This window comes from Puma concolor, chromosome A3 (assembly GCF_028749965.1).
Source record: "Puma concolor isolate L17-30 chromosome A3, mPumCon1.1.hap2, whole genome shotgun sequence".
Classification (NCBI taxonomy): domain Eukaryota; kingdom Metazoa; phylum Chordata; class Mammalia; order Carnivora; family Felidae; genus Puma; species Puma concolor.
In genome coordinates this window covers 64,931,600-65,075,778 of record NC_141669.1, presented here as the reverse complement: position 1 = coordinate 65,075,778, position 144,179 = coordinate 64,931,600, and the positions used below count along the sequence as shown (strand labels likewise).

At 36.5% G+C, this 144,179-nt stretch overlaps 1 long non-coding RNA gene and 1 pseudogene across 2 annotated transcripts; one reads left to right on the top strand and one right to left on the bottom strand.

Moving 5' to 3' along the window:
• Positions 1–62,037: 62,037 nt before the first annotated feature.
• On the top strand, positions 62,038–122,091 carry LOC147582513 (uncharacterized). 2 transcript variants are annotated; one of them, XR_015248739.1, is made up of 4 exons: positions 62,038–62,148; positions 70,299–70,428; positions 77,524–77,639; positions 121,690–122,091. It is a non-coding gene; the product is annotated as an uncharacterized LOC147582513 (long non-coding RNA). The 2 variants fall into 2 exon arrangements; XR_015248738.1 differs by lacking the exon at positions 121,690–122,091 and adding an exon at positions 79,306–79,504.
• Positions 112,768–114,453, bottom strand: LOC112869649 (Y-box-binding protein 1 pseudogene; annotated as a pseudogene).
• Positions 122,092–144,179: the final 22,088 nt, after the last annotated feature.

The window sequence follows — 144,179 nt, the reverse complement described above, 5'->3', positions numbered from 1 at the left end:
GAGGTCTAAATGGTTACAAAATTTACCATCCTAATTTTTAAAAATTTTTAATGTTTATTTTTTTATTTATTATTTTTGAGAGAGAGAGAAAGACAAAAAGAGAGAGAGCACAAGCAGGGGGTGGGGATAATAGATAGAAAGGGAGACACAGAATCCCAAGCAGGCTGCAGGCTCTGAGCTGTCAGCACAGAGCCTGACACAGGGCTCAAAATCACAAACCATGAGATCATGACCTGAGCCAAAGTGGAACACTTAGCCGACTGAGCCACCCAGGCACCCCCCTTGCTAATTTGTAAGATTATGTATTTATCTGCCGTATCTTTATTTATCAATTGTGTGGAGATCTATGCAACAATTTAAAAATGTTTAATACCACACCCAATGAATTATATAATTTATCTTTCAAATAAAAAATAGTTTTGTTATCTTTAGAATTCTTCTAGTTGAAATCAGAATATAAATAATAAAAATCTTCATTGTAGAGTAATACATTTAAAAAAACCTTTTAAAATGCATATATGTTGGTATTTATTTCTAGGCCTGAAAAGGGTATGAAAAACGTGCTTAATAACATACTTTAAAAATTTTACCCCTTTATATTGATTTGGAAGAATGACCGTCAGTTATGTGAGAGATTATCAGACGGGCAAAAACCAAAGTTGTAGATGATAACAAATAGTCTCACTGAATTTTAGGCTGAAACACATACAATAAGAAGCTTGATGTAAAGGGGTATTCTGCCTCAAAATACTTCTCAATCCTTTAATGAGCCTTTATGTCTGAGGTTCATTTAATAATATACTTATTTTTAGGTAAAACCATTATTACCTTATTAAGATGAGAAGCTAAGTAGGAAGAATAATGCTTTAAGCCATAACATTTATAAAGTATCACCATAAAATCAGCAAGTCTATCAAGTATTTATTAAATGTTTTCTATGTGCCAAGAATGAATATACAAATTAATTTATTTGCTTTTCACCACAGTCCTACGAAGCAGGTATAATTATTATCCCCATTTTATAGATGAAGAAAATAATACCCAAAACATTTTAGTAAACTGTCCAAAAGCCACATAGTTAATATATGAGAGAATTGAAATTTGAACTCAAGATATGCGACTTATGCTAAAAACTAGTAAGATTTAAAAAATACTGAATTGCTGAGTGTGTTCTTTCCTTCCCGGTAGCAGCAACTGTGACATGCTTCAGCAGTTTCCTCAAACGCTAGGGATATCATCTGGTGTATGTAAATGACAGTTTAACAAGTAGAGAATCTGCATATCTTCCAGGAGATAAACTCAATGCCTCAGTAATGGAAATTTTCTATTAGAGAGCTTTGAAAGCACCCGGAGGTTCTATAGACAAACACACCATCTTGCTTTTCAAAGTAGTCACACTAGATGGCCATAGATTAGTTCCAAATACTGTTATTCAACATGTTTTGGAAACCTCTTTAGTAACTGCCTTTAGGACTAGTTTCTAAGTTGCAAAATAAAATCACTATCCTTTTTTTTTGTCCTCTTAAGCCAAAAGAATGCCAAAAAGATTCAGCATCCATCTTATCTGTATGACTTCACCCCAAATCAAATTCTGCTCTGGAGAACAAAATTTTATCATCACTACAGATAATCAAAAGAATGCATGCCACGTCCTGGGTAGGATTCCCAGAATATTTAAAGGAAAATCAGTGCCTACTGAAGTGAAAGAAAAACTACTATTAGGGATGCATAGGACACCTGATGATATTTTAAGTACATATACATTTTTTTGCAGTCAAGTCTTGACTGCCTTAGTGTGAGGCAATTTTGAGATCTATTTAGTGTAGAGCTGAGGGAAAAAATGAGGGCATGAGGGAAGGAGCACAGGACAGGTGTTGAGGGAAGTATATTTAGCCTACCGTACAGGGAATATAACAAGTGGGGTCTGTGATAATTTTCTCTCCTTGCTTGTTTCAAAAGGTGATGCTCGGGCTGATATCTGCCGCACAGTGTGATTTATGCCACAAAAATATTTTCAGTCAACTGAGATATCTCATCTGGATGCAGTGTCCATTTAGTAGTCTTTTCGGTCAAGGTAAAGACAGTAGGTCTAAGTACATTTAGCAGCTCGCTAAAAAGGACTGCTTTCTTTACAGGTTTTGATTCCTATATGTATTGGCCCCTTGCCTATTTTTTGTAAGTCGTGGACTAGCTGCAATGCATCATCCCAGGGTAAAGCAGGGCTGGGAAATAAGAGTAGAGATGCCAAGGCAAAATAGTTAAATTGTGTGATTGCTTCTCCATTCTTAACATAATAACTGTTTACTTGGGGAGATTATACTTCATCACAATGTCTACTTTAGTCAAAGCAGTTTATGCAACAATTTCCTACATTCCCCCATATTTCTTGGGATATATCATTCCATATTACTGAAATTGCATTCAGAAAAGCACAGTTTTGTGCAAACCATTTCACTAGTCAATTGCTATTACCAACCATTGAGGTAACAATAATGTTTATCTTTTCCCTATCTTGTACAATATTTTCTAGCATTCTGTTTATATTTTAACATTTTCGAATATTTGAGCATCACTCTGTATTGTGGGTTTTTGTCATTGTCGCTGGGTTATTAGCGATAAACATTATCTCCTACCTACCCACCTTAAAGTCTGAAATGTAAAACTAACTCAGTCGTTTGACATTATTAAGTAGAAGATACCTCAATAGATTTGACACAGTTTAAAGTTTTTCTTTAAAAAATGCCTGCGGGTCCTGCATGAGTAACAAATGTATTTTTCTTTGTTCTGTATAATAGAGCTAACATGTGAAATTAAAATGAGCACCTTCTCAAAACAAAAACTGAACACATATAAATCTGCTGTATACATTTCACTGTAGCTTTAGCCTTTGAGCTCTTAACATTTTCCTTTCCTATTTGACTGTACACAATAAACAGTGAGAAAAGTACAAGGCCATTAATTATCCCTAAACAAGGACATTCCCTAATGTTGTTATTTAAGTTGGTTCACCATTTCAAGAGAAAAGTTTGAACTTTGCTATAGAAATGGGCAATTATTTACATTTTTTTTACTCCTGCTGGTTTTTTTCCTTCTTGAAGTCTGTTAACAGGGTTTTAAGGCATCCTCATATGCAGATCTGAGGTACTTGACAAGAAACAGAGACATGCACTGTCTATTTTGTTGACTACAGAGAATTTTCTCTTCCTTGATTTGATTGATCTCAAAGGAAGACCTCTCTGTGAAATGAATGCATCAGCATGAATAGGCTACAGTTTTATTCCACATTTTTTGTTCTATATTCAAAACACCAGGCTTAAAGGGGGAAAAAGTGGCCCTTGAAAGTTACTATGTCAGACAAACAGCTACAAAGTAAAATGTACGTGTCCACAAAAAGAGTTTAATGTAAATATGAACACTCTATGATTTAGAATGTAGTATGGACAAAGATTGGCAATCAAGTTGCACTGTTGAGATCTACTAACTTTGCAACAAATCAGGACACAAACAATCTTAAACCGGTTTGCATTCATCTTTGGAACCTCTAAGAAGAGTAACTCTCTACAGCCTATCACACTGAAAGTGCTCTCTGTGTCGAAATATTAGGGCGTCATGTTCTCTATGGTATTTTGTATTTGTAAGGCAAAATGTGTTCCACTAACTATTCTTTTAACAATGAAGCTAAATTGATGATGTCCTGACTGTGGAATTTTACATGAAATCTATTAGTGGTGGAAAGTATTGATAACACAAATTTTAGTGAAGTAAGAAAACATTCCTCACCAGCACAAACAGCCAGATCAGCCGAGGTGTGTAGTGGAGTTTGGAATTAGCAGCCAGTTCATATCAAAAGGATTTTTGAGGTCCAGCTGGAACTGGGATGCTTACTTCAGTGACGCCTATCATTTCCACACTGAACTTGGCACAGGGGAAATGGAACGACACCATTGTGTCATTTCAAATGCTAAATAGGTTTAAGTCAGCTTGAAAAATGCCCATATTCTAAAACAAAGATTCTAGCTTTTGCATTCTACTGTAGGATTACTATGATCAATCACGCTATTGTGACCAATCATTTTTGGTCATAACATGGCCCCTTGTTTTCTGCCATTTTGTTGCCCCTGCCCCAATCTTCCAACCATTTCTTATGCACAAGTCTTGCACACTTAATGCATATCCATTCTATTGATGTTCTGTGCTTTTATTGACATAAATTTGCATCCATGAACAACATACAGTATAGTTTTGATAAATGGACAGTAAAATGATATTTTACTCTACATATCCTTATGCACCTTACCTTCATTGCTTATTCTATGTTTGTGAGATGTATCTATATTGGCATACATCAGACTACCTGGGAATGAACTGACATGAATTATTGGCTCGCACAAATAATTGTGTAGGCTTAGGCGCGTGTTTGTGTGTGTGTGTGTGTGTGTGTGTGTGTGTGTGTGTGTGTGTGTGTTTGTGTGTGTGTCTGCATGCCCCAACTGGAAAGACAACCAATTAGAGTCAAAAACTCAACCAGACCAGTTTTTGGTAATGAGAGATGATAAGCAAAGGCTGATTAATTCACCCAGAAACAATCAGTCTATTTAGGTCAAACAGCTAGTTGATGGAATTTTGTCTCAATTGAATAGTTGTTAAGACCTTTATGAAGGGCTCATAGTGCTGTTCCATCTTTGTTGCCTAGTAAAAGGTCCGTTAGAATAATGACTTGATATTTAACTGGAAGTCATTAGTCTTCCTGGAATCCACTTGCCAAGCTCTTAGTATTTTTATTAATATTTATAACATTGATATTTCAAGGATAACATTTTAAATCAACAAAAGGACAGAGACCTTGACGCTGCATTGTGTCCTACTAAGCAACGCAGGTGTCAGTGATTCAAGTCTCAAATTAGCATAATGTCAATGTGTTGCCTGTCCTATCCAGTGCTCCTTTGCTTCTAGAAATCCCACTTTCTGTAAGTTTACATTTTCCGATGCTAAGGGTTTCCTTAAAGTGAAAACAACAAATCAGTTCTTTACATAAGAAGTAAGTACTTTACTTTTAAATATTAGCCTGAGAAAAAGATTCACACAGCTTTCTTTTTATAAGCATGGGTGGCATTTAAATGAATCATAATCAGATCTTTTACAAATGTAATGGATATAAGTAGTAAATAACTTTTAATTTAAACAAATAAAGTATCAACGAACAATTACAGTTAATTTCAAATTAATTATTTGGTGACTAATATCTAAGAGATTGATGTGTTTAGTTGCTTGGTCATAAGTGCCAGGAAGCCTTGCTTTCTCTGATGAAAAAGCTAAAAACTTTAAGGTATTGAGCCTTCAGGAGTAGTGGGAGCATAGAAAGTCATCTAGGGAGATTTTCAAGTCACACATATTTCCTTCAATTACTTTGGAAGATATATTCCCTTCATTTACTTTGGAAGATATATTCTTTCGCATATGACAAGAGAATGAATTTTTTAATGTCTTCAATATATAATACACCAAACTCTAAATCTAGACACCACATTCTAAATAAGAAATTCTTATAATTATTTTATACATGAAGAAATAGAACTGGGAAGCAAGATAACTTGTCCCAGGTCACACAAGGAGGCTTTGAGCCAGGAACGAACTAAGGGCTTTATGATTCCGAAGCACATTGGTTTTCTTTTGTTAAGACTCGGCTCCCACATTTGAAGACATGGTTCTGTCTACAGTAAGCTAAACCTTAAAACACATTTGGACCTCAGAAATCAGCACTTGAGAGAAGGGAAAAAGTCAACCTTCAAATTGTCCTCTGAAGTTGACCAGGTGTCAAAATTACCTTGTTAAGGGTCACCTGGGTGACTCAGTCGGTTACATATCTGACTTCGGCTCAGGTCATGACTTTGTGGTCCATGAGTTCGAATCCCCTGTTGGGCTCTGTGCTGACAGTTCAGAGCCTGGAGACTTCTTCGGATTCTGTGTCTCCCTCTCTCTCTCTCTCTCTCTCTGCCCCTCCCCCACTCACGTTCTCTCTCTCTCTCTCTCTCTCTCTGCCCCTCCCCCACTCACGTTTTCTCTCTCTCTCTCTCTCTCTCTCTCTCTCTCTCTCACTCTCTCAAAAATAGATAAACATAAAAACAAAATTTCAAAATTACCTTATTGAAAAAGGATGTAGGAAAATATTTTAATCTCATTGATGAGACTATGGAACTCTTCAGGCAGTAGCAACACACATAAATAGGTAGTTTTAATGTTTTGGTACCTCCCTTTTTGCTCGTTTCAACTTAAATAAAATAGTATTGAGTAAAAACTTAGTTATTCTTTTCTTACTAGTGACTCAACCTTCTCCAAGTAACGATCTCACTTTGCCTTTAGATGTGGCAGAGACTATTTTAATTATCAAATGTTGTTATCAAGGAGGAAAGATTGAGCATAAGCGTGTTACTATGAGTCTGTGTTAGCTGCAATTTGGAAACATGACAACACATTATAGGCAACATAGCAGTAAGTAGAACATTTCTTTAAAAAAAGAGTCTCTAACATAGACTGGGAAAAATCACATAAAACTAGCTAACACTATGTGAGCATTGCAAAGGAAACTTTTTGATTTATGATATTATGTCACACACTTGGGGATACATTAGGATAAAAGGGGATATCAAAAATCTAATTTCTTTTTCTTTATTACAGGTACAACTACAAGACAATATCACCAGATGGGATCATCAGAACCCATTTACAACTGCTCTACTTTTTTGAAAATAAGGCAATTGTCTCAGGTATGAATTCATTACAGGCCTACTGTAACTAATAGAAGCTGATGATGGCTTTTCTGAAAACCTATAGAATGTCAAATGGGAGTTGTTTCTACTTTACAAATGTGCTAGGCTCAAAATGCAAAGGAAAAGATGCACAAAGCAATGCTTATTATCTATTCACTCAGTTACGACTGTTTAAGGTACTCATGAAACCCACTGTTTGTCTATTTCTATACATATATGGTGTTATTCCATAAGTGACACCAAAGACACACTCTCTGTATTTATTGAACATCAAAGTGGAAAAGTCAATTAAATGGCCATATGGTACTCTTTTGTTTAGGTTTTCAACATGAACGAAAACATTTCTCCAACTTTGAATTTATTGTGAGAGCTTTAGAGAAAGAATAATACCTGTTTGAATTTTGAGATTTCATTGAGGTAAGTAAAAATAAACTCTGTGCTGTAAATTTTGTATTACATTTTATTATTTTAAAAATAACAACTGGAATGTAGATACTATGGTACACTCTGTGTGTGTGTGTATGTGTGTGTGTGTGTGTGTGTATGTTATCTGTATATTAGAAAACGATTCTAATAATTTTTTTTTGTTTAAAAAGAAAATACTAAAGGTAGTAGTAGTATCATGGCTTTTGAATTTCTTCAGATCCCCATACCAAAATGACTAGAGGAACTAGATGGTGAAACTGAAACCCCCTTGATAATACATATAACAAAACTAGATGGAAAGCTGCCCACAAAAACAAGCAGGTAGGGACAAACTACCACAGCACAAGGTGTTCCTGGGGTCATTGCCAGCAAAGAAGAAAGCAGAGAGAAGCAACAGATATTTAGTGGACCATAATACAAGAGAATCCCCAAATAGCCCCCAGGAATCCCCTGGATGTTTGGTGTTTGAACTTGAGAGCAGCAGCTGAACAGGGAGGCGTTTACCTGACCCAACAGGTGAGTTCAAGGGCCTGACGTTAAGGTAAGAAGGGGACAGAGCAGACGAATTCCTATGATCTGGGACCCACTGTGAGGAGAAACTGCTGAGCAATATGTAGACAATATAAACAAACAAAAGAGAAATTTCAGATGCACATGTGGGGGTTGGAGAAAAAACAGAGCCAGGAAATCTCTGTGACTGAGCAGACATGTTGGTGACTATGAAACAAAATGACAAAAGAGGAAAGGTGTATTTACAAGCTATCTTGAACCACACCTCCTTCTAAAAGTCCAGTAAAGTTAATTTCACCAAAAACATGAACAACACAAAAAGAAAAATGTCAAATTCTATTCAAAGTTATTATAAGATGAAAGAAAACAAAGACCAAAATAACATTCCTACAAAAATTGCAAGCATTCCAGAAAGACATGCCCACAAAACAGATCCAACTGCGTCCTACTATTTCAAAACAAGCTAAAAGGCTTTTTTAAATGATCAAAGATATGAAAGAATAGCATGAATCATAACTAGAAAGACTCAGGAATTAGGAGACAGAACTCAGGAAACAATTAGAAATAAAAGAAAAAAAATAAGAAACAAAGGATAAATGAGAAATAATAAATGAATAAACAAGAGGTTAATGCTTTAAGAGAAATGGAAGATAAAAGGAAGAACTTTTTTAAACTAAAAAAAAAGGAAAAAAAGGGGAAAAACTTAAGACAGGCAACGAAGATAGAGCATATAGTAAAATGATTCCTGATGGAAAAAGCCATAACCGTATTTCCAGAAAACATGCTTAAAATCTATAGTTTTAAACCCCACTCAAAACTAGATATTGAGGGGTGCCTGGGTGGCTTAGTCAGTTAAGCGTCCAACTTTGGCTCAGGTCATGATCACAGGTCTGTGAGTTCGAGCCCTGCCTCGGGCTCTGTGCTGACAGCTCAGAGCCTGGAGCCTGCTTCAGATTCTGTGTCTCCCTCTTTATCTCTAGCCCTCCCCTGCTCATGCTCTGTCTCTCCCAAAAATAAATAAACATTGGGGTGCTTGAGTGGCTCAGTTGGTTAAGCGTCTGACTTCGGCTCAGGTCATGATCTCACAGCTGGTGGGTTCGAGCCCCGCATAGGGCTCTCTGCTGACAGCTCAGAGCCTGGAGCCTGCTTCGGATTCTGTATCTCTCTCTCTCTCTCTCCCTCTCTCTGCCCCTTCCCCACTCACACTCTGTCTCTCCATCTCTTAAAAATAAATAAACATTAAAAATTTTTAAATAAATAAATAAACATTTAAAAATTTTAAAAAAACCTTAGATATTGAAAGAGCTTACATCTGAGATTATAAACTCAGAATGAACAATATTAGTAGAGATTTTAGCAAAATTACTGGACTAAAATAAAAAGGAAAAAATCTTAGTTTACACATATAGGCAAAAAGGAAGTGTCTTATAAAAGATGTAAAATTAAATTATTAGATTTATTGACTGTAACACAATACTCACGAGGAAAAAAAAAAAGAACAAAAGCCAAAGATTTTTTACCCAGCAAAACTGACTTTCAAACACAAAGAACAAAGACAAACTGTTATCACATGCAGAAAGACAGGCAATATTGTTTCCATGAGTTCCTTCTGAAAAATAAAGAACAATCACCAGACATTAAAATAACCAGAGAAATTCTGACATAAGCACTGGTAGTAAGCAGTAAATATGGAAATATAAATGAAGGTTAAAAGGAGATGATCTGTAATAACTGTATGCTCTGAAATTTTACAAATAATATAACTGTATAAGATGGCATGTGGCAGGAGAATATGCAAGGGATTTTTAAAAATAATTTCCATTACATATTAGTATCATTAGTACATGGTACTAATATCATGTATATATTAGTACATGGTAGTATTATTACTGTTATTTTGATGCTGTTGTGTATATAGTATGGGATATAGTAATTCTTTCATCCCTTATATACTACATTTTTTTAAATATTTTTTTAATGTTTATTTATTTTTGAGAGTGAGAGAGAGAGAAGGGGAGAGGGGCAGAAAGAAAGAGGGAGACACAGAATCTGAAGCAGGTTCCAGGCTCTGAGCTGTCAGCATAGAGCTTGACACGGGGCTTGAACTCATGAACTGCTAGATCATGACTTGAGCTGAAGTCAGATGCTTAACCAACTGAGCCACCTGCGAGTCCCAATCCCTTATTATCCTTGAGAATCAGGCTTTTGGGTGCCACAGAAAGGGAATAGGTATGTATTATAGAAGAGGTTAAATAAAAAATCTATAGTGCTATATTTGAATTAGAAGTATCTGTATGAACCATGAGTCACTGACACACACACACATGCACGCACATGTGCACACATATCCTAACTCTTCCCATTCAAAAGGCCTAGAAACACTAACCAAATAACTGAGACCAATAATACTCTCTAGTGGATACATATGGTTGTCTTGAAATACTATTTCCCACTAAATGAACCTAAAGCTTCTCGAAAGAATGGCAATTCCAAGTCTACAGCAGAACATAAATAATATAAAACTGGAGCATGTGCCATTTCAGTCAGCAAGGGGGCTAGCAAAATCTACTGGAGTTGCGTCAAAAGAACTCCGTAGTTGACTTGAAAAGGCTCCCACAGGCCAAAGCTGGGACAATTTGAGCTCCAGTCATGTCAATAACAACCACTGGGTGAAATCCACACAAATATGTTAAACCACAAGTTACTAAAGAATAAATGTTTTAGGGGCAACTGGATGGCTCAGTCAGTTAAGCGTCCAACTTCAGCTCAGGTCATGATTTTATGGTTTGTGAGTTCAAGCCCCACGTCAGGCTCTATGCTGACAGCTTGGAGCCTGAAACCTGCTTTGGACTATGTGTCCCCCTCTCTCTCTGCCCCTCCCCTGCTCATGCTCTGTCTCTGTCTCTCAAAATAAATAAATGTTTAAAAAAAGAATAAGTATTTTAAAAAAGAAAAAATATGGTTATATGTTACATTTGGAGATTAAGAATCTAATCACTTTTCTTAAAAATGGATTTTAAAAATCAAGCAATGATCCTACTTTTCGTATGGAAATGGAAGCACTGGGTAGCCAAATAGTATCTGAGAGAAAGTATCCCTTTTTAAAAGTATTCTGTCTGGCTGGGGCACCTGGGTGGCTCAGTCAGCTGAGCATCTGACTTCGGCTCAGGTCATGATCTCATGGTTCATGGCTTTGAGCCCTCCATCGGGCTCTGTCCTGACAGCTTAGAGCCTGGAGCCTGCTTTGGATTCTGTGTCTCCCTCTCTCTTTCTCTGCCCCTACCCCATTAGCACTCTATTTTTCTCTCTCTCTCTCTCTCTCTCTCTCTCTCTCTCTCTCTCTCTCTTTCTCTCTCTCTCTTAAAATAACTAAACATTAATTTTTTTAAGTTTTCTATCTAATAATGAAAAAGCAATTATGAGATTAGACTATCACCATATTTTGCAACTGCCTAAATTAATAAAACTAGGTGTTGAACATCAACAGCTATTCAAATCACAGGAGAAACATGTGGACATTTTGCCCTCTTAATGAAGACACCTAAAATCTTGCCAAAGGGATTGCATCTTATTCTGATAAATCCTCTGCATCCAACTACCCGCCCAATTTTAGGAAATACAGAAAATATAGGAACATGTAGAACTGCACCTATAATATTCAATAAGTAATATCCAGTCTTTTAAACTGTGCAGGGCAAAGGTTTATGTTCCTCAGAAAATACATGATGAAGAAAAGAATTGGGGCACTTGTGTGGCTCAGTCAGTTAAGCATTCAATTCCTGATTTTGACTCTGGTCAAAATCTCATGGTTCATGAGTTTGATCCCTGCGTCAGGCTCTGCACTGACAGCAAGGAGACTTCTTGGAATTCTCTCTCCCTCTCTCTCCTCCCCTCCCACTTGCATGCATGCTCTCTCTCACTCTCTCTCTCAGAATAAACAAACAAACTTAAAAAAAAGACAATTACAGACAGGGAAATTTTAGATTAACAGAAAATTTTAAAATCATCAAATAAAAAACTGAATAAGATTATAGCTTTTAGGGACACGCATTGGGTTATAAAACTATAAATAAATTCAAAGAAGTGATTGCTAGAAGAGTCAGTAGAGTTATTACTTATGGGGGAAGAAGAAAGTAAAGATTAAAATAAGGCACATATAGAGACAGTGGCCAAAGCATAAGAGACTTAAAAAATGAGAACGGGGCGCCTGGGTGGTGCAGTCGGTTAAGCGTCCGACTTCGGCCAGGTCACGATCTCGCGGTCCGTGAGTTCGAGCCCCGCGTCGGGCTCTGGGCTGATGGCTCAGAGCCTGGAGCCTGTTTCCGATTCTGTGTCTCCCTCTCTCTCTGCCCCTCCCCCGTTCATGCTCTGTCTCTCTCTGTCCCAAAAATAAATAAACGTTGAAAAAAAAAATTAAAAAAAAAAATGAGAACAAACTGAGGGCTGATCAGGGGTGGGAGGGAGGGGAGGGTGGGTGATGGGTATTGAAGAGGGCATCTTTTGGGATGAGTACTGGGTGTTGTATGGAAACCAATTTGACAATAAATTTCATATATTAAAAAAAAAAATAATAAAGACCATGGCCAAAAAAATTTTAGTTCTTGACCTGGGTGGTGGTTACAAGACTTTTACTTGAAATAAGTCATTAAGCTACACATTTGTTTGGTATAGTTCTCTGGATCTTTTACTATACAATAAAACTTTAAATTAAAAGAAAAATATATTTATATCCAATCAATATTTTACACCAACTTTAAAATAATTTGTCTCACTATAAAAATAACATACTTGTACAAAGTGTATAATTACTTAAGATATCTTTGTGAATTCTTAGTAATTTAAATAATTAGCCTATTATTTTATTATTTTATGACTATCATACCTACAAGCTAGACACAGATGCAACTTTGAGCAGTATTGACAAAACTACATAACTGCCTCAAGAAATCTTTATCTACTGGAAGCCGATACCATGGGAGCTACAGTAATGTCTGAAGATTTCATTGTGATGGGCCTGCCATATTTTGATCCTCTGTACCAGAAACTAAGCTTCTACTTGCTCAGGCAGAGAGGAGGGCAGAAATGAATCATGCCAAAGAGGCCGATACTGTAGAAATCACTTCCAATCCTTCCGGTCACTTCACTGGGTAAAGTGTCACCATGAGCAGAAAGCCAATCCTCCATAATGATGATTTACAGTTGGAAAGTGGCTTTAGGACAGATTTACTATTGCCCTACTCACACCACTCTGTTTCTATCACCAAAAGACATTTTTCCTGTAAAAAGCAATGTTAGGAAAGGACATACACATCAGAGCATGTTAATAACCCCCCTTCCTTTTCCCCTTCAAGTAAAGTGAGCAGTTTAGAAAGGGGAAAAATGCATAACCATGAGAGTAAATAAAATGTTGAAGACATCCAAACCGTGTACAGGGGGAATAATCATTTCAGCAAATACTCAAGTCACTGGACATATTTATTATTTTGAAATCTCAAAGTATAACAATAATTACAAGATTGACACTTCTTTAGAGAGTATATATGAAAATGAATTTTTTTTTCTTGTTCTCAAGTACAAATATTCTACAAATAAATACTGGTCACTTACTATGTGACAGGCCATGTGTTAAGTGCTACGCATAAATATTATCATTTAATCATAAAAAATTAAAAGACTAGAACACTAGAGCTTAGAAGAGTTGACTAAATTCAAGTTATATAGCTTATTTTCCTTAGCCATATACTATACTCATACAAAGAGATGTTAACAAGTTACATTTCAGCTGTGGCTCAAAGACAAAAAGTATTAGATCAAGGGAAAATTTTTCACAGGAGGTGTTCAACGTCTAGTTCATATGTAGGTGTAGGAGTGATTCTCTCGGACCATGTAATGCCTATGGGGGAGGACCCACATGGTTCTTCTTAGGGCTATGCAAGAAGACTGCCTGGAGAGAGAGACTAGTGAAGCTAGAGGTATGACTGGGTTCCTCAGAGAAGTGGGAGGAATCAGCCATCAAGGCAGAATAGAGATGTATTTGACCTTTCCGGAGGAACCCAGGGAGAAATCCTCAGAAATAGGGGAATTTTGCAAAGAAGCCATGAAATGCTCAGAAGAGAGACAGAGAGATAGCAATAGACTGCTAGCCTCAGACACCTACAAGATCCAGAAATCAACAACATCAATTCACAACTACACCAGTATATTAGGATATTTCCTGACACCTTCCATCTCCTCCTTTCCCAGTCACCAATCCCCAGTGGTCAGGAAGTACTGCTTTGTGCAGGCTAGGGGAAGGAGCATAAAATCCTCAGATGGTGGAAAAGAGAAAACACCAACTCTCTTGCCCTGGCAGTAGACTTCCCACCTGCCACAGGGGGAGGAAAGGAGTCTAGAATTTAAATAAATTTGGGGTTCTGAATCTTACCTGCTTCTGATGGTATTGATCATGCTTATTACCGAACTGAGCCTACGTTTTGTGATTTCACTTGACTATAAGATGTTTATTATTTAAGAGTAAGGAGAAATGTTATGAGGTCTGCCAGGAACAGAGAAAGAAGTAGCCCCTGAGATGAATTTAAATGGAGAGAGGAAATTAATATAAAGTTGTTTTATGATTACATCCCCTGAGTTTTGCTTGTTCAACACAGAAGTTACTTTGACATGTGTGCTTCTGGCCGGTTATGAACTCCATGACTTGCCAGTGGAATGATTATTTTTGCCATCATATTATTGCCCCTATATGCCTCATATATAACCTCTCTTCTTATTCAGAGAAATTGCAGCTGACACTGATATCACCCACACACCAAAATGGGGTTTAAAGGAGGCTGACTTACAGTTCCTGTTTTCAGGGAGCTATTTTTACTATCAAAGGCATAAGCCTTCTCTGAGTTACCTACAAAATGTCATTCTTTTTCAAAACTCAGCTGCAATTCTGCTTTTCTATTATTTGCATCACTTATGTGGAACTTACTGGATTTTATTATAATTTTGATCACATGTATGTGTTCTGTCTTTATCATATATAAGTGGGTCTTTCCCACTTTAGATTGCATTCTCTTTGAGGACACGTGCTTAAACATATTCTTTTACAAATTAATCCATAGCAGTTGACAGAACTTTACAACTAAGTGTTCAAGAAATATGTAATGTCTGGAAACATTACTTATACGTTGGCAAACCATGTTTCATTTTGTGACCTCAAACACTTGTTTCCACTTCTGTATCAGCTTGATGCAGAACAAATCATTGTTTAGCTTTATGCTAAAGAAAGCTTTCAAATAAAGACCCACTTAGCTGTGTGCTTTGATTTAAAGCCTGTCATCAGTATATCAATAATCTTTCATATGAAACTTCGGGAACGTGAAAGAGAAGATGGCATAAAAGGGCAGGAGAACAAAACTGATTGCCACACGAGGAAATTACTGGTAATTTTTGTATACTGATCCTATTTGTATAATGCACATAGATTTACAATGAGATTTAAAAAATCTTATTTGCACATTGATTTTAAATTTTGTTCAGTGTGCTTTGAGCTCCCTAGGTCAATTTCTAACAGTTGTACCCTTGCTAACGTTATTAGTGGTGGCTGTCAACATGAAGCTTGCCTCTGTTATCTCTGACATGGCTGACTGTCTGAGAAACAAAAAACTAGAAAATGGCATTTATTCATTCCTTTTAATTCAATTATTTACTCCACAAATGAATTGAGCATACCCTAGGTTCCATGAAATGTGCCTTTAAAGTTCCAGAACTGCCTTCTCCACAGGACTGTAGCCACTATGAATACAACACTCACCAGATCATCGCCTTCACCCTCCTGAGAGACTAAGCAGCAGTTGATCTGATTTGAATGAGCCAGAGTGGACACCTCCACCTCCCCACACAACTCCTGCTAACGTGTGGTTTTCATTTCATATTTGGCTCATCTTCTGCCCTAAATTCAACAACTACTTCAATTGAAAGAAACAGGGTAGCAAAACTATCTGCAAATCCAACTGTACTCCTTGGTGACTTGTTTTTTGTTGTTGTTGTTGTTGTTATTGTTGTTGTTGTTTTGTTTTGTTTTTAATAAACATCTGAATCTTACGCAGTGACACAAGTCTGACATTGATGTTGAGAATGGAAGAGTTTGGGGAAACATAATTGTAGATGAGAAGGTAGAGCCAGAGTACTGGGAATAATCATGTTCCGTTTATGACCACATTAGGTGATGACTATCCAAGAAGTCGAAATTTGCAATTATTTTATTTTGCCTTCACTTCATCACAGCTCACAGCAAAAAAAAAAAAAAAAAAAAATACAAGAGACAAAAATTATCTCTCTAAACTTATGTACAGTAAACAGTATGTATCAGCCTCCATGTAAACAAATCAGTTCTTTAGGTGGATATGAGGAAACAATTACAGTGCTCCTTGAGTTTAATTGGGGTAGATAAAGTGTGAAGATTTAAATTCTGTCGAGTAAATATGAGCAAGAAGAAAAGAAAAACTTGAATGTCTGGGAGCTCAAAAAGGTAATGTAAAAGCAAGCCTTGTTCTAGGAAGGAGAGAATTTGGGAGCTGGTTCTTGAAGGGAGCACTGAATGTGGATAAAAGAAGGAATGGTCGAGATGCCACTGAGGCAGGATAACACAAATTGTGGGCAACAGCAACAACCTATTGATCAGCTTGGTTGTAGCAGAGTCAGGGTTAAGAAATGAGGATGACAAACAGAATCAAATAGTTACATGGAACTAGCAAAGTCCTGGATTGATGCAAAACATAACAGCTCCTTGAGTAGGAAATACAGGATACAGGTGGTAGGGTACGCATCCCAGAAAAAAAAATGTTTATTCTTACCTTTTGTAGTTTTTATTTAAATTCTAGCTAGTTAAATACAGTGTAATATTGGTTTCAGGAGTAGAAATTAGTGATTCTTCTCTTACATATAACACCCAGTGCTCATCACAAGTGCCCTCCTTAATGCCTATCACCCATTTAGCCCATCCTCTGCCTACCTCCTCTCCAGCAACCCTCAGTTTGTTCTCTATAGTTATGGTTTGCCTCTCTCTCTTTTTTCTCCCTTCCTCATGTTCATCTGTTTTCTTTCTTGAATTCTGCATATGAGTGAAATCATATGGTATTTTTCCTTCTCTGACTTGTTTTGCTTAGCATAATACACTCTAGCTCCATCCACATTGTTGCAAGTGGCAGGATTTCATTCTTTTTGATGGCTGAGTAATATTCCATTATATATGTATACACACATATATATACATATACATATATATACATAGACCACCTCTTGTTTATCCATCCATCAGTCGATGGATGTTTGGGCTCTTTCCACAATTTGGCTATTGTTGCTACTGCTGCTCTAAATACTGGGGTGCATGTGCTCCTTCAAATCAGTATCCTTATGTCCTTTGGGTAAATACCTATTAGTACAATTGCTGGGTCATAGTATAGTTCTATTTTCAACTTTCTGAGGAACCTCCACACTGTTTTCCAGAGTAGCTACACCAGTTTGCATTCCCACCAACAGTATAAGAGGATTCCCCTTTCTCTGCATCCTTGCCAACATTTGTTGTTTCCTGTGTTGTTAATTTTAGCCATTCTGACAGGTGTGAGACAATATCTCAGTGTGGTTTTGATTTGTATTTCCCTGACGATGAGTGATGTTGAGCATTTTTTCAAGTGTCTGTAGGCCATCTGTATGTATTCTTTTGAAAAATGCCTATTCATGTTTTCTGCCCATTTTTAATTGGATTATGTGTGTGTGTGTGTGTGTGTGTGTGTGTGTGTGTGTGTATTTGTGTGGGGTGTGGTGGGTATTAGTTTCTTTGGGTTTTTTGTTTGGTGTTAATTAGTGTAAGTTCTTTATAGATTTTGGATATTAGCCCTTTATCAGATATATCATGTGCAAATATCTTCTCTCAATCTGTTGGTTGCCTTACAATTTTGTTGATTGTTTCCTTCACTGTGTAGAAGAATTTATCTTCATGAAGTCCCAATAGTTCATTTTTGTTTTTGTTTCCCTTGCCTCTGGAGACGAGTCTAATAAGAAGTTGTCAAGGACGATGTCGAAGAGGTTGCTGCCTGTGTTCTCTAGGATTTTGATGGTTTCCTGTCTCATATTTAGGTCTTTCATCTGTATTGAATTTATTTCTGTGTATGGTGTAAGACAGTAATCCAGTTTCATTCTTCTGCATGTTGCTGTAGAGTCTTCCCAACACCATTTGTTGAAAAGACTGCTTTTTTTTTCCATTGGATATTCTTTCTTGCTTTGTTGAAAAAAAATAGTTTATTCTTGAATAAAGCTTCACCTACAAAAATAGCTATACAGTTGCCTATCTTCCAGGTGGGCTAGCTATTAATTTATAAGTACACTCCAATTTTTTTTTCAAAATTTCCCAATGGTGGATGTGAGGCAAGAGAGGTAAAGGTAAAGATACCATAAAATTTTAGAAGTAATCAGAGAGCTGGATTCCTTATAAAAGGAATTTTTATCTCACCCCATATTATCAACTCATTATTTTCTTGAAATAGCCACATTTTGCATAAAAGGGGAATGCAAGGAACTCATACAACAATTACAAACACAAGTTATTTTATCCCTAGTATCATTTTAGTAATGAACCTAGTTTCTCTTGCCCTTAAACCCACAATCTAAAATATCACACAGCTTGTGGGTATAGTTCCTCATGTGACAAGTATTTATTCTCACTGTGAAGAAAATCAGAAAATAACCATTGATTTAACTGAACAGTAAAATTATATTAGCATCTACACATTCTTAGCTGAGCTTACAGGTCAGATGTTTTCAGCCAGTTGCTGACTTCTTAGAGGTCAGTACTTATGACTTATTACTGCCATTATAAAACAGAAAAATGCAAACCACAGACAATTAATTTCTATGTACTTGAGCTACATAACACCTTTCCCCCGGTGATGTTTACCATCCTGATCTTTTCCTAAAAGTTAATGATGGATGTCCCATTAGGTTTATTTAATATAACTGCTTTAGCATTATAAAACATACTATTAAAAGAAAAAAATAGTACTAATAAAACAATGGTCAGTCATGAGTAAGCTTATGCTTATGCTATAAGAATATAAGATATAGGGGCACCTGGGTGGCTTAGTCAATTAAGCATCTGACTTCAGCTCAGGTCATGAACTCATGGTTCATGAGTTCGAGCCCCACATCAGGCTCTGCACTATAGGGAACCTGCTTGGGATTCTCTTTCCCTTTCTCTCTCTCTGCTGCTCCCCCACTCACGCTGTCTCTCAAAATAAATAAACTTAAAAAAAGAATATAAGATATAAATGAGACAAGATTGAACTCAGTGGTAAGAAGGGTCTAAGTCATATATAAAACACCTTGGTGATAGATGAATTCTTTCAGAATTTCAATATATTATTTAAAAACCCCACTCACTGAATACATATATTTGAATATATCTTGCTATTTTTGTCTCAATATGGAATAAACATGATTTCAAAATAAATTCTAAATAAAAAACTACTTTTCTACAAATGATTTTTTTTTTCAACAGTTGTAGTATTAAAGAAGTAGACATTCTGACATATAGAACGATCTGGACTAACTAACTTCTCTTTGCATTATGCTGGATATTCTTTAAAAGAAAATTTTTTTTAATGTTTATTCATTCTTGAGAGACAGAGCATGAGTGGGGGAGGGGCAGAGAGAGAGAGAGGGAGACACAGAATCTGAAGCAGGCTCCAGGCTCTGAGCTGTCAGCACAGAGTCCGATGCGGGGCTTGAACCCACAAACTGTGAGATCATGACCTGAGCCGAAGTCAGATACTTAACCGACTGAGCCACCCAGGCTCATCAGATATTCTTTATTGTTTCTTTTTTTATAAGAACTTTTGAATCACCTTGACAAATTTAAAAAATCTGTCCAAATTTTTATTGGGTCAGCAATAAGCTGAAAAATTAACTAAAGCTGACATATTAATGCTGTTGAATCTTATCATCCAAAATCATGCCTTTCCACTTGCTCCATCTTCCGTCTTAGGTTTTTGTTTGTTTTTATTTTCCCGGAAGAAGCAGCCCCTGAGATGGAAATAAGAGTATGGAAAGTTTATTATCTCCGGAACATCATCTGTGATGGAAAATGAAGGCAGGATTGTGCTGTCGGAGAAGCTGGACTGAGATGGTGTTGTAACAGATGCTTTAGCCAAACACTCAGGAAGCTTTGGAGTTGGGAAAGCTCTTAGAGCTCTCCCAAATTGAAACGAGGCCTCTGTAGGCCTCCGTGGACCAGTCAGGGCATACAAGCTTCCCCTAAAGAGGGCTATAAGTGGGTGGCTAAAGAAAATGCTAGGGGAGGGACTCAGCTGTGATTGGTCAGCATCCAGCACTCCTGGCAGCTGGAAGAATGAGTGCCTTATTCATGCCAGAGGCATCTTGTAGCTGCACCATATCATCCACTACTGATCATGCTCAGGCTACTAAGATCCACTTGCTTCATACAGTAAGCATACCATTGTAGGAGTGCTGACAACACTGACCCCATCTTTGGCCATCCATCTTGTGCCCCCCTCTGACACACAGGTGGCACCACTTTAGATAACTAGTAGCAATCCTCTGGCGCACATATGGTGCCACTTTAGATAACTAGCTTGTGAGCTCACCACCATGCCCCTTGATCCGTGAAAGCTGAGAATCAAGGTCCATATAGAGGCAGAGAGTCCAATCGGGGTGCAGGGCAGCAGTGAAACACCTGGAGCTGTCTATCCAATTCCTCCATCAGTAAGTTACCCTGAATAAACAGAGTCTCTAACACTGTTAACAGAATTGCTTTGTGTTAACAGAGTTTCTTTGTGTTTTGTTATTAAAGTGCCTTCTCAGCCCGGAGGATACATTACTAACCATCCTCCATCTTCTAACACCCATCTAGGGGCATCTCCTCCAGAATTCTGGCTGGGAAAACTTATAAGAGGAAGGTAAGTAGGACCAACTATAGTCCCTGCTGTTACAGTTACTCTTATGGCTACAACTGATACTCATTATCCCCCTCCTCTTCTAAGATTCTCCATTTCCCTCAACCTCAGCTAGCACCTCTCCTGGTCTAAGTGGTTTGTGATGGGATGATCCAGACCATATTGTTCTGAGCCCCTGGTCTTCATGATCTCTTCAGTCTATAGCTGCTTTTCTTTTCATTTAGACTAAATACTGAACAGAAAAATATCAAGAGACATCCAGTGATCACCTAAATGACAAGCATTCTTCCCTGCCCCCATTGTGTAGTAGAAGCCCTACCTCTTCCTAATGATCAGGATACTTATCTTGCCTGCTGGAAGGAAACATAAGGAATCCTGGCCATCCAAAATCAGAAGTGATCACAGGCAGTCAAAGACTTAGGTTTAAAAGGATTACTGCTATGTTCCCTGATAGAAACGTTTCCCCCTCTTAGAACTAAGACCTCAGACCTGCAAAGCTTAGAGCTGGGGGAACGGGAAGCACATATTCCTCAAGTAACTTCCCAGGAATAACAGAAATCAGATTCTGTCTCTGGCTCCATGTATCTCCTACCTGTTGGGGATACAGCACTACATAGAAGTTATTGATTTGTACACGCATCTTGGAGAATAGCTCTCTATTCTCATGGGGTATTATCTCCGAGCCGGCGACACAGCTGAGTCATTCCATAACTCATCCAGGCTGCTAACTCCTCGGTGGTGTTATTGTATAGCCAGCACCCATTCTTGAACCTCCTCTGCTATTAAGTGCCCCCTGGCCTAGCGATGTTGATCCTGGATGCAACATTTCCAATTTGCAATGGCTGGTGACTGAGACCATCTAGCCTTATGAGTTACTAGACCTGAGAGAACTAAGCTCGTGACGAGTAATTCTGGCTGCCTGGCTACCTAATCTCCCAGAAGCAGGCACTCCATCTCTATCAGGGACCAATGAACATGCCAGGAGCTATGAATGATACATAGGTATCTGTTACAGATGGTATGACTTTTCTCTGGAACCACACGTATCTATGTTGTGATCCTCCTCTTGAGGTTTTTCCAAAAACCCTACAGAACAGTTTTCACCACAGATACTTCTAACACCATAGAGTCTGCTGGGTCATATGGCCCATTAGAGTATGGACATTTTAAAGTCCTTTCCTGCTGAGAGCCACACTCAAAGCTGGCAGTTTCCATGACATTTGGTAGATGGGTATTCTACCAAAGTGTGGCCTAAGCAGCTTCTGTCACCCAAAGAGGTTTACCAGGAGTCACTCCTTGTTCATGATGGGATCTGGAAAATGTAATAATTTGTATTTTACTTTGGAGAGTATGTCCTAGCATGCCTCAGATTGATCAACTGCTATAAACTTCACTAATGTGAGGGGTCCCTGAACCTTACTAGCTCATTTATAGTTAATTCAGCATAGACTACTGCTTTTTCCAAGTTCCCATCTAGTTGCCTGGAAGCACTATCTGACAGGATCTTTGCCAGGATATGAAATCCTTTACCACAGGAAAGAATTCCCAAGTCAATATACTCTCCCTTGTCCAACTTCTGATTCTAGCCTCCTTGATCCAGTGCTGTCAGGTTCCAGTCAAAACCCACTTTCCTGGTTCTTGCTAGAGTATCTTGGCTAGGGTTTTTTTGTTTTCTTTTTTTTTTTTTTTTTTTCTCTTTCAATGTACAATTGCCGTTATCCCTTGGAAAGCCCAAAATCTTCCCAAATTAGTGATGGGTTTTCACCCTAATTATGACCAGAGAGGCCATAAAGGTAAATGTGGAGAGAGAGAGAGAGAGAGAGAGAGAGAGAGAGAGAGAGAAAACACATTTTGCCTTGTAAAACAGAGTTCTCTGCATTTTATTTAAGTGTGAAGTTCTAACACTTAACAGTAAGGAGTGAAGCACTTCTATAGACCCAGAGGATTCAAGGAGATATGGGGTTTCAATACTGTTGAAGGCATTGACTCAGATATCCCATCCCAGGCTGAAAGTCCCTCTCTTTCCCAACCAGGTTCAGAGCACAGCAAACTTGCTAGACTAAGAACTCTGCCTATACTATCTTTTTAATTAAGTCCTAGGCATTATCTTTGGCTTTTTCTATTCTCTGGCTGTAAGAAATTGGCATCCCTTTGTATCCTATGGAGGATCCATTCTGATGTTTACACTTAACATCAAAGTGGTGACCAATCATTCTTCAAATTTCATTATCTTTCTTCAAAACATAGCTTGTACTCATCAAAAGCCACAGGATTCCATATTCCATTCAATTACTAATTCCCCTGAACCTCTCAAGCCCCTAAAATATTGCAGCTGTCAGTGAAGTCCTTTTCTGATTTCCTATGCCAGTTCACCATTGGTGAAACTTTTAACAACTGTATCACCAGGGTGTGCCAAAGCCTACCTGTACTCCACCAACCACCAATGATGTTACCCATTACCAACCATTCATCAATGATCCAGTTCCAACAACCCAATTTAAGGTCTGTTTTCTCAGTCCACTCTTTGGACCAACTATCTTAGAACAGGTGCCCTAAGAAACAGACTCACAGATGCAGATTTGCATGCAGGAAGTTTGCTAGGAGTATTCTCACAAAAACAAACAAACAAACAAACAAACAAACAAAAAAACACCCAAAAAAGAAAAACAAAAACAAACACCTGGGAGAGAAAGGTGAGCCACAGGACTAGGCAGGGAAAAAAAAAAAGCTGAACTGAGATGAACTTGCAACAGAGGCCTAAGCTGATTCTACCAGCTCAGGAGCTGAAAAGGCTCTTCAGAGCTATCCTAACTAAAGCAAGAGGATAAGTCAGTGTCCTGCCATACCAACCAGTCATTTCATGTAGTCTTCTTACAATGTAATTGACCTTTTGAAAAGCAATATTGAATGTTGGATGACAATGAAGTCATAGCTAAAAATTGTCAACTAACTTAAAAACAGAAAATAGGAAACTTTAGAGATATTCTAGGCTGAGAAAGTTAGTCCCATGTGCCCTTTAAAAAAAATTTTTGAGGAAGAGCTCTAATATAGACAGGAGAAGATATGAGATTCCAAACCTAGACAGCATCAAAGGAAATTCATAGAGGACAGTTGGGCCACAGTCAGTGGCAACCTGTAGTTCTTATCCATGGTTTCTCCAAGGCCCCAGGTAACAAAGTCCTCTTACTCTTGGCCATCTAAAGAACCAATGCAAAACTGTGATAAAGTATTTTCTACCTGTAAGTGTTTATTACTCTTAATAAACATTTCGTTTAGAGGCGCCTGGCTGACACAGTCAGCAGATCATGTGTCTCTTGATCTCAAGGTTATGAGTTTAAGCCCCAGGTTGGGTGTAGAGATTACTTAAAAGAAAAGAAGTAAAGAGACACCTAGATGGTTTAGTCAGTTAAACATGTGACTCTTGAATTCAGCTCAGGTCATGATCCCAGGGTCCTGGGATTGAGCCCCGCATAGGGCTCCACATGGACAATGAAACCTGCTTAAGAGTCTCTCTGTCTCTCTCTCTCTCTCTCTCTGTGCCCCTCTCCCCTGCTCATGCTTTCTCTCTCTCTCAATACATACATACAAACATACATACATACATACATACATACATACATACATACATACATAAGTAAATAAACTTAAAATACACTTTATTTAAATGTAAAATTTTAAGCAAATAATATAACAGAAAATGATTCAAAAACATAAATCAGGTACACAAATGATCATATCCAAATATTTACTAAATATAAAGTGTTAAAACTCAGCAATTATTATATAAATAAATTTAAAAATCAATGAGATGGGTGCCATTTGGTCCATCATTGTTTAAGATTAAAAGGACAGTGTTGTGCAGGTGATAAAATATGGGCCTTTTCAGGCATTGCTGCTAAGTGTGCAAATTGTTTTAATAATCCTAGAAGATGATTATTAATTTTAACAAGGTGCTAAGCCCTTGAGTCAGCAAGCAAGCCCAGGGATATTCATAGTAAGTCTGTTGGTAATAGTGAAAAATGAGAAATAGCCTAAAAAACAAAAAAGGGGTTGAATACATAAATTATTTTATGGAATTATAAAGTGAAACACTGTATTGCTGATAACAAAGGTGTTGTAGAAAAATAAGTAATGTCATGGCAATATTTTAGTAGTCTATTCTTGAGAGAGAAAAGAGATTATCAGGTAATAAGTAGTTTGTGGTTTGGCAATGTAAAATTGTATGTTTTATGATGATTCTATTCTAGATGTAAGACTGAGAGGTTTTGATATGCATGTGTGCGTGCAGGAAAAGATGACTGGCAAAAGAAGCTAGGAAGAATGAATGAGTGTATGGGGAAGAAAAGTTGAGGGCACAGGCAAAAACTGATTTAAGTTCTTTTAACAGGGAGTGTGCATACAAGAAAGAAGATGGAATTTTGCTTGTGAATGTTTGTTGTTTTGTTTGTGTGTGTGTGCGTGTGTATATACACACACACACACATATATATCCCATATTACATATGATATGTAACAATATTCTGTATTAGATTATAATACATTAAATAATTACAAACGTTATGAAGAAAAATAAATCAGAAGAAGTGTTATGGTAATTAAGGGACTGATTTCATTGGAGTAGTCTAACTAATACTGAGATATTTCAACCAAGATTTGAATGAAGAGACAGAGTGAGCCCTGCATATATCTGGAGAGCATGCCAGCTTGACAAGAGAATATATGTGAAGGCCATGTAGTTGTAGAAACCTTGACAGTTGGAGGAACTGCAAGGAGCCCCATAATAGGAGCACAAGGCACCAGAGGAAACAGATAAAGTCTGGGGCGGGGGGGGGGGGGGGGCAGGCAGGGTTATGGCTGAGAGACCATCCTATTCCTAGTGAAAACAAGTGATATGATCTTACTTAGGTTTTAAAAAAAATCATTCTTGCTGTTTTGTGGTGAACAGGAAGCAGGGAGATTGGCTACAGTCCAGAGGTGATGCTATATTACATTAAAGTGCTCAGGATTTACTTGCAGGTAGAATTTGTATTATGAAAGAAAGAAAAAAGTCAATTATGGCAACCCAGGATTTGGCCTGGACCACCTGAAGAAAATCCATGGCCTTGTAATAGACATTTTCACGTAGGGCACCACCAACAGTAGTGAATCCAAAATTCCCTAAAATGAACTTCTGAGGCCCAGATATCAAATCAGAACCTAAGTAAGAAGGAAAAATATGGTAGATGCATCATGGTGATATTTGCTGAAAGACTGGCTTATAAACAATTGCAAGAAACTTCCTTGAAGCTTTAAAAACTGGGTAGTTTTTGGAAGAGGGTGCTAAGTTCCTGTAGTTGGGTACATGGATGGATGGATGGATGGATGGATGGATGGATGGATGAAAGAAAGACTGCATAGACAGAAGCAGAGAGAAACCACACGTGTGTGTGTGTGTGTGTGTGTGTGTGTGTGTGTGTGTGTGTGTGTATAAAAAGCAAAAGAGAGAGAATGGATATGTCCAAAATGTTAATGGTAGATGATTTTTATTTACATTTTTCTCAATGCACTGGTATTAATATCATTAAGTAAGATAAAATGAAAGATTATTTTAAAAAACAGAGGTGGAGAAAAGAGTGGCCCTGCTACATCTCATGTTTCCTAAGAGACTTAAATCACTATTTTACATTGTAATTTGACGTAATAATCCCTTGATCATTTAAGTGGACACCAAGGACTAATAGCAAAATGAATGCAACCATCACTCAATGAAGCCATGATATTAGAAAAGCATCCCTGCATTATTTTATCTAGAACATAAAATCCTCTCTCAGTATTTTATCAGTTGTAAACATTGTGTCCATTGCTTCTTGGACCAACAGTTATCCTTCCCCAAGTGCATAGCTTCTCTGGCCTATATGGGAGAATAGCCAGCACCCCAAGGAAAGCAGGGCCAATACTCATATTCTTATGGCACCTGTGAGTGGGCATAAGAGGCTCTGGGTATGGAATGTCTTAGCAATCATCCAAAGTCTAGGTGAGCAAAAAAAAATAAAACCTAACCCAAGAAGATATTTCCTGCTGAGTCAAGTTCCTCCTACTATGTTATGGAATAGATGGGTAAGGTACTCTGAGAGTGAAGGAAGATAAACCTGCTTTTGATAAATCCAGCTCTCAAAAACAGAAATCCATGAGTGGAATCTGTGCTCCATGCCTCCTTTCTCCAACAGAATCATTAGGCTGCCTGTATGGGGCAATGTATGGGAGCCAAGGATCCTTGTGAGTTCTACAGCTGGAGTATGGAAGCATTGCTTCCTGTCTGCTGTAGAATATTACATCATGCCCAGAAGCATGAGGATGTCTTTGTTGCTGTCTTCCCTACAGTACTTCTTGATCCTACTAGAAGAGCTGGAAAATGTTATTCCTATTCATATAAATTTATACTTCTGAAGCCCTACAATGTTATTTGTTTCAGTGATTTTCTTTCACCAGCAATGAAATCCATGGGTTGATTATAGTCTATGTCTGTAAAAAATTGAGAGGATTTCTTTTTATCCATTTTGCATTTGTATGCCTTTTCAGTCCCATAGGGAGTCCCCCTGGGTTCTATTCTGGGAGCAGGGTGAGTATCAGTTTTAGCTTTTCATTTGTAAGAAGAAAATCTCCACAGGTTGGAGGGCTCATTGGATACTTAAATTGATATCCTCATCGTGGTTATATTAAGCTATGCAAATCTTTCCATAATGCAACATGAAATGCATTTTAAAAGCACATGCCAATACATGTAGAGTCTTAGACTTTACTCATCTTAAGAAGCACATAATATTCTTAACATTTAGTCACATTTAGATGAAATTTGAACATTTTTGCATTGAGTATATAGTTGATAATGTGTTATACTGTTACATGGTCTTTTTTTCGTTTACCTGCCTTATCTTTCTCTACCAACACAATGATCTGCAAAGCCAAAGATAATATAGATTTACTTAAATCACTATGGAAACTCAATAGTTGATGAGAAAGATAACCTTGCTAACAGGTTGGGTGTTTTATGAGTGAAATAAAGGTATTATACTTACAGAGAAAGTTGGTAAAATAATTAAAAGACTCAATATTTATTTCAAGCAAATGGAACGACTCCCATCTTTGCTCCCCAAGGGAGAAGACTATGTCTTAGTCTATTTTAGTGTCCTCAACACTTAGCATAATGTCTAGTTGCTTAAGAAACAATCATATAGATCGGCTGGCTGGATAGATAATGAAATAATGAGTCATTTAGGGATTGGCTGATGAATGAGTAATGACAAGCGCTTGTGAATCTAGCATAGAGTCATTTTCAGAGTAGCATATCAGTCTTGTCTTTCTTCTTTATCTAGGGAAGAGGGTAAAAAGCACATAAAAATATCTCAGTCCTGATTGGGAAACTCCTTCATCTTGTCAAGCCCCCAGGGATCGCAAGAGAATACTAAAATAAATATCTAATGTGAGTTCCAAATTAATAAATGGGACCTAGCCAGAAAAGTGATAGAGTCTGGCTTAAAAAAAAAAAAGATAATAATTAGCTGGAGAATCCAAATAAAAAGCAACTCTTAGCTATCAGTCAAAAGATGGGGAGGAAGAAAGGGATGTTCTCTGAAGAAACTTAAAAATAGGCCTACATATGAGTAAAAGCTTTATGGTTGTAAGAAACTATATTTCTTCACTACTTGTAAGTTAGGGTTTTAAATAGCTGAATGCTGTTTAAGACCATGTGTGTTTACTTTTCCTTTCCTTGTAGGCAAACACAATAAAACAAAATGTTCCTTCTTTGTAAAATAAATTCTAACCTTGAGATTTTGTGATGTTTTACAGACAGCAGAGAGAGCTGATGGAGTTAAAATATACTATTCAGAGATTTTAGAGTCTCAGAATGATTGTTCCTTTGGGAATGGTACCTCCTAAATGAACCAGAATTTAATTGGAAACAGAAAATGCCATTGTTAAAATTACAACAGACTCCCTCCTCCAGGCACGTGTGCTCAAGTGTTATTCGCACGTACTTAGCAGGCTCTCTGGTGAGCTATGTGTGGCCATGTACCTGCCTTCTTTCCTCCCTTGGCATGTACTTGAGCTATAAATTTGTCACTGAAAATTTAGAAACCTGGGTATGATGCTCATAATAATAGCTTCTTTGTTTCCAGGCTTATTGAGTGAGTGAAAGTAGGTCTTCCAATAGTGAAACTACAGCAATATTAATTACTTCATTTGCAAACTTTATTTTTTTTCATTTCAAGCAAAATCTACATGTATTGCAAGGGAAAATCCTGCAGACTTTGGTGATGAATGTGCAGATCAATCAGAGACAAGAATATTTAAATGGCAGCAAACCAATAGCCTTTGAGATTTTTTTCCATTGTTTCTTTTTTTTTTTTTTTTTTTTTTTTTAGGAAGCAGTTAATAGAGAAAGGAGCTGAGAAAATACGAAGTCTAAGTGTTAAACTTTGGGCTGAGACCATGAATCTTTGTGGGTTAGGAATTTGAGAAAGGCACAGTAGAATGGCTAATCTTTGCTGTACAATGTCTGGGACCTTAGCTAAAGTGATTTGAATGGGTGAAGATGACTGGAAAAGCTCAATAGGTCATATTTTTAGGGTCTTGGTTCCACCTGTTGGTTGGGTTCATTGATACTTTTTCACTTTGTGTCTATTGGCTTCTTTACTCACCTGTCTGACACCTAGGCTGGGCTACTGGAACAACTGGGATTACCCGTGTATCTTTCTGCATGTAGCCTGTCCATATGGCTAGCTTGATTTTCCCTACCATGTGGCAGTCTCAAGAAATGGGAGTTCTTACATAGAGTTTGGCCGCTCCAAGAACAAACATTTTACAAGTGGGTTGCCATAGCCTTAGAAATTCTAGAAAACCACTCCAACCAGAATACTGGTCAAACCAATTCATTAAGAAAAGGCCAGATTCAACAAGATCCACATCTCAAAAGAAAACTAAGATATGCACCCACATTTAATCTGCCATACCCCTTCTCATAGTATAATCCCATATATTTTTGAAAATTTTACAAAAAGAATTAAAGATAGGGAAAAAAGGGCATGGTATCAACAAGCCTAAAGATATATTAGCTTCCAGTTTAAGGATATTTTTTACCCTAGTGATCCCTATGTTTTTTTTAACATTTATTTATTTTTTGAGAGAGACAGACAGAGGGTGAGTGGGAGGGGAAGAGAGAGAGAGAGGGAGACACAGAATCTGCAGCAGGCTCCAGGCTCTGAGTCGTCACCACAGAGCCCAACATGGGGCTCAAACTCACAAACTGTGAGACCATGACCTGAGTCTAAGTCAGACGTTCAACGACTGAGCCACCCAGGCGCCCCTCTAGTGATCTCTATTAAAAGGAGAAAAAGATAATTACTGGTAAGTTTGGTTGTCGGTCAACATGTATACTTTATGTGACAGAAAAGTAAATACCATGAAATGCAAAACCAAAGTGTACAAATCTGGCATATTTAATCCACATTAAAATGTAAAGATTTTTCCTAAAGTAATTGTGACCTCCTAACTTTGTTTCCCTCATTCAAAACACTTTGGCTTATCTAGTAAAAGGGTCTGTAATTTCTTCTATTAGGATGTATCTAAATGTGCTGTGATTAAAGGGGTTGTATCTCAATGTGTCCTAATTCAACTGTATCTGTGAATTTTGCAATTTGGCTCTTATGAACTCTGACAATATGTAAAATTACATTTATGGAATTATACATGTTGCATGGAAATTACACTTATTGAGCTTTTAGTCTGTGCCAGGAAATATTTTAAGCACTTAATACCTATTAACTTATTTAAATTTCAAAATGGCCACAGGAAGCGAATAGTAGTATTATCTCCACTTAACAAATAAGATATTTAAAGCCCTGCAAAGACCTTGCCCAAGATCACAAGGCCAGTAAGAAGTAGGACTGGCATTCAAATTCAGATAGCTAGCTTTACCCAAAGTTCTAAGAACTATAGTATCCAGTACTATGTAAGCTGTTTGGGTATTTCCAAAAGTAACAGAGCCAAAATTACTTTATGTAATTTTTCTGTTTGTGATGTGTTCTTCTGTATTTAAAATCTTGTTTTTAAGGAACAAATCCTTTACATTGTCTCTGTAACCTAAAATCCTACCAATCACAGACAGAAAATATAAACTGGAAAAATAATATCATATAGGGTATATTTTGTACTGTTTTTAAGTAATGGAGTATTAAACATGTATTGGGAGATATTTTGGTCCTCTGTAACTGGAGCCAATTTACTTGGATCTCATATTAAACTCCTGTTGAGTGCCAGTGACCCACTAGGGCTCGATATAGTTAGTTAGACTCAATTTCTCCAAGATGTGAAGAATAATGCTCATAATCAAGTACAGGATATAAATAGGCCACACTTCCTGTTGACATATGCACACAACAGAATGTGTGGGTCACTGTACAGGGCTAAAAGTGAAAGTTGATTTTTATGATTTCCAGGACATCCCTGTACTCATACCAGTTACCATTAGTAGATCAAACATATAGAAGGGCAGCTATCAAATGGGTGATTTTTGTAGAAAATTAAATAAAATTCAATTAGATAACAGAGGATGGTCCAGACTGGACAACTGTCAGTATCGGCTTGGGCTGCTGAGTAGGTACTAAAGTATATGTTATTGCTCCTTCTGAGAAGATACGAGAAAAGTAACAACCAAGAGTGAAAATCAGGAAAACTGCATCAGGATAGACATCCTACCAAAGACTGAATGAGAAACTAGAGATGGATAAGCACAGAGCACAGAAAGCAGTGAAAGTTAACAAGTCATTCTCAACTTGGGAGTTTTGAGAACAGCAGGAAGGTTCTCTACCATCATATATTGCCTATTGTTATTTTCCATATTGTAAAGTGAGCACGAAGTTTTCCTGAAGTCCAAAGGCTCTTGTAACTGATTGTGTTAGAGCTCCATCCTACAGGGGGTCACACGGGGCAACTGAGGGATGCCAGCGGTGGTGACATCAAATTTCGGGAAACCTCAGATCAAGGTCATACTAATTTAGAAGAAACCTAATCTTAATTATCTTTAAATTAGAAATTTTGACTTCTGGGGAGTTATTTTGCTTGTACAGAAAACCAGATTCAAACCTCTATGACCTTTTCCTCCTGGGTCAAAGAACCTCCAGATGAAATAACATCCCTTTTTGAGGTGGGCTTCTGTTTTTCCTAATTGTTTCTTGGTGCTTGAGTCTTCTGACTGTATGCCTTTTCTGGGAGCTTCAGAACTCTCTCCCTCAAGTTTTATCCTACTCATAGTTGAAGAGTATACAGGGGCTTACACTTGCCTATTACAAATTCAGTCTATACTGGTATCTTAGAAGCTAGAGCCTCTTTGGGGAGCATAACTGGGTAGAATGCATATTTTATTTTCTGAGTTTAAAAAAAATCCCTTACTTTTAATACTGCCTCATATTAGCCTCTCTAAGATAACTTGAACCATTTTATTTGCCCTTTTATTGAAGCCAATGGGGCATTGCAAATTATCATTGTACTACTGAGTCAGTAATAGCCAGAGAGTTTTAAAAAGCATTATTAAAGGAACTAATCTGAATGCACATCAACTACTTTTCTCATTTGAATAATACAGCCATGTAATTTTTTAAACTGTATTAAAAATTCTCAGTTTAAATTACAGAATACAATTCCACTTGTGAGGCTCTAATGTGGGTTTTTGCAGCAAGGATTTGTTTTTTTGTTTATACAATACTTCCAAAATAAATTACAAAAGAAAACAATTAATAAACAAAGCCTGAACCAGACTTTAATTCTCTATGCCAATGGAATTGTCTTAAAAATTACTATATGTCAAAGACGATCATAATTTTCTATGTAGTCTAGCCAGAGAAGAGAAGGAAACCTACTCTTTCCTCCATTACTCCAACAATCCCCAAAGAGAGTAAGACAATAATAACTAACATTTATTTGCTCAATCTAGATGAGTGGCACTATGCCCTATGCTATAAATTATTTATTTAATCTTCCAAATAATCCTGCAATGAAGGTATTCCCATTTGCACTTTCCTCTGCTTTGTCTCACCAACTTGTCACCACTACATGTATCCCAGACTCTTGAGTACAACCTTATTGGCTAAGGTCAAGTTTGAACTCTACGGTGGTGACACCCGAGACTCAGGTTGACAATGAATGTTTTGGGGCTTTGTAGGGATCTGGCCAGAGCTGTGTTTCAAGAATATAAACCTGGAAGTCCATAGTCGGATGCAATTTAAAGAAGAACTTTTTGGATAGAAAACTCACTACAAGACAATTGGCAATAAATAGTTCAGTACTGACATAAAGAGGCTGCAGCTCTGAGAGAAAGAAGAAAGGAACAAGTACCAACAAATCGCTGTGCGTTGGCACCCAGAGGGGAACAGGTTTGAAAGGCAGGTTAGATGAACCGACCTGGTAATGGAAGGTGATGGTGCCACTGAAATAGTTTAAATGGACTACAGCAGAGATGATGGTGATGTTTCTTTTAGATATGTTGGCTCAAAGGGGCGCATGGGTGGCTCAGTCAGTTAAGCGTCTGACTTTGGCTCAGGTCATGATCTCCTGGTATGTGAGTTTGAGCTCCACACCAGGCTCCGTGCTAACACCTGGGATTCTCTCTTTCTCCCTCTCACTCTGTCTCTCCCCCACTCTCTTTCTCTCTCAAAATAAAAGTAAATAAATGAATAAACTTTAAAATGGATAAATGAATAGATAGCTTGATATATTGGCTCAACGTTCTGGTAAAACGTACAGGTGGAAATGCCTGATTCTCCTTTTTGACTAGAGGAGTTAAACAAAAGCACAGTATGACTCTAAAGGAAAATCAGGGAAGACAAAAAAGAAGAGCCAGGCGGGGAAGGGTCTCCTACTTTACTATGTACAAGGGAAGGTTCTCTACCTTTTCTGACCACCATAGAACCTGCTGTTCAAAAAGAAAAAAAAAAGTGATGTGACTTTACCAACTCACCAAACAGGATGGCCCTTTTAAGAAATCACACAAATAATTAAAACTCTCTGGCAACCACAAAGGGGCACCCATAAACCTACTTTATTACTTCCAAGACCCTCAAAAAAAGAAAGAAAAAATAAAGGGCAAGAGGATAGAGGGAAGGAAAGAAGAAAAGAAGAAAGTAAATAATAGGAAAAAAATACAGACCTGTTTTGCTTTGGCTTTGCTGCTAAATAGGTGGTAAGATAGATTTATTACCTCTTTTAGAGATGACAGGGCTGATAAGAAAGCACATAAATTGCATACATTTTTTTTCTGAAATATGTAGAACTCTAATTTTTCGATATGCTGAAACTCGTTTTTTTAATGTCTTCTACTAGTTGACATCGAGTACTATCTCGAAATGGGAAAGGCTCCTTGATGACAATTCAAAATCTATTTTTAACCCTTCACTTTATAAGACACCTGGAAGGTGAAGTTCCTTGATTGTGGCCTCTGTTTGTGAATCTCCCAAATAAAAGTGTAAACATGTACCTCTACTCAAAAGAGCACAGCTCCACCTCCAGCTTCCTTCCTCCCAGGATCCTCTTTTACTATTAGGAATGTTCTTGGTATCAGCTTTCTTAACACAGCAACACTGCTCTTTCCTATCTGAAATAACGATCTCCAATGCTTGTTTGCTTTGGTAGTACTTTTGTCTTAGAGTGAGATCATCAGCTTCTGGAACTGTTTTGAAACTGTCTCAAATATTACAAATTTGAGACTGGTGAACAGTCACAAATATTTACCAAGCATGTGTTGACCCCTTCACACACCCCTAAGCACAAGGTGATAAAGAAAGATCATTTAATCCAATTCCGCAATTCTTTGCTTGGTTTCCTAATGTAAATCAAAATGAATTATATGGCCACTGGAATGAGATCAAAGGAAGCAAAGGCCAGAGTAATTAGGCAGAAAACTTAGACCTCAAATGCAGGTGTTTCAGGCAAAACTGAGAGACATCTTTTATTCCAAGAAGGCTGGATATGTTTTTTGTTTTCTAGTTTTATGGAAGTAATTTAAGAATACTCTTGACTTTCCTGTAAACCACCTGAATGACTATCTCATTGGTGGGCTCATTCAGGTACCTAGTTGTTTTCTTAACCAATGAAAATACAAGGGAAATACAGACTGGCAGGATGGAATTCAATTCTTTGTTTCTTTCTTTGGGCAAGTTCTTTCCCTGCTAAGAAGCATGGAATGATTGAAGGAGCATGAGTATTGCAACTGAACAAACAAACAAGCTGAGTAACAATCCCAGCTCTGCCCCACCAGCAGTCTGTCACAATTCATTTGTTCAGCAAACGCGTTTAGTGCAAGTTACTTTGAAGGTATTGTGCTAAGTACTGGACGTGGGAAGATGGAAACGCATCGCCTACCTTTAGGAAAGGCAGACATGTGCTTGGGTGCCATTGACTGTGTGGAGTGCTGTGGTTAAAAACATAGGAATTCAATAAAGCCCCAAACGACACTCCCTGAACAGGAAACATTTGGGCTGAGATTTGAAAAGTGAGTAGAGACCTTAAAGTCTTCACTTGTATCATCTGTAAAATAATAGGCATGGGTTTCTCCCACAACTGCTTCACTGGTGTAACACACAAGTAAAGAGTCCTGGCCCAAGGTCTGGCATCAAGTTAGTTCTTCACTAACTCTCCTTTTTGCTAACCTGGCTGAGAAGTCTATGCTTATTTACTTGTTACTCATTTCCTTCAGCTTTGTTCCCATCTGAAATACACTTGAATAAATCCAACAGAAGAAACTAAGTTTCCCCAGGTTTTTGTTTTTTTGTTTTTTGGGTTTTTTTGCTTTGGGTTTTTCTAATTGATGTGTCTACCTCTTTTTTTTTTCCCAGTCAGGCTGTAAGTTGCTACAGGACGACCCCCATGCCATATGCTTCCTTTGCATCCCCCTTACTGCTTAGCAAAATGTCTGCACACTGTAGGAGCCTAATTAGTGCACGTGAAAGAAAGAGCAGGGGCAGGCATGTAGTTTGTTCTCAACAAATTATATTAAATTGGATCAACAAGTAGACTAGAAGTAAATACCAAACAGCCACAACACACATTTCAGAGCTAAAAACATTTCATGACTAGCAAATAGTAACAGTCAGCCTGAAAATTCTCTGTTTATTGCCATTTTTGCTATGATTGGTATCTTTAAAAGTCAGGCTTATTAGCATGCAGGTTTACAATTATGCTGTGAGCTCTGAGCCTTGTAACGTCCTGTCATTTTACCTCTAGGGATTTATGTCTGATTCCAGCTCTGTTTGTGAGTGCCCGTAGGAAAGAATGACAGAGCCATTCATGTTTCACCAGCAGATGATAGTGATGATATTATCATTCCCACAATCAGTTTGGTGATGATAGTTTGAGCCTCATCATGTCTAACAGAGACAAAAATAAAGAAATTAATATTTGAAAACTCAGTGTATTGTGTTTAGCATCATTATTGCCGCTTTTATGGCAAGTGCTTTGACATTTAAGTGAGTTCCCATTTACAATATTGCCACCATAATCTCCTCATTTTGTAATTGCCTTTGGATACTTATAAGGTTTAATTTCTGATATTACTTCTCAATAAAAAAGGAACTCATGTATTCGATTTATGGGAAATTATCCTAGGGATTTTAGATTGTTATTTTAATGTTGGAAGAACTCAGTGCAGCAATAGGTCCTATTGTCAGCAGCCGTAGCCTGCATGAGTTACATGAATTTCTTGGGCTATATGGCCATGGGGATAATTGCGTTCTGGGGGTAGCAACTCCTGTCTTCAGTTGTGGAATAGATGCATAATAAAGTATTCTGAAATGAGCAGTTTATCTGGCTATTCCTAAGAGACCCTTTGACTCTGGGATGGATACAGGACATCTGCCCCAGCACACTTTTCTCTTCCGAAGGCCTGACAGAGAATGCCACTGAAGTGTGGGATTTTCACTAGCCAGCGTGATGTCAGTCAACTAAGGGATACATTTGGGAGGGCAGCAAACCAAGGCACTGCCATCTGACGGCTTTGATTCCACGTGATTGATTGGCCAGAGGATCAACAAGGCAGATATCAGACATGGTCTAAGCATTGAGCTGTAGGACTTGGTGTTTAGGAGGGGAGAAAATTTCTTCGGTTTGGCCCATGGATTGGAACCCAGCACAGAGATAGGGGTCCACCCCCACCCCTCTTTGCAAGAACATTCTTAAATTAACTTTATAATTCACATTATAATGTTTCTGAGTAGCCTTGCCAAGCCTAGATCTTTCTTCCATCCAAAACCATTCTGCTTCTTCTATACCAAATGCAAAACAGTATTTCCAAAGCTCTGTAATTCTATAGGGTTATCCTGAGGATAGCTTATTCATCTTTTGGATGTAACAATCAACACTTAGCTATTTCCCAGGCCTAATAGGAGTATTACCTTAACTTCCAAAAAGCCGAGTTAGTGGGTACTTATTTTTTTAGACCACAAAATATGAAACTGAGGACACCAAAAGATAAGGGTTTGAAGGCAGAAATGGTTCTGCAGTAAGTCCTACAGAAATATTTTTTTTCCTTGTAGCCTGGCTTCTCTCTATACAATAATCTGTCTACTAAACCCTAGAAATAGGACTATTGTGGATCAAACAAGTTATGTAAATACATTTTTGCTCTAACTGTTGAGAAACTAAATTTAACAAACATTGGGAAGAGAAAGAGAGGAGGTGTGTGATATGATTAAGCAAAAGGATGTTCCTGAATAAATAAAAACCAGGCAATTATTTGCTTAAAACAGGATAATCGAAGCAGTTTGGGAGTCGGCACCATGATTTTCAATAAATCGAACTCCACATTTGTTTACATCACTTGAGCGTTTTATCCATGTTAGACACTAGAAGAAATCTAGCAAGACAATGGGAGAAGTAACCTAACGTTGCCAGTTAGCAGTTAGCTGACAACCTCGGGTTTTAAAAAATTCTTCCTGCTTCTCAGTTAATATTTAAGGATTATAACTATAATCTCTGGGTAATCTATTCAATAGTTTACATGTAGATAATAGTAATAATGTTCTGCAACTACCCATTGAGATAAGGAATCTTCACATTTCAGTGAATAACCAAGGAAAAACCCTGCAGCTTTTAGCTGGCAGTTCAGAGGAAGTTTCTGTTGAGTTTCTGAGGCTGTCAGACTACTATCTCCTCTGCCTGGCCATTTCTATAGCAGCTTTGTTGTGTTTTATGATGATAGTCTCACCCCCTTGAGATCAGCCATAGGAAAGGTACAATAGAAGCATTATTTGTATTGTTTGGTTTTGTATGAAACACACATTGGGAAGCCACTACTTCATGGAATAGCATTTGCAGGAGGTCTCCAGGGGGCACCTCTTACCAATCTTGCTGGCTCAACCCAAGGCTGAATGACAATAAAGAATGGGAAAAATTAAAAGGAAAGGTGCTTTAATTGAACCTGTATTTGTGGAAATGTGATCTAGACCTAGAAAACACCTTTTTTAGTTCCTGGAATGAGAAATAGGGCTTCTCCAGGGGCCCTCTGCAATGACAGCCAAATCATTACAAACTAAAACAAATGCCCCCCATTAGCTGGAGATGTACTTCAAAAATTCTTCTTTAAGAAAAATGATTATTCTTCCATTGACAAATAAAATAAGGTAATGGAAAATATAATAAAAAATAAAATAGGGAAGATCTAAAACAGGAGTCAACAAACTTTCTCAGTAAAAGGCTTTAACGTGGCCCATGGTCTCTGTTACAACTACAAACTACCATTATAGCATGAAAGGAGCCATAGAAAATATCATGAACAAATGGACACAGCTTTGTTCCAATAAAATTTTATTTATAAAAATAGGCTGGATTTGACCCAGAAAGCTATCATTTACTGGCCACTGATCTGAAATATTTTCCAATCTAGCTACTCTAAAGTTGAAGAAAGGTCTAAAGTAATGAAGTGAGCTAGCAAACAGGTCTAAAATCGGATATTTTGAGGTTGAGTCTCTTGCCCCACAGTAACATTGTTGCAATGCGCTCACGCCAGACGTTGCTTGCAGAACTTGGACGTTAACATGGGACACCTGAGAGGGCTGGCACCTCAGAGTCTTTATTCCTCCAGAACCACACAAGGCAAGTCATCTTCTCCCCAGCTTCTAACAAAACACCTTACAGCTGAGGTATGGTGGAAAAAATACTGGATTTGGAATGAAAACGTTTGAATCTGCACCATCATGGTCTCATTCACCAGGTATGTGTACTCAGGCAAGTCAGGATGTTCATGGTTTTCATTTTCCTTATCTCTAGGAGTCAATATTTAACTCAGTAGGAATCTTGTCAGGATCAAATGAGAAAATTTGCCTAAAAATCCATTATTAATTACAAGGGACTAAACAAATATGAGCTATGTCAATATATAAATAAAATATATAAACAAATGGCTGTCTTCAGGTAAGACAATAGATTATGTGATGGGTTGTGATAAAGAAGCATACAAGTCCTATGTGTGCATAGTCCAGCTGATTTTATGGTATTTCAGGGCCTCAGATTATATCCTACTCTTGACAAGCACATTTGTAAATATATTATTAAAAATGTAATAAATTTTGTATATATCCAATCATGGGAGTTTCAAGACAAAATCCTATTAAGAAAAATTTAATGATCTACTCTATAAGGTTAAAGAATAAACAGCCTTTTTTAAATTTGAAAGAATGCCTATCACTGTGCCTCTCAATTTGGAACACAATACAAACGAGTCCTGAATTCACAAATGACTCATTGAACCAGAGAATGTTGGAAATTTCCCAGGACTGGGTTGATAAAAATTCCCTCACGCTTCTGACCCCTCATAGGTTCACAACCATTTGCTTCTCTAAAGTCATGTTCAAACCAGTGCAAGGCTCTCTTCCTTGAGGGATTTCTAGGACATTTTGAAGTAATAAAAGAAAAAAACAGCATTGCTATATAATCTGGTTTGGGTGTCTATTTGTGCTGATCACAGTAACTTGCTTTAGGAAGCATTCTAGAGTCTATTGATTTGTTTGTTTGAATCCAACCATCTTTTTTAGAGTTACTCCACTTCTATCACTCATTTTAGTTCTATAACTCCAAAAAGGCATAGAATTAATTATAATTAAAAGGAAAAATTTATTTTTTTTATTTGAAGACATAGTTTTTGGTGCCCATGGCTTCCAATAGTGTCTGTGAGCTCCAAAGAAATCTTTTGGACTAAACCTTAGGGATCATTGTGATCCTGAAAGCCAGTCAACTACCAGTCTAACACAGTTGAGATCAGTCTAGAAGTACCCTCTACATATGAATGTCTGTTAGGAAAAGGAGAGTGCTGATAGGGAAAAAGGAAGACGTGGAAGATACAAGCAGACAACATTCTACACTCACTCAAGCACAGCACGTTTGGTAAGAACACAAATTCATGAAACACGTATAACAAACTGGGAGTCAAGAGCCCTGGTCTAAAGCCAAACATAGGGCTAATGTTCTAGGTACATTTGTGCAAGTCCCTTCACTCTCTGAAGCAACTTCCATTACCTAACCTTTTTGGAGGGTTTGGACTGCATACCCAATCTGCTATCTTTAGTGTTTCATGGATTCATGATTCCAGGGATTTTAATAGGAATTTAATAGAATGAATTACGGAAGATTAACTGGGGAGATTATCCTCTGCATATCATAGTGTGATAAAAACTAATGTGTAGACTTCCTGACCTAAGTTCTGCCTCATAATGTAGTTTCTTCTTAACATAGACCGTTGGCTATATAATGACTCTACAACAGACATGTGAATGCTCAGAATGGATTCAATGATAGTTGTCTTTCCTAGGGCCTCATTCATTCCAGAGAAGAAATGATCCCTTCTTGATTCCTAGAACTATGTCCCCACTTCTCCCATCTCTAATGGAATATTCTTGGTAGAAGGTTGGATGTGCTTTGATTGGCTGTGCAGTGGGAGTAGCACACACAAAAATATGAATAGTAGGATCTGAAAATCTCGGGCTTGAAAAAGTAGTCCATGAAAGATGTTATATTTTATATTTAGAAGCAGAATTTTATACCTTATGGATTACAGATTATCCAAGCATAATAACTCTTTCCATCAATGATGAAAGCGATAGACTTATACTGAAAGCGATAGACATATATAGACGGAAACTATATACTTATACTATTAATTACATAATCTAAATACTTGGAAACTAGAATAGAATCACCACCAAACAACTCTTAATGTACTAGGGCAGTAGTTCTCGACTTGGATAGCACAATAATATTATATTTTAATTTTAAAAATAACTAGGATTCTCCCCTAACCACTAAATTAGGACCTTTGAACATGAGAATTGTGTCCCACACTTAGAAACACCAAAATGCAAATGGTGCACATGGAGATTTGCTACCCCACTTCCCTGACCTTGTACTACTAAAAGATGCAAGAAAAACGTGTGTAGACACCTCACTTTTCCCACACAAGTCTTCCTTCCTTCATTAGCACATATTCCAATAAAGTAACTATTTTATTTCATATTTCAAGTTTTCATTGAATTATAAAGAGCATAGGTGGATAAGACCACTAGCAATTATCATTTTGGGGAGGATGATGTTGCCTGGAAAAAGGCAGTCAGGGAAGCTGCTCCAGGTGGCCTCTGAGACCCCTGGAGATTTTCTCATTTCTCACTAACTCGTGTTTTACCATCTGTAGAAAGGAGGCAAGGTTTGCCTCTGACCACCCCAGAAGAATGATCTGAGTGAAAATATAATTAAATACGTGAGATCCTAGGGGCCCTTTCCATAAGAAAGGCATGATGCAAAAATGAAGACATCATGATAGTTACTGTGGTTGTCACTACTACTGTTACTTCGCAGTTGTACTACAATATCCCTGTCACTCTGTTAACAATCTTCTTGGGACCAAAAGTGACAGGTGTAAAATGATTTTTTTTTAATGTCACACTTGCTTTGTCTTGTAAAGAAAAGTCTATGAGGACCTCAGAGGAGGCCAAAAATACAGTATTCTTCTAAGCCAAGTCCCTATACCCTCAGATCTAATGCACACACTCATTATTTCAGTGTCTCCACCCCTTCAATTACCATGCCTTTTCATTCAAATATAATGTAAAGCTTTGGCTGATTTGAATAGTGTTATAAAACACTGGAGGGACTCTCTTTAGAGCATTAAATTGTGTCAGCCTTTCTTGAATCCAGCCTTCCTGGATATCAGAACAATTTCTGCCTCGCTTCTAGAGGACAAGCTCCATTTCATATTTGTCTCTCACAGAGGCACGTAGTATGTGCGTGGTAGTAACCACCACTATGCGCCATTGAAGGATCCTGTGTTCGGAGTAAAGCCCTTTTTCCTTACATGCACGATGAGAGAAACCACACTAACTGAGGTCTGTAATCCTTTCACTTCAAACACTGTTGCGATTTTCTAATTATTTCCAAAAACCCCAATAGGATGTTTTTTCAAAAGCTGAGCTACGTGACTGTAAAATCCAATTTGAAGAACAAGCCAAATATCATTGGCTAAAAGAACAAAGAAATCTTTGAATAGTTTAATAGTGTGTATGGGAACATGAGAGCTTTCCTCTGACAAATTTTAAGACAGATGATAAATTATAATAATTAAGGTATTGTCACTCTGGCCCAAAATATATATTCGTAGAGTGGAATAGAATAGAAAGCACAAAAACTGATTTATGTTTATAAGAGTCAATGGGAAAATAAGTGATGAAGACAGGAATTACTATAGTGATTGCAATGCTTATCCGTTTATAATTGCTATTCATAGTATATAGAATATATATTTTCCAAGTCAACAAAATTATTGTTTGTACACACTATGGTTATCTTCTTTTATTTAAATATACTTATTAGTAGTAGTATTAGTATTGCTTTCAATATTATTTTTTTAATGTTTATTTATATTTGACAGAGAGAGAGACAGAGCATGAGCGCGGGAGGGGCAGAGAAAGAGGGAGACAGAATCTGAAGCAGGCTCCAGGCTCTGAGCTGTCAGCACAGAGCCTGACATGGGGCTCAAACCCACAGACCGCAAGATCATGACCTGAGCTGAAATCGGATGCTCAACCGACTGAGCTACCCAGGCGCCCCTTGCTTTTAATATTATTAGCATTGATTAGAACTTCCAGAATTCTAATGGACAATGGCAGTGATGGGAAGCATTCCTCTGACTTTCCAACTAAGTGGATATTTGTTGTTAATTCTAAACACTTTCCTTTTATTGTGTAAAAGAGATACCCTCTCTCTTGTTTAGTGAAGGTGTATTTTGATTCATGAATCTATGTTGCATTTATTATTATTAAATAATAATAAATAAATATTAAATAAATAAATCATAAATAAATAATAAATAATAAATAAAGTATTATTAAAAACTTTTCAGCATCTGGGGCGCCTGGGTGGCGCAGTCGGTTAAGCGTCCGACTTCAGCCAGGTCACGATCTCGCGGTCCGTGAGTTCGAGCCCCGCATCAGGCTCTGGGCTGATGGCTCGGAGCCTGGAGCCTGTTTCCGATTCTGTGTCTCCCTCTCTCTCTGCTCCTCCCCCGTTCATGCTCTGTCTCTCTCTGTCCCAAAAATAAATAAACGTTGAAAAAAAAATTAAAAAAAAAAAAAAAAAAAACTTTTCAGCATCTATCTGATGGTTTTCACATTTTTCCTTTTTTTTTAAGTTTATTTATTTATTTTGAGATAGAGACAGCATATGCGTGTGCATGAGTGGGAGAGAGGCAGAGAGAGAGAGGGAGAGAGAGAATTCCAAGTAGGCTCTGAGCTGTCAGCCCAGAGCCAAGCATGGGGCTCAATCCCATGAACCATGAGATCATGACCTGAGCCAAAATCAAGAGTCTGACGCTTAACTGACTGAGCACCCTCACATTTTTTTCCTTATGATGTGATGAATCATGGTCATAGATCACATTCTTAAATTTCTACATTAAACTGTACTAGGTATAGTTTTTATTTAAAGTAATTAGAAGTTGAGAAGATGGTGTTCAACATCTTTGTATCTATAGTCATAACTAAAATTGGCTTATGGGTTTCTTTTTGCACTAATTTTGTGTTAGTCCAAGTATTAAGTAGCCAATTTTTCATACCAGAACTATGGCTCTTATCTATCTGAATAAGCAATCACACAGGACAAACTATCCTACCCAAAGCCACTTGAGTTGGAAAATAAGAGTTTAGCTGTTACACCTACTGAATATAATGAATAAGTGCATATTTTAGTTTTCTTTTTTACAGATTAAAACAATTTTGAGAACCATAGCTATATCCATATGACCTCAAACCAATTTGTTTATTTGGAAATTAAAATCTTAAGTCATTCATATTATCATATACACACATAACACATATGAAAAATAAAAATTAGGTGGATTTTCTTTTTCCTTAATTAAATTGCTGACAGAATGTTTGGACTCCATGAAAAAAACTCAATCCAGAATGCATTTTGGTAAAAACTGGCATTATACAAAGACAAAATTTCTGTGTAAAAGAATTGATCACTGTGAAACAGTGGGAAATCCTAGGACATGGAGTTAAAAGATCTGGGCCCAAGTTAAAAATTATAAACAAGTTGTAAAATACAAAATCAACATACAAAACTCAGGTGCATTTCAATAAGTGTATAATGAACCATGAACAACCCAAAAAGAAAATTAAGAAAGCAATTTCATTTATGAAAGCATCTAAAAAATAAAATACTTGAAAATAAATTTAATGCAGGAGACAAAAGACTTGTATACTGATAGTACAAAATGATGCTGAATGAAATTAAAGAAGATACCAATAAATGCAAAGACACCCTGCATTCATGAATTGGAAGATAATGCTAAAATGTCAATACTATTCAAAGAAGTCTACAAATTCAATGCAATCTCAATCAAAATCCCTATGAAGTTTTTTGGAGAAATAGAAAAATACAAACCTAAAACACATATGGAATCTCAAGGAACCACAAATAGCCAAAACAATCTTAAAAATGAACAAAATTGGACGTCTTACTCTTCCAGATTTCAAAACTTATTACAAAGCTAAAGGCATCAAAACAGTGTGGTACTGGCATAAAGACAGACATATAGACCAATGGAGTACAACAGAGAGCCAGAAATCAGTCCTTTTTTTGGTGATCAAGTGATTTTTTGACAAGGTTTTCAGCAAATGATGTTAGGTGAACATGATAATCCACATGCAAAAGAATGAAGTTAAACCCTTACCTTACACTATATACAAAGATTAACTTAAAATAGATCAAAGACCTAGATGTAAGAACTAAAACCATAAAACTCATAGAGGAGAACATAGGAAAAAAGCTTCACGACAATGGATTTGGCAATGATTTCTTGAATATAACAACAAAAGCACAGGCAACAAAAAAAAAAAAAATAGTAAATTGGACTTCATCAAAATTAAAAAAAAAAAAAACCTTTGTGCATTGAATGATACTGTCAATAGAGTAAAAGGGCAACCCATGGAATGTGAGACAGTATTTGCAAATCTTATATCTGATAAATTGACATCCAGAATATATAAAGAACTCCTACATCTCAGCACCAACAACAATACAAACCCAACTAAGAAACAGTTAAAGGACTTAAATAGACATTCTCCAACAAAAGATATATAGATAACCAATAACCATGTGAAAAGATGCTCAACTTCCTAATCATTAGGAAAATGCAAATCAAAAGCACAATGAGATACCACTTCACGTTCATTAGGATGGCTAGTATTATAAAACAAAACAGGGGCGCTTGGGTGGCTCAGTTGGTTAAGCTTCCAACTTCAGCTCAGGTCATGATCTCATAGTTTGCGGGTTCGAGCCCCGTGTCAGGCTCTCTGCTGACAGCTCACAGCGTAGAGCCTGCTTTGGAATCTGTGTCTCCCTCTCTCTCTGCCCCTCCCCCACTCATGTTCTGTGTCTCTCTCTCTCTCAAAAATAAATAAACATTAAAATTTTTTTAATAAAACAAAACAGAAAATGATAAGTTGTTGGCAAGGATGTGGAAAAATCAGAGTCCTTGTGCTTCACTGATGGGAACGTAAATGATGCAGCCACTGTAAAAAACAGTATAATCGTTCCTTTAGAAATATATATATATATTCTCTATGTATATTCTATATAATACATAGAAATATATATATAATATATTAATATATATTATATATTCTATATATAATATATATACATATATATACATATATATATATATGTATATATATATGTATATATATAAAATTACCATATGATCCAGCAATCCCACTTCTGGGACTTACCCAAAATAATTGAAACAGGAACCGGAATAGATATTGTACACCATTATTCATAATAGCCAAAAGGTAGAAACATTCCAAATAACCATCAATGGATGAATGGATAAACAAATGTGACATACAATGAAATATTATTCATACTTAAAAAATGAATGAAACTCTGACACATACACCAATATGAATGAACTTCGAAGATACTATGCAAAGTGAAATAACCCAGATACAAAAGGACAAATATTGTACACTTTCACTTATATGAAGTAGTTAGACTAGTGAAATTTATAGAGACAGAAATAAAATGGTGTTTCCAGGGGCTGGAAGAAGGGGGAGATGGGTGTTATTGCTTAATAGATACTGAGTTTCCATTTTAGAAGATAAAAAAGTTCTGGAGATGGATGGTAGTGATGGTTGTTCAACAATTTGAATGTACTTAATGCACTAAACTTTGCACCGAAATATGGTTAAAATGGTAAATCTTATCTATATGTCACCACGCACGGAGAACCACCCTAAACTACTTGAGACCAGGGATTATGTCTTATTTCTCTACATATAAAATGTTGTCTACACATCACATCTGCTGGTATCAGATGGAGCAGGTTTTGAAACCCAGATTTTTCATTTACTGTTTATTTGACTAGTAATTAGTAACTTCTCAAAACCTCTGTTTCCATATCTATAAATGGCAGTTATATTATCTACCTTGTGAGTTCACATAAAGCATAAATGAGCAACATATCAAGAAAACCAGTTATGATGCTGACAAGTGTTAGGTTATCAAATAACTGCTCACTATTATTCTTGTCCTTGAACTCAGCATGACTGACAAAGTTCTTACCTCTGATACCACCTGTATGACTAAGTATGACTTTGGCCATGATTTTCTGTCTATATAGTGGGAACCATGTCGGCTACATCACAGAGTTGCCATGATGATTAAATAAGATGATGAGAAAATTCATGTAAATTATAGGATATATAAAAATAATATATTATAGGGGTGCCTGGGAGGCTCAGTCGGTTAAGCGACTGACTTTGGCTCAGGTCATGATCTCATGGTTCATGAGTTTGAGCCCTGTGTTGGGCTCTGTGCTGACAGCTCAGAGCCCGGAGTGTGCTTCAGATTCTGCATCTCCCTCTCTCTCTCTGCCCCTCCCCCACTCACATTCTGTCTCTCTCTCTCTCTCTCTCTCTCTCTCAAAAATAAATAAGTACTAAAAAAAAAATATTTTAAAAATAAGATATAAAAATAAGATATTTCGCTGCAGGATGATGAAATACACTAGAAAGTAGTGCAAAAATGTTTTTCTTTAATACTTGCATTTGCCACAAGGAACAGTATTCCACATTGATTTTAAATGTAACAACATATTTCAAAGAAAATATGCAGGAACTTCTAAATCTGGAATTACAATATTCAAGTTTCCCAGACATATATGAAAAGACTGATCACTCCCACACAAAATAAACACATATTTCACGGTGGCACTTACACTTATGAAAAAGGACCCAAATACTTATCATTCTGAAATGATTGCTTACACCGTACCTCCCGACCAAGGAAAAGCTACCTCTGATTTCATCGTATACTCAGCCTCGATGAGATTTTCTTGAAAGAGCCAAAGCCTCCACAGTTGAGTGAAACCAGATGCTCAGTAATCAACTGAGGGCGTCTGGTTTTCAAAGGCAGCATTTTGGAGGTTTTCCTATTACCTAGAGGAAAGCACTGGCAAGAAGAGGCATTTTCTGTACATGCACCTTCTTCTCCAGGGCAGCAGAGGGCACTCCAGCTCCACGAGAGACAGCCCTCTCAGGCCCTCAGCTCGCCTTACCTTCCTGGCCTTGCTGACTGAAGACATGTGAAACCCAGCCCAGCAGAACCCCTCTGTTCTCACAACTAAATTCCACTGGAAACCTATTTCCATTCCCTGAGAATTATCAGCACACTAACAAGGAGTAAATGGAGACCTGGTGAAGGGAAATTTTGTGGCACACGATGCAGCTGGCTGCCTCAGACCAGACCAACTTCCTTTCACCCCTCTTACTTATATCCCAAAGGCAGTTGACAACATCTGTGGCAGAAACTCCGAAGGAGCAACAAATACTTCCTCCAGTCCATAAGCCAAAGAAATTCCACTCAGGAATATTACGTTCCAGCCAAAGAGCATGGAACTGGCAGTCTGGCTGAGGATTCTCACCAGCTCTCAGTAAGTCTCCCAAGTAAAGGGAATAGGATGGGGAGGTCCTGGCACACTGTCGGGGAAAGGTTGGGGCAGCAGATACAAAAGCAGTGGCCCTACTAGCCTTGATCAAAATAAGCAGTCATCTTCCTTAAAATATGTACATGTGTCGGGGCGCCTGGGTGGCGCAGTCGGTTAAGCGTCCGACTTCAGCCAGGTCACGATCTCGCGGTCCGTGAGTTCGAGCCCCGCGTCAGGCTCTGGGCTGATGGCTCAGAGCCTGGAGCCTGTTTCCGATTCTGTGTCTCCCTCTCTCTCTGCCCCTCCCCCGTTCATGCTCTGTCTCTCTCTGTCCCAAAAAAAATAAAATAAAAACGTTGAAAAAAAAATTAAAAATATGTACATGTGTAGAAACGTCTGCTACTAAGATTGTGCAAAGAAACTCCGCTGCCTCCTAAAGGGGTGCACTGAAAGAATTGCAAAACGATTTAAAAAAAAAAAACAATAAATTAAAGAGGAAAGGTTTCATAAAGTTGCAGCTTTTTTCCCCCCTGACCCCATTATTCAGTTAGCTATTCAAATGACCCTAATTTAATTAAAAGAAAAACCCAGGTAAAGTGTTTTTTTGACAGGTTCTCTTCATTCCATTCATATTGCTTAGGAACCTAGATAATTCTCTATAAGGTCATCCGATGAGGATTTGCACTCCTCTCTGTTTTCTCTGTGGCCTGTCCCCATTTTCCTCATCCTATTTTTGTCATCCAATCTCCTTCAGTCAACATGATATACATTCTTTCCAGATCAGCCAAGCATCACAAAGAAATAAAACAACCATCCAGATTTGAATCTATGTTAACTAATATATCATTAAAGTCACCTTGCCTCCGTGGCTTTGCCAAAACTCTGGTGAAATTTACATTGAAGGACATTCATTATGATTCCCTTCTTCAGGTGATTTAACAAGTTTCAGGAAATGGGGGTATGTGAGATATAGGATAAATTGTTAGCTAATTCTAGGCATTGGCCTTCAGTGCCATACCAAGGGGTCTGCCCTCCAAATGGGTCTTCAAATGATCAAGAACAGGTTCAAATCCGGACTGCTTTTTTTGTGTTGTTGTTACCTGTGTTACCTACAGTACTTAACTTCTTCAAGCCTCCATATTCTCAGATATAAAACTAAAAATAGGGACAATATAGGGTTGTTAAAATGACTTATAGTTTATATTCATATTTGAACAAAAACGCTGGATGCTCAGTAAACATGACATTCTCCCCTCGATTAAAGCAATGAATTAAATGCTATACTTACTACCAAGCACTTGCGTATTTCTGGCTTATGGGACGTTCAAATTCTTCAGTTCACTCTCTCCATTTCAGGACACACAATGTCAGCAAGCTTCGTGGAGGGAAAAAGGGGGGGGGGGAGATATATTTAGATACAAATTATTGTCCTTTTATCCTGAAAACTTCAGAAGAGCCTTCTTTTATCTATTCAGAAATTTTTCTGGTGTCTCTGAAAATGAACAAACAGACCCAAGGAAGACTGACAAAGAACAACCTGACTTAACAAGATTTGTGTAGAAGACTTTGGTGCAATACTGTCAGCATTTCTAAATCACTCTGCACATCTAGGTTTCTTTCCAAATAGTATATTGATTACTTGCAGCCAAATTGTGGTCTTTCAAACAGCATGTTCCTTTATCATGGAACCAGCGGTTTCAGATTCCATAATTGAGAGCTACATAGTTTATAGGAATTGATATTCAGAATATAACTTTTTAGTTTGAAGCTGAATAATGATAGATGTCCGTGGAGCCTGGTTGCTTGCTGGGAAAAAATAGTGCATTTCAAGTTTCCATATTTTTGCCAGGGGAAACAGCACCTTATGCATTCTTTCAGGAGAGAAAAATACTTCCATCTATCACACCAGTTTAGAAGACCTAATTCTAGAAATCCCATTGTAATAGTTTCTTCTTTTCTGGCGATGGCTACTCAAAACTAAACTTATTTTCTTATAGAGAAAATAAGTTATAAATTCACCTTGTCTCATTCCAGCAAAATCATTTGTTGCATACTATATGTAGCACTGTCATTCTGTCTTTAATGCTCAATTTTGGATTAGGAAAAATAATAATGGAAAGAATGTATCACCTCGTTTTCCATGATGGGACATGATACATTCGTACCCTTTAAATACAATGGAAGTGAATGCAGACTTCTTGGCCATATTTACTATGTATTAAGTGGAGATCAAATAGTCTTCATTTTTATTTCACCCATATTATCTGGAAAATATCATTGACATACCTTCTCTCTTCCTCTCTTGAGAAAAAAAATAAGTTTTATTCAAATATAAATCTAAAAGTCTTTATATTTTCATAAAATATTTTGGAATATATTTTTAAAAACAAACTCTCTAATTAGTTAATAATGGTACAAATATCTTACATCCTGCATGTTTTTCCCTTACATCCAATCACTAAAATTTAGTGATGTAAAAAAAAATTAAAGTTTATGTATCATTTTTTAAAAGTGTTTATTTATTTTGAGTGAGACAAAGAGAGACAGAGAAAAAGAGAGAGAGGGAGAGAGTGGGGGAGGTGCAGAGAGAGAGGGAGATAGAGAATCGTAAGCAGGCTCCATGCTGTCAGCACAGAGCCCCATGCAGGACTCCATCCCATGACCATGAGATCATGATCTGGGGCAAAATCCAGGGCCGACTGCTTAACTGAGCCACCCAAGCGCCCCTAAAATTTAGTGATTTTTAATCCAAATAGACTTTCTGATTGACATCTCATTAAATATGAGTTTAAAAGAGAAGACAGAAGTATTTTATGCAAAGATCTGGAATATCAGCTTCCTGAGCAAAATATAGTCAGATTGGTAAGACAAATTGCTTTCCTACTGCACCAGAATATAAAGGAAATGTCCTGTTCTCTCAGGTAGAAATGTATGTGGAGAATGTGAACTACTTAATGACACAGGAAACAGTTCAATTTTCTGGTTCTACATGCACGTACTGCTCTAAAAAGCACTATTTCCATAATTTACTACAATATCATGTAATTACAATTTTGGATGTAGCTCTGTGAGACTCCTCAGTTTGAGACTACATCAGTCTACCCTGATCCCTCTCTTCCTTCAAGTTCTAGAATGGGGTATCTTGCACTTTGATACTTCAAATTTCATTCAAACAATTCCATATATATTTTGGCTTACACTTCACAAAGATTACACATTCTTTATATATACAGAATTGCAAAATTTTGCTTCTTGTAGACAGTCATAGTTTCTTAAAAAGTGACAGGCATAGAATAGGACCTCCAAAAACATTTTTTCATAATAAATTGTCTTTGGAAATATTATTGAACACAAACAAGACTTTTAGAAATCATAGTGATTTGTGATAATATTAATATAAAGAAACCATGAAAAGTTGTTTGCAAGCTACAGTCTTTTAATCACAGTTATTTTTTCGCCTTTCAGCCTCTCCCCTACTCACTCACACACACACACACTCCTGAGCCAAGAAGCCGGGGGGGGGGGGGGGGGTCATTTTGCTTTCCTATCAAATCCTGAAACAGTAATGTTATAAATTCAGAAATCATTATTTTTCTTAAGTATAATTGATAATTTTCAATGGCGGTTCTGAAGAAGTCTATAAAACTATCTAGATGATAATCTTGAAACCAAGTTAACTGAAACATATACATTAGAAGCCAACATACCTAAGTTTTGAAATTAATAAAATTCCTTGGTAAAGTTTGCACGCTCCAGGATGTGATTTCAAGAGATTACCTCCAGAATAGTCTCATTAGTTTTATGGAAATATGTAAACTGTATTTAAAGTTTTATTTTGTTAACCTTGACAGATATGTTTTATTATATTAGAATAAAAGAAAAAATAAAATTAAATACAATTTAGGGGCGCCTGGGTGGCTCAGTGCATTGAGCGTCTGACTTCAGCTCAGGTCATGATCTCACAGTCTATGAGTTCGAGCTGCGTGTCGGGCTCTGTGCTGACAGCTCGGAGCCTGGAGCCTGCTTCAGATACTGTGTCTCCCTCTCTCTCTGCCCCTCCCCCGTTCATGCTCTGTCTCTCTTTCTCTCAAAAATAAACATTAAAACATTTTTTTTAATTTTTTAAATTAGAATAAAGGAATATGGTATTAGTGAAAATGGAAAGTTTTTTTTTCTTTTTTTGTAATTTTAGAATTATGCAAAGTATCTCAAAGAATTATAAGATCCGAAAGATATATGAAAATAAGATATTTTATCTAAAACCTAGTGGTCGATTGGTTAAGAGTTAATCTTTACCTTTCAAATTCAGTAAGTATAAAAAAATTGTCTGATTTGCTTCTCATAGAAGCACCTGTGAATTTGAAATTACAACTGTTTTTGAAGAATACCATATGAGGATTAGGGAATCCTATTTTGGGAAGTGAGTGGCAAGTATTGTGCACCAAGGCGAAAAAAAAAAATCTACGTGAAATTATTTTGGCTTTAAAAAGCAGGAGTGGGGGGTAAAACTGAAATATGGAGTAAAAGAGTTTCCAGCTCCAACATATACTTTATTCCCCCCCCACACACACACACATATTCAGTCACTTTTTTAAAAATCTTATACCTGAATTTATGTTAAAATTCACTTTTAAAGCAAGAATGATTCTGCACTAGATGGGATTCTTCCCGAAATAAACATGAGTAGTGGCTATTTCACCCAGCTTCTCCTTTATCACTCTAGAGAAGGAAAGTCGACAGACTTTGTATCTGCAATGTAATTAGCTTACAGAGGTAGGATCATAATGAAAGCAAAATTCACATTATTACAGCCTTGTGATTGCTTGCTTATTCTAACTAGAATAAAAAGTGAATTCCACTATGTACATTAGAAGATTTATTGAATCCATTTTCTAATATTTTCCCTCCAGAAAAGCAGGAGTTTGATTAGCAAGCTGGAACACTAAAAATGGTTCCTGAGTGCGGAGTTCCCATCCTGTGTCAGGGGGATCAAAGAAAGGGGAAGAGCTCCAAAACAAACATAGTGTGTGCTGTTTGGCCACCATAAATTATACAACGCGTTTCTACTGCCAAGTTACAATTACATTGTATTTAGGGGAAGTTACACATTGTTCTTAGAAATAATACTAACAATGATCCTGTCAATCAAAATTCCTGAAACTGAATTGAAAGCTCTTTGTTGGGTCTCGCCATCAAGGATGCGTTGCAGGTGAAGAATTATTGATAGCCAGATGCACAGACTACATCTTTCGATCCTATGGCCTAAGGTCATGAAGGTGAGGGAAGCAAAATAATGCCGTTCTCATCTAGCAATAATGGACTTGCCAGAATTTGAAACAAAACTCTCCTTCCAGCTACTGCTTTCATGTCAGAGAAATAAAATACAAGTACAAAATGTAAAGCTTTGTGTGTCTAACCCTTTCTGACCCCTTTTACATTCAGTTATTAATAATAATAACTATGATAATAATGCTTATGCCCAGGGCTGGAATGAGGGTTAATTAGTTAATATTTATAAAGCTTTCTGAAAATGAAAAGTACTATTTAAACACTCGGTATATTCTTTTCTTTTCTCCTTTCACCCTTTACTTTCATTTCCTTCTTTTATCATAGATCAATTTCTTTTTTTCTGCTGCCTGGCTAATTTTTTTCACTGGCTATATTTTCTCCTCTTTTTTCTGTTCTTGCCCTTGACTCCACATTGATCCCTATCACTCTCACACTTCAACCTTACCTTTGCTCTTCTCCCCTCCAGTGCTGTAGGCACCTCATTCTCATTTCATTTTTTCTGTCTAGTTCCTTTATTCGCTCCACATTCTTTCATCTTTTGCCTGTATATTCATCTTTTTCATTTTCCTCATTTATAAAAAAAAAATCAGTAAAATATTAGAAGTGATATAGCTGTCAATTAAATTTCATATTCATATTATGGCCCTTTGAGACCAAGAAGTAGATAAATCCAATTGGTTGCCCCAAACCCTTCCTACTAGATAGCCCATTCTATGAAATCATAGACTGCAACCATCTGGAAGAGTTTCTCCCTTGTTTCCTGCAGAATCTCAACAAAATATTGCTTCTAATGAATCCCTCCATTCTGAGAGCTTTTAAAAAGTCTTGATGATACTATGAGTTTTCAACAGGTTTATCAAAGGGCATTTTGTATGTGAAACCAGGTTTTAGCTGGTTTCACATAGATATTTCCCACTGTAAGTACAAATTCTAAAGACTTGGGCAACAATAAAGAAATTGGAATTTATCAATTTATCATCCCCTTTCTAAAAGTAAAAGTGTAGAAATAATGCAGCTAGCCCCTAAGGCCTACCCAGACACACACACACACACACACACACACACACACACACACACACAAATTTAATTGTAGTTATAAAGATCAAGTAAATTTTAATTCTATATTTTAATATGTTTCAAGAGATTCTATTGTTTGAGAGTTTTACTCAGATTTTAGAAATAAGATGGCAAACATGAAGACCTATTCGGTTTATAAGCTCATGACTCAACTAGTTGCTTCTTAATTATTCTCACTCATCAGAATCCTTTTATCTAGTTATATATATTGTCATCTGAATAATCTAACTAAATCATTCAAACATTGCTATATTCTTGCTCAAATGCCTTCAGGACTTTCCAATTGCTTATGAAGTTCAAAGCTTACCAGTTAGGACCTGCAAAATCATTCCTCAGCTTAAATTTTCAAGTCAAATAAAATATTTAGTAAACACATACTGTGTGCTATGTTAGGTGCTGTTGGGATACAACTTCCCAATTATAGCTGCCTGGAGACCATGGGAAGTACTTATGGAGATCATAAGAAGTATAAGCCATTGTATCTAAAACCAAAACATCCAGCAGAACTTCGTATGGCCCCTTTGTTTAGCTCTGCTCATCCAAACTTGTGTTGCCTACAACCAGTTGTTAACTGGTTTCACAACATCCTCTGTGCTTTCCAGTCTCTGTGCAATTTCGTAAACCCAATAGGACCCTGCCACTACTCTCTGCCTACCAATTTTTAAAATATCTTTACCAGAAATTTTGAACTGATTTTCCTTCATCCTGTGATAATTATTGCCCTATACACTTATTTTGATGATTAATCCAGCATAATCTTGTTTTATTTACTCAACAGATATGCATTAAACTCCTGCCATGATCAAGAAACTATGTTAAGTTTTGTAGGAGTTGTGGGAATGGCAGTTGCTGCCATTAGGATATTTATCTTCTCGGCGATATAAATAAGGAAGAAGGTATATTAAGTAACAATGAAAGCTATCAGTTAAATATAGGCATACAGATGAAGAAGAAAACATTTCAGCAGGTAGTCAGTAGGTAGTATTAGAACTGGATAAAGAAGAATGGAAGGTCTTTTTAAGAAGATGTGTCAATCATATTGCTATGTAACAAATTATCCCAGAATTTAATGGCTTAAAGCAACAAACTTGCATTTATGATCTCATATTTTCTGTGGATTAGGAATCTGGGTGCCGTGTAGTTCACTGTCTCTGACTTAACGCATCTCGTGAAACTGCAATCAAGCTGTTGGCTGGAGCTGCAGTATCTCTGAGAGGTTGCACTTCCAAGATCACTCACCTGGTTATTGGCTAGCCTCATAGTCCCTTGCTATGTTGGCCTGGCCACAGAGATACCTTAGGACAAGGCAGCTGGCTTCCTCAGAGTGAGAGATCCAGAGACACAGGGACAAAGACAGAAAGCAAGTATACCCAAGGCAGAAAGTCAAGCTTTATAACCTGATTTCAAAACCGGCATCATATTACTTATGCCATGTTCTACCCATTATAATCAAGTCACTAAATCCAACCCCACTGAAGGTGATGAGATTACACAAGGGTGTGAATACCAGGAAGTAGGGATGATTGGGGCCCTGTTAAAGAATGATTTCCAGGGGCGCCTGGGTGGCGCAGTCGGTTAAGCGTCCGACTTCAGCCAGGTCACGATCTCGCGGTCCGTGAGTTCGAGCCCCGCGTCGGGCTCTGGGCTGATGGCTCAGAGCCTGGAGCCTGTTTCCTATTCTGTGTCTCCCTCTCTCTCTGCCCCTCCCCCGTTCATGCTCTGTCTCTCTCTGTCCCAAAAATAAATAAATGTTGAAAAAAAAAATAAAAAAAAATAAAAAAAAGAATGACTTCCACAGCAATGATGATAATACAGTGAAAGGGCAAGGGGCGAAATATTTAGGAAATGGTAAGCATTCCAGGCTAGACATGTCATAGGAATAGAGAGTTCTGATATTGCTGAAGAGTCTGATTTTATGGAGCTACTAAAGAAATGTTGAAAATATTTATAAGAACACTACGATAAGGGCGACATTAAAAAAAATTCAACTCATTGTATTAAGCACAATTTTGAGGTAGCAGTCTCCAAATAAAGGCATATTAAGAAATTTACATCACAGCCAAAACATTACATCCACTTGAAACAAGAATTATTCTGAACTGTAAAGTTATATTATATAACTTTTTATGCACCATATATATCTTGTCTGTGACTAAATCTTTTTCTTTTTTTTTTTTAATTTTTTTTTCAACGTTTATTTATTTTTGGGACAGAGAGAGACAGAGCATGAACAGGTGAGGGGCAGAGAGAGAGGGAGACACAGAATCAGAAACAGGCTCCAGGCTCTGAGCCATTAGCCCAGAGCCCGACGCGGGGCTCGAACTCACGGACTGCGAGATCGTGACCTGGCTGAAGTCGGACGCTCAACCGACTGTGCCACCCAGGCGCCCCTCTGTGACTAAATCTTAAGACAATGATAGGCTATGCCTTTGTATCCTCATTGTGTCTAACACAATGTACTTAGTTAGGGCTGCATAAATATTTGTTTGTAAAAAAGGCAGGGAAAAGATCATGAGAAAGTAGTATTCTGGAAGGGAAAAGAGTTTTCAAGAAAGATGCGGCTGGTTTTCTCAAAATAACACCAAATATTTGAGTTGTAACTGAAAAGAGAAGCCTAGATATAAAAAGTGAGATATCTTTCCAAAAGCATTACCAATGGGGAGATAATGTAGAACCCAACACAGTGAATAGATACAGAGCAGAGAAATGGAAGAACTCAGGGTAGACTTTGTTTGCAGGGAGTTTGGTGGTTCCGGGAAAAAAGAAAGTATTATAGTAGCTAGGAAAAACTGTGGTTGAAGTAAGTGAATACAGGCACATTTTTTGGCTGAAAGGAAGCAGTTAGTGGAAACGGGAAGAATTTAAAGACTTGTGAGAGAAGAAAGAGTTTATGGTGTACGTCTCAGAACAGACAGAAAAGAATGAGGTTTAAAAAAAATGCACAGATGGTGGCATTAATCGTGGAAAGACACAGGAACAACTCTTCCTCCAAGAGACAGGAGGAAAATGTGTGTGATGTGTGAGAAAACATTTTTAATTCACACAGTTCCATACCAAAGTCTCTGCTATCAAAATGATCGAAATGATTTTAAAGACCATGTTATATTCTGGTTTGTGAGTCACAAATAGAGATCATCTAAGGGTACAATTAGGTATATGCAAAGTAATATAAACTGAATCCACAACAGTATCTTTACTCAATATTTTTTGTTTCATTTCATATACTTCTGCCTGATGGGACCTATGGAAAATCTAGTCTCATAAAATAAACAAAGTACTCATAGAGTGTTATGTTACTATTAGGTCAAATGACTTAAAAAGAATGTTATTTTTCCCCACATCATCAAGAATTCTATTTAATGACTATCTGAGCTCCTATGATATGAAATGCATCAAGTTAGAAAATGAAGAGGAGACAAAGACAAGAACAAGGAGTCCTTGACTTTAAAGAACTCACAATAGAGGAAGGAAGGTAGCAAGTACACAAATTCCTCTGACGCGGGATAGACGGCACGGAACTGTCAGTAACAAATTGATAGGGATTCCAAGGAAGCAAAGATGGTCTTCAGATATGGTCATCAGGAAGTCCTCATGAAAGAGACTACAATTTACATGGAACTGGCATCTTTATAAGACTTTTAAGAAGAACCATGAAGAGAAAGAATGCTCTAGTGTCAGGCAGCGACATGGATGAAGACACAGAGGTGGAAGATTACAGAAACTATTCAGAGAAAATCAAGTATCCCAATTAGGCTCAAAAGTAGTGGCATGAGGGGGAGAGTTGGAGAAAAGCCTGGAACATCTGGGGCTGAAATAAATGGGGTTTTCATCAATGAGTCAATAGATGCAAATCTATGTTTTAAGAAGCTCAATCTAGTGGTGATATGATTTAGAGTCAACAGAAAAAGGTAAGGAGAATTCAATTAAGAGCCTGTTGTGGTAATCCAGACAAGTAATGGGAACAGAAATGGAAACAATGTCTGAATGGAAACCCTCAGTAGGATGTGTGAGGCCTCGGAAGGTGAAATGAAAAGGATAAAGCAAAATGACTGGATGTGAGGGCGATGAGGGAGAGCCAGGAATGACTCCAATAGTTTTCAGTTTCGTTGCCTATGCTGCCAAGAATTCTTAGAGTTTGGAAAATGGACAGTCTCCAAGAATAGCAATTTAAGGATAATGCAGAGCACTGTGGAAGTCAATGCATACTTCAGAAGATTTACCGTTCGGACTGAAGGTTAGATAATGGCCTGAGTGAGAGGCTATAGTCACATCATACCACAGGCACTGTACTGAGCAGTATGCTAGTGTGAGGAAATAAAGTTACTACACAGTAGGTACTGGTGGCAAAATGTGGTCAACTTCTGTAATAAAAAAAGGATATCTTGCCAGAACATTCCACATTTTCCTTCCTTAGCAAAATATTCCTCTAGCATCAATTATTAGCTCTTCAGGATCAAGCACCTTTATGGAAAATCCTAAAACATCCCTAGCTTGTTCCTAATCAGGGAGACCTGAGAACAGCATAAAGCCATAAAGAAACTTGAATTATAATAAGCACAAGCCAGTCAGCCAATCAGTGTAAGATATATTATTTATGTCCCCAGTAAAGGATGCAGCAAATAGATGCTCTGTCCTATCATTCTGCACTTTGAAGTACACAGACTCATTACAAATGAGACCCTAAGTTCTTTTTTTTTTTTTTATTTTACTCTATTTTTTCTTTTCCTTAAATCAGCAATCCACCATATAGGCTCTTACTGATATTAGAGACATACGTCTCTTAATCCAATGGTATATGAATTATAGCAGTAAATGGCTTTGAAAGTGCCTCGAAAACAAAATATGGAAATTCCCACCTCACTCTCCCAAGAGAATAGGATGAGCAGTCATTATGTTTGTGAATTCAGAGAATGCTACCCCGTTGTTCAGAGACAGCAGGTATATAATTGTTTGTCTCTTTCTCTCTCTGAAGTAGTTTTTTTTTAATGCGAAACCTCAGACATACTCAAGGACAGCTTGCCAGATTGGTCAAGAACACTACTATATCTACATATTCACTAAGTCATAAATCTTCTATACTTTGGCTATGCATATATGACACATGACCCTTATTTCTCCCCTGTGGTAGCTTACTCAGAGACAATAGAGGTCTATGAAAGCACAGTGCTTCCTTCCCAGGAAATATTTCACACATACCTCTGCACCTACCAACACATCAAGTAATTGAGATAGCCTGGAAAAGAGTGTAACATTAATTCTCTTAAATAGACTAATTTGGCTCAAATAAGCAAGAAAATTACCTCACATATTTGCTATCTACACACAATAATGCTATCTACATGTTTCTAGACTTTGGTTATGTTTTATAAGAGCTAATAAACAATTCTCTGAATTCCTCTGGTATTTGGTTCAATCTGTCTATCAGACATTAATTAGTTCTATAGCAATCTCTCCTGGCTGTCCTGTGGAAAGGCAGCACAAGGGAAAAATCAGTCAGGATCACAAAAGAAATACTTGCCTCCATTCTGACCAGAAAAATTTGTCATTAATAGAAGGTTCAACATTCAGATCCAAAGCTCATTTCACTTTCTCATGGGAAAAGAGACAACTATACCATGAACATTAGCCAAATTATCAGTAAATTGAGAGATGTTTATTTGGCAATTTTACCACTAATACTTATAAAACAAATAGGTATAGGCCTTTTGAGTTTGCTTGAGTTCACTGGAGAAAAATGACACTTTTAATAAATATACCAGGCAATTCAGTGACAAGGGACTTCCAAGCTATGGGTGCCATTCATATTTTCTAAGAATGTAATCAGAAAAACAAAAGAAAAACTAATGCAGTGTTATTACTTCTAATGTTTCCCCATTTCACTTAATTATGTCTACTCAAAAAGGAGCTCTCATTTCGCATGTTTCATATATGTTTTAGCATTTCTTTTTCTCAGTCTTTTGGTGTATATTGAACTAATCAAGGTTCTCGGTTGCAAGTAAGTGAAGCCAGATTTGGCTAATATAAACAGAAAATAAATTCTTGGGAGGATCAGTAGGGTCTTCTGTAATTGATGGACCAACTGGAGAATTAGCTGAGAAAATATATAGGAACCATAGGAGGTGGGTGGATAGGTAGCAGAGAACACCACCAATGACACAGCACAGGGGTGGTATAGACTTGACTTCACTCTACTCCAGCACCATCGTCAGTCCCCCAAAAAACTCAGCATCTTTATATCATCATCTAGATTCAAAATCTCAGGCTAGAACATCCAATCAATGGCACTTCAGATATGTGTCTACACCTTCACTCACTGAGAATGGAGAGACATTGGACCTACAGTGTCTTTACTGGGAAGTATGATTGTGCCTGACAAGACTCACACAAAAGAGTAAGTAATTCAGCCCATTAAAGACAGAACTTCTCGTGTTGGGCAAGCAGAAAACATGGCAATGCCCATTATGCATGCTACAAGAATTGCACTCTAAAACTCACATAATTATATTGCTATGTAGTAAGCATATTGAATTGTTTTTAATTTGGAAAATGGGACAAAGGGAAATGGACTGAATGTTCCTTTTAGAAACTTCATTATCACATAGGGTATACATTGGTCAATATGTTTCTGTCCTGTGAGGCCTAGAAAGAGAAAGCACTTCCCTCCATCTTTTTTTAACTCTCTCTTCAAAAAGCCTTGATATATTTATTAATGAACGCCATTTTAACACTAAAAATAATGCAATATAAAGCTACTGTTATGGAGAAGTTACTTTTTTATAGTTTATTTATTTTGAGAGAAAGAGAGCACAAGCAGGGTAGGGGCAGGGGCGGGGGGAAGAGAGACAGAATCCCAAGCAGGCTCTGCACTGATAGTGAACTCACGAACCATGAGATCAGGATCTGAGCCAAAACCAAAAGTTGCATGCTTAACTGACTGAGCCACCCAGGCACCCCCAGAGAAGTTACTTTTATGCTAAGCACTGTTCTAAGTGTTTTATGTATACTAGCTCATTTACCTGTATTGATTCATTTTACTTAGTGGGGTTTCTAAAGGTTTCTGAAATCATTTTTGAGAAAATAAGCTCAGGTAAGGTTACTAAAAACCATATGTCTCCTCAAATGCTGGAATATCTTGGAACTACCCAAATATCCCATGCTACAATTGGTTCTTAAAAAATTACATCATTTTCTGGAGAACTGAAGAGGAAGTGATTCTTATTTCATAATGCATGTTTGTTACCCTAATTCAGATATGACTGTAATACCACCAAGATAGCATAATAAAAATCTAATTTTTCTAGACAAAGTATCCTTAGTAAAATTACAAACTGGTAGTTTTTTATGTTTATTTATTTATTTTGAGAGAGAGAGAGAGAGAGAGAGAGAGAGAGAGAGAGAGAGAGAGAATGTGAGCATGAGTGAGGGAGGGGCAGAGAGAGAGAAGGAGAGAGAGAATTCCAAGCATGTTCTGTGCTGTCAGTGCAGGGACCATGAGATCATGACCTGAGCTGAGATCAAGAGTGGGACACAACCAACTGAGCCATTCAAGTACCCCTACAAATGCTAATTTTTATAATTATCATTACTGAATTTATGCTGAAAAATATCCAGGTTGGAAATGTTTGAGGTAAGGTATTTCAATAGACTAAAATTATAGAGAATTTTTTTTAAAAATCACCATCATTATGTCAAACATATTCTACCATGGAGATAATCCAAATCACATATAGTCACATAGCATGGGTCACTGGTTGCCTACAATATCCATGATCTCCTTCTCATTCACCAAGAGGACTCCAGGAATCTACCCAGCTAGAAGAAAACATTCCCCAGCCTCACGATGAATTAAAGGTAGCAATCATGGGGTGGTGCTCTAGGAAAATTCTTTATGAAGAGCTGTATTTGGCCTTCCCCTAGCCCTTTTTCGTCCTTTTGGTCCTGCCCCCCTCATCTTCCAAAGCCTAGCCGAGAATACAGGTGCAATTACTAGACCTCTAATAGTCAATTTGGGGCTCTAAGGTGATACTGAGGATTGAAGCCATGAGGTAGGATGGCAGAGCAGAAAAGGCAGATATGGAATCCCTGAAGACAGAATAGAAACACTGTGTCCACCCTAGACTGCAACCTCTGCCCTTCTTTTTTACAAATTCAATCTTGCCCGAGTCAAGGTAATTTGAATTTTTTGTTATGACGCGGAACACAATCCTCCTTCTTTGAGTTTGATATTTTAGATGGATCTATCATGTGGAACACATATGAAAAGTTCTAGCAATGGTGCCTTTATATTTGTCTAGAAGCTTACCATTGAAAATGTTTTCCACATACATCATCTCTTTTTTTTCCCCTAAAGGAATTACAGATAAATGAGGTTAAATCATTTCAAACTGATGAAACACACAGTGAAAGCACTATATACACTAGAACTAAGATGATCTGACATCTTTCCTTATCTTTCTATTACTTTCTTTCCTTTAATTATAGCTGCACTTATACGGGTTAATTTACTTTTATTTTTATTCTTAAATGTAGAAAAAGGACATTTTAACCTAGATGTTTAGTTTCTTATTATTGTTGGAAATTAGCTCATAAAAGGTTTTCTGAACTCCATAAGTTTCAATTCCAATTCAACGTCTCTAATTTAATGTAAAATATTCACTTTTTTTTTCTCTTTAGATTCCCTTCACCCATTTCTCCACCCTCATCCCCCACCTCTGTTCTCCTACTCCAATCTGTTCTCTGTGTTTAAGAGCTTAGTGGGTCTTTTGTTCTGTTTGGTTTTGGTTTTTGGTTTGTTTGGGGGTTTTTTGGTTCCACATATAAGATAAATCATACAGTGCTTTTCTTTCTCTTTCTGACTTATTTCTTTTAGCATAATGCCATGTTGGCACAAATAGCAAGATTTCACTTATTTTCATGGCTGAATAATATTCCATTGAATATATATATATATATATATATATATATATATATATTCATATACATATATATGTATATATATACACCTATGTGTATATAATATATATATACACATATATATACATATAGATATATATATATATATATACACACACACACATATATATCACAATCTTTTATCCATTCATTAATTGATATTTAAGTTGTTTCCATATCTTAGCTATTAAAACTCTAATAACCTGAGAAGTGGTAATATCAGGTGAAATTATCCTCATTTTATAGATGGTAAAACAATTTCATATGTTAAGTGACTTGCTCAGGACTATAGAGGTTAAGTAGAGTATCTTTAATGTGAACTCGGGTCTTTAAACTCCTATTCCATCTCTTTCTACTATGTACTACTTTATCTAAGAAAGTTTTGTTTTTCCAGATAATACACCATTTCTGAAAATATTCAGCCAGGTATTCAACCTAGAACATGTAAATGCATTTGCTTATTCTTCATATTAACAACTTCAATTCAGTGAGAAAGCATTCCATTCACAACTCAATAGCTATAGGCCAAAAGAAACACAACAGTCTGAAAGTGATTTACTGGTGATTTTGGAAGACCCCAGGAACATTATTTTAGAAAAATCTCAGCTATCTGACTCAAAGACCCAGAATAAGTGAGCCAAAGATATACAATGTGGGTGGCAGGAATTATTAAATGAAGAGGAAAGTCTCATAGGTCTATGACTTGAGGATGTACAGTCAAATAATGATTTTTAAATTAGCTGAATATTAAATAATGGTGGGCTTTCAGTATAAACGTTTTATATAACTAATCGCATAACCTAAGTCTACTATTTTCTTCACATTAAAAAAAAAACCTCTAACAAACACTCTGAAGCATAAACTGTAAGTTTTACAAGTGTCAGTTGATCATGTTTTCATCTATCCATTAGTAGTAGGCAAATGTCACCACTATCTGTATTACATGAAAAAGGCAAAGAATGTGCCCCAGATTCCAGATTCCAACTAAAAAGACAAAAAATAGAACCAGTGACTGAATTAGCTCACCACTTTTTTTCTGCACAAGTAAAAATAGTTTTAGAAATGAGGAATCATACAAAACAGAGGGAAGTATACCCACCAAAAAATCTAATATAGTAGACCAATAAGAGTTGGACTTTGGGACACCTGGGTGGCTCAGTCGGTTAAGTGTCTGACAATGGCTCAGGTCATGATCACAGTTGGTGAGTTCAAGCTCCACATCAGGCTCTCTGCTGTTAGCACAGAGCCTGCTTCAGATCCTCTGTCTCCCCCTCTTTCTGTCCCTCCCCCACCCTCTCTCTCTTTCTCTCTCTCTCTCTCAAAAATAAATAAACATTAAAAAAAAGTAGTTGGACTTTGATGTAAGGAAGACCTAAGATAGAATCTTGACTTTGCTACCAATTGGCTCTTTGGCCTTAAACAAATCATGCACACACTCTGTCCTCACCTATCAAATGAGAAAGATAAGAGTGCCTCAAAAATCTGTTGTGAGGAGTCAAGGAGATCACATCGTTGCAGGGTGCCTGGGAAGTAGAGTAAGTACTCAAAAATGGATCATCATTAATATTTTTTAGATAGATCATAATTAGAATTTTCTTTTCTGATATCCCAAAGTCTTCTCATATGTCTCTTAGGTGAAAAAGGGCATGGTTTACTTAAAAAATACTTCCAAATAGCATTGCCATTATCAACTTATTTGTGTATGTATGTGTATGAGTGCATGCACAAGTGTGCCCAAAACATCATGATCAAAAGCGATGAGAGATTTCTTTCTTCCTTCTTTCTTTTCTTTTCTTTTCTTTTCTTTTCTTTTCTTTTCTTTTTCTTTTTCTTTCTTTTTTTTTGGGGGGGGAGGTCGGGGGACTGTATCACTTTAGACCAAATGATAGGCCAAAATAGACTATTTTTTTCTTCAGTGTACATATGTACAGAATGTACACAGTATTTGAGGCAAGATGAGGTAATACTAAGATGGGGTTTCTTTCCTGAAACTTATCCTGTTGAACAATCACCTCTTGAAGTACAGAAAGGGTGACTTAGTACAATAAGCTATCTTAAAGAATTCCAAAATTCTTCAAGTTCTGAATACTAAGGAGAAATCCTTCATTTAATATTTATCTTGATTTCAACAAGGCTAGAAAACATCAAATTTGGGTAAGACAAATACAATAAGTACTCTCCCATTCTTTGGTCCACCTCACCAGACAAATATTGAAAGTGGGTATGGACTGACGACAGAGAGTACATGAAGGTGAATAATGGCACATAAAATGCCTTTTGATTTTCACCAAGGTTGTGATGTTGCTTCTGGGAGTCCTCAATTATCTGATGGATACAATATATATCCTGTCAAACTGCAATCTCCTAGTGCACAAACTACTTCCTGGATCTCATCTGAATTTACCACCGGAAATCCCCACTCCTTAATACCTCGCTAAATGGTTCCTTTGCAATAAAGATGGATGCAGCTGCGTCCCAGAAGCACCTTTGCACAGAATGACTCTATTTTGCCTGTTAACATGTTAACCACAGGCTCTAAAGCACTAGTATTTAAATGAGAACTAAATCAAAAATTAAAAACTCATTAATTTACAATACTCTCTTGCTGAGTATCAGGCAGTTTAGACAAAACAGAAGTCTACCTATGAGGAAAAAGTTGACTACAAAAATTAATATTGCAAACAGGAATCCAGGAGAAATACACATTTAAGAAAATAATTTCTATCCACGCCTTGAGAAGGATAGGCTAATTACAAATATCTTTATATGTATACATGATCATTTTAAGAATTTTTAAATGATATGAATAGCCTAGGTTGATGTTAACACATATTCTCAAAAATACTAAAACTGCATGTCTTTTAAATATTATATAATGAAGACTGTCTTTTCCCCAAGCTAATCTGAATTAAGTTTTTTATGGTTTTTAAAAAGAAAAAGGTAAAAAAATGTTTTATGATAACTGATCAAATATTAGATTTTATATACCTGAAATATTTTTTGTATTCTATGAAAAATATGCATATAAATACATATATACACACACAACACACATATGCATATACATATTTAAGTATACATATACAGGTGCAGAGGCACACATATACGCATACATATGCTGCTTATTTCATTCACTGGATGAATTGAAAAATATATCACTGTAACAGAATCATTTGAGGAACTGAATGCAAATATCGAATAATATTTTACTGGCAAAATCAAGCAGACAAAAGCTTCATCTAGAATAAATATATAATGTGGCCAACAAAACTGTAGAAAAATGTTGGCAGGCATCTGTAAAATATGTGCAGATAAGGTAAGTCCACCCATCCTTTCAGAGAAATACAGAGACGGACCAAATGCACAATATGAAAACAAAGTCCTGGAATCCAGAACTCCATTTGAGGAGGAGGAAAGGTTCACAAATCCCAGAGACCCTTTTACATAAATTTTGATGTTTTCCTTTTGTGTACAGTATTGATGAGTGTGTCGTATGCTCATTGAGAAACCAGCCCTCGGTAATTGTCAGGGATCTTCATTCTTAGTGCAGACTCCACTGGAAATTAATTGCTTCGGTGCAATCTGAACCACATCATAAATGTCATGTAGAAGTTGCAGGGAGTGAGGAGGCAGTGACAGCTCAATCCTCACTGTTTCATTTAAAGGTGGGTAAAACACACTGCGACAGAAGTGCTCTTCATCAATAATTTAGTCCGCAGTGTAAAGCCAAGCCGTGCCAAAGATGCCAGGGGAGCCGCTGCCTCCCTGGTTTTAATGACACCAGCAGGGAGGGGTTGAGGGGCCAGCTCAAATCAACATTCACTGCACATCTGGGCATGTCGGCAGATGAAGATATCAAGGACTGAGCTGACAGGACAAAGGGTTGAAAAAAGAAGTGTAACCTAGAAAACCTTTACTTTGAATTCTTTGTATAAATTCAAGGGAGATGACAGTTCCTAAGGTCATCTTATATAATAAAACTTCAGTGATCTACATAGAAAATTTTAACCCTTTCTATCATGTAATCAAAGAAAATGAAAGTTTAGTTTCTAACGTTCATTTTACAACTCTAAAATATTCCTATTTGTTCCCCCCAAAAGACTTCTGCAATGAACGAAATGTTAACAGGGATTTTCTGATGGCATCTCATGAACCCCAATTATAGCTCCTCAAAAGCCCCACTATGGTTGCGGGGGAGGTCAGTCCAACTCTTAACCTAGGAGAGTTTAATATCTTGGCTATTTCACAATGTTTGCCAAAAACTCAAAATTTAGTTAGGAAGCTCCCATTGTGATGTAAAAGAAATAATGTAAAATGGCACAATCACCCGTTCCGTATTGTACCTACTTTAAAAACAGATAAAGGAGGGAGGAATGTATGTTTCACTACCCAAAGAGTGCTGTTTCTGGGATTCTAATGCAAAAGTTTGGATGGGGCTTCAAAAATGGGAATTATTTGAATTATATGAGTAGCAATCTTGTCCTAATCCTTTGAGGACACCATGCATCCCCAGACTGTGGTCTTCTTAGAACTCCAGAGGCCAAATTCAATTATCTCATCCTATGTTTTGTATATTTGGAGGACATCACAGCCTCACTAGGCTGATTGGATTATCACACTAAGATTCAGTCTTCACTGAGGGAAATTTACTGAGTTTCCATTTTCACCCTAATGGTTTTCACCACTAAAACGGAAGTTAGTAACAGGGTTAATGCTAATCAAAATTAAGAGTTTAAATTATTTCACTATAGAAATAAAGAATAAAAGACAATCAGTATGTGTAATTTATAAAGAAAAAACATGAGGCAAACACAAAATGAATTTCAAATTTAATACTCTGATAACATTTGGCCCCTTTTAGGTGATTAGTATTTAGGTGATTATTATCCAAAATATAGAATGTGTGAGAAAGCCACACTAGTTTCAAAGTGTGAGTTCATGGGGAGGCATATGATAAGAACCTAATAAATCCAAATTTCAAAAATTTCTAAGCATGATCAGTCCATCTCAAAGCCATTGTAGGATAAAAAAAAATGTGTAATACAATTTAAAACACATTTTGAAAATGCCTTTTATGAATTGGTGCTGATATTCATGACACATCATATTTAAACCATTACTGCAGATCTTGTCACAGTTTGTCTTGCTTTTCTAAATGTCTGGTATGTAGAGTAGGTTATGGTTCTTGCCATTAATCTGCTAATTTCCTCAATAAACTCAAAAAGAAGAATGCCAACAATCCAAAACAGGGACAGGTAGGCAATCCTATAGGATGTAGATTTGACAGAATGACACACCCAACCCAACCCAATGCCCAAGACAGGTTTTTCTAGTGGAGGGAAATCCCATGTGACCTGTGAAGAGTCTCACCAGAAAGAAAAGTGTCTGCGATACCAAATCCACACCTAATATACACAAGAAAGAATCTGTAAAATAGCTTGGTCTGTAATTGTCGAAGTAGAAACTTTGTGTGAGCACATGCCAAATTTCCCATTTCATGGCTGATAAAATACACACAATTAATCAATAAAAGTCACACTTACCAGCCAAAAACTTTGTCCCACCACTTCGGCTTTTCTCAATGTACTACTATAGCTAAGAAAGAATTGCTTAATTCCATTAAACACACACACACACACACACACACACACACACACACACACACACACACACATTCTCATTTATCAAGAAAATACATGAGGGATAAGACTATTGTATTAGAAAGAACTGAGATGGGGGCACCTGCCAGGCTCGGTCCATAGACCGTGGGACTCTTTATCTCAGGGTTGTGAGTTCGAGCCCCATGTTGGGTGCTGAGATAATTTTTTTAAAAGACAGAAAGTATTAAGTTGAACCATATGAAATTGCTGATGCTCGGCTCTTTTCTACCTACAAAAATGTACCTTCATATGCCTCACTCTAATAATTCTCCACTTTTTAGCAGCTGATCTAAATAAGAACTCTGATGATAATGTAAATATTTGTTAAAATCATCTGTTCAATAATGCTTTAACAAATTTTAAAGCCCTAATATGTACCAAGCACTTTCTTTGGTCTTAGATTAAAAAACAAAACAAAACAAAACAAAACAAAACAAAACAAAACAAAAAAAAAAAAAAAAAAAACACTAGTAATAAAAATCCTTGCTTCTTCAGGAGAAATTGAGAGAAATTAGGAAATATGTGAGTTTAATGCTAAGACAATGGAAGTTCTGTTAAATAACAACTAAAAATGAGCAAACTGCACCTTTGAAATTATCTCAGTTTACAGAAAATAAAATTTGGGTGACAATAATTTTTTTATTTTTCTATTTTTAGTGTCCATAAAAGCAATATCATGAAGCCAACACATAGAAAACTACCACAACTTGCTGGTGGCAAGAAAGACCTGGGGAAAAGATATTTCATGTAGGCGATAGGAATGAAAAATAGAATGGCAGGTGTCACAAATATCAAATTAGTGTCCACTTTATGAACAGAAGCTGCTCAACTCTCTCTCCATATTCACATGTATGAGTCCCTTGAACTCCAGATGGAAATGGATGTTATAATTATCACCGGACTGTTGTAATCTTAAATGGGAATGGAAGATAATCATGCTGGAGTGTCAGATCCGAAGGATGGCTGCTTTTAAAAAGCCCATTAAACAATATTATCCAATTTAAATGGTAGCATTATCAGAAGGGCTTTGATAATGTAGCTACCAATTGTGCTCTCTTGATTTGTAACTTTCTTTGAGGGCGTGGGGGAACATGAGCTGTTTAAAGCACCTTTTAACAAAGCTCCTAATTTCTTTCTGACTTTGAATATTCTCTTTTCACTGCAGAGCTGAAGGAAACCTGTAGCTCTGATTAGAATGAACTTAGATTATACAGAAGGCCTGCCCTACAATTATACATGTGCCGACATTAAAACTCAGAGAAGCAGCAGCCCATGGTACAAGGACTAAGTGGTAGGTAAGAGAACATCCATTCGAAACTACAGAAAAAAGCAGAAAGAGTAGGGCCTTTTTGAGAGTCAGATAAAATATCTCAGAGGAGCAGATTTCTAATAGATATTCACCAGAGAAAAGTCACAACCATTCTGACATACTTAGTTATTTTAAGAAACCTTGGGATCTGTGTATGTCCGTATATATTATACAAATGTTTACCCAAAATATGTGACTACACATTACTGACGGTAGCAGGTATTTTTAAATTAAATCTTGTCATTAGAGCATGACGAACCATATCAGTACCTCTTCTCAAACACCAGTAAAGGCACTTGTTTTTTGTTTTGGGGGTTTTTGTTTTTGTTTTTGTTTCTTTGCCTCTACTTGCTAGTGTTGGTGGGATATGTGAGTGGTAGGACCCTAGGAAGAGGAACTCTTAGTTTAATAGGAGTAACTAATAGAAATCACTAATTTAAGTTAATAATTTTATGATTTAATATGGGTGTCTCAAAGGGACAAATAAGGATTTTTAAAAGGAGTCTTTTCCAATATGTAGATTTTTTTAAGCCAGTTATTGGAACACTCTAATAACCATCTAGGCAATAATGGATGAAGCAAACAACCCCGTTCTAAGAAGTCAATTCTTTCTTCATTTAAACCCAACCTCCCTGTAGAATCACAAGACTCAAAATTAAATTTTTTAAATGATTATTTGTCTTTGAGAGAGACATAGAGTGTGAGCAGGGGAGGGTCAGAGAGAGAGGGAGACACAGAATCTGAAGCAGACTCCAGGCTCTGAGCTGTCAGAACAGAACCCAACGCAGGGCTCTGACTCCCTGATCACAAGATCATGACCTGAGCCAAAGTCCGACGCTTAACCGACTGAGCCACTCAGGCGGCCCACAAGACTCAAAGTGGAGAAAAGACTTGCCCGCCAGACTTGTTAGTGATGAGAGGTAATGCTGTCTGGTCCTACTAACTGGCATCTATTCCACACACCAGTAGATTTAATTTGCCATAAAGTTAAACATCTCCTACAAGATGGAACCATTTGCCTGGACATTCATTCCTTGCCATCTTCCCCATAGTGTGAAATGGCAATAAATATTCAAGACCATAAGGAGGTGGGGACAGATTGGGAAAAGGGCTCCTTCTTAGGAAGGAAATGAAAAGATATAATTAAAACAGGGTAAATATCTGAAGTCTCAGCTACCTTGACCAGTCTGTGAGATCTGGGAGAAAATATGCTTTCAAGATCTTGCAAAAAGGTCAGAGGAGGGTATTTTGAGGGTAAGGGGGTGGAGGGTCCTTGAGAGGAGCCAAGGAAGAAACATTCTAAATAGGCTTTTTTTAAAATTCACTTGGGTTTGCACAATATGTTTCTTGAAAGAGTTTGAAGCCCAATATATAAAAAGCTGACTATTTATATATTTGATTCCTTAAAAGCAATTAGGAATACAAAGCAGATGGTCCAGCATTGTAGATTTCCCTTTTCATATTGCTTAAACACTAGAGATCAATAAGTCTAATATAAACAGATGATTTCCATAGCAGGGTTTATAATTAGCTGGCACTGAATGTGTCCAAACTCTAAAATAATTAGCAGAAGCATGTGGCACACCATTAAAACCTTGTGGCTTGTCTGCATTTACATTTATAATTATTAAAGTTAATTATGATGCTTGTGGTGTGGTTCCAAGCTCCTTTACAACTTAGATTAAATATTTTTTTTAATCCCATAACTTCCCTTCTAACCTTCCTCGAGCCTCTAGAAAACAGTGAAATCAGACCAAATTAGGAATGTATACCTGCCATTTTTTTGCTCCAAAGAATAAATTCTGACTTTGTCATAAAAGATACAGTCTTAAAGACTTGGCAGCTTTCTCAACTGATACCAATATTTCGATCTTGAATTTTAATTTGTTCATAATCATGGGGATAGACAGAATAACAATGCTTACAAGTTGATAGAGTGAAAGCTGTCATTTTGAGAGCTAAATGAGGGGCAAGTTGGTGCCAATATAGTCTCCTCAATTTATTACATAGTAATAGAGAATTTAAAATAACATACTTACATGATGTTCTTGATTCAAGGTCTAAAGTTACTCTCAAAAAAAACCGCAATAATGTTATCCTCAATTATTTTAGAGTACAGGAAACATTTCACAGAGTGGGAGCAAGCAGCCCATTTTTATTTTTAAAGCTCCTATCTCCTAAAAACAGCATTTAATAAAGGCTTCTCCTGTATTTGGAGCTCTGGGTACAACAAAAACTATGACACAGACACTGCTTTCTCAGCCAGAACTCATTCTCACCACCAGTCATGATGACCACAAGAGTAGATTTCTTTAAAATTTGCACCAACAAATATGATGACATTTCTGTGGGTCTTATACTCAGGTGTCACTTACTGTCACTGCAACAACTGGCCACAGTTCTTAATATAAATCTCATTAAATCTGAAGATTTCCAACCTCCAGCCAAGAATACCTTGCAAGCATTTTTACTCTGTACTATATGCAATACACCAGGTCAAACTTAAAGACATAGTCCCTAACATATTTCCAAGACAGTAAATCAGAAAACAAATATTAAATACCTTATATCCCACATTGGCTCACAGATACTTCTGCCATTATATTCAAGTTATCTATACTCAATAAATATAAAATGTGCACTTTCTTTATAAAAGAACCCATTGACTTACACAGTTTAAAGTGATTTGTCTAGTGTTTTTCATTTGCTAGAATTTAACATAAATTGCATACTCAGTTAGTATCCTACCAAAAAAAAAAAAAACCCAGAAAAACAAACAAAAAACTCTATCCTCTGCTATTTCACTCTTCAGATAATTTCTATTAGATTTTTACATGAATTTAAATATAGTATTTTTGTCCACTTACAAATTGTAAAACACATCTCTATAAAGTATCTAACTACCTGCCTCACTTCTTCCTCACAAGAGAGGGAAATTTTTTAATAGAAATGGTCACGTTTTTCATCATGAAGAAAAATCCTTTGTTTCATCACTTCTCATGATGCATCATTTAGAAGTAAAAAAAATTAAAATATACTTTATTCAAAGTATTTTAATATTAGAATGAACGAAAATCATGTTAATTTCACTGCTAGTGAAATATGTAGATAAAAAGACTATAATTTTAATGTAGCATATAAAAAGGTAAGGATGTAATATTAGCAGAGTGATTTTAAAATTACATATTATTTTAATAAAAGTGTTAAATAACTATGTCCAATGAAATTTTATGGTCATTACTGGCTAAGAGAGGAACAGAAGATGAAAAAAAGAATAGAATGAGATGGATCAAAGTGAGGAAAATCTCAAGACTGGAAGGAAAAAGAAAAGACACAGGAAAAGGAGTACATAGAAGAAGTCAAGAAGAAAATTAAGACTGTGGAATCTATATAATGGAAATAAATATCTGTCTACTGGAAAAGGTCATGAATATTCTCCCAGCCCAGTCTCATATCTCCAAGATCTACCCCCAGTTCTCCAAGATCCAATGTGGAACAATTTTCCCCCAGAGAAAACTTAATTCATACAATGCCCCTGGTTTTACTACAGTAGAAGAAATGTATTTAAGTACTACTGTCTTAATTATCACGTGCTATGTTATAGTCATATGTGTGTGTTTATATGTGTATATTTGACATATATATGATCTATGCTTCTTGAAATTTTTTCTGAGGATACTTGCATCAAGCTGGTAGTCTTACATTATTTTTCCTGAAAAAGTTAATTCACATCACTATCTTTCTTTACTGAGATAACCCAGAGACGTTAACAAAAGCAAAGTTTTTAAAGTTTCGTCTTATTAAGAGAAGGAAAACTATTTACATGAAATCTTGTGATAATAATACCTCATTAATTTGCATTCTCTATAATAATCCAATGCCATCATTCATACAATTTAATTGCAAAAACATGAATTATGCCAGTCTTGATCTTATACTTTCTGGCTGCCTAATGTGTTTAGAGAAGTTTGTTAGATGTTGGAGTCACAAAGATTAACCTCAAATGACTCACAGTCCAATTGCTGACATGAAGATGTCATGAGCAACAATCCAAGAAAAGGCCTACCTTGTGAAAAATGCATGGTACAAACCACACTTAATAGATATTCAGGAAAGAAAATCAGTCACCCAGGTAGCCTTCACTAAAATAATAAAACTTAAAGTACATTTTTTGGAAGGATAAGATTTCAAAAAGCTCTAAGATATTAGGATAGGATATTCCAAGCCAAACAAAGAGGAGGTGTGTGTGTGTGGGGGGGGGGGGGGGTGTTATGGCACAGAATTCATTCAGTGAAGAAAGAAATACGCCAATTTGGAGAAATAAGTCGATGTCACCTTGTATGAGGTTGCTAAGGAGTTCGTATTCCCACGTCAGATGATAGAAAACTTTGCAATTTTTGTGTGTATGTACAGGGCTTGCTTGGATTCTTTTTCCTCACTATGTGCATTATCTTAAAAAATCAGCACAAATTCCTATGCCATTTTGCCCACGTCAATATATTCTTGGCCTATAGAGAATAAAACTGAGGTCCTATCCCCCTGGCAGCTCAAGTATTTCCATTTATCAAATCTCCAATAAAAAAAACAAAAATACCTAGTCCTTTCTCAAAAAACCCACATTCTTCTCCAGACTAGTTAAGTCTACTTCATGTCCATCACAGATTTTCTGGCCCACTCTTAGGTTTCCTCTGGCTCAGGCCAGACCAAGAGATGTCTGGAATGTGACAAGGTAGTATGAGCCTGCCAGCTCTATTCTGTTAGCAAATTTATTTTCTTCTCTTAGACGGATGATAAAAATGTCACGGTGTGATGCTTTAGCAGGCCCAGGAGCTCCCACCTACAGCTGTGGGGCTCGAATGGGACCTGAAGCCAAGAATGCCATAAGGAACACAGACAGTGCCTCTACCATCATGCTTCTCCGGCATTGCTCATTCTCCTGCTAAATGATGCAATGGGACCCCCTCAGGGATTCTGAGTCTGATCATGTTTTTCTTGCTATTTTTTTACTTCCATCTTCCCTTCACTAAAGCAGCCCAAACTACTGAATTTTTCATGAAACAGATAATATCGTTGTACACAAGATAATGGCATTCAAATACATCCATCTGCTTGTTAGCTCTGACTACATTGATTGCAATTTTACTGAAAGAATATTTACAAAAAATGGTTTTTTTTCCTCCTTTTGTGGTATTAAAAATGCACATTTTCATAAGGGAACTATAGAGGGACCCGTATACATACATAAGCTAAGAGGGGAAAATGAACTGAGAAATTAAGCAGCAGTCCCTGGGGCTCATCCAAGAACAACAGTTTACTTTTTCTCAAAGATGAATTTGAAATCCAGATGAGTTTTATGACTCAATGATTTTGTTTTTCCATCAGCTAAAGAACGGATGGTGGAAAACTGATTTTCACTGCTATGATAGGCAGGGCCCGGGCGGTTCCTCCAAAGGTTGGAAAATAGAGTCCTGTCACTCACCGTAGCTGGATGGCAGTGGCCGGGTGGAGGAGGATGAGAGAACAATAATCTTCCTCTGGCTTCTTTCAATCTCCATGGAGGGACAGGAAAGATGAAGAGGAAATCAGAGTAGAAGAGAGAAAAAGAGGAGGCAAAGGAAGTGTGTTCTTCCAATCTGCCTTTGTGGCCTAGAATTTGGCCTCTGATCCTAAAATGGATAATCATCAATCTGATCCACAGAAGGAGAGTTCACTAAATTTTTTCACATCTCATCTCAAAGACAGTCTGTTTTATAAAATGTTATTCAATAATTCCTAAACGCCCTCTACCTCTGTCTTCTTATTTATAAATGATGCACTTATGTATTTACTTTGCTATTTTAATTGCCATTCTCCATCTTTAGAAGTCAAATGGAAAATTAATTCCGTGTGTTGGTATATTATGTCATAAGATGTTGTTTTTCCTGCACTTTTTCTTTGTCCTATTCAACCACAGTCATATCATATAAACTGGTTTGGATTCTTATTTGAATAATTGCTAAGACATTTTCTAACTGGCATGAGATTTTTAATTGAATGTTCAATTAATTCAATTACCCCTAGCTTCCCTAAATTCTAGACAATTATCCCTAGCATCCTTAAATTCTAGACAAAGATTTTTTTAATCCAGTATACAAATGAAACAGCAAGTTTATTTCAGTCCATACTGTCCTCAATCCTCTAAACCAAAAGGAATGACACCTTGCACTTAAGCCAAACATTTTCCAACCAAAAAGCTCTTATCATTCTTTAATACTTACAAGATTTGTAGGTAGAAGCTTCCTTTAAACTTTCAAGAAATGTTTTAAACAGTCAGCAATTCTTCCATTAAGAAGTAATTTTAATGAAAAACCTTAAGAAGAACTGTTACAATAAACACAATGACACACATGCACAGGCATACATACTTGTCTTTTGAATGATATCCACATTGGACGAGGGTGGGTAGATATGGTAATAGACTTCATGAGTACATTTTATACAGTGTTATTTTCATGTACCATGGGATAAACCCAGATTTTTCGGAGCCTAGGCTGATTTCTTATATGTGCCCCATATCATATCTAGAAACTTGCATGAACCTAACAAACAATTAAAAATGAGCGGGGCGCCTGGGTGGCTCGGTTGGTTGGGTGTCCGACTTTGGCTCAGGTCATGATCTATGGCTTGTGAGTTCGAGCCCCTCATTGGGCTCTGTGCTGACAGCTCAGAGCCCGGAGCCTGCTTCAGATTCTGTGTCTCCCTCTCTGTCTCTGACCCTCCCCTGCTCATGCTCTGTCTCTCTCTGTCTCAAAAATAAATAAACATTTGTTAACAAATTTTTTTAATTAAGTAAAATGTACGGTCCTCCTTTATTATTTTGGGTCATTGTTGAATCAGAATCTGCTGTGATCATGAATTCCTTTCCTTTTTAAAACATATTTTATCATTTGTGAGACAGTGAAGTAAACAAATCATGCCAATGCTTGATGTTCTTGAAAATGATAAACGGTTTTGTGTGTTCTTCTGTATTTTCAAAACAAGTTGAAATTCTATTTAGAAATTACTCATTGGTCTGAGGTGCCTCTTCTTTTTTTTTTTTAAGCTTAATATAATATAATATAATGGAAACCATATGGTGCATGGGCAGGCAGCCCCTTGCCGTGGATACTACGTTGTTCTCACCACATTAATGTACACACTGAAGACCAACCAAGGGAGGTAAGTCTTTCTGATATTGTTTCAAAGTTTCCCATTAAATAAGTTTGGCTCTTGATGTTGGATCTAGTTGAAATAACTACCACCTTTCCGTACCAATGCTTTAGCCATGATATGTCTTTGCATGATAAGTTATACTTATTTCTAACAACTAACTAAACTGTCACAATCTCTAAATCAGAGAACAAAGACACTGCAATAGCAATAAAATGACATTACTTACTTTAAATATCAATGAGAAGTAAGGTAATAACAGCTGTATAAGCACACCTTATCCAAACATTCTTCCAAAGGTTAAATCCCTACAAACCAAATAACCAGGAAAGAAGGTAGGTTGGATGACTGTCCATCTTGGTCTCATCATATGGGATGAGAGAAAAGGCCGCATCTTTTGTATTTTCTTTTTCTTTCTTTCTTTCTTTCTTTCTTTCTTTCTTTCTTTCTTTCTTTCTTTTGAGATCGGGGGAGGAGCAGAGGGAGAGGGAAAGATATCATCTTAAGCAAGCTCTATGCCTGACATGGAGCCCTGCATGGGTCATGACCATGAGATCATGACCTGAACTGAAATCAAGAGCTGGACACTTAACTGACTGAGCCTCCCAGGTGCCCCATTTTGTATTATCTTAATAAACTCTGAAGTCCATTGTAGAAAATCAATAAATATTAACAAAAAAAAATCTGGTGCTAAGACACTGGATTCCCCTTGTACACTATAGTACATAAAGCATTCTCCAGTATTTTCACTTACACCAGTATAATGAGAACTGTGTATTAGAGTCTGGATTAGGGATATAAATTTTAGATCTCCAATACGGACGTATCATCTCCCACAACTGTTCTTATAATTCTTTCCTACCTGGGCAGGATAACCAATTCACTGTATCCTCTAACTGCTCCTCTTAGGACAAATATCTAGGTCAGTCCACTTCCTGTCTCTATCCATGTAAATCTGTCTCAGCTCAACAACTTTCCCTAATAAAGCATTCACTACTTTTATATAAGTGCAAAACCACTAGATCCAGATACTTTTAGAACATGTGGGACAATTGTTTATATGTCCTGAAAGTTCCTTAATACAAAAAAAAAAAAAAGATAATAATTACTTAGTGTCCTCTTCTAACACACCTGTTAGGAATATGGAGAGGAAGAATATATAGTTCCTACTCTCAGGGAACTTAGAACTTAAAATAATAAACAAGAACAAATAACTGTATAATATAAATTAAACAGACACTCCAATACAATATGCAACTATATACCAATGTTATAGAGTTCAGAGGAAGAAGTTATTTTGGGCAGGAATAGTTAGGGAAAGCTGTATTCTTTGAGTACAGCTAGGAACAATTCTAACTGATAGAAAGGTAAGAAAGAGGGGCGCCTGAGTGGCGCAGTCGGTTAAGCGTCCGACTTCAGCCAGGTCACGATCTCGCGGTCCGTGAGTTCGAGCCCCGCGTCGGGCTCTGGGCTGATGGCTCAGAGCCTGGAGCCTGTTTCCGATTCTGTGTCTCCCTCTCTCTCTGCCCCTCCCCCATTCATGCTCTGTCTCTCTCTGTCCCAAAAATAAATAAAAACGTTGGAAAAAAAAAAAATTTTTTTTTTTAATTAAAAAAAAAAAAGAAAGGTAAGAAAGAACCGGGGAACCATACAGACCAACTTCCTTTTGTTACAGATGACGACACCAAAAATCAGAGCAGTGATGTCACCTTCCAAGTTAACAACAGAGAGAAGTGATAGAAAGGCAATGAGAATTCAAATTATAACTACCAAGGTAGTATTTTTTTCTCTACCAGATGAGACCACATTTTCTCCAATTCCATAAACCTACCTCATTCAAGAAGGGCAGACAATGGGCTCATAAAATCAATAAACTACAGGGGCGCCTGGGTGGCGCAGTCGGTTAAGCGTCCGACTTCAGCCAGGTCATGATCTCGCGGTCCGTGAGTTTGAGCCCTGCGTCGGGCTCTGGGCTGATGGCTCAGAGCCTGGAGCCTGTTTCCGATTCTGTGTCTCCCTCTCTCTCTGCCCCTCCCCCGTTCATGCTCTGTCTCTGTCCCAAAAATTAATAAACGTTGAAAAAAAAATTAAAAAAAAAATCAATAAACTACAGTCTTTGGTGGGAGGTGACAAACTTTTTCTGTGTGGGGCCAGGTAGTAATATTTTAGGCTTTGTGGACCATGTGGTCTCTGTAACAGTTTTACTCAGTTCCGCCTTGTAGTATGAAAGAAGCCATAGACAATATGTATGTAAACAAATAGCTGAGTTCCAATAAAACTTTATTTTCCAAAAAACAAAAAAGGAGGCAAACTGGATTTGGTCCACAAGCTATAGCTGTCCAGGTGTCTATAACTATATGAAATTTAAAAAAAAAGACATATATTCAAGTTAAATCAAATCCAGTCACAGTTATATGGTTAGAAAATATGCATTTGAACCCAGGTATGTCAGTTCAGGGGCTCTTAACTATTCTTTTTTTTTTTTTTTTCTTAGAAACTAGGGCACTGTGTACCTGTCCTCTCAAGATTTTTCTGTTCACAATAGCTTTCAGAATTAGAGATAAGTTAATTACCATTCTGCCACAAAATGGAGACAATTTTTGGGTCATAACCCAGATTATTCAGTGGGTAATACCTGGGTAAGTATTAAATTGGTAAATCAGGAATTAAGCTGAAAAAATCAAAATCTGCAGAAGAGTTAAATTCTGAACCTAATTTGTGTGCCTTATATAATACTGTAGTGTTTGCTTATCTTTCATAACTCTCCAATTCAGATTAATTTTAAGAATTATTTCGGCCCTACAGACTCTGGAAACTTTGGAAACACATCTCCTTGGCAGTCAGAAACCCACTCAGAAGCTTTCATTTCCTTAAGGGAATGTACTGTTCTGCCTTCAATCGTCAGAAAGGTTGCTAGAAGCATCATATATTAATGACACTTTGCTGAATTTCAGAAATAGATTTACATTATATAAAACTTAAGAGTGTTGGAAAGGAAAAGGAGCAATATAATACCCTCCTGCAGAGCTTAACTCCATAACTTCTATCTCCCAACCTCTCTGGTAAGTCAAGATTCTTCTCTACTTGGGCACTGCCAGTCCCAAAAAGAGGTGCTTAGGGAGCCGAACCAATTCAAGCATTCTGCTACATGGCGAGAAGTTCTTACTTTGAGATTTGAAGCAAAAAAGATTATTTGAGGGTAATTCAGCTTAAATGAACCTGTGACCAAATTTGTTATGCAGTTAAAGTTCTGCAATTAATCACACCTACCATAAAGCATATATCTCCTACCATAAAGCAAATTACACAAACTTGAATTTCATTATCCTACAACCCTTTCTACTGAAAACTTTGCAAATATTTTCGATAGACTAGGAGAGATTCAATGTATGGAAAAGTCCACTGTGTCTAGCTACTACTGGTCCATTATCATTTTCTTGGCCTCCTCATTTCCTTCATTAGTTCTAAAGGTTGAACTAGTTAGAATCACTTAGAATAGAGGTTTATCAAAATTGTTGCCCAAGGGGCTAAGGGTACAGAGTTCCAAGGCCAAAACTTGGGTGGGTGAACTCCAGGTATCTAGCAAGCAAATTCTCTCCAAGTGCTTACATAGCCCTGAGAGTAAAATCCAGAGAAGCTAAGGAAACTAGGGGATTCAGAACTGCAAGATACAAAACCCAGGAAGGAACAAAGCAAGGACACATGTCTCCAACTGCTTTGAAATGGCTGCTGGGGTGAGAGTATATCAAACAGTTGTGAAGGACATGTTCTATATACATTACACAGCAGTTCTCTTCAAAAGAAATTAAATAATTTTCTAAGGTCCTCTGCAATTTATGCCTTTTAGGAAATTAAATGGGGATGTATGTTTTTTCACCATGTACTTTTTGGGATGGAATGCAGCCAGGCTACAAAAATTTTGTTATCTTCAACACTATTTTTTAAAAACAAAAATCAAGAGAAAAAATAATTTGGATGCTGGCTATGTCTAAAATGTTCTAACAAATGGGGCTCCCGGGTGGCTCAGTCGGTTAACGGCCTGACTCTTGATCTCAGCTCAGGTCTTGATCTCAGGGTCGTGAATTCAAGCCCTACATTGTGCTCCACGCTGGGTGTGACGCCTACTTAGAAAAAAATTATAAAATGTTCTAAAAAATTATAAATCAGGATACTGAAATTAAACTATATAGTGGAATTATATAAATCATGATAAATTATAGATACAATATATGAATCTAGTGCAGAATGTGTGGACGTGTTTGCTTTTGTTTTTGTTTTGCCAAGGCAAAGCTGGGTACCACTGTCAGTGCCCTGCTCTATAGTAAAAAGAATTCTATGCTTTTCAAGAGGGCGGTGAAACAGTGTGCACTCATCTGGAAAATTCTCAGGCCTACATAGAGGAATCCCCATTGCTATTCAAACCCTTAAGATAATCTAATCTAGAGAGATATTTTTCTTAATGAATGAAAATGGCTTCAAATGACCATAAACCTATGTTAAATTAGCACCCTGTTAACTTAATACAAATAGCATCTTAAGCCAACTGAAATTAAATGATCACTGAGAAAGATTATTATGAGACTTACCAGTCTTTATCTAACTAAAAAGAATTTTTATTTCAAGTGATATATAAATATCATTTCACTTATCTGATGATCAAACTTCAAACAATCTGACCTACCTAGAACACTACTTATAGTGGATTCTTTTTAAATTCCCTGAATGGCAAATTGCCATCAGAAAAAGAGGAAGATCCCTACACTCACGCTCTGCAGAGGTAACCTGAAGCGTCCCACATAGCTGGGTAGAAAATAAAGCAGGAGGGTAAATGCAAGAGCAGTAAGATACAGCAGGTGTCATGGGAAGGATGAGACTAGAGAACAATGCGAAGCACACAGAACCATACAAGCAAAGGACTTTGAAATTACTTGTGCAGCAAGAAAACATCCTTTGATTGAAACCAGAAGTATTTAAGTGCTAGCATAAGACGATGTATTTTAGAAAATAAGTTAAGGCGATCGTTCTCAAATTCAGCATGTATCAGAATCACCTAAAGTGTTTGTTAACACAAGGGCTCTGGGACCCATCAGGAGTTTCTGACTTCGTGTTTCAGGGACGAATGAGGTCCAAGAATTTGCATTTCTAACAAGTTCTCATGTTGTGCGGATGCTGCTTTTCTGAGAACTGCCCTTTGAGAACCACTGATCTAGGATATGAGAGTTCCTTCTTTATGAAAAATCTGAAAAACAGAGCGGTAAACAAAGAGACTCACTCAAAAGGAGACACTGCAAGCCAAAGGTTGATTCCTAAATGGACTGACTCACACAGAGCCGCATCCTAAAGCACTTGCTTGTCAGTTACCATTCTCACTGTTATTTCAAACCTGATTTTTTTTTACAAGAATAACTAAATTACTCTGGAACCTGTTTTCCTCAGCATGTAAGACATTCCTAAAATCATAAATTCACTCGTGCTTTATAATAATTGGTATTATTATCTAACTCAATCGAAAATGTAGAAGCAACCTATAACTCTGTGCCTAGTTTTATGAACTGGTTGATATGATTTCCTTAAAAGCCTTCCTTAAAAGTCAGGCCTTTTGTTTGTGGGTGGGGTGTTTGTTTGTTTGTTTGTTTGTTTTAGTTTGTTGGTTGGTTGATCTGCATTTAGGTTACTACATCGAAGCACATTTAAAATGTACAAAGGGATTTCCTTTCAAAGGAATCTTACAGAAAACCCTTTTTAATGTGAAGGATTATTACACACAAATGTATCTCTCTGATAAACTAGATTTTCATGCAACAGTTTGGTAAAAAGCAAACTTGTCAACACACTGCTCCAAAGATTTCAGTTTGAGAAATTACTTTCACCTTTTTCTTTCTCTCTTGAGGCAATTCTTCTACTTCAACTTAGCCTCATAAGTAAAATCTTCACATGTGTTACTTTTAATTTCTTTTCATCCTTGAGAAAATGAAGAGTATCAAGAGATTCTTCCTTCAGAGTGAAGGGCTTGTTTGAAACTCCAATGCTCCAAGCAATGCCCTAAGTAGGTCAAATTTCCAAGCTGTAATTTCAGCAGACAAATTTGTCTGATTCCCCAAGACAATAAGAGGATACTTACTGCAAGGGTGTTTCAGCTGTCGAATCCCAACCTGCAAAGTCTTTGTGGTCTAGCCCAACGCATCCCAACTGCCCATGACATGCTAACATTAGCTTGAGCATGAACACTCATTCCAAAATTCCAAACTATACTTGAGGAGTCTGGCTGGTTCAGTCAGTAGAACATGCAAATCTTGATCTCGGGGTTGTGAGTTCAAGCCCCACGGGTGTACAGATAACTTAAAAATAAAATCTAACCAAAAAACTTCCCAACTATACTCACATATTTCTCCATTCTGAATGTCTTCGGTCCTCCAACTCATGTTCTGTCCATCTATCTTCAAATCTAACTCTACAAAGTCTTCCCCAAACACTTCATCTCAATGGAGACAATGCTCTCTTCATTTTCTCCATCCCTCCTAAATTTACTTTCTATATGCCTCATTATGGCACATTCCATCTTGCGAAAGAATTTATTTCATAGTCCGCTTTGTATGCTTAACAATAGAATCAGTTCTTAGATGTTAAGAAGTATACCTTATTTGGCACAACCGTAGTTACTCAACACATAATTCTTCAATACTCCATGTACAGATTATTAATCCGTGCCTATAATAGTACTCATACTCCAGTCCAATTAACCCACAAATGTGCTCCCTGAAGTGGTTCATCTCAGAAACTTAGATTTTCTTGAGACTGCTTCCCCTAGCGAGAAACACACGGGCCATTTCTTTGCCATGGCAGAAGGAGAACCAAGTACCAACATGGAGGAGCCCTGCTCTTGCAATGGTCTTGCCTTCTCTGTGAGATCAATTTCCACCCAAGTCTCCACTGAAAATATTTTGTGCTGCAAATAATTGAAAGTTTCTGTGGTGACACAGTGAAGGGCTCCAATATTATACAGTGGGCATTATGTCTCTTCATACACAGAGCAGTGGTAAGTATGATGTTTACTCTGATAAAACATCCCAACAGAGAAAAGCAATTCTCAAACACAGCATCACCTAGCACAATGGTTAAGAGTCTGGGCTTGAGAATCAAAGATGTGTGATTTGAAAAGTTTTTGCCTTTTACTGGTGGTCTGACTTAGGACTAGTTATAATCCATCCTTGGATGCCAAATGTGAAAATGGGATCAGAATGACCCCTGCACAGGCTGCTTTAAATCAATTTAGATGACATCTGTAAAGAACTTAACAACATCTGGTACAAAATAAGCATTTAATAAGTTGTGGTTGTAAGTGTTACTAATGAGATTTTAGTCAAGCAAACTATAGCTCACAAATACGGACCACTGAGGCACAAAGAAAGCACAGAAGCCAAGTAGCTAAATATAGGCATTGGTCTTGACACATTTGGCTGTTAATCACAAGCCACTAAGTGGCCCCGTCCTAGAGGCAACCAGAAATCCTGTTGGCTTTTGAAAAACAAAATAACCCTATGAGGGAGACGGAGAGATTCTCCCACAGAGTAGACTGCTGAGCAAATATGGCATCAATGAATAGCTTAAAGTATATCTCCTACAGGACTCATAGCAACAGCTTTCATTTTCTTCTATTTTTCCTTTTAATTCTTTTCCTCGCCTGATTTGCTCTTTCCCCTTCTATCAGTAGCCCTAATCAATGCAGCAGGTCAGGTTGAAAGAATGGACAGCCTCAGAGCCACATACATTTAAACCACTTTAATGCAAATATTGATCGTAGGAGCATAGACACAGGGTGGGCTGCATTTTTTTTCTAATGGATGTGCTTTTTTTTCTGGAGCTGTGCTACCCATGATAAAACAGATCACCATAGATCAGCATTCCACCATCTTTCTACGCACAGAAATGCATAAGCATATCCAATAGCTGGGCTGGCTGGCTACATGCAATGCTAAGCTTGTGAGCCTCCAAAGTGGGTGTTTCGATAATCTGCTGGGCTGTATTTTCTTAACCATTTACACTTCCCTTCTCACACTTGCTAGATCAGCATTTTTGGTGTACACAGAAGTAGATTGTCAGAGTGGGTGTGGTACCTTGTGTCACAAGAACAGTTGTGCAACAATGTCCGCTATAGTAAGGCGCTTAATTCCAGGGTACACAAGATTATCAAAACATCGTATTAGATGGCCACTGTCCAAGGCAGATTTAGCAACAGAGTTCAAGTCTGCGCTGAAATCCAAACCGAGAGATCAAGGGCAGGAAAGAATTCTAAGGGCCACTTTGAAATTTGATACTAAAAAGATCTGATATTCTATCTGTAGGCATTTTTAGGTTGGACTGGAGGGGGGGAAAAAGGGAATGAAAGAAAGAAAAAGAAAACCTGCTTGTACAAAGAAAGCCTGCTTGGCTTATTGCCAAGAGAGGAGGCGTCACAAACTGGGTAGTTTGAAAGCAACACAAACCAAGCTAAAACCAAAGAAAGGAAGGGGGGGGGGGGGAACAACTCAACTCAAAAGCCCCAAAGGAACACCAGTTGCTTCAAAGCATTACTAGTTGCTTTCAAATGTTTTTAATTCTATTTTTCGATGGGTCTGTAGTTGCTGTTGTTGTGACCTGTTACAACTCCAAAGGAAAATAAAAAGCAGCACCATTCCACCACATTTACCCAGATGGCTGTGGGGATGGAAGCATAAGACCATCACAACCCTCGCCACCCAAGAAGAAGGTTGTCTGCTTCTTCTCCAGAGCTCAGCGGCCACCGCATCTTTATGCAAAAGGGTAAATGTCATCATAAAGAGGAACGAGCAAGATGTGAACACCAGGTGGACAGAATGTTCACTGTGGGCTTATCAGCCCTAAGAGCCGCAGATAACTGGAGGTGAAGGGGAAACCAAACCGAGTGGTATGCAAAGTGGGAGGGAAGCAAGGCGGAATGAAGCCTTTGACCTTGGAAGAGCTGAGTACTAGAGGAGGAGGGGGAGGGCGAGGGAGAATGGAATGAGGAATTCCTTGCTGTAATATATTCGGGTAAAAATGGGGCTGTCATCTTGAGCTACAAGTTAGAAAGTTATTACTTTTAATATGCCACTACCTTAGGCCTATACTGTTATGTAAAAGAAAAATAACCTTGTGTGACAGTTTAACATTGATCGATGTGCCTGCCAAATGCAAAGAGATAAATAAGCAGGTGATGAATAAACAGCACTTCAAGTAAAGACATTACGCTGCATGCATAAAACGGCGCCAGGCACCTAGGAGCTGTGGGTGGCCGAAGGTTGGCCATTTCATGCCCACTCAGTAAAGCAGACTTAATCGCTTCCAATATTTTCTGTTAAAAAGCAAGCTTAATGAGCCAATTTCACAAGCCCAGAGAAACTGATTATTATCTCTGAGTTCCAACAGAGTTGGTTGTTTTCCAAGAGCCAGTTTTTTTTCTTTGACTGGATAAAAACCTTTTTTAAAAAAGGAGAGAGAGAGAGAGAGAGAGAGAGAGAGAATGAGAGAGAGCGCGCGAGCGAGGGAGAGCGAGGGAGGAAGAGAGGGAGCGACAGAGGCGGCAAGAGGGCAGGGAACGCGGGCTGGCGGGGGCGACGCGGCCACTAGATGGCAGTGTTACCCCGCAGTCAGCGGCGGGACCGAGGCTTGCGACCGACTGGACAGGGCGATTGGCTCAAAGATGGGACGGTAAATACAGCTGAAAGCAGCTTCCTGAAGAGTTCACACCCTACCCTCCGCCCTCCTCGGACCCTTTGTCCACAATTATTCCATCCTCCAGCCCGTACAAGGCGAAGAGACAAAAGGGGCAGTCCCCGAATGGCCTCCCTCCTGCTAACAGCCCAGGGCTCTGATTATTCTTCTGTGCAGCGGCGTTTCACAAAGTACCCGCGTCTTTTCTACCCCGTTAGACCGAGTTCTTCCTGGTGTTTTTTTACCCTTAGGGGTTTGCAATCTCTGTCTCCCTCACAGGGCTAAGCACGTGGCTACCGTAGGGGCTGAAAGCCTCTGGAGGAGGTAGCTATGTAGCTTTTCACCATTTACTTTTTCCCTGCCTCTTTCTCTTGCACTCTATTTTGCACATTTAGTAAAAAAAAGAAAAAAAAAAGAATCAAAGGTATAAAGTTCTTAGTGAAAAGATTCGGAGTAGCGAGTTTCCCCTTAGGAAGCCAGTCGTCCTTCAGAGGGCGTGAGTATGTGTCTTCCTTCAGCTACACAACAAGGTGAAAACCACAGAAGCACAGGGTAATTTTCACCAACTGCAGTTATTCAATCGCCACTAGCGGAGAAGACCCAGCAACTAGACCTCAGCATATAATTAACTCAGATATTAAAAACAAAACAAAAAATTTAAATGAACTGCTGTTAGGTTCTAAATTGAGATGCACGTTAATTATTTATGAATATTCATAGGAAACTTGAACAATTTCCAAACTTGGCCTTTAGTTTCTCATCAGTTAACCAAATAACTGATGTGTGAGGGTTTTTTTTTTGTTTTGTTTTTCTGTAGGGTAAATTCTTCTACATGTGCAACAAAGCTATCAAATTTATTAAGATTTTTGAGATTCATTTTGTCTTCTGATGAATCAAAAGGGAGTGGACTTGGTTATAGAGAAAAAATAATTTTCATTTCTTATCTTTTGCTGCTAGTCAACCTGTAAGAGAAGAATGAAATGACACTTGGTGAAGATTGGCCAATCATGGGAAAGAAAATCGGGATAGTTGAGGAACTTTCAGAAGAAGCAGATTAAAATTTAACTTCTATATGTGAATGGTGGAGTAGAGGCAGGAGGGGCAGGAAGTGTTTGGGGGTGGGAAGTGGGCACAGAAATGAAACTAATAAGACTAAAAAGGTGCCCAACACCCAAGAACTTATTATAGGTAATCGTAATCGTGGCCACTATTCTCATTCAATTACTCTGAACAAAAAGCCCCTAGCTATCCCTGAGTTTCACTTCAACATTCTAAATATTTATTTATTTATTATTGAGAGAGAGAGACAGAGACAGAGAACACAAATGGGGGAGGGGCAGAGAGAGAGAGAGAGAGAGAGAGAGAAAGGGAGACACAGAATCTGAAACAGCTGTCAGCACAGAACCCAACACGGGGCTCAAACTCAAGAACCGTGAGATCATGACTTGAGCTGAAGTTGGACGCTTAACCGACTGAGCCACCCAGGCACCCCTTCACTTCAACATTCTAGCTCCTGCCTCCCCTCCCTCACCGAGGGTCCTTGCCCACTCCCCAGATTTAAACCTCTTCCATCCCACTGCCACAGGACCAGCTCTCTATTTCTGAAGAAGCTAGCTCACCAACCAGAGGAACCCATCTCTGCTGAAATATTAACCAACAGCCACATTGGATTTTTCCATTGACTCCAGAACTTTGAGCCTGAAGTATAAGCAGCTATCATTAGGGCTGCTCAAAAGAAAAGTCAAAACCATGAACATCCCTGATGCCTTGGTTAAGTCTTCCATTACAAACAAAATGTAGCAAAACAAAATACAAGAATGAAAAGGTATGTGTGATAACCAACATCAGCAATCTGTCATTTCAGTGACTTGATCAGCCGACAAAACTCCTCTCCTGTTCTATGCCTGGCACTGTGCTGGGTGCTGGAGAGAGACAGCCAAGGTTCATGTATTGCTTTCAAGGAGCTCACTGGCTGGTGGTTCCAGCACAGTGAGAGAACAGAGAAGCTGGTGGTGCCCGCAGGTGCCTCCCTCTCCAGATCTGGCGGGTCCTGAAGGCTACTGTAATTGGGAGTGGGCTCAGGGGATAATTAGTTTCCCAGGGCTGTCCTCACAAGTTACCACAAACTGGTTAGCTTGAAAGGACAGAAATTCATTCTCTCACAGTTCTGGAGTCTTGCAGTCTGAATTTAAGGTGTTTCCAGGGCTGGTTCCTTCTATTGGCCAGGATAAAGAAAACACCATGCGTTTTTCCTAGCTTCTGGTGTGACAACAATCTTTGGCATTCCCTAGCTTGTAGATGGAATGCTCCCATCTCTGCTCATGTCTTCACGAGGACTTCTCCCTGGTGTTCCTTCTCCTTTTCTTATAAGGACATCAGTCATATTGGACTTAGCCTTCCTCTTAGCTAATTACATTTGCAAAGACCTTATTTCTTAATAAGGTAACATTCTGAGGTGCCTGGTGAACGTAAATTTGGTTGGGGAGAGTATACTATTCAACCCAATACAGAGGGCATTTTAGGTAAGGATGCCAGAGAATACAAAGCATCCTAAGAATTGCAAGTTGTTCCTTGCAGCTTCAGAGTGAGATGCAAAAGAAGTATGGGAAAAGTTGGATTGGAAAGGGAGGCTGAAACAGATCAAAAAGGATCTTACCTGAGACTTTAAGGAGTTTGGATATTGCACCGAAGGTGGTAAAAAAAAAAAAGGTGGGTTTGGGGGTGCTTGGGTAAGTCAGTCAGTTGAATGTCTGACTTCCGCTCAGGTCATAATCTAACGGTGTGTGAGCTGGAGCCCCACATCGGGCTGGCTGCTGGCAGCATGCAGCTGGCTTTTGGATCCTCTGTCCCCCTGTCTCTGCCCCTACCCTGCTTGTACTCTCTCTTCTCCAAAAATAATAAACATTTTTAATTGGATTTTAAGCAAGTAAATGTTAACAACACATTTTGCTAGGAATATAGGTATTTGGAAAGTAGTGAAATTGAAAGCAGGAACATCAGTTAGGGTGGTGTTGCAGTAATTCGAGATGAGACTCTGACAACACTGTCTATGGGGATGAAAGGAGAAAACATATTTGAATTTTAATTAATAAATTATAATTTTCAGAATTTTAAGTGGGTAGTATTAACAAAATATATATTGTTGAAGAGTAAAGATGTGGGAAGCTGACAAGGGCCCCAGACTTGACCAAGAATTCTGGCCTAAGCAATGAGGCTCATCATCAAATCACTATGCAAGGTCAGAAATAGATTTTCAAGAAGAAACAGACTTGAAGACTAGAACACATTGGAAACTGGTTCAGTTTTGTGTATGTTTGTGTGTGTGTGTGTGTGTGTGTGTGTGTGTGTGTGTGTGTGTGTTGGTATATGCATAAGAGAGGTGGGATTTCTACTATGTCATATTCATGGAAAACACCAATATTTAATTCATACCTAAGGTGAGACTTTCACCCCTTTCCAAGATCTCTAAATAATGAAGATACAGCCACAGACAGCAACTTGACCCACTAAAGAGATGTGAAGAGGAAGAAAAATGGCAGTATTTCCACTCCAGACAGAACACTTCATTAAAAACAACCCTCAATAAATATTGAAACAAAGGTACTTTTCTCTCATTTATCACCAACCCACTCACCTTTTACTCATTGATATGTTCAATGACCAGTGTGTTTGCAGTACTTATAAGTACTCATGCTCTTTCTTAAGTGGTCAGAGAGATGATCACAGAACAAGATCTTCAACTGCAATAAATAGAACACTACACATTTAACACACACCAGCAAAATGTACTGTAATATTTAGTCAAACAAGACCAAAATTCAGTTCAACTCAGAAAAAAAATTGAAGCACCAAGCTAATTATAGCCTCTGATATTTATTCTTCCCAGCGTATGAAATGTATATGCTGATAATTAAATTTTTTTTTTCAACGTTTATTTATTTTTTTGGGACAGAGAGAGACAGAGCATGAACGGGGGAGGGGCAGAGAGAGAGGGAGACACAGAATCGGAAACAGGCTCCAGGCTCCGAGCCATCAGCCCAGAGCCTGACGCGGGGCTCGAACTCACGGACCGCGAGATCGTGACCTGGCTGAAGTCAGACGTTTAACCGACTGCGCCACCCAGGCGCCCCTATGCTGATAATTAAAGTGATGCATGAGGAGAGTTTGTACCAAACACAACAAAGAAAAAAAAGAAAGAAAGAAACCAAAGGAAAGCTAATACAATGCACATAATTCTTACCAATTCTGAAGCAACAGAAGCTCCTACCTTGTTTCATGAAGGTTCAGGACATTTTAAAACATACTCAAATGAGTGTAAATTGATTCTCTGCTTTTGGTGTAAATCCAAAAAGAAGTTATTTCTGAGATCTAAGATTGATGCTAAGATAGAAACAAAAACATGAAGGTCATAGAACTGCCAAAGGGCAGATGTGGAAAAGGACGGGCAGCTGCAGCTGTAATTATCCATTAATCTTACATATTCTATACATGAGTACAGAAAAACTCAATTGCTGCTGTATTTAGAAAACTACAATAATGGACGTAATTAGAAAGAGAAAAGGAAAGTAACTTAAGAGTGCCCGCAAAACACATAATTTTCAGAAAATGCAAAAACATACAATAGATTTCCTACTTGAATCTCTTAAATGGAGACTTCTACTTGAAATCTTGAATTGTAAGAGATGTAAATTTCTCCACAATATTAAGAACAATTACCCATGATTTTTTTAATCTAGAAAAGTGAGCAGATGCCATTTTCACATTATTTTTATAGAATTATTAGAATAGAGATAAGTAAATTGATTGGTCAAGAGATTACCCTTATATTAGGATAAAGACTATAATTAAATAGAAATCTCTGTAAGGGGGTCAAAATAATCAAGATTATATCTTCGTTAATGTATTTTGGAAGCAAAACTACAGCACTGCCAGTATGCTATTACGCTCTCCTACAAAAATACCATAATTCTTTATTTCTGAAGCACACTGGTATAAAGTGTCAAGATTTCCATATTTAATGTATTCCAAAAGTCCAAATTAAAATATATTAATATTTTATAAGATTATGTGTATATGTGTGTGTGTGTGTGTGTGTGTGCACATGCATGTGTATACACTCCCAGGGTATACTTTTTTATTCCAAGTAGCTTGCTTTATATCTGTATTTTCAATCTTTTTCAAATCACTAATACACATTAGTCCATAATAAGTGTGCAAAGGCCCAATGCCACAGTAACTAATCTAGGTTAACTTGACACTGTATCTACAACCATATAAAAAAATGTTTTAAGTCTATAGCATTTGAAAGTATTAAAAGATTTTTTTTCTGAGTCTTTTTACCAAATTGATAGCCTGGCACATAATAGGTGCTCAACAAAGGCTGTGGAGGGAAGAAATGTACATGCCAACAAGGACAAGTTACCTTCCTCATTAAAATATTCACCTGTTACATGTTTCATTCTTCCCTTCTGGACTCTCCCCTTGACAGCTAACTAACCTTTCTGATTGTTAGTGGATTCCACTCTGTATACTTTATGACATGTACTTTAATAGGTATTCCTTGAACTAAAAAAACAATGGGAAAAAAAAGGCCCAAACCCTACCTGATAAAAGTGACTTAATCTCTGATGTTAATACTGGTTAAGAGCCAGGTGATCCTTAGCCATTCAGAAGTCATTGTGTATGCTGTACCTTGCTAAAAGATGCACCCATCAGGAAAATCCAGAGGAAAGGGATGTCATCACATTATTTATCAGGCAACACTATGGATTTAGATATTTCTCACCATTTCATTTTTTTCTTAAATACAATAGATTTTAAGTTTCAAACTTCATTTTAATCCCATGGATGAGAATATTCTAGAAACTGGAGAAGAAGTATCAAAAGAATAGATTGTGTGATTTTTAGCTTTCATACTATGGTAATACTAAAACACCATTTTGACCCTGAGGAAATACACAGCCTAATAAAAGGGTCAGATTTCCACACAGTGCCAAGAGGCCTTGTGGAAGTCAGAATGACCTTGGCTTGACCCCCAGCTCTGGCAGTTACATGCTGCTGAACTCACATCTCTATTTCCTCACCTATAAAACAGACATAGAAGTAAACCTCAACAGTTTATAATGAGAATTGCAAAGGTAATATATATAGTTTAATCCAGGTGTTCTATATATGCTAGATTCCTTCTCTTTGACCCTTCCTCATTAAAAAAAATTCTATACTTCACTGATTTCTTAAACAAGATATACATCATGAAATTAATTTTCCTTGACTTCTCCCAGCCAAGCAGTTATAATACACTGTTTTATAACCTATAACCATAAAAGAAGGCTTTGTTTACATTCAAAAAAAGTTTTACTCTTACAGAATACACAAAATTTTTGTTTTCATCACTTATGGAGAAAAGTTTTCTAAACTATATTTGTTCTTTTCCTTATTTTAATGATATTATGAACTTAATAACTGAATAGATGCATATTTATTTGAAAAAATACACAAAAAAGCACAAAGAAGAAAATTAAAATCACCATAATCCTCTCACTCAGAGATAATTACTGCTAATTTGGGGGCCTTTATTTTCATTCTATGTATTTGAATGGGATAATTGCCTGTGTGCTGCTTTGTAACCTTTTTACACTTATTAATATTTTATGAACATTTTGAATGCCTGAATAGTCTTAAATTGTCTACATAATATATAATATAAAGATCATTTTAGTGGCTGCATATTATTTTATCTCATGGATATACCATAAATTATTTACTCAAAGCCATATTGTTAAACATTTAGGATTGCTGTTGATTTTAAGTTAAGACTGATACAATGAACCACCACATACTCATGACCCAGCTTCAAGGATTATCCACTTGTGGTCAGTCTTAATTCCATCTATACTCTCTCCTATCCCCCATCTTACCTTTAAAGGATAAGAACTTTTTAAAAACATAATCACAATACCAGTGTCACACCTCAAAAAATTTATAATAACTTTTTGTATCATCAAGTATCTAAGCAGGGCTTTCTCTCTCTGTCTCTCTCTCTCCCTCCTTTTTTCCCATCCTTTCTCCTCCCTTCCTCTCCAAACTGATCAGCATTCATATAAGATCCCTACACTATAAATAGCCAATAAGCCTCTTTAATCAGGAGAGATTCCTCTCCATTTCTCTTTTTATTCCCTTGCAATTTATTTGTTGGAGAAAATAAGAAAAAGAAAAAAACAGTTCAATGGATCCTGGGTATTTCTCATGTCCTGAATTTTGCTGACTGTACCATCATTTATATCATTTAGTGCGTTCCTCTGTTGACTGTATTTTCTAGAAGTAGGTACTTAGATCTAGAATTTTGCTCAGATTCCAGTTCCATGTTTTGCAGTATTTCATAGGTAGTATGGTCTGCTGCCCTCGGGTGGTACATCATGTTGGATTGTCAGTCTTTTTCTGATGTTAGCAGATCCATTACTGATCCATTAATCAGTATTATGAAATAGTGATATTCCAATTATAATAGTTTTGCTAATGTGACTAACAGGCAATAGCTAAAATCTTATAGTTTATTTTTGTTAACGTCTATGTGCATATGTTTATATTTAAGAAAAGTTCCTAAAAATAAAGTATCTGAATTAAAGTAAATTTACATTTCAAATTTACATTCCCCTACATATCGCCTAACTGCCCTCCAGGAAAGTTATACTCACTTGCATCTCAATGTGAGGTTATCACTGTCTTAAACATTTATGTTAATGTGGTCGCCAAGAATGAGAAATTCAATGCAGTTTAGTTTGCAATATTTTGCTTACCAACAGGATAGAGCACGTTTTCCTTAAATTTAAATTTGTGTTTCTTCTTTTGTAAATTGTCAGCTCTTGTTATTTGATTTTTTTTTTTTGTATCTATCTTTTTTTTTCTCTTATCCCCCCTGGTTCTTTGATATACTTTTGTTAAGTATTATAGAAACGTGATCTCTGACGAGGAGTAGCACCATTATAATATATAAAGACACCATGTACCTGTAACATCCAAGTGTTCTCCTCGCTGCGTGTGACCAGCCTAACACTTTATGCAAGATCCTCATCTGCAAAATAACCTGAGAATGACTGACATACTATTTTAGGAATGGTATTTTAGTTCATTACAATGAGGGGATGAGGGAACTGGCCTGCCCTGCCATTGTTCTCAGCAAATGATTTTCATTTCAAGTTTGTTTTCCTCTTATAATTTAAACATTATGCCAAGTCATTTTCCAGTAGCATTATGCTTAAAGAACATAAAACATGATACTAAATAGAGGAGGCTCTACAAAAATCCCTGTACCCCATATAGAAATTATAGGTTCATTCATCTCCTGACTTTGCAAGTATTCTGCACCCTCCTCCAAAGAATGAAAAGCAGTATTTTTATTATTATGTATTTAAAAGGTGGTAAGGAGCCCATCACGTTGAATCACTATAAATATAAAGGTTAACCATTGCCATTTAGGGTCCTATACCTACACATGCCACCTGTCTTAGAACAGCCTCTCGTGCTGGAATCAGTGATGCACATTCAGTCCAATTTTTTAAGTACATTCCTCTGAAAAGCAGAATTACAAATAATTGAAAGTCTAGGACTGACACATTAGAATTTATGTCATCTAAGCCCAAATCTAAAATGAGAAACAATAATACTATTTAGGATGGGAGGTAGAGTATTAAGCCTACTTGGTGGGGAAAATATTTAGAACTGAAGAGGAAGCCAAAAGACAAGTTAGGTCTTTGCCACATCAGCATCGATTTGTGCGTTCAGACCATGCAAATGAATGAATCAGTGCTCACGTCAATTAGTTCCAAGTGGTAGCCCGGTTTTCCAACTTCAAGCATACATAATAGAGATTATATAGCATCTTATGAAAAATGGAAAAGGAAGGAAAGAAGGAAGGGAAGGACAGAGGCAGAAAGGGAAGAAAGAGGGAAAACAACTTGCTAAAAAAATATTTTTTCATTTCAGAGAAAACCAACTTTTAATTTTTATTAACTGACCACAATGCTCCCTTTCACTAAACTCAGCCCCATAATTATCTTTTCAGTTAACCTCCAGACAAGTCCATCTTGGAATTTTAAGATAATCTCCTTTTAGTGTTTAAATAAACCGAAATATCCCACATTAATTTCCTTAACAGATTACAGATGAGCACAACTGAAAGTGTAATCAGGGGTGCCTGGGTGGCTCAGTCAGTTAAGCGTCCAACTTTGGCCAGGTCACGATCTCCTGGTTCATGAGTTCAAGCCCTGTGTCGGGCTCTGTGCTGACAGCTCAGAGCCTGGAGCCTGCTTTGGATTCTGTGTCTCCCTCTCTCTCTGCCCCTCCCCCCTCTCTCTTTTTCTCTCTCTCTTTCTCAAAAACTAAATAAACCTCAAAAAAAATTTTTTAAAGGTAATCAAAATTCTAAACTATTTCAAGGAAGAAAGTAAAAAAATTTCACCTCCTTAGAAATGAAAAATCTTCCTCAAGGATGGCTATTTTGAATCATGTGTATCAAAACTGACAAGGAAGGCTAACTGTGTGGTCTGGGCATTGTTTGAGCTTGCTGAATTCTTCAAGAGAGGGAGTAGGCCTCTCTCACAGACCTACTTTAAAGATTAAATAAAGGAATGCATATAGATCCTTCATACAGTGACTGACAGAGATGTGCTCAGTGAACATTAGTTACTGCTGTCATCGTGATGATGATCACCACCATTATATCATCAAAGTGTCTGGAAAGTTTTACATCAAAATACGTGACCTATAGAAAATATTCCGCTCCTCTGGTGAGGGTGCCTTATTATACAGTACATCTGTAGTTTTCATAGTAGCCATCTAGTGAAATCAGTAGTTCTCAATGGTGTGAGGAGGTTGTGACTTTGTCCCCCCAGGAAATATTTGTCAGTGTCTGGAGACACTTTTATTTGTCAAAAGGCAATAGTTGGCTGTTGGGGAGCTGTTGTTACTGGTGTCTAGTGGGTAGAGGCCAGGGATGCGGATAGCCATCCTACAGTGCACAGGACAACCCCAGAAATGGGCAACCATGGAGCCCAGATGTTAATAGTGCTGAGGGTGACAGCCATGCAGGGTCGTCCATATATTCTGAACAAACACATTTAAAAAGAAATATTCAGGCTTGTCCTGAAACAAAAGCTCTGAATTCTCCCATGTATCTTCTTAATTTATATTTAACTACAATAGGATTCCGAAACAATTTACACAAACTCACTTGATGAAATAGGACGGACAAGACCCGTTGCCTCCAAAAGCTTACTTTTGTAATCAGTTAGGTTGCCCACTTAAAGAGCCATGAATTTATCATGCTTTTCTTGCATGCTCTGGTAGCTTGTTTATACCTTTTTGGGGAAATTCTTAAGAGGCACTAGCAATTCCTTACATTTGATGTTGTAATGTCTAGAATGTATATTTTTATCTTAATGATTTCAGTAGGAGAAAAAGGACACTGTGAATACATGTTAGCCATATGGAAAAGACAATGAGGTTTAGTAATTAAAACTGAAAAGGTAAAGAACTATGCAGTAATTAGAACACTGATTAATCAGCTGATAATTTTATCTTGATTAATGCTGCTGGTTTCTCTTCTTATTGACCTGGGAAAGGTAGGTTTAGACCAATTAAATATAAATTATTCTCCTTTTTTTACATTCTGGGCAGCTTCCAGTATTCTAAGTCATACTACATTTAAGAAGTACTATTGAAATGCTTTTACTAAATTGGGCAGTTCAACAAAAGATAGAATTGGGTTTATGTTTCAAATATGCTCATGCTTTTATCTAAGGCTAAATTACACAGAACTGTTTTATTTCAATATTATCCAAGGAATATTAAAATTCAGGTAAATTGCTATTTAAAAAAACCCTCTGATAACATTTAAACAGTTAAAAAAAAAAACTCAACTAGATTTTACTAAGTATCATTCATTTTACTAAGTATAATACGAGAAATCAGAAGAACTAAAGTTGAATATAACTTAGTTATTGCATGTAGGGCCTCACTTCTTTTTTTAAAGCTTATTTATTTATTTTGAGAGACACAGAGCATGAGCGGGGGAGGGGAGCAGAGAGAGAATCCCAAGCAGGTTCCACACCAGCAGTGCAGAGCCCGACACAGAGCTCAAACCTACAAAACTGTGAGATCATGACCTGAGGTGAAACCAAGAGTTGGACACTCAACCGACTGAGTCGCCCTGGGCCTCACTTCTTGGAATCCTGTGGCTATGCTAATTAACAGGGCACATCATTCCAATATTAAGGAGAACAATCACTAATTCTTAGCCTATCAGTTTTCTTTTTTGTTATTATTATTTTTTTCAGCTTTATTGAGGTATAATCGATATACAGCCTTGTGTAAATTTTAGGTATACAACAGGATGATCTTACACATGTGTATATTGCAAAATGGTTACCAAAATAAGGCTAATTAACACATATTTACGTGTGTGTGTGTGTGTGTGTGTGTGTGTGTGTGTGTGGCAAGAACTTTTAAGATCTATTCTCTAGCAAACTTCAAGTTTACAATATAATGTTGTTAATTATAGTCACCATGCTGTATATTAGATCCCCAGGACTTATTTATTTTATAACTAGAAGTTCGTATACTTTGACCATCTTCCTCCATTCACCCACCCTCACTCCCCACCAGCAACCACAAATCTACTTTGTTTCTGTGAGTTCAGTTTTTAAGTTGCTACATATAAGGAAGATCAGACAGTATTTGTCTTTCTCTGGCTTATTTCACTTAGCATAATGCCTTCAGGGTCCATTCATGTTGTTGCAAATGGCAGAATTTCCTTTTCTTCCCCCATGGTTGAATAATATTCCATTGTGTATATATACCACATTTTCTTTATCCATTCATCTGTTGAAAGACATTTAGTTTGTTTCCATGTCTTCGCTACTGTAAATAATACTGCAATGAACATGGTGGTGCTGTAGTAATATAGTGATTTCATTTTCTTTGGATATACACACATAGGTGGGATTGCTGGATTATATATGTAGTTCTATTTTTAATTTCTTGAGGAACCTCCATACTGTTTTCCATAGTGGCTGCATCAATTTACATTCTCACCAAAAGTACACAATGGTTCCCTTTCTCCACATCCTCACCAGCACTTGTTATCTCTTTATTTTTATTTATTTTAATTTTTTTAAGTTTATTATTTTTGAGAGAGAGAGAGAGAGAGAGAGAGAGAGAGAGAGCACAAGCAGGGGAGGGGCAGAGAGAAAAGAGAGAGAATCCTATGCAGGCTCCATGCTGTCAGTGTGAAGGCCAATGCGGGGCTCAAACCCACAAACTGTAAGATCATGACCTGAGCCTAAGTCAAGAGTCAGATGCTTAACCAACTGAGCCACCAGGTGCCCCAGCACTTGCTCTCTCTTATCTTTCTGATAGGAACCATTCTAACAGGTGTGAGGTGATATCTCATTGTCATTTTGATTTGCGTTTCCCTGATGATTAGTGATGTTGAGCACCTTTTCATGAACCTGTTGGTCATTAATATATCTTCTTTGGAAAAATATCTACTCAGGCCCTTTGACCATTTTCAAATAGGATTTTTTGTTTTTGCTTTTGTTTCTGAGGTGTAAGAGTTCCTTACATGTTTTGGATGTTAACCTCTATTGGTATATGGTTTGCAAATATTTTTGCCCATTCTGTAGGTGGCCTTTTCATTTTGTTGATCATTTCTTTTGCTGTGCAGAAGCTTTTTAGTTTGATGTAGTCCCACTAGGTTTTTAGTAGCATCACCTCCTCCAGCAATTTTTTTCTTCTGCTTGTTCATTTTTATCTTTGTTGCTTGTGCTTTTGGTGCCATATCCAAAAAAATGCATTGCCAAGACCCAATGTCAAGGAATGTTTCCTCTATGTTTCCTTCTAGGAGTTTCACAGTTTGCTAATCAGTTTTCTAGAAGATATCCCCCAATACAAATAAAGGCAGCAACTTTTAAAAAGCTTAAAGCTTCCTGAATTCCAAAGAAAGTATATCAGTAGACCTTATTTTTTAAAATTTGAAAATATCTATAAAAAATAGCCAGAAGGACTAAATGAAAATGATTTACAAAGAGTAAAAATCTTTCTTTTGTACAATTAAAATGATTTCACTCAAGTGACAGAGAAATTTTGATGAAGCCCAGCATGTAATATTCTCTACCTCTCTAAAATATTTGAAATATTCATGATCAAACAACAAAGCTAAACTAAACACTCTCCAATTTGAAATTTTGTATTTTTCTATTTCTAAAAAGTTCAGGTTATATGGTGGCTAACTCAATGTCCAAGTTATTGGAATAATTCTAAAGTTGTTGACTAAGGAGATAATAATATTCATTTAAAAATATTCATTGAACTTCCTTACCAGAATCTATCATTATCAGCACCAATCCTCACAACTTATTATGTACTTAATATATACTATGCTTTAAAAAAGATGATTTCACTTATTATTAAGCATAGGATTCTCTATTCGTCTATTCAAGTTGCTATGTTTTATACTAATAATGTTTTATTCATTCACTCATTTGATAATGCCTCCTACATATAAGATACAGAAATGAATGAAGTAGTCCTTATGGACTTTTACAAGCTAATTACCTGGAATAAAAACTAAAATTAATAGTATAGTGGAAAACCAGGAGCATTACACCTGTTAGTTCTCTATAGAAGCTAGGGAGCTGATGTCTGACTGGAAATACATAAACAGGATTTCAACTCAGTTATTGAAATTTTGTATTAACTATAATAATAGTTAATACATGCAACACATGTATAGCACTTAGTAATTCACCAAATACTTACTTTGTCCCTCACAAAATTCCTGTGAGTTACATCAAATTGTTGTCCTTATGTTAACACGGGAGAAAAACTGTGGCTCAAAGAAATTGGGTTACTTGCTTAAGCATACTGAATAAGCAGTAAAGCTAAGACTGCAAATGTAAGCTGTGGTGGAAAACCAAACAAATAAAATACTAACCAAACTATAAACACACATGTGCGGGCGCACACACACACACACACACACACACACACACACACACACACAAACACACAAGATTATACAATAAAGAACCAGGTAAACAAAGCCCATTTTTTCTACAAATATTTACTTCTGTCTACTAGGTGGGCCATAAAGGGCCACATGTAGCCCTTTATGTGGGCCTTGATGATTGAGTAAACTTTCAAAAAAATATAGGAAGGGGACTTATGGAGGCAAAACAATGTTACAACACTGCAAACCAAGACAAGATATGAAGCCATGAAAGTATCTGGTATGTTTAGGGAATTATGACTCTGGAGGACAATTGAAGCATAGGTCAGTGAGGAGGATGTGTTAAATGAAAGTTGGGACCATATACTGAAGGATCTATTGGCACTATGCAATAAATATGTACTTAATTGGCTATACCATTAAAAGTTTTAAAGAGGAAAAGGAAATGTATAATATGAATAATGTTGTAGGAAATTAACACTACCAGCAGGAGGAAGAAAAGATTAGCAAGGTAAAAGTTCAACAATTTGCTAATTCCCTTTTAACCTCATGGTGTGTGTGTGTATGTATGTATGTATGTATGTATGTATGTATGTATGTAGAGTAGATAATTCAATATGGGTGCAGGAGAGAGTGACTAAAAGACAAATGTAGGAAGAGGAGAACAGAAAGGTAGAATAGGTCAAGATGCTCCAGGACTTTGACTGCTAATAATTTAACCATTTTTTTTGTAGGCAGGGTTTCTGGCACTTATGATCAAATATTATGTTTTTGCTCATTTATTTCCCTCAGTCCCTAGCATTGGATCATTGGATTGTACATGTGGAAAACAAATGATAAATGTTTTTATTAATTAATTGTTAACTTATTAATTTAGTTGCATAAGATTAAATCTAATAAAAAGCAACAGAAATAGGGATTTCTTTGGAAACATAATGTATCCATGTCTAGAAAAAAACAAAACAAAAAACAACATTCGTGTTCTACCAAATCAGACAATAAAAAAATAGATTTTAAAGGAAAAAGGATGGTGAAGCACCTATAACTATAACCCATGAAGCCTGTAACAAGAACACAACCATAGCAAGAAAAGAATCCTAATTTTTAAAATACTTGTGTAGTTTAAAAGACATATTAAGTACTTAATATAAAGACATACTATGATGAATATGGGACTTTATGTTTAAATAATGATGGGTTTAAAAAAAGTACCATGGGGGCGCCTGGGTGGCGCAGTCAGTTAAGCGTCCGACTTCAGCCAGGTCACGATCTCGCGGTCCGGGAGTTCGAGCCCCGCGTCAGGCTCTGGGCTGATGGCTCAGAGCCTGGAGCCTGTTTCCGATTCTGTGTCTCCCTCTCTCTCTGCCCCTCCCCCGTTCATGCTCTGTCTCTCTCTGTCCCAAAAATAAATAAACGTTGGAAAAAAAAAAAAAAAGTACCATGGTAGAAAGGAGTCTAAGGAAAGGTTGCTGAAATATGTAAAAAAAGAACAGAACAACCACAAGGGAATCACTCAATTAGCTCATCCAAGACAGACCACATGGTCAAACCGAGCCAGGGAAAGCTTGCAGCCGGTGGGCACCATAGCCAGTACTCTTCCTCCACGTCTGACACTCTCCACTGTGTTAATGTGTTGAGTCACAATGTTGTTACTTGGCAGAAAATATTAATTGCACATAAGCCCACGTAATTTCCATTCTAAATAGATATCATTCCATGTTTACAAATTGTATAAGAGCTAATTAATGTTACAGAAGTACATACATAGCAGAAGAGACTATAACTGGAATTATTAAATCCTCTAAAATCAACTAAGCAGTCCTTTTTCTCCTTTTTTTAAAATTAAGCATACACTGAAACATATGTATAACATGTGAATAACATATAAATGAAAAATAACTATAAAACAAGCAGCCATACAATCACCACCCAGCTTCAAAGTAACATTATTGACATTTTTGAAGCCACCTCCTGATCACATCAATGTCAGTGACACACACTCAGAGGTAACCACCATCCTGAATTTAGTCTGTATCATTCCCTTACCTTATGTATATTTTATCCTAAGTATGACGTTATTTGATCCTGCATGTTATGTTTTGTTTTATTAATGAAATCACATTGGACATAATCTACGCCTTGGTTTGCTCATTCAATATTATGCTTTTTAGATTTAATTGTGACGATGCATGTAGTTGTAGCACAATCATTTTCAGTGCTGCATAATATTGCATTTCATGAATATATCAAAATTCATTTATCCATTCTACTGGCAATGAATATCTGGGATATTTCCCTTGTTTTTTGCAATTATAAACAAGGTATCTATCCGTTATCTTTTACCTATCTCTGGTTATGCATGTACAATATTTCTGTCGGGCACATAGTGGTTGATTGTATGGAATTTGCATGTTCTATTTTCTTATATAATACAGATGGATTCCTGAAGTGATTTTAACTACTTTCATTCTCAAATACATTGTATGGAAGTTCCCACTGCTCCACATCTCGACCAACATGAGACACTGTGACTTTTTTAACTTCTACCAATCTGGCAACTGGAAATGCAATTGTCCTTTCATTTGTGTTTTCATGATTGCTAATGAAGTCACACACTTCTTTTGTTTGCTTGCTAGCCATGTATCCTTTAATGTGAAGTACGTAGTCAGGTTATTCATCCATCTTCTCTTTGGCATTATTTGGCTTTTGCACATAAATTTGTAGAATATACTTGTATATTTCAGATTCAAATCCTTTACCAATGCATATATATATATGATAGTACATTCTTCCCATTTTGTGGCCTATTTTCACTTTAATTATTTCTATTCATAAACAGCTATTTACAATTTTTGTGAAGTCAAATTTGCCTTTGTAATTTGCTAATTCTGTATTATCATTAAGAAATCTTTCCTGAGACTCCTGGGTGGTTCAGTTGGTTAAGTGACCAACTCTTGATATCAGCTCAGGCAGTGATCTTGCAATCATGAGATTGAGTCCCACATCCGGCTAGGTTCCATGCACAGCATGGAGCCTGCTTGGGATTCTCTCTCTACCTCTCTCTCTACCCCTCTCCTACTTGTGCTCTCTTCTCTCTCAAAAGAAAAAAAAAATGTTCTTAAGCCAAGAGCATAAATATATTCTCTTATATTATCTTCCAAAAAATTAGAAATTGCCTTTCATATTTAAGGTTTGTAATGCATGGAACTGTTTTTTTTTATATAGTGTGACATAGGGAATGATGTAAGGAAAGGGTTTCATTTTTTACCAAGTTGACAAGGAATTGTCTTGAAGCAACTCCTGTAGTCAATACTTTCCACCTCTGATCTGCAATGCCAGTGCTGCCTTAAAGGAATTGGAAGTCTCTTTCTGGCATCTCTCTTCTGTTCTACTGTTCTATTAACTAAGTCATAAAACTACCATATATCTTAATTACTGTAACTTTATAATAAAAATTAGTATCTGGTAGGGCTCGTCCCTGAATCCTTTTTTTCCTCTGTGGGAATATGTTGGCTCTTCTTAACCACTGCTCTTCATACACAATTAAAATCACATTATACAGGTCCATACCAAAAAACAGGAGGAGGAAGAGGAAGAGGGAGAGGAGGAGGAAGAGAAGCAGAAGGAGAAGGAGAAAGAGAAGGAGAAGGAGAAGAAGGAAGGAGAAGAATGAGGAGGAAGAGAAGGAGCAGAAGAAGCAGAAAAGGAAGGAGAAGAAGAATGAGGAAGAGTAGGAGAAGACAAGGAAGAAGAGGAAGAGGAAGAGGGAAAAGCTTTCCATATGTCACCATCAAATATGATGTTATTATTTTTTTTGGCAGAGACTGTCTGGTTAAGAAATTTCCTTTATACATTACTCAATTCATTCTAAGTTTTTACAACTAATTTATAGTGAAATTGGTCTACAATTGTCCTTTTTTATACTGTCTTTGTATCAAAAATATGTTGGGGAATAGACTCCTTTTTTTTCTCTGATCTGAATCTTGTAAGATTGGAATCTTCAGTTGCTTAAAACTTTGGTAAGAAATCCCAGTAAAATTATGTGGTAATGATGATTTTTGAGAAGATTAACTACTGATAAAATTTCTAATGGATATAGAGTGTTCATATGTTCTATTTCTTTTTTAGCCTGTTTTGGTAATTTATGTTAGGTATTTGCCTTTCGTGTGGTCTGGAGTTTGGCTCCATAGAGGTGTTCATAATGTCCATTTATTATCTTTTTAAATCTTGATGAGTTTTAATTCTGTAATCATTCTTAATATTATTTGTTGCCCTCTTTCATTTTTTTCATAGGGCTTTTGATTCCATTGGTCTTTTCAAAGAACGAACTTTAGTGTTGTTGATTTTCCCCTATTTCTTCTTTTAGTATTTTATTAATTAGACCTCTTATGTATGTTTTTTTTTCCTTTCTCTTAGTATCTCTGGACTTATTTTAAGCTCTTTTTCTAATTTTTTTATTAGACATTGATATTGGATCAAACTTGGAAACTTTTCTGTATATCTTCCAGTTATTGAGTATGGTATTCTCTATATATTTCTTCCATAAAAGTTGTTCATTGTGTTGTTCAATTCCGTCTGAAATGTAAACTCCTAAAGAGATGTTTTCAAATTTCCTATTATATTGGTGTACATCACCAAATATTTTCTTGTAGTTCTACCAATTTTTGCTTTGTATATTTTGAAGCTATAGTTTTGGACACACAAAGTTTAGAATGTTTGTATCTTTCTAATTAAGTGAAACTTTCAATGTTTTGACCCATTTTATATCCATGTCTTTTCTTTTTGCCTTAAATTGCTTTATCTTGTATGACCATGTCTAGACCAGCTTCCTTTAGTTAATGTTTGCCTAGTCCATCTTTTCCTCTCTTATAACTTAGGTTTTTATGTGTTTACTTAAGGCAGAAATCTATGGGTTTGTTTTTTTTAATTCATTACTTTTCTTCCTAATGAGTTTAATCCATTTTGTCTTTTAGCTACAAAGTTTGTTCATCTATATTGTGTAAACTATATATTTACTTTTTTTACTTGGTACTTTCTATTTATCCTTTTCTGTTGTTGTTTGTTTTTAATCATTGACTTTTATATTGAGGTTTGGTATTGGTTGATATTTATCTCATTACAATTCTCCATATAATTTAGATCTACACATTTGACTTTTAATGGTTACCTTATTAATTTTAATAAGCATACTTAACTTAAAAAGTGAAGATAATCAATCTTCTTTAATGCCTCCCAAACTTTACAACAACCTTGGAACACTTTAACTCCCATCACCTCCTCCAGACAAATACTATTTTGGTGGTAGTATTTCGAGTAATTATATCTTTAAATTAGACTTATAGAGTCAATGTTTAGATTTTTCTACAAACTCTCTCTCTCTCAATCCCTCTCTCTCCCTCCCCCCGCCCTTTCACTGTGTCTTGGTATCTTAGATTTTCCAAGTGGGATTCGACTTCCTTTCTAAAGGAACTAGTTTAGAATTCCCTTTGGAAAGGGACTCTTGGTGATAAACTCTCTCACTCGTATTTCTCAGGCATTTTCCTCATGTTGCCTTGTTTTTGAAGGAAAGGTTTTTGGAAAATTGCAGGTGGATCATTATTTTCTGTATGGTGTTTAAAAACATGATCCCACACTCTTTGTCACCTTTCATTACTAGTTATGATGTCTGCTTAGTCTAATCATCTTTGTTTTGTGTGTAAACTGTTTTCACTCACTGAGGGGCTTTTGCATATATTTTCTGGGCTTTGGTGTTCTGCAGGTTCCAGGTTTGAGATTTCTAGGTATGGATTTATTTGTATTTATCCTTTTAGACTTCTGTATCTGAAAATTAAGCATTCTCCATCAGTGCTGGAAATTCCTTCCCATTATTTCTCTAAGCAATGACTCTTCTACATTCCATTTTTCCCTTCTAGGAATCCAGGGAGATATATGTGGTTCTTCCTCCTCATAACACATCTCTCAGCCTACTTTCCTCCATATTTTTTATTCTTTCATTTATCTTTCTGTGCTATTTTCTGAATGACTTCCTCAGATATTCCAGTTCTCTAAAACTCCTTTTAACTCTATATACTTTGCTATTTAGCCCATCTTTTGAAATTTTTTCAAATGGTGAATAATATATTAACATCAGGTTTTTTTAAATATACTTGATCTTTTTTATAGTTCTTATTCATATTTTCCTACCCCAATTGTTTTAAATGACTGTTTGTTTCTTTGTTTGTTTTGAGAGAGAAAGAGTGCATGTGCAAGCAGGGGAGGGGCAGAGAGAGAGGAAGAGAGAAAATCCCAAGAACGCTCCATGCTGTTAGTGCAGAGTCCAACACAGGCCTCAGTCTTACAAACCATGAGATCATGACCTGAGCCGGAATCAAGAGTTGGATGCTTAACCGACTGAGCCACCCAGGCACCCCTCCTACCTAACTTTTAAACATATTAAACATATTTGTACTGAATATTTGTATAATGTTTTTATTTTATATTTGCATAAATTCATTATCAGAACTCTTTTCAGGTTTAATGTTGCTACGCCTTGTCTCTGCTGGCTGTCATGGTGATCTATTTCCTTGTGTGTAGTGCAAGTTTTAATTTTTGATTATTCACTCTCCTCCTTTGTAACTTGATCTTTGAGAATTCTCTGAGGCCAGAATTGAAAGTAATTTCCTTCAAAGAGTACTTCCGTCTATCTCCATAAACTCCAACGGGGTCCTGCTTTAATATAAATTCTTTGCATGAGGTGTTTCTATTTGCTTGCTTTGTTTTCATTTTTTCCACAAAGGATATATTTATCCAGATTCAAGCAAGGCTGGTTTGTGCTATGAAGTCTCAGAGATGTTCCTCCAACCCTCTCGTCCTACTATTAAAGCTCGTATAGAAAATGCTTCCTCTTTATGGGAGTTTATTTCTAGTTCACTCCTAAACTGAAAGAGCAGCACTCAAGGTTACCAAAGTCACGCAATGGGCTCCCAAAAGATATCCTGCCTTATGCAGGCAGCAGATTTATTTTGACTCCTACGCACCTGGCAAGGAACATCAACACCAAAGATCAAAATCATTAGTTATGCAAAGGCCTCCCAGGCAAAAGTCACTTTTAGTACTGGCTTACTCATCTGGATTCCCACCATTACAATATTTTTTAATACTGAGGAAACCAATATTTCTTGGTAGCTCTGCAATGTAAATTAAGTTTTATTTTACCTTTAAATTTAAGTGTTTTCACTGCAAGTGTGGTACAGGGTATCTATCTATTCTGCAGATTATCAGAAGGATGGTCAAGATCCTCTTTTCTTTCCATTGGCTTAAATGATAAAGACCTCAAACATTTGTCAGATGAATAATAGTTAATGGGTGAAGAAGTGGATGGCTCAATAATCATCTCCTCTATGCCATCCCTCTCTATACCGGGTTGGCAAACTTTTTCCATAAAGAGCAAGAAAGCAAATATTTTACAGTTTGCAACTCAAAAGATCTCTATCTCAATTATTCAACTCTGCTTTTTTAGTGTAAGAGCAGCCACAGAAAATACCTAAATGAATGAGCATGGCTGTGTTCCAAAAAAGGAGAAGTAAAAGAAAAGAAAAAAAAAAGAAAAAAAGAAATCAATTTATCTGTGCATTGTCTAAATAAGTAATGAACTTATTTAGAAGAGCTCCCACTGGCACAGGAAAAACTCCATTTATCTAAGCACGGGAGAAACATCTTGAGAAATAAAATAAGTATAATGAGCATTTCTCTGAAGTAGACAGACATGGTGAATTTCCACATTGTACACCAACCTCCTAGGAAACCAAAAGAACTGAGAAGACACATCCATCTTCCCCAGCTGCCCTCTGAGAGCGTGCATTCCAAGAAACTATACAGTAATCTCTCATCTGTAGTAAAGTTTGCACTGGGACCTGTCTGTCATCAGATATATTGTATAATTTTTTTTTCAAAGGAAAGAACATACACTGTAGTACTCGAGAAATAGTGTGAATTATATTACCTGGGATGGGCTATAATGTATGCCCTTGAACTGGGCAATACTTAAGTGGTTTTCAGATGGCAAAATTGAGATTAAAAGGGTTGCTCACTTGAAAATGACCCTTTTTGGTGCTCCACAAAATAGAACCTTATAAATTTAGCACAAAATGTCTTTCTCAGAGGTGAGGCATCCTGTGGAGCCATTCTTTAGCAGTTTGATCATTAACCTAGCTTGGCGCTTTTAAAAATGTTCGTTATAAACTGTAAAACATAAGAAAAGATTCAAAGTCTACAAAATACTGTTTTCCTTTAATATCAAAGATCACAAATAATACCAACAACTCATTTTCATGGACAGCCAAAAAAAAATCCAAATATGACAAAAATATTGAGAAGGATTATGTTACCTTTGCAGCTAATATTCTAAGAGAATAAAGCATTGGTTAAGGACATCTGTTCTTTTAGACATGTTGGTCAACTTTTCTCTGGACTCCGTATGACATTTGCTAGTTTGAGAAAAGAGAAATATGAACTACTATTCTAATGCAGTCATAGCCAAACATATTTCAAAATTGTTCATTATTCTATATCAAATACATAGCTGAGTCTGAGACCCTAAACTGGGCAAAAATGGAGTCAAGAATTTTTTGGCAAAATCTGGGCTAGCAGCTAAACACTGCCCTGAATGATGTGTCTCTGCCTCTCTCCAAATAGCACTCTCAGCAATGCCTATGACAGATGGAACACAGAGACGTGAAGCACCAGGCTTCTCTCTCTAGAGGTATAGAACTCACCCAGTTTTTATATATGTCATTAACTTTCAGTTCTTGAAGGATTCTATACCTCATAACACTTAAGACCTCATCTCCTCACCAAATATTTGAAAAAAGGTAATTTTAAAAAAGGATGTAACTATACATACAGTGATACAATTACATTATTATGCAATATTATGATGATATGATTTAATGATAGGCTTTTCCTCTTTATATTTTCTATTTCCATATTTTCTACATGGAACATGATTTATTGTTATAATCAGGAAAAAAACACACATGTGCCCAAACGATGAATACAAGTCAGTCTTGAAGGTCTAAATTTTGTCTGCAGTCTACCCACTGCAGCTTTGGCATGTGCTCTTGCTTTCATGGACCTTGGCCATCTGTTGGGTGATCCATCCCCACCCATAGCCTCCAGCTCTGGCTCCTGTCATCCTTCTGCTTGCCCCTTGGTTTTCAGCACAAATACTTGATCTGACTTACCAGGTTCTTTTGGATGTGTTGTGTTACCAACCCCACGTGAAGGGTTCCAGAAAAGCTCAGAGCCAACCTTATACTCACTTTCTCTTTTGAAGGGAAGCCAAGAAAAGGTGTGCTTAGGAATGCATAGTGCTATTTCTTGCTAACTCCCATCGGAGGAAGCAGATCAGTAGCAAAAAAGAAAAAAACATTGTTTAGTTCCATAGAGTTGGTAGTGGCTCAGAATGTTTCCTTATTAATGCTGGTTATTTCTAACACTGGATGGCTAAGAATTTATATCCATGTAAGGCTCAAGAAATACTTATATGCATTGTATATGAACTATATCTCAATGAAGTTGAAAGGAAAAAAGAAGACCTTATTACTCAAACCAGCCCCATTATGTCTGTCCCACCTGTTTCTCCAGAAAACAGCTGCCATCATCTAATTGAAACCTACAAGTTATCATGATCCTTTAAAATCAAGATAATGGACTTCACTTGATCCTCAAAGTGTTCAACTATGCACTGTATTGAAATTTTACTATTTCATGCATTTGCCTACTACTCTATTTATACAGAACCAGAAGAATCAATCCAGATTTCTCAACCTTTGCTACTCAAGAGGAGACCGTGAACCAGCACAGTGATGTCACCTGGAAACTTGACAGAAATGCAGAATCTCAGGCCTTAAACAAAATCTACTGAATCTAATCTGCATTTTTAAAAGGATCCAGGCAATAAAAATGCACTGTTTTCAGTGCTAGAACATTGATACTCATACTCTTTTAAAAGCAAACACACAGGAGGCTGGCTAGTAATTCACAAATGTCCAGTAAAATGGAGGGGAAGAATTGTATAGCTTAGAAAAAAAAAACAATCCAAGCATACTGATTGTGCTTCCTCACTAACCTATTGATTATTATAACTTTACATTGTAAATTCCCCAATAATAGGAGTAAACTTCTATGATACTGAGATTTATAAGAAATGTATATTTTTGGTCCTTGTCCCCATTTCCAGCAGAGGCTCCTAAAACTCTTGGCATTTCCTGAGTGCTGAGTGCCATAAAGGTGTCATTTGTCATGTTAACAAGGCGACTTTAGGAAAACCCCTACATTACCTAAGGATGGGTGGGGATGGTCACCAGAGGAACCAACCTTGTCATAGAGGGTTGGAAATTTTAGTCTTGTCCCTGCTGACCTCTTGGGAGGGGAGAGAAGCTGGAAGTTAAATCATTTGCCAATGGCCAATGAGTTAATCAATCATTCTTATGTAATAAGGCCTCCATAAAAACCCAATGGACAGAATTCACAGAGCTTCAGGGTTGATGTGCAAATGGTGGTGCTGGGAAAAAGGGACACTTGGAGGCATGGAAAGGGTATAGAAGCTCTGTGCCCTTGCCTACACATCTCTTCTATGGGGCTGTTTCTGAGTTACATCCTTTTATGATAAATCAGCAATAATATAGTTAGTAAAAGGGTTTCCTGAGTTCTGTGAACTGCTCTAGGAAATTTATTATTATTATTATTATTATTATTATTATATTATTATTATTACTACTACTATTTAGTAATATTTAAGATCTTTATTAACAGGCACTTGCCCTTTGTTGACTTTTTTGAAAAAAATCAAGTTGCAAACTTTTATTGGAAATTAAAAATGAAGGGTGCCTGGTGGCTCAGCTGGTTAAGCATCAGACTCTTTATTTCACTCAGGTCATGATTTCATGGTTTGTGAGTTTCAGCCCTGCATCTAGGCTCTGCTCTAACAATGTGAGCCTGCTTGGGATTCTCTCTCTTTCTCCCCTTCTCTCTGCTTCTCTACCTTCATTCTCTCTCTCTCTCTCTCTCTCAAAATAAATAAATAAATAAACATTAAAAAAATCAGTGCAGCAGCTTAAATAAAAGAAATTAAAAATGAGGTTCTGAAAAAATCTCAGCTTGACCACATATGAAAGAATTTAAAAATCTTTAGAGGTGTATTGAGAAAAAACAGGCTTTCTATTTAAAAACAAAAAAATTTTTGTCATTACCAAAAAGACAGATGTCCTTAGGTAAAAATAATAAAAACCCCATGCTGCATAGATAATGCAGATAGTTCTATTAATGTAGTCAATGGGCAAAAAGCAACCATGGTCTTCAGCTCCAATCTTTTGTTCATTTGTTGTTGGAATTTCATATGCAATTCTTGTTGGATGACTAAACCGGATGGTGGTAAGCCCACATTTACTCAGCTGGGCCCTGCTCAGCCTCCAGAGGGGATGAATTTTTATCTGCTGGATCAGCTACTTTTGTCTCTACCATCTTGTTATTTAGGGTTTTCTGGGTGTCCATGTTGGGAACTGAAGTTTGGAGGTGCCTGTGTTGAGGTGGCTGCTGACCTTGGGTCTCATGCCCTTGATTTTCCTTATTTTCTTCATTGCTGTCCTCTCCAGCTGTCCTTGGTGTGGAGGACCCCTGCAGGATCGTGGTCTGTAGCCTGATACATATTCTGTATCATTGGCCTACCTTGTTCCCCTGCACTCTGTTTGTCAGCTCTCTCCATCACCCTTCCCTCCACAGGAGAGTTGGGATACTGTGGTGGGTTGAAGTGCACAGGGTCTCTGTATGGTAGTAAACTGGGAACCCTTGCCTGCAGCAGGGCAACGCTGTTGGGCCTAGCCTTCGGGAGCATTTTCCTGTCCCATGTTCTTCTCCCCACTCTCCCTATTCTGCTAAATTCTCCTGGGAATTTTATGGAGGACCCCTGCCACATGGAGAGCATCTTAAAGGTTATGGTCTATTGAGTATTTCCTGCCTTGCTCTGGAGCTCCTCCAGGTCCTGTCACATTTGCTGTAACCGCACCCTTTTCTCCCTCAACAACATCAAACTCTATAGTCTCTCCATCTCCTATGCTGATGGTGAGGTTTTGGGGTGATGATGGGGTTCATGGGGTTTGGAGCTGATGGCCAAGAAAGAAGTTTTGAAGACGTCTCTGATGCAAAAGGGGTGATTTTATTAAAGTACAGGGACAGGACCGTGGGCAGGAAGAGCTTAACTGGGATTGTGAAGAGTGGCTCATTATATACTACAGGGCCAGAGGAGGTAAAGTCAAAAGGGAAGTTTACAAAGATATTTTCATATGCTAAAGATTCACAGATTACTGGAGGCCTAGCTATTGTCAAACTAAGGCTGTTTTTCTCTCCAACAAAGCATTAACATTAAGACAGTAGGGAGTTCCTGGAGAACTCTGCCTGCCTCAAGTATTTGCCAATGGGCTGCAGGTTATAAGGAAATTCAATTTTCTCTGCCATTTCCTTCTGCCTTTGTTCCCCACATCACTATGGAGGGGAGGGTGATGTTGGCACTCCAGGAAACTGAGTCTATAGGTTTTTGGAGATTAGGCTATTGATAAGATTGCCTTTTTCTTATAATTTACTACTCTATCAGTTTAACCATTTGTTTTCTGTCCTTTCCTTTGTCTTTGGGCAGCCAGGAGTGCCTGAGGAATGTCACACATTTCCCATCTCAGGGTGGGGGCAGGGGTGGTAATGCTGGCTTGTGCTTGGCCCCCAGCTTGCCTTATGGTCCCTCATCACTGAGAAGGTACTTCCTGGGGTTATTCTTCTTTGCGGAAGTCTGGTATACAAATATATATCTTCTTTGGTGTCATTTCTGTTCATGAAACCATATCCGTTTCTTACATTGAACCATTTAACTATTCCCAAGATCTTCCTTGCAATGCCTTTTTTATCTCAGTTGGCAGGCACCACCCAAAATGAGGCTCCCTGGACTCCACCCCCCACACCACTCTGAGGAAGAGGTGCTGGGCTTGGGGTCTGCAGCTCCTGAGGGCAGGGCAGCAGGCGCTGCTGGGTGTCCTCCTCCCTGCTCATGGTCACAGTGAAGGTAACTGGGGCTTGCTGTGGCATCTGCGGCTCCTACTGGGTTGTGTAACTCTGCCAGTGGTGGTGGTGGGGCTGCTCAGAGCCATCTGGGATCTTCTCTCTGCTCCTGCAACAGCCTGGGCTTAGCGTGACTGGAGACTAGAGTCTGAAGTGATGGTTTGGAGCAGGGGTGGGGTTGGGGAGGACGGTACTGCACAGGACTGAGCCCTCAACCTGTGGAATATGGTGCTATCTACGGGTAATTAATGTCAGAATTCAGTTGAATTCTCAGATACCCTGCTGGTTTCTAAAGACTGCTTGGTGTTGTGCTGGATGCCCTCACACATACATTGGAATTGGGTCCAGGAACCCAAATAAGACCTTTTAATCCATAGCAGTAATAATATGCTCTCAATTTACTTATTCAGTACTGATCACTTAGCTCGCTTTCCTTCAGCTCCTGAGATTTTTCTCACCTGACCAATATAGACCTGCTCCTCTAAAATCAAAGCAGAATCTTCAGGATAAATTAAACCTTCCAAATTTAAATGTTCAGGAACAAAATTACCTCCCAAAACAAAAACCCAGGGGAGTTGTTACTTATTCAAACCCAGAATAATTGTATACACAAAAAATTCTATGCACAGAAACATTAGCATTAAAAATAATTATATCTAACTTCCGTAAGATCTTAGTATAATTCAACCCTTCCAATAAGCCCAATTTTTAGTACTAAGAGAAGTCACTGGGAAGTCATATTTATAATATAATCTTTCCACAGAATTCATTTTAATTAAAAATCAAGTGGTCCCAAGTTTTCCGTTAAGGCTTTATGATAAAATATTCCATTCATCATGCTTTCCATAATGAAAGATTCAACTATAAACTTGCAGAAAAATGGAATAGATGAATCAAAATATTCTTTCATTTTAGTTAAGTTAATATGATCTGATATCTGTTAGGAGTTCATAATCACATCACTGAAAGTGGAAATTATACAGAAAAAAACTGACAGATTTGATTGAACTTTTTAAAAAACTTCTGTATATTAAAAAACACCTATATAACTCAAGGCATATTTACCCTAAATATCAACATAACTTTTATGTTTTTTTTTAAGTTTCTATTTATTTTTAATTTTTTAATTTGAGTACAAATGTAAAACAAATCAATACTGGGGTGCCTGGGTGGCTCAGTTGGTCAAGCAAATGACTCTTGGTTTCAGCTCTAGTCATGATCTTGTGGTTTATTGTTTAAGACCCACATGAGGCTCTGTGCTAACAGTGCAGAAATTGCTTGGGATTCTCCCTCTCTCCCTGTCTCTCCACCCCTCCTTTGCTCACATGTTTTCTCTCCCTCTCTCTCAAAGTAAATAAATAAACTTAAAAAATTGTTTAAAAAATCAATACTGAGATTACTGTCAATAGAAAATGGGTAAAAATGACATGATTAGAAATTTCACAAAAGAAGAAAATGGCCATAAACACATAAAAAAGTTTATCACTTTAGTAAACAAAAATGCAAAGTGAAAGAATAATAAGATATTGCCAATCTATTTAACTTACATAAAATGTTAACTATATTAATGCTTCCAAGAGTTTGAGAAATAATTGCTCTGATGCACTGCTGGTGGAAAGGTAAAAGTTCAAATCTTTCTGAGGAACAGCTTGGGAACATGCAACAAAAGCCTGAAATATTTGCATATTGCAAATCCAACCTTTCAAATTTACCCTTAGGAAATAATCTGATGTGTGCAATGATGTTCAGCCATCTCTTCTGAAAAACCATTAACAATGTAAATACCCAGTAGGAGAACTTGGTCGAGTAAGTCATGGTATATCCACACACTGTAATATTAACAAAGATTGACTATGTTGCAGAAGAAAATATAATAACATGGTGAGATATTAAAAATATAATAAATGGAAAAAAGCTAAAAGCAATGTGTCCCGTATGATCCCTTTTAGAAAAATATGTTTATCAAGTACATGTCACATTTATGTATGAGTGGATAGGGCTAAATTGATGGAAAGTTAGATACAGGGTAGTAGATATATGGATAGATAAATCAATAAATCAGCTAATGGGTAGATATCGATATGATAGATCACAAAGACTAGAAGAATATTCACCAAAATATTTTGGTTAATTCTGAGTGGTGTATTAATGGGGGCATAATTTTGATTTCCAGTTAAGCTAACTTTTTTTAACTATGTTAAAATTTCTTCTTTTATGACTCATCTGAAACTTGTTCTTGGTTCATTTTCCAATTTGAATTTTATTTATTAACTTAAGAGTCTATAGTGGAAAAATCAATATTCCCTTCTTCCCTTCTAGGTTCTTCAGTTTGTCTAATAACTAAATTGATGTAAGACATATTAACAGGAGAAAAACAAACAAAATTACATATGTACAGAATCCCTATAAATATAAGACTCTAGAAGCTGCCAGCTAATCGAGGTATATATAACATCCTGGACTAAGGAAAGGGGTAGGGATCTGGGGACACAGAGGGGAGAAAGAACTTTTATAGAAAGATAAGAGGGGAAGTTTGGAAAGCAGAAGTTGCCCTGTTGTAGATAAGCTTCTTAGGTAGAAAGGGATCTCTGGTACTAGCTTTCTTCCTGGTACAGGCATCCTTCCAATGTAAGTTTAAGTAGTTGAATAAGGAGGTAAAGAGCTTTTCCTGCACCTGCTGAGTTTTGATTGATTGCCTTTCACTCAAAATAATTGTCATGCCAAAGTGGCATATTTGGGGGTGACAAAATCTGCTCCCCTTCAAGTTCTATGTCCATAAAGGTGAAAAGCACCTGAAATAGTTGCTGCTAATAGTATTTTTAGGTTATTTATTTATTTTTTTACCAGGTATTGGTTTTTGTGATTTAAAAATTATTAATTTTTCATGTAGTCAAATCTATGGATTTTCCCTTGTGATTTTTAAAATTTTTTATATGCTTAAAACTCCTCATTACTAAATTAGCCAGTCAACTTTATTTTTTATAATTTCCAGAGATCTCATATTTTTATTTTACATTTATCTCTTTAACTCATATGGAATTTATACTGACATATGATACGAGGTGAGGCTGGATCTAATTTATTTTATCCCCATATGTGTTAAGCAATTGTCCCTGGGTCACCTCTTAACTATCCAACCTTCCTCCATTCATTTATAATACCAACACAATAAAGTTTTACATATTTGAATCTGTCCTGATATTCCTTCTTTTCCATTGTTTTGTCAAAATGACACTGTCATGAGTATTCTAGCTTTATAATTTATAAGACAATTGTATTGGCTATTTGCCCCTGCTCATTAAGAGATAAATATTAGACTTACTATGGCAAATTAAAAAAAGAAAACTCACTGTGGTTTTATTAAGTAATAGCAGTTCTATGAATTCTTATGGGAAAAACAGGCAACATTTAATATATTTCATCTTCAGTTGATAAAATTGTCTCTTAGGTCTCAGCAAACTTTTACCATTTTTATTATCCAGTTCCCACATGTTTTTTTCTTGCTAATGATATATCAAGATATTTTGTATTTTCACTGTATCGTAAATGGGACATTTCGATATATATATTTTTCTAACTTCTTAGCATGAAAGCAGTTCACTCAAAAAAATTGTTCTAAAAAGTTACTTTAAAATCAATTCTGACACACATAATTTGGAAGAAATAAGCTATAAACTTTTCACAAGGACAATGATGAAGTAATCCAGAGTAGAAGATGGCAAATAAATAATCAAAAGTATACTATGACAAATATCTGTAATCAGCAAAATAAGTAAATACAGATTCTCCCACAGATTTCCTTTCCTTAAAATAAGAGATAATTTCAAAATAAAATTCAAAATTCATCTCATCAAAAATCATCAGACAACACCCATATTAAAATTCCTACTGAAAGATTTAGATTTAAATTTAGATGATGCCATAGTGTTCCAAATCACATTTAAAAAGCACTGTGTATTAAAATAGTTAATTAATTTTCTGGATCAGACACTATTAAGAATAATTCTCCTGGCCAGGCAATGGGGTTGGAGTTAGAGAGAAGGCAGGAATGCCCCCCCTCTGTGTAGCATGAATGACAGCAATAGCTCCTAAGGGGAGAGCTTAATTCCCTTGGATTCAACCCTACTATACAACAGATGTGGGGGTTCCTGTGATGCAAATTGCCAGGGAGGATTTAGGCTGGACTAAGAAGATATCCATTATGGAAGAGTAAGATACAAGAATTCTTTAGGGATTTGGGCATAAGCAAATACTCAGAATTACCCCTAGTTGCTGGGATTTAGACACCAGAAAAATCCACACAGTACATGTTCCTTAGAAAACACAGTCTGACTTTCCAGAAAAAAAAAATAAATCCAGCATAAAGATTTGTGCACTTGGTGATTTATTAGATATACTGAATGATGACCTAAGAACAGGTACTGGGGATTTTCTCAATCAGCCCGAAATCAAAATGCAAAGGATCTGAAGGAATAAATAAATATCAGGTTTGAAGAAGTGTTTAAGTCAGTTTTTAAGCCAGCTAGTTCACCTACAAAACCCAGATGTTTTTAGAGTATGGAATATTGATTAAAACTAAGAAATGACCACTGAATTTTCATACTAAACCACTTTTAAAAGAAAATCTTTGTAAAGTGTGTTCCTTTATTTTCAGTACAGTGAATCCTGTAAAATTGTAACTTGAATGGCTTCTGATATTGTTTTATCATCAATTTTTTTCTTCCAAATATCAAAAAAAAAAAATCCCAGTCCCTTATGTTTTCACAGTATTTCTAAGGAAAAATGTAACAGTCTGGGTTAAAATTATTAACTGAACACAGATAGGGAAAAATGAAATTGATTTGTAAAACCGTTAGTAAAAAGTAACCAAAAATATCCACAATTCTCTAGCTTTGTTATTCAATCTATTACCTGCAAACATCCTCAATGTCTTTAGTTACTAAAATACCAGATTTAAAATCAACAAAGATGAGAAAATGTGACATGGAAAAATACCTCCCACCAACAGGAAGCCCTTCAGTGAACTAAGAATGAATTTCCCAAGATGTTGGATTAATTAATGATTCCAGCAGCAACTGAACTTGTAGTATCACTTTGTAGTATCATATTGCTTAAGTATGATCTGAAAAAACTGGGAAGTTTGTATAGAAATCCTATTTGCCTTCAAACACAGAACTCAACAAAATAACATGTGAGAATGAATATATTTTAACCAAGGTTTAAAGATCATCTTACAAACATTTTCTGAAATAAGGGTTGACTCCTAAGGTATGGTTCTTTGAGAAAAGGGAATTCACAGCTATGCAACTCATTAGCATTCAATTTTGATTGCTATATAAACTTTTTAGTGAAAGAAATCTTACTTAGCCAAGTAATAATCCTGAACTAGTAACTGAGCTTTAGTGAGAAAAATCAGAGTTCCAACACATATTGAAATGAAACACTGTTAGATGGAAAAGAATAGAGTGATAGAGATGATGATGATTCTCATTTACACTGGATTTTTAAAGAAAGATTTTAACAAAGTGACCATGTGTCTTTTTAACATCCAGGGAACAAAGCTGGAGATCTGAGAACAGTTAGTGCTATAAAAAAAAAAAAAAAGGTTAAAAAATCACCAATTCTGACAAATGTTAGTAGGTACTGGATTAAATAAAAGTGGCTTCTTTAACGGGCAATGGTACACTGTTCTCTAAGCTGTCTAATGAGGCACAGAATAAAAACAGAGCCATTTTAGGAAATGGCAGGGCTGAGTTGTATAGGAATCTTTCAGTTGTTGAAGATGTGTGGAAATTTATTGAGAAATTTAAGTTATTGAAAAATCAGGTTCTAGTATTTTTGAACTATGCAATCCTATTTATAATTTCTGTGCTAGTAAATAGACACCAAAAATACCCAGGGTCTTAAGTCAGACATAACCTTCTTCAAATATTGTATTCCTCATTCTCAAAAAATAAAGACAAAAATCAACTATTTAACATGCTTGCTCAAGACTCTGGTCTGCTTATATGTGTATTTGGATTTTAGATCCTTTACCTTATTAAGTACTAAAAAAAAGTAAGAAGTAAAATATATTTATAGCCTTCAAAAGAACAAGTGTATAACGCATATAACACGTGAAAAAAATAAAAGCATAATGCAATCAAGTGGATATTGTAATACTAATAAAGTTGGTAAAACAGAAGTAAATTATTGCAATTGAAAAAAATATTGACAAGAAATATATACTCGACTCATTATAATGGCTAAAATTAAAAAGACTAACAACACCAAGTGTTGGTGATGATGATGTATAATTGGAACTCTTGTGCATCGCTGGTGGAAATGCAAAATAGTTCATCCACTCTGGAAAAAATTTTAATATTCTTTTTATAAAATTCAACATATGTGTACCACATGACTCAGCAATCCCACCCCTAGATATTTACCCAAGATAAATTAAAACTTAGGCTCACACATACAAAAAGTATGTAAATGTTTCTAGCATCTTTATTCATAATCACCCAAATTGGAAAGAACAGAAAAGATCATCAAATGGTAAATGGATAAACAAATTGTGGAGTATCGAGACAGTAGAATACTACTCAGCAATAACACAGAAAAATCTACTAATGATGCAACAACATGAATGAAATTTAAAAGCATTACACTTAATGAAAGAAGCTAGACACAAAAGAACACTCTGTGATTTCATTGATACCAAATTCTTAAAAAGGCAAAACTATAGCAAAAAGAAGAAGATCAGAGGTTGCTGGGGATCAGGGGGTGAGTGTAGGAAATTGACTTCAAACGGGTAGCAGAGACATTTTTGCAATGATGAAAATGTTCAATATGGTGATTGTGATGCTAGTCACACAGTATATACATTTGTCAAAACTCATTGAAATATGCATTAAAACAGATAAGTTTCACTGTATGTAAATAATACCTCAATAAAGCTGATTTTAAAAAGGAATGCAAAAGAAAAATAGACATTTTATGTGTAAATTTCTAATCTGCATTTGCCTTAAAAAGAGGATAACTGATGAAACATTTAAAGGAAAACCAACGTGAGGTTGTAACAAATCTCATAACCATTAATAAATCAAATCAATAAGCCCATATGATATTATGGATGAATAGCTAAAGACTAACTTGGCTCTATAACAGAGACACTGTTACTAAGAGTTACAAAAAATGGGTCATAGTGCTGTGTGGTAGAAAATGCTATTTCACCTTGGATCCAGCTCAGGATTGAATACTCTTACTATTTCTCTACCACAGGTGCCAAATTATAAACTTCATCATGGTAGGATGGAAAAATAACATTGATGGAGGCAGAGAAAACAGATACAGGAGAAAACACTCAAGTTAAAGACAGAAAAAGAGAAATAACTACAGAGCCACGGAAGATAAATCATTATTTGGATTAATGGCCTTTATTTTGTGGAGTTTATTGAAAGAAGCACATATGTGTGGAAATCTATTAAAAAGAAAAGTTATCTGCAATTTATTTTAATTAAACAAAATGAAAAGAGTGAACATGAAAAAGTATGTGGAAAAAATCACAGTAAAAATTGTTAAATAAGAAGTAACTTCTTAGCACAAACCAGCAAGGAACAAGAGTGATGTGGAACATGTAGCCTGACTGATTAAACTGATTAAAGATATAACAGCTTTACAACATTTATTCTTTTTCTTTGGCTATCTTACACAAATGTATAATCAAATGCATGTAGTCCTCATTTAAGCATGCATGTTCAACTATTCTCAAGCAATTCTTTTGTCACCAAATGTAAATTACTAGACTGTATAGACCAAATTATGGTGAAGAGTAGGAAAATCTTTTCAAAAAGTCTAAACTTTAAAAAGCAATAATATGGATCAAACGAGTCACAGAAGTTGAGGAATATGAAAAAATCTGATCTGGTCAGGAAGATTTTAGAATAAAAAAATAAAAAATAAATATACATACACGGGTATATGCACCTGTCAGCTCCTGTATGTGTATCATGTCCTCTCTCCTTGAGTTATCAACATTTGTAACAAAGTTCCAAAACAGTATGAGTCAAATGTGCAGAGCCACTACTTCTGTATCTGTCCCATGTCACTTAGTTTTTAATATCTTATTATTTATAAAATGACTTGTTAAATAGATTATTAGTACATTAGACTGAGAGTCTATAAGACCTTAGCTCTCGCTGAATGACATCAATGTTGTTCTTATGAAGTTCAAAATACCAATTTGGTAAAATATCAACACTATAAAAGATGATTAGCTACTAGAATGGAAAAGACGCATGGATTCAAAGGAATACAATTGCAGGAGCTGATAATGAAAAGTTGGACTAGAAAATGCATCTATACAATACAAAAGAAAACACTTAGCTCATTTCTACTCCTACCAAATAGGAAATGTTGAACCAATGAAGGGAAATCCTTAAACACAAGTATTTGCAAGAAAATAAAGTCTAAGATCATCCGTTCTATGAAGACATGGGAAATGCTTTCATCATTCCAAAGGTGTGCAAGACACAACACCTTACTCTTAGTTAAACAGGTAAAGTACACAATTAAATTATTTATTAGAATAAAGCCAGTTCCATCCAGATTAAGAGACAATAACTCAATTTTAATGATACGGGTTTAATACATAGATTTTTCTGTGAACTGAAGGAACTGTAGACCTTTGCTAACATGAACAAAATACTGAACCAAACACCTCAGTCCTGGGTAGATATACAATCCAAATATGACTGAAAAGTAGATGTAGACTTTAGAGAATTTAAGTTCTACCCAATGAAGAAAATTAATGATGATCACATAAAGAAACAGGTTCGAGCGCGGTCAAACAGCTAATGTCAAGAAACCGTTACTTAATTTTCAAAAGAATGATCATCAGCAGAACAGAACATTGTACTTCCAAAGGGGGGAAAAAAAACTGATGGCAGGCCCATCAAAGGCACTTTCTATCCCAAACGATGCATCCGGGAAGAACTGCGGACAACATTAGAACAGGTCATTTCATCAACCCCCCAGGCAAGTACATGATGTTGCCAGGCTGGGAATTAGGTGGAAAATTATGTGGATCCAAACCAAAGCGTTTCTCATCTAGTCCATTTTGGATCTGATGACTCATGGCTCCTTCCGATTTTTTCTCCATCTCTGTCACTTCTACATCTAGGGTTCCTCCAAGCAAAGTGTGTCCCAAACCCAATGTACACACCGCAGGATAAGCATCTGTTTTCTTTCCTTTACCAAGAGCAGCAATACTCATTCCCTTCTCTCTCACATTTTCAAAGTAGATGCTCTCCATATAATGCACCATTCATTTTTACAGTATTGTCCAAAGGATTGACGGTATTGTTTCATAATAACATCCACCTTTCTCCCTGGTTCTTACAGAAATTAGAGGGGGAAATAATAGGAAGAAACTACAAAATGCTTAGCTCCTGGAACACTGCGAATTTAATTCGTACACCTCTGCATCCCCAACTTCTTCTACTCACATACATTTGTTCTACCTCCACACTCATCAATCTTGCAAATGCAACAGCGGGCACACTCGGCCTTCTTCTAAAAGCAACAAGGAGACTGCCCTGTTTCAAAATTATTCTGTACTGTTCTGTGGCCACAGTAGCACTTTTCACAGTTGGGATTATTCTCCACATTGTTGTATCCAGTCAAAGCCACTCAAGAATTCCTATGGTCCCAGCAGCACTAAAAATACATAACAGCCTCCTTACAATAATGGCTGTGAATCACAGCATTCCTCGGCTGACATAAGTAGTTAAAATCGTGGGGGGAAAAAAAAAAGTTAAATAAAACTTTTTAAAAAGTTCAAGTAAAAAAAAAAATGAAAAGGGGGTTGAAAAGGACTCCCCTACCGTCTAACAATATTAAAGTCTGTCTCAAATTTACAAACGTCCTCAGCAACATCAAATACCGCAGCTTCAAACACACGCGCCAGCTTCAAGCCCGACAGCTTCAAATGCCGCAGCTTCAAACACGCGCGGCAGCTTCAAACGCGCCAGCTTCAAACAGCCTTGGGGCAGCCATCTTGCACACGCTCCAAGGAGCACAACCTCAGGGCCCTGAGGCGGCCGCCCCATCCCAGAGGCCACACAGAGGCTTTGTTGGGGGAAAAATGGGAAGAAGAAAAAAAAGAGGAAGAAGAGGAAATATAATTTGCAGACGTTAAATTAGCCCATAGAGGGAGCTCACAGAGCCCCATAATTTCACAGTAATTGGAATCTCCTGTAATTTAAAATGTAGCCCCATCATTTGTCAGAGAGAGCCTCCAGGGGTCAAAGAGTGCATGTCTTACTTCATACCGATCTCTGCATGCCTATAAAATGCAATTCCATTTAGACCCCCCTTGACCGTGTGTTTTGTTATCGCAACAAAAAGATGATGATTCTTGGATGCATGTTCTCCAAAACCAGCCCAGGAATTAAAGTGACTCGTCTATGTGTGCTGTTAGGGTGAATCCAACTGAATAAAGACCATAATAAGAATAAAGTTCCAACAATTAGAATTGTCATGGCAATAACCTAAATGTCCCCCATTCACGGTGCTCAGTTTAGAAAGCTACGTGCTCTCTTTCAACCTTGACTAGAGATACTCTTGTGGCTATCCATTTCTCTCGCTGTCTAGAATCCTTAAACCAGCCATGCTGCAATGTGCCTTCAGACAAAAGGATAAAACCGGAAAACGAAAGGATATAATGGCAGTGAGCCTTTTCAATAAAACATGAGAGAAACAAAATTCCAAAATTCTGTGGAAAGAAATATTGAGGAGAAAGTACACTCAAAAATAAAGCATCTAAATGTGCAGCTGAGAGTGGAAATATATTACCTGCTCTTGTGAAACAAATTTTGAAAGGAATCAAGTTTACATTATGTAACCCTTATTTAGAAACTTCACACTGATGTAAAACTGAACAGGTTTCTGAAAACATTTAACCTTTGAAGTGAAGTTATTTCTATCAGAGTAAACACAAACCAAGAATGTAAAGAAAGCTCAAAATGTAGAACTTAATCAAGAATGTAACATATGTGGATTTTATCCTATTTGGGATAATCTATTAGCTGTTAAGAAAAACACACCTACTTCATTTAAATTAGAAGGCTTGTATGTTATTACTGCTTGTCCGTAATGTATTTGTAGGTTTGGGGTATTACGATTACATTTCCTGCACCCTGTTGCTTAAAAGTATATCATTTATGAAATTTGAGGATTTAAGCGACGCCTTAATATTACCGATATTACATCAATAACTGTAAAAGGCAAATTATATATAGGCAAGGAATCATTTGCCTGAAGATGTGTGATGGAGCTCAATTTCAAATTCTAATAATCACATCTAGCCAAGATTCCATGTTAAGAATAGAAAGTATCTGAATTTTTTCTGAATTTGCCCAAATACTCTGAAATCTTTTCACTGCTTTATGTATTTCCCATCATAGAAATGCCTCACTTTTCTCATATGTCTGATTTCCATCTCTCATTTCAGACTCCACCAGAAAAACTAAAAAACCTTGTAGGTGTGATTCTTCAATAGCAAAGCCATATAAACTCAGGTTTTCCTCAGAGCAACATAAACTTGGGAATGCTCACCCTGGTTTGGCTAGCTTTTGGGCTGCCAGGAATTCCACAATGAACACGATGGGTAGGGGGAAACTCAAATGATAATGCTTAAGGTTTAGGATCTTGAAAAGTAATGGCATATACTTTCCATGGAACTACAAAGCCTTGTCAACTACACTTCTGTTAAGTTCATGAAGGCTGGTAGATAACTTTGTCACCTATAAGAATCTATGTTCAAGTAATTAAGGCTATGCATTATAGAAAGTAATAATTGATGAATTATCTTAAAGTTACCAATGATCATGAGCAGAAGCAAAGGAAGTAATGCTTGCTTGTTGTTACAAAAGATAGCTGGACAGTTTCTGTCACTTGGAAATGAGAAAGCAATCAAGGGTCTTCTTCCAATGAGAAAAAAAAAACAAGGAAGAAAAAGTGTATGTAACCTCTTCATGTCTAACTTCTCATGTTAGAAAAATCACACTCCACTATAAGCCCGAATATCACCGGACACATATTCTAAAACTAAACACGTTGTGTGGGAAACAGGATAAATGAGCATATTAAATTATAGTAGTTCTCCTTCTTACTCACCTGTAACACTGATAAGGGATACAATTACATTGTAAAGATGAAAAGAAGCAGCACCGAGGTTTCACTCTGAACTCTGAGCAAGCTTGACATCTAATGGTAGAAGGCACACATCCAGTACGTAGCTGCTGACTTTTTATCCCAATAGAATAAATAAAATATTTCTGCTGTTTCTATAAATCAGCATAGAAAGTTAAAAATAAAACTATTATTACCTGGAATGCTTATAGCCTTACATGATTTTCTACATTTTTCTCTTAACTGAATGTTAATGAGGAATTGTTTTTGATGGCTTAATTTCCTTGTGTAAAATCTTTTTCAAACAATGACTGTCCCTATTACCTACAGAATTTCTCAACCCAAGTTAATTGAGACCCCTACAGTCTCCTAGGATCATATATATGATTATTATTACACAAAAGTACCTTATGTACAGATAAACAGAATATTAGGCTGAGTGAATCTGATCCATAAAACTTTTTTTTTCATGAATCTTTGTGGTTCTTGTTATTATTTTAACCTAAGTTCAAAAACATTCATGTTATTTGAGAATTCCAGCTTCTCAAGTGTATATGCAAGACACATACTCGCAGAAAGACCAAGAACTTTGTGATACAGGCTCCTACAAGCCATCTGGTCTGATGTCTAATCAGCTTTTTGATCATCCAATTTCTAGAACAGAGAAACTAAAGGTCAAAATTTTTACTATGAAACAGAAAATAAATCCAAAAATAGACTTAGTTATCTGTAAATCTGACCTAAGAAGAGCACATCTTTCTCTAAAGTAAAAATTCAATGAATGATGATGTATGGAAGTTGATATAAAGCCATGGTGAGCTACTGTGAAATGTTTGACAGCATTCTACAGCAAAATTTGTCCTCCCTGAAATACATTTAGCTGGAATAGCAGACAGATTTTCTACGTTGTTTATATTTGCAGACTTATTTGTAGGCAAATAATAGTGGGAGAATATGCTCAAAGTTTTGTGGGATAAACTATTAAAATCCATTTATTTGGAGAGGTTTCCTTACTCTACCACAAGAGAATCCTGAGAGAAGTTTGTGTAGAATTCATTAATTGGATTATAACAGAAAGTTCTGTTTTACATAATTTCTAAGGTAAAGAACCCTGAGTATACTTGTGGCAAAAGTAAGAGGAAACTATACACTTCAGACCAAAAGTAGGGGCAAACATGTTTAATAACAAATGGAATGCTTTAAATGGTAGGTGGTACCGTGTATGAATTAATAGACCATTTTTTTTCTTCAAAATATTATGAATCCTAACCTTTTAAATCTAACATGGCCAAATAATTGATCATCCAAAAGTATACCTTTTGAGTGCATTCAGAGGCTCTAATAATAATTACTATAGGCCAGGGCAGACCAGGCTGTATGGCCGCCCAACTTATACCAGGACAATTTGAAATAGTTGCTCTCTAAGAGGAGGAGTGGCCAACACTGGACATATCTGAGAAATTAGTTATTTGGAGGCCACTCTGCAAAAGAAGACCTGGAGCCAAATTAATAAGCATAAATTATAACAGATTCTGAAGGTAATAGTTTGCGGATCTGAGCTTCTTCAGATCTATAGGAGCTGCTAGGCTCCTTGTGTATCTAAACATCTTTCAACATCTATCCTTTCCACTGTAACAAAGTACAAAAGATAAATGAAAAGTCAAATATCAGGCATAGTATGTGATTTTATAACTTTTTACCTATAAAGCAAGAAAAGACTATATACTTCTTTTGTGTGTCTAACTTATCAATGAGACATTTTATACACACATATATTTTTTTAGAATTTATATTTTATTTATATTAATTTCTATGTTATGTATTTAACATATGTGTATTTATCACTTTTTAAGTTCTTATTTTAATTCCAGTTAGTTAATGTACAGTGTTACATTAGTCATACATACATACATATATATATGTAATATATATACATATATATATGTATATATGTATATATATTTAAAGCCAAGTGATGGGAATGTATTTTAAGTTACTCATGAGTTGAAACATGTTTTTTTTTTTGGCTTAACCATTTCAGAACATCTGTGAAATGCAAGTACAAAATGGAAATGGCTTAACAAACTATGCAGTAAGATAGCTACAATTTTGTTTTCCCTTTGTCAAGGGAAAATAAAATAAATTTTCCATCAGTCACAATGAGAGCTAGAGGGACTGATTATTCAAAATACAGTAGCACCTACATTTCTCCAAATATTCCCCAAGACATAGCATTTGTGCTGAGTATTCAATAATTTTCTCAAGCTGTACACCTGAAAAATATATGTCTCAAGTCTGGTGTTCATAATCTGGTAGACAACCACATGTGTTCACAGCCCATATCTTTGAAACAATTATTCTCTTGGGTATGCAAATGTACTGGGCTTGCAACATGTTTATTCAAAAGAGTAGAAAGAATGTTTCTTATGTGAGCATCTGCAGGTTTCCACTGGAAATCTGCATACAACAATACACTTCCCCATGAATTCATTTTTTGAAATGACAGTTATATATCTTTTTAAGGCTTTACCAAGAATTAACACAACTCAACTTGATAACAATTTTTCATCAAGAAAAGCACATGTAAGAAACAAAATTAAAGTATATACGTTAGGACCTATTACCTGGTTTATTGCTTGGATTTTTGCATGCCCTAATACCACAAAAATCCAAACATCTTGGTACTCCTAACCCACTAGCCTTTTCACTATACCCTAGCTATATGCTATCCCACTTCTGATCCTAGTTTTGGCCTCACAATCATTTCAGTGTTTTTCTGTTTTCATTACCAACCTTCTCACCTATCCCTGAGCATTGATAAATTTAAAACTGTTAAAAATACTTTTATTATTTTTTTATTTTTCATTTTAGATAGAGAAAGAGCATGAACAGGGGAGAGGTGCAGAGAGAGAGAGAGAGAGGGAATCCCAACAGAGAATCCCAGGAATCTCATGCTGAGTGTGGAGCCCGATGCTGGGCTCGATCCCACAACCCTTGGATCATAACCTGAACTGAAATCAAGAGTCGGACATTCAACTGACTGAGCCAACCAGTTGCCCCCTAAACTGTTAAAAATACTTAAAAAAATTTTTTTAAGTTTATTTGTTTTGAGAGACAGAGCGGACAAGGGACAGAGGGAGAGGGAGAGAGAGAATCTCAGGCAGGCTCCATGCTCTCAGTGTGGAGCCCAATGCAGGGCTCAAGCTCATGAGCTGTGAGATCATGACCTGAGCTGAAACCAAGAGTTGGACACTTAACCGACTAAGCCACCCTGGTGCCCCCAAAATACTTTCTACAAATTTTCAAAAAAGCCATTATGATAGTAAAATATACTAATGTACATTTATTGGAAATGGACATGTAAAGTATACAACAAAGAAGTAAATGCATGTAATATTCAAAAATGCAATATTAAATATTATAAACATATAAGCACTGAAGTTTGTTTGAATTGGTGTAATGGATATACAGATAATTAAAATGATATACACAAAGAGCATCATACCCAACAAAGAATAAAACAACCATCAGTTTCAAATATCTAGGAGACATTTATATATATTGTCTGTGTATTATTACCATGCCAAAAGAGTTTTAGCACATTTCCAAATGTACTTATCATAAGGCTATATTTTCTTTTCCCAATACATTAAAACAAAAATATATGGAACTTCTATTTCCAACAATAACTTCTTTTGTTTTGATCAAAACTCCAATGACAAAAATTAAAATACTAGATAAATATTTTAAAATTCCTTTAAAATCATTTAAGAGTTAACAAAGGGGTAACAAACTAAAGATACAAACCTAAGGGTGGGGAAGAAGGAATCATAGGGATATAAGTCGTACACATGAGCATCAAGCTGCTCTTCCCTTGAAGGTAAATGCCAAATTTGCAAAACCAGGGTGTGGGAAGAATGGGGAGAAAGTCAAGGCCAAGAAACTACCCATAGAAGGAGTCTGAGAGGAGACTCTTCCCAATATTGATTTGGGACACAATGGTTTTGCACCTATGTAAAAGTGATTCACAAGCAATGCTTTGTAGGTATGAAAGGAAAGCCTGAAAGTAAAGAAAGGAAAGCCTGAAAGTAAAGAAAGAAAAGGTGAAAGATGTGGGAAAAGATGTAGTGCCTGGTCAGCCTTCCAGTAGATTTGATGGCTAGAGATTCCTAAGAACTGCCAATTTTATGCTGGATTAAGAATGCCTTTCATTCACATTCACACCACATGCACTAGTTAGATGCAAATGTAAATCTTCCCTGGGTGGAATATGCCTTCATCCTGGCCTTAAAAAGTGTCCTTTTTCAAAGACAACTGTAGTACACAGGAAAAAATAACAAAACACAGAGGGAAATAGGGCTCCACATGATTTAGATTATCAGCCAGAAATGTAATTACTTCCCAAAACCAAACTCAGTCTTTCTCAATGAAACAGAAAATCATTGGGACTCCATAATATCATTCACAATGTCAAAAATACAATTAATAAATCACTAAATGTGTAAGGAAGCAAAAGAAAATGGCTAATAATAAAAAAAATTAGTTATAAGAAGCTTATCTGGAGATGATACAGATATTTAAGTTCACAGACAAGAACTTTAAAATAATTGTGAATAGAGGTGCCTGGGTGGCTCAGTCGGTTGAGCATCCGACTTTGGCTCAGGTCATGATCTCGCAGTTCGTGAGTTCAAGCCCCACATCGGGCTCTGTGTTGACAGCTCGGAGCCTGGAGCCTGCTTTGGATTCTGTGTCTCCCTCTCTCTCTGCTCCTCCCCTGCTCACACCCTGTCTCTCTCTCAAGAATAAATAAAGAAAAAAAATTTTAAATAATTGTGACTAATATGATAAATATAATTGAGAAAAAGATGGACAAAAATAGATGAAAATATAACATGTTTTAACAGAGAATAACAATTTGCAAAAAAACTAAAACTGCATCCTGGAACTTCAAAATACAACATCAGAAATTAAGAACTCACTGAATGAGTTTAACAGCAGACTATGCACAGCATAAGACAAGATAAGTAAACTAGAAGGCAGATCAGAAGAAAACATCTCAACTGAATACAGAAAGAAAAGAAGAAACCCTAACAGGAATGCAAGAGGGACTTGGGACTCTGTAAGAATGTACAGGCTTTGCTGTCCCAGGTGAACAGGAGAGAATGGGAAGGGCAAAATTTGAAGAAATAATGGTTAAAAATTAGAATTTCTTGATATGATGAAAGACATCAACCCACATATTCAAGAAGCTCTGTGAACAACAGTAGGATAAGTAAAAGGAAAACTATACCTAGGAATATTATAGTCAAGATGCTGAAAGCCAAAAAATAAAGAGAATCTCAAAAGCAGTTAGAGTGTGAAGTGAGGGGGAGTATTGTTATATATCGGATGACAATAAAAATAAGAGTCTATTTCTCCACATTGACCATAAAAAACAGAGGACAGTGAAATGGCATTGTTATAATTTTAGAAAAGTAAAATGCCAACCTAAAATTCTATACTCAAAAATATTTATTTAATTTTTTTTTTAATTTTTTTTTTTTTGAGAGACAGAGAGGGAGAGAGAGAGCAAGCACAGGGGAGAGGCAGAAAGAGGGAAACACAGAATCTGAAACAGGTTCTAGGCTCCAAGCTGTCAGCATGGAGCCCAACCCATGAACCACGAGATCATGACCTAAACCAAAGTCATATGCTTAACCAATTGAGCCACCCAGGTGCCCCAGCAAAAATATATTTTAAAAACAAAAAGGAAATAAAGACATGCCCAGAGAAATGTACTGTCAGTGCACTTATACTACAAGAAAAACAAAAGAAATTTCTTTAGGCTAAAAGAAAATTATCCCATAGGGAGAACAGATACAGAAGATTTGAAAAACATGATTAATAAAGTTGTTCTAATATACATACATAGAAAATTATCTCAAACAACTGCAGAATATGTAATTTTATTTATTTATTTATTTATTTATTTATTTATTTATTTAATGTTTTATTTATCTTTGAAAGAGAGAGAGACACAGAGCATGAGCAGGAGGGGCAGAGATAAAGGGAACAGATACAGAATCTGAAGCAGACTCTAGGCTCTGAGCTGTCAGCACAGAGCCCGATGAAGGGCTCGAACCCATAACATGTGAGATCATGACCTGAGCCAAAGATATTCAACTGACTGAGCCACCCAGGTGCCCCTAGAAGATGTAATTTTTTTTAAGTACATAAGGAACTGTTAACAACATTGAAAATAGGGGCGCCTGGGTGGCGCAGTCAGTTAAGCGTCCGACTTCAGCCAGGTCATGATCTCACGGTCCGTGAGTTCGAGCCCCACGTCGGGCTCTGGGCTGATGGCTGGAGCCTGTTTCTGATTCTGTGTCTCCCTCTCTCTCTGCCCCTCCCCCGTTCATGCTCTGTCTCTCTCTGTCCCAAAAATAAATAAACGTTGAAAAAAAAAAAAAAAAGAAAGAAAATATTCTGGACCATAACACTAAGTTTCAACACACTTCCAAAAATTGAAATTCTCAAGTATATAATCTTTCATGACCCTGGAATTAAGTGAAAATCCAGTGTATAAATGTTCAGAAATTAAGCAACATAATTCTAAATAACCAAAGGTCTTACAGACCTATGTCTATAAAACCTATAAAGCCATATCTACTAAAATTTAACTAGGAAGAAAGAGAACATTTTAGAAGTCATGTGATCTTTAGAAACATTAAGTCAGTAATTAAATACTTATCCACCAAAATAACTCTATGTCCAGATGTTTTTGCCTCATAGTTTAATTAACTATTTAGAAAGAGTAACACTAATACTACACAAATTATTTCAAGGAAAGGGAAAAATGTCTCAGATTCTCACAGTGGATTAAAAACACATATAGCATATATACATAAAATATATACATATAAAATATATATAAGTTATATACTATATATATTATATATATGACATGAGATAATTTTTAGGAAATGAAAAAGTTAAAGGTAACCATATAGCTGTGATTTAAGATGTAATAAGATATGCCTTTGAATACTAATTAAAATAAAGTCAGTATATCTATAATAATACCAAGGTAGATTTTTAGACATTAAACATTTATAGAGGTATGGTACATTTTACAATGAAAAAAAGTCAATTTACCAAGAATTTTTAACAATTTTAAATGTGTATCCAGCAAATAATATGGCTTCCAAACATATAAATCACAAATTGGTAGGTCTCAAATAAGAAACCAAAATCTGCAGTCATTGTAGGAGACTTTTCTCACACTTTTTGCAGTAGCTGATAGAAATATCAGGAAAAGAATCAGTAGGAATATATAATATTGGAACAACATGGTGATTTTCCAAACTAAATGGACATTTATTTTAAAAAGTACCAAAAGTACTAAATGATATGATGACCCATTCAGCTGATCTGAAAAGCTGTTTTATCAAGGTTTAAAGCTATACTTTAACCTCAGGGGAATTAAGCTAAAATCAATAACAAAAAGATAACTCAAAATCATCCCAAATGTTTGGAAACTAAGCAAAACTCTGCAAAATAATGGCTAAAAACATAATCAAAATTTAAATATATTTTAGTGAGCCATAAAAAAATTAAATTTTGTGGTAGGAAACTCAAAGCTATACTAGATGGACATTAAACCTTTACATGCATGCACATATTAAAAAATTTAAAAAGCTTCAAAATCAGTTACCTAATTATTTCAAAAGAACATCAAATAAAATCAGAAGAATATAAAAATAAGAGCTGAAATTATAACATGTACAACAAATATGCAACAGGATAAAAAGTCAGTAAGGGTGTAGTGGGCTCAGTAATGGCACCAAAAGAAAAAATATCCAGGTCCTAATCTCCGCCAGTTTTGGATGTTTACCTTACATGGCAAAAGGGAGTTTGTAGATGTTACTAAATTAAGAATTTGAGGAACAGCAGATTATTATAGATTTATACAAGTAGGCCTTAATTACTATCACAAATGTTTTATAAGAAGGAGGCAGAGAAATGATTAACTATAGAGACAGAAGGCAATGTGACTAGTGAAGTAAGATGCTATGCCTTGGGCTATAAAGACAGAGGAAAGGCCACAAACTAAGGCAAGAAATTCTAAAACTCTAGAAGCTAGAAAAGGAAAGGTAATGGATTATCTCCTACAACCTCTAGAGGGAGTGCAATTCTGCTGACACCATGATTTCAGCCGAGTGAAACTGATTTTGGATTTCAGGCCCCCAAAACTGTAAGAGAATTCAGTTATGTTGTTTTAAGCCACCAAGCTGGTGGTAATTTGTAACATAACAATTGGAAATCAATACAAAAGCCAAAATTTGGCTTTTTTGAAAAAAAAATACATATAATTGTTAAACCTCAAGACATTTAAAAAAATACTGATAATAAATAAAAAAGAACATTAGATATAATGTTAGATGTAATTTTAAAAATTAGATATAATCTAATATCATAGATATTACAGATATTAATATATGATATCATCGCCAAAATTTGCCAATAAATTTGAGATTCTAGGTGAAATGGAAAATTGCTTGAAAAGAACTTGAAGATGAACATGAGAAAGAGCAAATTTTTGTATTACTAAATCTATTAAAGAAATTAAATAAATTTTTAAAATCCTTTCTACAGGGGCCTCTGGGTAGCTCAGTCAGTTATGTGTCCGATTTCAGCTCAGGTCATGATCTCAGGGTTCATGAGTTCAAGCCCCACATCGGGTTCTGTGTTGACATCCCAGAGCCTGGAGCCTGCTTCGGATTCTGTGTCTCCCTCTCCCTCTGCCCCTCCCCTGCTTGTGCTCTGTCTCTCCATCTCTCAAAAATAAATAAACTTTAAAAAAAATTATAAAATCCTTTCTACAGATAAATCTCCAACTCATATAGCTTCACTGCTGAAGTCTTTCAAAATTTAAGAAATAGCATGAATCTTATACCAAGCATTCCAGAAAAAGAAAACAGTTTTTGAAACCAGCTTAATCTTGATGCCAAAACCTGATGAAGCTATTTCAAGAAAGGTGAAATAAAAGCCCAGCCATCATGAATACTGAAACAATAATCCTAAAGAAAATATTAGTGAATGAAATCTAGGAATATATTAAAAAGAATTACAAATTGTTTCCACCCCACACCCAGGAAGGCATGGTTAGTTAACTTGTAAAATCCACCAGTGGAATTCACCTTATTAACAACATGATGATGTAAAATCATATTCATATCTGAAAGGATACAGAAATCATTAGCTAAAATTAAAAAAATAAACACTATTAAAATTAATACATAAATTATGTGAGGTCCTAGTCAGTACAATGAGGGATATAAAAAAATTTGTAATTTGAAGGAAAAAATCATAAAACTATCATTATTCATTAACAACATGATTATATTTATTTATTTATTTATTATTTTTTTTTTTATTTTTTAAATTTTTTTTTTTCAACATTTATTTATTTTTGGGACAGAGAGAGACAGAGCATGAACGGGGGAGGGGCAGAGAGAGAGGGAGACACAGAATCGGAAACAGGCTCCAGGCTCCGAGCCATCAGCCCAGAGCCCGACGCGGGGCTCGAACTCACGGACCGCGAGATCGTGACCTGGCTGAAGTCGGACGCTTAACCGACTGCGCCACCCAGGCGCCCCGAACATGATTATATTTATAAAAAATCAGAGCTAGTTAATTTAATTTATTTAATAATAATAATCCATTATTCGTACACTTTAATGATGGTTAATATTGATACTATTAACAATATTGATATCAAATATTACCCATATTCATAATTATACTGGCTATTAATTATTAAATTAATAATTCCACAGGAGTATTGAATATAGGATCAATAGAAGAACTCAGTTTTTTCTATGTATCAGTAATTAAAATTAGAAAATAAAAATTTTTATGTAATATACATTACAGTTCATCTAAGTTCATAGAACTCATTTTACAAACACTGATGTGTAGGCCTAAAATATTTGGGATATAACGTTTTAGTAGAAATGTAAAGGGCTAGAAATGATTAGACAATCTAGAGCAATAATTATGAAAGTCTTACACTCCACATGAGCAAGACTGATTATAAAACTTCAGTAATGAAAACTGTGGCATTACTCCAAGGACAGACACACAGGCTACCAGAATAAAATAGAGAGACAAAAATAAATTCATAAATATACCCACATATACACAGTCAATTGATTTATAAAAAAGGTTATACAGACTATATAGAAGTGTACAGTCAAAAATGATGATCTTTTCAATTATTGGTATTGGGTCAAATGTGAAAATCTTGATTCATATGCCTATTGTGAAAGATAAAATGATAAAGCTTCTATAACAACATAAGATAGTATGTTGCTGATATTTTCTACACAGGACACAAAAGGTCCAACTTTTAAAGGCAACTCATAAAGGAAAAGAGAAATAAATTGGGGTATGTTAAAAATAACAACTTCTTTGCATCTAAGGACACCATGAGGAGAGTCAAAATGCAAGCCACACAATAGAAGAATATATATAAAATATACATATCTAAAAATTGAACTGAATTCAGAATATGAGTAATTGATATATTCACTAAAAAAAAAAAAAAGAAAAGAAAAGAAAGAAAGAAAGAAAATGGGCAAGTAGCTTGAACAGGCATTTCTCAAATGAAAACATCAAGATGACCAATAAACATATGAAAACAACTTCATTTTTTATCTGAAAGAAGTAAATTAATACCACAATGAGATACCACTTAAGAATGGCTAAAATTAGGAAACACTGATAATTCAGTGATGGTGACTACTGAAGCCACAGGTACTCTCACACTCTGCTGATGGCACAGACCATTGGCACAACTATGGAAAACTGGTAGTGTCGATTTAAGCTGGTTATGCAGACTAAATCACCCAAAAGATCCACTTCTAAATATATCTAAAACGTGTATGTATGTGTACCAAGAGGCGTGTATTAGAGAGTTCACTGTGTCACTGTTGGTTAAACCTGGAGACAGACAAATATCCCTCAAGGGTATATATAGATATATAAATATACAAAAGAATAACAAACAGCTTTGATAATTAACAAAATTTTGCTATATACAACCACATTGATGAGTTTCATGAACATAATGTTGAGCAAAAGTAGCCAGACATAAAGAAATACTTAATAGATAAGCCATTTATATAAAATTCAAGTATAGGCATAATCAGAATAATTAAAATAATATAATAATAATCTACAGTGTCATGGTAATAATCTATAATGTTAAATGTTGGAGTGTGGTTACATTCGAGGGTGGGGTGCAATGACAAGATGGGGCATGTAGGCAATGACAAGATGGGGCATCCAGGGCTGCTGATAGCATTCTACTTCTTCACCATGCAGTGATCACATGGGTTTTCCTTTTGTAAGAATTCACTGAGTTGTAAGAATTCATTGAGCCATTAATGATTTGTATGCATATGTTCTACTTCAAAAAAAATGTTTAAGCAAAAGAAAAAAATAATATTTCTTCATGAACTCTGATTTTGAAAATATGAATTCTTATGATGTGCATTACTTTGAATTTACTATTTTATTTATTCATTCAATACATATTTATACAGCATCTGAAAAATCACATTGTTAGAATTTTCTCCTTGTTACTAAATATTCTTTGAAACTTATTTTTAATGACTGCATAATACATCAAAATAAGTATGATTTTATAGTATATTTACTCTTTTTTTTAAACTACTGAGCATTTGCATGGTTTACAATTTTACACTATTATAAATAGCACTGAAATGAATATCTTTGTACTTTAATTTCTGACGATCCATAAAAATATACATTTGCTGGGCCTAAGAGGTATGAATATTTTTTCCATATTGTTGTACACAAAATGTGTACTGATTTGCAGTCCCATAGACTCTCTGTAGTTTTTCCATAGAGGTTGCAAAACAGTGATGTTCATGGTATGGAATGCATTTTCTAAATATCTTACTATAAGGATCTCAGAAAAAGGGTAACTGTTATTCCTATTGTGTGAAATTAAAATTAGCCCAGATTCCCAACTCTCATCTTTGGGCTACAAAAACAGTTTAATTTACATAGTTTGCATCCAGGGACAGTCATGGTACAAGTAATAAGTGATCCATTCTGTAAAAAGAACATGGATTGTAAGGAAATCGAGACCCATTTTAAATCCCAGCCTTGCCCCTTGCTATCCATTTGAGTTGGTAATTAATTTCAGCTATCAAAGTGATAATATACATATAAAGAGCCTAGCATAGTGTCTGGCACAGCTGATATCCAATATGTGATTTTTTCCCCTTCTCAATCATGTTTTCAACTATCCCTAGCAATGGGTCAAGTGGCATAGATAATTCTAAAACTTTATATCACACCAGACTTTTTACTACTGATGATAAAATATAAAGAAACTGATTTATTTCAATTTCTCCACCTATTCCTGCCCTTCTAGCCAAAGTAAGGAAACTAGATAACACAGGTTGCCGAATCAATCCAAAAATTAAGAGCTGGTCTTCAGTCTTATTTTATGCCTAAAAACCTTAATCATTATGAAATTAAAATCCCCTTTGCAAGTTGTGTTTTCATTTGGCCTTTAATAAGTAACTTTCAAATGTTTTGCTTTTTTTTAAGCCTTTAAAAATCATATCAGAAGTTAGGAAAGGGTTCTACTTAACAATATATATTTTCTTCCATATGAGTACTATCATTAAGTCAATTACCACTGATCATCTTTTAATGATATTTCAAAACCACTTGAATATTTTTAAAAAGGTCACACAAAGCTACATAACTTATAAAACCAAACAGCACAAATGGGACTTTTGCATTTGTTCAGACATGTACCAGGTTTTAGTTCCTACAGGCTCACAGACGGTTTTCTCCTTAGCAGTTTGCCAAATGTATTTTAGAATGTCCAAAATTTAAAATGTTGATGTATGTGAACCAACTACATAATGAAAGAATCCATGCACCATTAAAATGATAATATAAATCACTCTTTATTTCCTCAAATATGCTAAGTGCAAATAACTAGATCACATGGAAAGGAGCAGAAAGGTAAAGAGGTAATATTTTGAGTGAAAAAGATAGACTTCCCCCATCAACACTGACTTGTTTTTTTCTTTTGTTTTGTTTTTTTTTAGATGATTCTTCTTTTTCTTTTTGTTGCAAATATCAAATTATGACCATGGAATATGTATAACAAGCTACAATGCAATTCCTTGATTATTCAGAGCCTAATCATACAGTTTGTGTTTTACCCCAGCCATTTGCTTCTACTTTTCCTGCCTGCTGCCTGCCTTTTGCCATTTCACTGCTTGTTAGTCTTTGGCCAGAGTATTTCAGAAAAAGGCATTTAAAAAAAGAGAGAGAGGTTGGGGGAGGCAGGCCAAACCATTTGAACTTCTTCCAGTTTTGTCTAAAGTTCCTAGAGGAAGAGTGGAGGGTTCAGGTCCCAGAGGATTCTTAGATTATATTTGACTCTCCATCTAGCTTCCCAACTCTGCACCTACCCTACTATTAATACTGTAGACATTCATTTCTTCATTTTGTGGACATCTTGTTCTTCAGAAGGGAAGACAGCTACCTGTTCTAAGAAGAAAAGGTCTAACATATTTTGATTTTGTATATACAAAGGCAGAATATTTGTATTTTGTATTTTGTATTTTGTTTGTGTCTAAATAGGGTGTCTGGTCACCAATTCCAACCTGAGTGTTTGTGTGGGGGCTCCCCCACTCCAATAAGCAATTCTTGGGTGCTCTGCTGTTGTCTGAGAATTCAACTCAATTCTGACACTATGTACCTAGAGATAGTGTCAGATTTCACAGGTTAGGAGCTCAGTCCTACAAGACTGCCCCTCCACACATACTTGAACAACCAGTGTGGAGCCCAGGCTGTTTCCTGTGTTCCCTGTGTTTCTCACATACCAAACACAACCCCCTCCTTGGGTTCAATTGCTCACAGAACTCAGGAAACTCATTTACTAACTAGATTACCAATTTACTATTAAAGGCTACAACTCAGGAGTAGCCAGATGGAAGAGATGCATAGGGCAAGGTATGTGGGAAGGAGTGCAGAGAATCCAGACCCTCTCCAGGTACACCATTCTCCCCAAATCTCCACCAGAGAACTCTACTGGGTTCACCAACCCAGAAGTTCTCCAAACTGTATCCTTTTGGTTTTTTATGGAGGCTTCATTACATATGAATGATTAACTCATGGGCCATTGGTGATTGATTCAACTATAGCCCCTCTCTCCTCTCAGAGGTCTCCTCCCAGGGGTGGGAGGGGAAATGGAACTGAAAGTTCCAATCTTCTAATCACATGGTTGGTTCCTCTGATGCCCAGCCCTCATCCTTAGGTGATCTAGGGGCTTTCCAAATATATATATATATTTCCAAATATATATATAAAATTTCCAAATATATATTTCTTATTATAAATCACAATATCATATTTCCCTAGCAGAAAAATGGCTACTATTAGTTCTGTCAGTCACTAAAATGCATTTCTTGACTATATCAGTATTCACCTCCCTCATAAGGAAAAATAATTATTAATAACTACACTATCTGCTTCTCGAGTCATTCACAATGGTTATTAAAAGAAATAAATGATCTCATTTTTAAAATAAATTAAATTTAAAATAAATTAAAGACTGCATATATATGATGAGTAAATGTGTGAGCAAACAAGAGTTGTTCCTATGAAAAAGTACAGTGAAAAAATAACCAAATTTAGAACTCATTTGGCTTGGGTTCAAATTTTAGTCCTGATACTGGTTGCGACTTTGGACAAGTTTTTTAAGTTTCTTACTCTTAATTTCCTTGTCTGTAAAGAAGAAAACATAGTTTTTCACAGAGAATGGATCAGCCAATCTAGAACTCTCTAGAACTCCCTGATGTGTACATTAAGGTTGATTAAATAGGTAAGTATATAGACAAGAAGAACCAGATTTGTCACTGTCTCTCTGACAGTGAAGTTACAAATATGGAAGAAAGAACACTAGTCTGAACACTGTCATGTTGGGTTGGAATTTGAAGTATCAGTATGAACTAATGTTTAATAATACACATACAGATAAATACAGAAGTAAAAATAAAAATATATGCATGTATATGAATGTGTTATTGTACATACATCTAATTTCTACCTCTCTACAGAGAAGCACCAGAAGCAATGGCACCCAGTAGCAATGAGCATACCTCATACTCAGGTTTTAGTTTCTAAACACTATGTTTCAACAAAAGAAAAATATGACTTCATGGTGAAATGGTTATTCTTGATCTGAGATAGAGAAAATTAAAAATGAGTCTAGATCATCTTGAGCCACAAAGTAAAGAATTCATCAAAAAGATGGGAACATGTTGAAAGCATAGAAACACCAGCATAAAAGACACTACATAGCCAAAGCTGGGACAATTTGAGTTACAAAATATTGATAGTATTGGATTAAGATCAACAGAATAAAATAAGAATCCATGAGTTCATACTGACATAAGTAGATGGAAACAGAAACAAATGTGGAAGAAGGGACAGCTCTTTCTTACAAAATAATTGTAATTTATAAGCATAGAGAGAACACAGGAAATCGAAAAATCACAATTAGGAAATCAAAATAATTGTTGCAAGCAAGATCCAATACATGCTAAAATAGAGGGTTAAACGGGTATTTGAGGAGGTACAAGATATTTGCATAACCTCAAAGAACACCCTCCAACATGTGTATTAGTTACACAGGGAAAAATAATAAATTCATACTGGAAAACCTAGAAGACAATATCTTTAAGGTCACTGTAATAAGAAATACAACCTCACCTATCTTCTGGTATGATACAGTGAGAAAGGGATATCACCTCTTCAATATCACTGCTAAAAATGCATAACCTTAATATAATTATGAGGAAACACCAATCACAAATTGAGGGGTATTCCACAAAGTACCTAACCATTAACTCTTCAAAACTGTCAAAGTCACAAAGACAAGGAAAGGCTGAGGAACTGTCACATATTAGAAAAGAGTAAGACATTACAACTGACTGCATTGATTCTAAACTGGATCCTGGGACAAAGACAAAAGAATTGTAAAAACAACAACAACATCAACAGCAACAAAACAACTAATGATATCTGAATAGTCTGTAGTTTAGTCAATACTATTACACCAATGTTAATTTCTTAGTCTTTACCATTGTACTATGGTTATGTGAGACATTAATTTAGGGAAAGTTGAGGGAAGGGTAAGCAGGAATTCTACACTATTTTTGCAACTTTCCTGTAATTCTAAAGTTAATTTCAAAATAAAAACATTAAAAATTATTTTCAGTAATCAGAAAGTGAATTAACTCTTTCTGCATCATCCCATCAGTCAAGAATGGCCGATTGAAGAATTATTTTGGTATATGATATAGACTAGGTAGAAATGAAGTCTAAAGGATAATGTTGTCTGGTTCCAGTCCTACCTGACATTAAAGGTCTTTGGCAGTCATTTGGGTATTTCTTGCAAATGTGAAGATTTCTCTGATATCTACAAATCAGTGTCCTAATGTTATCTGGGTGTTGGGATAGTATTAATTTATTTTAGTCACTCTTTTGGATAGGAAGGAGAGGAATGAATTAAAGATCTGAATCAAACCCAATAAATGTGTTCATTTACCTGGATTTACAATGAAGAAAATTTCAACTATTCAAGAATAAAAATTCATTAATCCAAGTGGATGGATTCTCAGCAATGAGTTTTTAAAAATAAAAATTAATGCCACCAATGTCCCTGAGTATGATAAGACTGTCTGCATATTTTTTTTAAATCAATACATTCTCACATACAGTCATTTCAGAGCTTATCTCATTGCCAAGATGTGGGGAACAATATAGTTGCTATATTTTGTCGACTCAGTTCTTTCCCATACTTGATCTTTTAAGTATGATTTTCTAAAGTTCAGTAAAGATAACAGTTGTGGGCTCTGTAAAATAGAACACTGGAGGAGACATACAAAAGACATGTGACCTCAATAGCTCCATCTATTATTTCGAAGTGTGTATTTTTCACAAAAGTTTTAAGGGCAATACGTTTTTCCTTATTTTTTAACCAAGTTTTATACTTGCATTGTAAATGCATTTCCCCCTTGACTTAAACTCCACAAGAAATTTAATTTGATGGTCCCTGTAAAATTTATCACTTTATTATGATTTTACCAATTTCAGCCTTACTGCTAGGTAGAAATCAAGGAATAATATCTCTATCATTACCAACTAGAGGGATTTGGGGATGGGCATAATTAAGAGTTCAAGATATCTACCATCTATTCTCATATAGATGTTTGAAAAAAAAATGATTCATTGAGTTTATCAGGATATCCAAAACAAGGTATATCTTCTGAATTTTACAAACATTTTATAAATTTTTCTATTTTGAATGAACCGTTCCACATAGACACTAGACACTTACAAGTGGACAATCTCCCTTGCCTCCTTTCATTATGGAAATAAATAGAGCCATTCATCGCTCTTTTGCTGCCATGATCTGAGTCAGAAATAAATCAGAATTCATCTGTAGCAATGAATCTCTGATACTCTAATAAGCT